This window comes from Crinia signifera, chromosome 3 (genome assembly GCF_055691185.1).
Source record: "Crinia signifera chromosome 3, ASM5569118v1, whole genome shotgun sequence".
Lineage (NCBI taxonomy): Eukaryota > Metazoa > Chordata > Amphibia > Anura > Myobatrachidae > Crinia > Crinia signifera.
The window spans coordinates 245255278-245389966 of NC_139219.1; the positions used below are offsets into that span (position 1 = coordinate 245255278).

Here is a 134689-nt window from a genome sequence, read left to right on the forward strand (position 1 = left end):
TACTTTTAATAGTATAGTAATACTTACATACAAGAAATGTTGGCCCAAATCCAAGTGTGAAAACATTTATTTTCTGCGAATGTACTATAGGTACCAGGGCTGTGTTGTTCGGAAGAAAACATATTAAATACCTTAATCCCAGTCATAATCCTGAGTGAGCAAGGAGCATGTTATGGGGTCAATGTCCCTCAAACATCAAACCATAGCATAACGATTATATAAATGTGTGTAAGATGGTTTAAGTAGTGTTTACATTTGTGTGTATAGAACACACTACAGACAATATTTAATAAATTATTTAACAACATTAAAACTAGACCTCTATTGTACACAGTGAAAGCAGATAATTATTTTTTCACTAGACCAACTATAAGCCTGTCGATTTAATAGGAACTGGTGGAATCTTCCTAAAAAAATTGATAGGCTGTATTATATACAGCCAACAAAATGGCTGCTTCCATTGTGTGCATTTGAGTGGGTTCTCTTTGCAGGAAGTGACCAATCAGATTCTATCATTTCTCTATTGCATTTTAGCAAATGATAGACAGAATCTATAATTAGTAAATTGATTATCTAAGGCAGGTTTCCGCAAACTATTTTGCTCTGGGACCCCATCAGACAAAATAAATAATTACAGGACCCCAGTCAGCAGACAGCACATAAATGTCAGCATTGCGGAGGCACAAAATAATGTGAGGAGTCAAAAAAAACAGACAATTCAACAGATTTTCCAGACTCCTTGGATAACTGACTGAGGATAGAAAAGTCCTCAGCCTGATGGTCAGCAACATGGAGTCTCAACCCCATGCTGAGAAGGTCAGGACCCACAGTTTGAGAACTGCCGATCTAAGGAACCTATCACCTCTCAAAACAGGATGATCATAACTGCACAATGCCTCTTTCCCAAGTGTCATATTGCAGTTTTTTATGAGAGACTTCCCAAAAACAGAACAGACCTATAAAATACAACTTCATAGTGATAGTTTTTCAAAATTCTTAAAAATATTAGTTTTACAATTACCCTGGTTCTAGCTTTAACAAAGCAATACTTGTATCTGTTTCTGCATTTTCTCAATCAATAATCTGTAGAGCAATGAAATCACCCTATCGTGCAAACAGAAAATTGATTGAGGGAATTAACAGACACAATTCAATTACACAAATCTGTTTTTCATAAACAGCAGATGAATATATTTAGAAATATATATTAGGCCAGTTTAAAGTAGCTGTTATATTAATAAACATTTGCAACAACCATTAATATTACATTTTATTGAATTACAACCAACTTGAATGTTTGCATTAAAGTTTTTTTTTTTTTTTAATATTTAGCTTTTACAGAACGTGTCTTAAAAGGTGCACAGACTCTTACAAATACATTATAACAAGTCTCACTTCTCTTTTCTTTTTATAGTTTATAGGTAATGTTTCAGAAAGGAAGCCGCCATTGGTTACTTCTGCATCATCTGGTCCTGCTTGGTGACACAAATAACAGCTACACATACTACATTGTAGGCGTTTATAGTAAGAGGAAGGAATATAACAGGGATCAATATTCATAAGACAGTCTCCGCAAATGTGTACTATCTGCTTGAGTGATAAAAGACGAAGCATGTCATCAAGAAAAAGAAATAAGGAAAGGGGGGGGGGGGGGCGAAATAAAAAGGCAGTTACACATACTCTTTTGAAAAACTTAATTGCATAAAATATCAAATGCACCCTTATTACTCCAAGAGGGACATGTAACACATTAGCTAACCAACATAAAAAAGTATTTCATTTGGTCAAGAGGAGGCAAGGATAACCAAAAAAAAAAAAAAAATTAGGCAGAGAACTTCTAGCTCTTTAAGATGTAAAGGCTGTCCATCTTGTTTTTAATGTGGTCAAATGCCTTACTATAGGACATCATCTAGAACTTCATTTGCCAAAGGGTAATGATCACACTTGCCCGAATGTGTCAACAGCATTATATGCACTGTATAACAGACTTATACATTTTGGTAAATTTACCAAGATTGGAGTTCTATTGAAGGTGGGATGTGGCCATAGAAACCAATCAGATTTGACTTATCAATTTAGAACATTCTAGAAGATAATAGATCAAATCTGATTGGTTGCTATGGGCAACATTTAATCTTCAATAGAACTCCCATCTTAGTAAATGTACCCCATTAAGTAAAATAGATGGGCTTGGTCAGGTAAAGTGGACATGTTCTGGTATATGGCCACATTAAGCTGGGCATCGGCATGTGGAAAGGGTGAAGCAGAATGGGTGAGACTTTGACATAGGCAAGCAGCTTTCTCTAATTGCAGCAAGTTTCCCGAAACGGCTAGAAACACCAGGATCATTGACCCGAATGCTTGTACGGCATTTATGGAACTAGAATAAGTAATGTGTTTACCATGTGTTATTGTGTGGAGGGAGATATATATATATATATATATATATATATATATATATATATATATATATAATATATATATATATATATTGTAGCTTTAGTGCTATATAATGATCACACCAGTAGCATACCCACTGTACTTCTGTTCTTGCATATACACAAACCCCTAAATAAGAGCAAACTGTACCATTCACCTTGTTGGAGAGTTCTAATATAAGTTTTATATATTCTCATCTACCACCTATATGCTCAATGATTACATAGCAAAAAGTACCAACCACCACCATCATAAAGAGCAAAAGTACTTTTTCAAACAGAAGATGGCGAGGGTAAATTATAGACAGGAGGGTTTCAAATGATAGGTAATATAGATATACTAAAAAAAACAAACATAAACCTTTCATTTACAAAAAGAGCTAACATTCCATGAATTATATGGAAATAGGGATCATCAAAATCATAAAAAGAACACTTATTCAGAAGACATACATGTTAATAGCAAATAAGAGCTCCAGTTACATTAATTGAATAGCACTTTACTGCCAGAGAAAACAAAAATAAGACAAAGACGGGGGGAACGATCTAAAAAGAAGTGTTATTAAATATCCTGCTACAATTGAGAGCGGTTGGGGTTATCCCAAACATTTCCTGAAATGAACAGACCTTATTGAGTTACGTGCACATGACAGGCAACAATGAGTGCAAGCAGCATGCAGGTCAGACCAGCATCACCTAACTCAGACACCAGCGGCTCATATATGAAAACACTACGAACAAGCAGGAGAAAAATGAGCGTCTACCCCTTGCATTTTGGCATTTTAACTAGAAAAAGAAAAGAATTCAAAAAAGATTTTTAACATCAGATTTGAAACTTTTTGTTTGTTTGTTTGTTTTTAATACCAACTTTAGAGTCTAGTGAATTTGATGATCCCTACAGATCCTGCATATCGGAAAGAAGACAGTGAAGAGATGTGTGTAAATGTTTTGGTGATCACTCCACAAAGAAATCCTTTCGTACGCACATATATCAGTCCTAGAGCCCAGCCGATGCATTAAGATTTTTCGCAGAGCGGCTCTGCTGTATCTTCCTGCTCTTCTTCCTCGCAGTCTCCATCATCTGTCTGCTGCTCAAGTTCCTCTTTTGTGATCATTTCAAAATCATTGCCATTGCCGCTACTGTGCTGTGAGCCTTCATCTTCTCTCCTGTCACTGTCTGTGTCTGACTGCCTATCTGCACCAGATCCTTCCGTGCCTGATCCCTCGGCTGCTTCAACCACCTTGTTCTCCTCCTCTTCCTTTTTCTCGCTGTCAGATTTATCCTCGCTGTCGGATTTTATAGGCTTTTTGGACTCCGATTTTTCATCTTTCTTCTGATCGGCCTTTGGTCCCTTGTACTCATGTGTGTAAAGTGGTCGGAAGGAGTCGATGAAGCCAACATCTGCGGTCAGGTTAGGCAGGAACCAGAAGTGGTGTCTTCCTCCAGTCAAGAGCCATATTATAAGGAATAAAATGCATCGAGCTAAAAATAAAACAGAGCAAAAATCAGAATACCCAGACAACATAAGAAAGCACAGACCATTCATTTATCTGCATTTACATATTATACAGCTCACAGCACTGGGGTCATGTAAAACCAGGTTTTTACATCCCCCCCCCCCTTCTCCCCCTTTTTACATTGTGCATATTGTGATTTATGTGTATACATTATAGCATGTCATTGTGCAATTAAATTACTTTTTTAATTCACCTCAATCTGTCATCAATAAGCGCAGTCTACCACCCTCTTTTATTCTTATTTTCTATAGGGACTGACAATCCCTTTTATTGACAGCTGCTGGCAGGAACCACTCATACAGGCGCCCCTTCAGTTACTTTGGTAACTGACTATTTTCCTTGTAAAACCAGGGCCCTATCTGTATATGTGTCACTTGTTTCTACCTTATGCTTTTAAAATTCCAGGGACATGTGATACTACTGTATATTGGAGAAGTAGTTTGGCTACGAGGTGGGATACGGTGTCTCTCCATAGCTGTATACAACATAGTTTCTTTAAAAACAGGAAACATTAGTAAGACCAACGAGTACTAAGAAAAATATTATGGGACCCAGTTCTGGTCAGTAATAGTAAAGACCTAATCACATACACAAACCTCTTCTCTCCTAGGCTGCAGGACACTACATCTACTCCTTTTTTCATAGATATTTTTGTTTTATTGTAATTGGCATAATAAGGTGACCCAAAAATCTTTTTAAGGTAAGTGCCACAGTAGTTTAATGGTTCCCAGGATTAAATGGAAATAAGATGGCTTCCATTCCTTAGGCAATGTTAAGGCCAAGACAGCTGCACCTGAAAAAGCTAACTAAAGGATGTGTTAGTATGTGGTGTGTCTCCCTAGCAGGGAAAAACACGTACTATTTGCAGAGAGAGACACCTTGGGGGAAATTTACTAAGATGTGTATTCTACTTCACATGTGATGTTGCTGTGGGCAACCAATCAGAATCTACTTCTTATTTATTTAGCACCCTCTAGAACAGGGCTGGGCAACACCGGCCCTCCAGATGTTGATGAACTACACATCCCAGCATGCCTTGCATCAGTTTCAGCATGGCCACATAGCAAAACTAATGCAAAGCATCCTGGGATGTGTAGTTCATTAACATCTGGAGGGCTGCTATTGCCCAGCCCTGCTCTAGAAGATAGTAGACAGGATCTGATTGGTTGCCCATAGCAACATCACATGTGAAGTAGAATACACATCTTGGTAAATTTCCCCCCTTGCAAAGAAGAAAACACTGCATGTAAGCTTCATGCCTGATTGTAGTTACAATTAGAGAGAGATGGGCAAGAATGACCAGAACCTGAAAAAGGGGCGCTAATATGTTAAAATTGACCTTTTATTGGTATTCATAACATTTTTTATTATCTACTTTATTATTTACTCTGTCGGTGCACACAGACTCTGTAAAGGAGCCGCGGCCGGTTCAGTACAATGTAACCGCCTTGGCACAGGGAGAGAACCAGCCTCTGCTCCTTTACAAAGTGTGTGTGTGTGTGTGTGCGGACGGAGTCGATAATAAAGTAGACAATATAAAATGTTATGAATACTAATAAAAAGTTGCATTTTAACAGATCCTGTCCTATCAGTGCACCTAAATCAGAGTCTTTTCTTTCTTGCCTATTATTCAATGTGGTATATCGGAGGCTTTATCCCCTGAGGAAGATATTATTGAGTGAATTTTTATAAGCAAGGGCCCTATTTGTATGTTCTAAATATATCCTTTTGCTTACAATAAGAGAAGGTCAACTTAATTAGTACCGGACAGCTTGGGCTGATTGAAAATTAATGACATTGCGTCTGTTTCTTTGTCCATTATGTAGATGTGGCAAAATCATATGGTGGAGAAACAATTATGTGTGCTGCAGTATGTTGGCGCAGTGCACGTGTGTGTGAGACGATCAGTCATACCATCGAACATCTAAACAACCCAATGGTTGCCAAGAATGTCCGCCACAACTTAGCTGCCAAGGCCAGTGAAACTGTGCCTGAAGACACAGTCACTGGCTGTGATATGCCCCCAAAACATTAATAGGATGAGAGTTTCAGAAAGTGAGATATTTGGTAAGAAATCTCCAGGGTTTTTTTAAACCAGTTTGATTTTGCAGTGTAAATGATTGACACTTTAAAAAAATAAATAGCGATTTCTTACCAAATCTCTCACTTTCTGAATCTCTCATCCTATTAAATTTCACCCCAGCTTTCTAATTATTAAATACTTTAATATCAGGTAATAAGAGCAGACAAACCAAGTAACTAATTGGGTTAAATACTATAATATGACTTTACAGAAGGCCATGTATTTTTATTATACTCTTTACCTCAGCGATGCAGGTTAGATGGTGAGGAATCAAGTTTATGAAGGAAGGACACCCAGTGGATACCTGTAGCATGCAATGCTGGATTCAGTGATAGATATATATGTAATATGATAGACATACCGACAGCAAGAAGAAGAATGCTGGCCACAAAACACCCGGCTCCCACACTGAGATAATAAACTCCAACACGCATCTCAGCCGGCCACAGAGGAAAGAGGGTGGCAGCGATCACTGCAATTACTAAAAGAAAAGATTACACAAACAAAAGTCACATGTGGAATTAATTCCTGCCATCTATAATGTGACCACGCATCTCATGTGCCAGCAGTCACTTAAACTCTTTTGGGCTTGACCCTTGTCTGCCAATCCAACCCCTCCTTAGTCACCTATCCTCATTTTTGAACCTTGTTTGCCCAATTATTTATTCTCATAACAATCAGCTCTTACAGTTCGCTTAGTGCTGAAACACGTCTCGCATGTGCTTACAATGGGCCTTCCACCTGAAAGCAAGCCAGTGTGGCTTATTCAGTACACAACAGCAATGGGAAACTTTCTAACTGTGCAATCTCGTGGAAGAGAGAACAAACAACATAAAAATCTTCCAATAATTTCACCCTGCGCAGATCAGAGCCTGGAACCAGTTCGGGGTACTGGTACACTGCTTCCCATAGAAATATGTTGTGTCTCATGACACTGTGATGCTAAAGCTGGCTAACTAGAAATGTAATATATTGTGCTTGGTAGGTGCTGATTTACAGCCTCTTTTAAAACAATGGGCCTGAGTCAATGTGTGGTATAGTTAAATATTTTTTTCAACTGTGTATACACCTGCGATGAGCTGCAGTTGTGATGAAAACTCACAGGGGGAAATGTACTCAATTTCACATGCGATGTTGCTATGGGAAACCAATCACCAATCAGAATCTACTTATTTATTTAGCCCCTTCTAGAAGATAATAGATAGTATCTTATGGGTTGCCCATAGCAACATCCCATCTGAAACAGATCTCCCATCTTATACCCCTCTCACACTAGAAGCAAATTACCAGGATAAAGATTTTCAACCCGGGAATTTGCTGAAAAACACGGGTTTTTGTTTGGTGTGAAAGGGTCAACACGGGTCTTAAATCCCGGCACTCTGACCCTGCTCTTGACCAGAGTGCTGGGATTTAAGACCAGTGTTGACCCTTTCACACCACAAATTCTCAGGTTGAAAAGCTTTAACCCGGTAATATGCGGGTGGTGTGAATTGGGGTCAGGCTGCATCCAGCAAAATGACCCAGCACCCAAAAATGCCAGGTAATTGCCAGGTGGCCGATGTAAAAGGGGTCTTGGAAATGTATGGAGTATTCCCAGGCACTGGCTGGAAGGTTGCTCTGCAGAGGTATGAGAAGGTCCATCTTATGGGCATATCACTGAATTGGTTGATCCATGGCGCGGCTGCATAAAGTCACAGAGGTAATACCGCCAGCAGACGTACACAGACGCTGCAGCGTCCAATGTTTCTATACAACTGGCAAACATTCCAGGGACATATGGGATGTAATATGCTACTGATAAAAGCTATGGGTGGTCTTTTACTGGTGAATATATTGGATCAGTACTGTTACACAGTTAATTAATAAGTATACATATTAAAGCAAGAACTGACTTCATTTTCACATTGGATCACCTTATATTTCCGGCTTTAGCTTAAAAAAATGCAGAGATATCATAAATTGCGCATAAAAAGATCAAATTAGTGAAGCAACTTACCAAGGATGAGGCCCATAGCAAAGGTTTTAAAATGGACTGGATCATATATCCACACATACACCTGGAAACATTGGGGAGAATTAAGAAATGAAATGCAAAAAAGTTCTTAACATTTCAGAAATAATGACACACAGAAATTCAGGCAGCATGTGTGAGTGTGTGGCTCCCCATTGGGCTGAACTGGAGTGTGACCTGTGTGCCGGTTCCCCCGCCACATGCATCGCTGCCTAGATACGATTAAGCTTACAGCATGGGAAAGCTTAACGGTGTCCTGAGTGCTGCATCTGGCACGGGGAAACTGATTGGTCAGCAAGAGGCGCATGGATCCAAGGGGGAGAGAAGGCTTGCACAGTGGAAGTTACAGTCCTGAGCTGGGACAGCTGGCAGCGGCCATCTTAGGAGGACAAGTGTAACACTTTGGTAAGTATCATAAAAGCTACAACTTACTGGTAAGTATTTGTTAACTCAACCGTGAAAGCCACAGTTATCATTCCCCGTTTGACAAGACTGAACTATAGACTCCTCAGAGTATTTACTAAAACGACTTTTACATGGGCATACCAAGTCTAGCACAGCGACTGTAGTTGACTCCAGTTGTAATAGCAGCCCTATTTAAGCAGCTCACGGCAATGCAGAAAGTTAATATACTGTAGCTTCAGCATTACAAGGAGAATATAACTACAGGATTCTGCTCTTTAGACACCTGCAGCTTATACTTGTTGCTGAACAGAAAAAGACTGAATTTGCCAGCCAAGGATAAATATGGATTTGGAGTTTAGCAAAATATACTTTTGTTCCAGAAATAATTTCAGATATACAATCTTGTCTTGCTGCAAGCAGTAACCCATTTGTCTTTAAGAAAAGGAAAGCCTCCAAATAACTGGGCATATCAATATACTAAGGAAATGTCTTAGTTTTAGTCTTTTCTTAAGGTGCCCATACACGGTACAATTGCTGGGTGCGATGAGATGCATGCTCCCGCACATATCTCATCGCACAGCTCACAAAGTATGTGCTGCACATACTTTTGTACTAGATTGCATCTCATTGCATCGCAAAACGTATACGATCTAGTCAAAATTGTATACAATAATTGTACCGTGTATGGGCACCTTTAGTTTTAAAATAGTACTCCAAAAATAATTATTTAACAAGCTTAATCCTTTGAGTGTCAAATGAATTTAACAAAATAGGTGAGAAAATTGCCAAGCAAACATTTTTATTTTGCAAACAGAGTATAGTGCCTGTGCTTAATCAGATAACTTGTGAATTTAGTGCTGCAGCAAGTTGATTGACACGGTATATTTAAAATGAGTATATTTAAAAAAAGAATAAACATTTTTATTTATCATAAGGATGTTTACCTTATATAGGAAACAAAATATTTTTGAATAGAATATTTTTTATTTAAATTTATATAACAAATGTGAGCAACACTGGAATTTTTTGTAGATATTTGGCATATGTCTCACAGATGTTGGCACAAACTAGTGTATGGGGCCCCATTACTAGTGCGATTTATTTATGATTATATTAATTGCCTTTATTAGTTTAATATGATTACTAACTGGTACTAGAAATTCTGTGATGTGTTTGCTATATTGTGTACTAGATATATATATGCATGTAAAGTGCATGGTTCTGTAAGCATATTGAGGTACTAGTAACTGAAGTACTGGCATGCATAAGTTTCATGTATAATGCGTCCAGTATAAGTATCCAATACTTGTGGTAACCATTTCAAAGCTATCACATCAAGTAAAGACGTCACTGACATGTTCCTGTACAATAAAACTTTCTGTTTATTGTTCTCTAAAATGTAACTGAGCTGAGCTAAGGTAGCATACACTTCCCACAAAGGTGTAGCTTTTATGATATTTACCCAAGTGATACATATGTGCTACCTGAAGAAGGGCTAATGCAGGCCCAATATGCCAGCATGAATACCTGGCACTATTCAATTAGCCAATATGTAAATCCACGGCTACAGGATTAACCATCTTGTGTCCCCTTACGATTTAATTTTAATAAATTGTAAAAGCACTTTCAGTATTATTGTTTACCTGATGTCTAATTACTGGAAATGTTTAAGGTGCCCATACATAGTGCGATGCAATCTAGTTCAAAATGTATGGGCAGCACATACTTTATGTGCTGTGCACGGGAGCGTGCATCACATCCGTACATCACTCAGTGTATAGGCGGCATTAAAATATTCCCTAAATTCAGGATGTGAAGATTCCAGTGTTTCCATGGCAACCTTACCTCATTACCATCCAGGAAAACCTGATCCTCATGTGGCTCTAACTTAAACTTTCTCTTGGTTTCCTTTTTCTTAGGCGTTCCAGGAGTTTCATCCTTTAATAACGAAAAAAAAAAATTAACGAATAAGCGTACACAATTAAATATGCACAGAAAAGTAAGGGGTTTGCATGCTATCTTCTTAATGGCCTTCTGCTACTGAAAGACATCCCTGTTAAATTATCAGACCCTGGTGACGACCCCAACAGTAGCACAATCTGCTAAAAATATTTTATACAAATATATAAAACAAAATAAACATTGTTCATAACTAATAATTCAAAGATCTGTGCAGACTGGAGTTAGCAAAGTCAAATCGCTAATTCAGTAACTCTAAAAGAGTCAGCTGGCTAACTAAATCAATATGTGGCCAGCTTTAGTGGCTTAATTGCAAAGGATAGGGAATAAGTGGACTCATATACTAAACACTTGCCAAGCCTGCTATAACTAGACTCTGAAAAATGAATGAACACCGACAGACAAGTAAAACCACATAAGAGCGATATGAACAGCGTCAAATGAGATTTAACCCCTTCATTGCCTACTCCGAGCAGACATGCGACCAACTACTGAAGGCAAGACTAACAAGTTAAGCCAGAGCAAAGGCTGCTACCGCTGTCTTGGTTGTACAGCCTGTAGGGCCATGCAGACTGGCAAATTTTTCAGCCATCCACAAAGTGGAAAGAAGGTATATTTGAAGCATAGAGTGACCTGCCAACTTGACCACATCATATATTTCTTAACGTGCCCATGTGGGCTTTATTATGTTGGATAGACGATCCGGACCTATAGGGAAAGAGTCACCCAACATAGATCCTCTATTCGTTTGCCGTTTGAAACAGGTACAACAGACAAACCTGTGGCATCCCATTTCCTAAAATAGCAACATCAAATCTCGACGCTGAGGGGGATGATCATAGATTGGGTTCCGCCACCACCGAGAGGTGGAGATAGCGGACTATCTTGCTTAAAGCGTAGGCGAGATGGATACACAGGTTGGAAACTATAGTTCCAAAGGGCCTGAATGAGGTCAACCATTTATCAACTTTCCTGTGACATATATAATGGTCAAGTAGATAATGAGGATACCATCATTAAGTGATCTGAAACCTATTATACATACTTAAATGAAATATAAATTGTGAAATAAGTTAAAAAAATACTAAAATCTTTTATAAATCCGTGAGCTACTGGTGGCATTTGACACAACTTTTTTAACATAGTGTTTTAGGAGCTTTTTTTGTCTAGATGTGTTTTTTGTGTGTTTGTATAATCTGTGCATATGTAAGACGTAATTCTTATTTATGGCCTGTTACTATGGCAACCACACATGCCCTATAAGTCACCCTTATGCTAAGAGGGTATTTTTTGTATAATACTATATTATGGCTATGCCTGGTGGCTAGATGTGCAATTCCAATAGATTTATTATGCAGCCAGTATATAGTCTATAATAGCACCAAGTTCAGCTGGATGGAACGCAAATTGCATCCACAGTGAACCCCGCTAGGACCGGGTGTCGCCCACGGACAGAGGATATGAATATGGGTAATGTGACTGGTGCTATATTAATATTTAAGCTGTTGATGAGCTATTTACACTGATCCTGTGTTTTTACTACCACTCATGGCTGAGGCTGACTTCCGGGGGTGTGGTATACTATTGACAGGCTGTGTGGGTATTTAAACCCTGTGTGAGCAATGAGGGATAAGCTGCTGCTTCCTTTGGTGGTCTTGAAAAAGGTCCTTCAGTGGACCGAAATGTCGACTTCTGCCTGATGTATGAATAAATTTGCCTTTTGAAATTCAACCAGCCTGGTGAGTGCTCTCTGCAAACTACATATACATTATACCAATGCCATTGTTCAACACTGGACTGCTATTTTTGAGTTGTTTAACCATCTTGAAAAGAGGGAAAGCAGATGAGAGGAGCTTTAAACATTATTACTCCCTTACTTTGAAAGACATCATTAGTGTGCATTCTAGCACCCTCGATCTTTGAAAACGCATGCAGTTCCTGTTCCCTGCCTAGGGTATTGCTGTCTGCTGTGGTGTTTCTAGCACATGTCTGGTTTTCATATCAGTGCTGATATACAGACCACACTGTGCTGGAAGCACTACAGCAGACAGCGACACCGCAGGTTGGGAAGAGGAACTGCATGCGTTTTCAAAGATGGCGAGTGCTAGACTGAACACTACATCATTATTGTATATCTGGAAGTGATGTGAGATATTCTAAATTACCCATTTAACCCTTCCATGGGTTATCATGCCACCTACTTACTGTATTTGTGGAGGTATAAAGTCTGCTTATTTTTGTTTAAAGTTACTATGGACTGATCTGAAAGACCTTTAGCAGTGTAGGTAATATGATATACTTGGGCTCTACCTCTTCTAACTTAATATAATCCCAGTAAAAAGTTCAAACATATGATCAAAGAGATGGACGCCTACTAACATATCAGAAAGCCTTTATACTAGTGTTTAAGCTATTTCAAAGTCTGACAAAGAATAAGGAGCAGGAGCCACAGGTGAGGCGGAGAGGCCCACCTTATGTCCAGCGCCCACAGCTTGGAAATGGAACAGCTTTTTCATAAAGTTACTTACACTGTACTTACTTTTTTCGGTTCCTCCTTCTCCGCTTCTTTTTTCTTCTCTTTTTCCTTCTTCACTTTCTCCTCCTTAGCAGTATCTTTTTTGTTCTCTTTCTTTTCTTCCTTTCCACTATCCAGCTTTCCTTTCTCTTTCTCCTTTTCTTTCTTTGGATCTTTTTCTGGCTTCATTTTCATCACTTTTAACGCACGGTGAAAGAACTGTTTCTTAAGAAGCCTTAGAATAAACAAGTCTTAAATTGTATAAAATAACGCAAGGCCGGTCAGCTTCACTACAGACATATGAAGCTCCTCCAATATTTATACAATAATGTCTTATTTGGAGTTGCCGTGAAATCACTGGTCTTGGCCCCGTGTAGGAATCAACCAATTCACGCAAAGCATTTGTGCAGAGCAAAACTGCAACCTGCAAGTTACTGCCTAGTAATAGAACCACTTCCTCTTAACAAGGTAACTTTTTGCAGATGGGTGAAAGGTTGATGGACACATTTTACGAAATCAATTTTCGTTATTTAAGGTATGTTATTTAGCTCAGTAATACATAGGCTTTTGGTAGACAGATAAATGACAGGAGTGTCTACTAGTGTAGTAGTTATTACACTAATTGGCAGAAGTGCTAGCAAACTGTGCGGACCAAAATGAACAAAACAGCCTGTGTATACATGACCCCTTCTTGCGATCCAAGGTTTAGAAGAATTCAAGAGGTTCCTTCCAGTGTTTTGATAATATGTGGACAATCTGTGTATGCAGTGCAAATAACAAATGGGATGCAGTCAAAATCCCGACGGTCAAAATCCCGACGGTCAAAATACCGACAGCAATTGACAGAAAGTCAAAATCCCGACATGGTCAAAATCCCGACATTTAAAATCCCGACATGGTCAAAATACCGACAAGGTCAAAATACCGACATTTAAAATCCCGACAAGTTCAAAATACCGACACATAGAATGTAGACAGGTGAAAAAGTCAACATGACTTTCGGGCGACAGGTCGCGAGGTCGACATGGGTTTTTCACTGTTTCTTGACCCGACATGTGCCGACAGGCGGTATTTCATGCCCTACCATCCACTAGGGCGTGGTGGGAGAATAAAATAGTGTGCCGAGCGTAGCGAGGCACCGTGCCCGAAGCATTGCGAGCGCAGCGAGCTATGCGAGGGGCTGCGGTTGACTTCCAACTGTGTCCATGTCGACTGTGTCGACATTCAGGTAAAAAAACTGTGAAAAGCCCATATCGACCTCGCGAGCTGTCGCCCGAAAGTCATGTTGACTTTTTCACCTGTCTACATTCTATGTGTCGGTATTTTGAACTTGTCGGGATTTTAAATGTCGGTATTTTGACCTTGTCGGTATTTTGACCATGTCGGGATTTTAAATGTCGGGATTTTGACCATGTCGGGATTTTGACTTTCTGTCAATTGCTGTCGGTATTATGACCGTCGGGATTTTGACCGTCGGGATTTCATACCGAATCCTAACAAATGTATAGTGCTTCATTTGTACCAGATCTAGAGGAATTATTGGCTTCTCTGTATAATGTTTGCTTCTTTATTTCATGTGCTTCCTCTATTTGGTATTACTCTGGCACATTGGATATCATCTGACACTTGAAGAATTGTGTACCTATTTCATAAGTGGATCTTCTAAAAAGAGCACAAATAGTGTATATGTTGATATTATATGTATGTCTACGTTGGATTAAAATCTAACGGATATATTATGACTTTCTCTGTACTGAAATCCTGGATCTCACTATTGTTTTGGTGTAATTTTTTTTGTCTGTGTATGTATGAGATATTACATTTAGTAGTTGATACACCCTCAATATTTTTTTATTTGATATTTATTTAATTACCTCTGTAATTGTTGTTGTTTGCTCTGTTATCAATGTAAAAAAAAAAAATTACTCAGTAAAAAAAAACCTTGCGCCCTTCTCTCATGGTAAAGTGATGTTAGCTATTCAATTTGAGACCAACAACCAACCCATGGACTTTACTTAACACTAACTTGTGCTCATGCTTCCAGAATCACTTCTCTCACTTTACAGAAGTATCAAGCATTGGGAAGAGATGAAGTGGATACATTGCTCAAAGCAACCAATCATTGAAAAGTAGTGTTCATTCTAGCACCCGCCATATTTGAAAACCCATGCAGTTCCTCTTCCCTGCCTGGGGTGTCGCTGTCTGCTGTAGTGCTTCTAGCACAGTGTGGTCTGTATATAAGCACTGATATGCAAACAAGACCTGTGCTAGAAGCACTACAGCAGACAGCGACACCCCAGGCAGGGAAGAGGAACTGCATGGGTTTTGAAATATAGCGGGTGCTAGAATGAACACTAGAAAAGGTATAAAATACCTGCCCGATGGACTGCCTTTTGGAAAAATCTGCCCTGTGAGCGGTGAAACGCATCAAAGCTATAGGCTATGTGAGGCCTTGGAGACGCTGCAAGCAGCTACAACACTTGACGGAGCTTGTTCTCCACTGCCGCGCCGATAAAGCTGCTTAACATATTAACAGGGCCTGCTCTCTGACATCCACCACCAGCCGGCTTTCCCTACCACTGCTGTGCCGATCAAACTGCAGCAGAGGTTATTGGAGCCTACTCTCTGTCATCCACCAGCATCTCCCCCATGCGGGAAAAGCCGCCACAATACGTAGCCAGCTCATCGTTACCTTCTGGCTCATTTCATCAGCTGCGGCTCACACAGACTCAAGACACAACTGCATTTAGAAAGCCTCCATCAAAGAGGATATGGCTGTGTGGACGGGTGAGTGTGGACTTTTATTATTGGGGCTGTTCAAGGTCTACGCCAAGACATTTGGTACATGGGCCATCCGAGGTCCATTTCCAGGACACCAATTTACAATAAATAACCGAGCACTGCTAATTAGTAAGCTAAAAAGCCATTGAGTCAACTTACACCAACAGTCTAATTTACCGTATATACTCGTGTATAAGTCGACCCGAATATAAGCCGAGGCACCTAATTTCACAACAAAAAAATGGGAAAACATATTGACTCAAGTGGACCCTCACTCGAGTATAAGCCGAGGGGGGCTTTTTCAGCATAAAAAATGTTCGGAAAAAGTAGGCTTATACTCGAGTATATATGGTAGTTACCGATTCTGCAACCTAATTGGGACCCAGGAGCCAGTCCATCAAGGCTCTAATCTAATCTGTCACTGTTGAATAGTGACAAATGTTCTTTTTAAATCTGAAGTAAAACTGGAATAAACATCTACTCCTAGAGACCATTCTCACAGGATATATATGGTCTACTTTGACACAACCAGATAATATTCAGTTAATCTAATGTGAATTCGTGCGACTAATTGCACCCCTTCCTGGTGAGCAATTATAACTTCCAAATACATACCGATTTTTTTATATAATTTCCAGGAGTTATTATAGCACAAAGTACTATTTGTGCATTTTTTGTGTGTGCGCTTTAATGTATTATTTTATGCTGATCTCTTTTTAATATTATTCTTATATCTTGTTAATAAATTCATTTATATTTGAAATCTGTGTGTGTGTGTGCGCGTGGTGTCAGCGCCACTTAGAATATCTTTCTCTTTTTTGCAATTTTCTGGAGGTTGGCATACCTCCACTATTGTGGCAACTGATGGCACATCCTATTATCTAGGCCACCAGTTGCTCTAGTGCCCACGACATTTTTCCCTATTACTGTAAAAACCATTATTTTGCGAAAGAATGGAAACGCGTCAGTGGAGCACAAATGTCTGAGCCACATTTGTTTGACTGATCATTGAAAATTTGCTGACCCTGAAAAAATCATGTTACTGCCAAGTACTGTACACTACAAAAAAAAGGTGCTTATTAAAGTATGTTGGGAAGTTAAGATGATTTATCTATTCTGAGCCAGGGCAGGCTATTCGAATCTTACTATAGGTTGAGTCTCCATTATCCGTATTGTCCAAAAACCGAAATATTCTGAACACTGTGGTTTTTCACAATATTTCTCCCCCCTGGCCCCCCCCCCCCAACCTCTTTTTCATACTTATCTTGTCCCCCCCGGTGTTCATGGCAGCCATGGGAATCCTCTTCAGCGGCATCTTCTTTCCCAAGGATGCAATTGCATCGGCGCGCCAGTGATATCACCGAGGCACTCGCACAATGCTGTGAAGAGGATTCCGAAGTCCGCCATAGATGTCGGGGGACCAGGTCAGGGAAAATACTCCAAAATCTGCAAAAATCCCATATCCAAAATACTTGTGGCGCCGAGCATTTCGGATAAGGGATATTCAAACGTTATTACACGGTTTCAATCGATATTTTTATCTGATTATATTAGGCTATAACAAAAAAATCTAACAGTTGGCGTATGGCACGTTAATATATTGTTCAAATTAGTCTAGATTCATTTATTTTGTTTATTAAATGAAGTTATTAATGCTATTATTTGATATTAAAAAAAAATATTCTATAGAAAAATATATCTATATGTATGTTTAGAGTCAGAGGGGGAAATTTACTAAGATGTGTATTCTGCTTCACATGCGATGTTGCTATGGGCAACCAATCAGATCCCGTCTACTATCTTCTAGAGCAGTGGTAGCCAACCACGGTCCTCAAGAGCTACCAACAGTTCACATTTTCCAGACAACCTAGCTGCTGCACAGGTGCACTCATTACTAGCTGAAACATTTTCAAAGATCCACAGGTGGAGCGAATTACTTCAATTGTGATTCTGTGAGGAGATCTGGAAAACATTAACTGTTGGTAGCTATCGAGGACTGGAGTTGGCTACCCCAGTTCTAGAGGGTACTAAATAAATAAGAAGTAGATTTTGATTGGATGCCCATAGCAACATCACATGTAAAGGAGAATACACAGCTTAGTAAATTTCCCCCAGTGAATCTTTAATACATATCAGAGACTGAATATTACTGAGCTAAACAATATGCCAAAATCAACTAAAAAGGGCTTCTATTTTGGCCAGAGTTCATTAACATATACTACAAAACTGGATTCTACTTACCTGGAACCTGGCGCTCCCTGATGCCTCTAAAACAGTCCTTCAATTGTCAGGTTTTTGGGGAAGAAATTCTTCTGTAACTAAATCTGTCCATCAAGCTATCTTATTACCTTGCATCCCTAGCAAGGGGCACGTGTTATGAATCTGCGGATTGGCTTGCAGTCTAAGTAAAAGGAATGATCAGCACAGATTGGTGGACCCAAGCACAATGGGATGACCAGCAATGTCACTGCAGACTTAAACACCCAACATACTATTCATTTGAAATTTTCATCAATTTGAATTTTTAGGTTATTTACAATATATTCCAGAATGCTTATAAATTAAGAATCACTCAAAATAATTGGCTGATTACAATAATTATGCTGGGTATGATAAGTTATTGCATAATTTATGATGAAGACTTAGACATTGCTACTTCTTCTGTTTTGATGTTGTGAAAGTCCTTAGCAAAATCTGTAACCTTAGAAACAAACGATGGGTCATACTATTTCCATGATCTTCAAGTGCTGAGGGTAGAATACCTATGTCTAGGACCAGGAGTTACTGCAGTAGATAGTGGTGTCCAGCATAAAGACTTTAGCTAGGCAAAACATATTTAAAAACATATTTGAGTGGATTATCCTTGAAGTTTAGAACATGGAACAAGACAGTAAAGGTCCAGAAACACTGGGCGTTTCTGCCCAGCGTGTATGGATAACAATAATCGCTGGGCTGAAAAAAACTCTGTGCATATACACTGAGTGTTTTTTGTCCAGTAATACCAGCAGTTGAGAGGCCGGGCCAGCGATAATGTGACTCTGAGCTGTAAGCAGCTCAGTTTACTCGTTTGAGCTGCTTTCACCTTGAAAGCCGCCCAGTGTGTAAGGGGAAGCGATGAACAGCGAGCGCTGATGAACAGTGGAGTGGATGGCGTTCCATAGCTATGCTATGGAATGTCATCCACTCTGGAGAAAAGCGCTAAAACGGGCGAAAATCACTCAGTGTGTATGCAATGAGCAATTTTCAGTCCAGTAACTTTCCCCATCATCAGTCCATCATTTTGGGCAAAATCGCTGTGTGTATGGACCTTAAGAGAGAGTTTCCAAACCTGGAGAAGGTATGACGTAACAACATTGGATAAACAATTACTTATATATAGTTGGACTTAAATTTATTTGCTTAGAATTTAATATGTAAAAAAATAAAAATTACCAAACAAGTTGCCAGGTGAACAATTTACATCCCCTGTTTAAAGCACTGGACATACCTATTGCAAAATTCAACCACAGACTCTCTGTTTGTGAACAAAGCTTCTTCCCCTTTTTTCGCTTTCGCCCATTTTGAATCCAGAAGACAATCCACAGCCTTGGAAGCTGAAAAAAATAAAATAAAAAAAAACTTTAAACTCACCAAAGACAATAGACGCAAGAGAAAGAAAAAGCTATAAATGAAGTCACACAGGAAATATCAATTAATTAACAACATCTGCCATCTTAAATAATGCCTACTGCCTTTTCATCAAATGTATTTTAGAAAAAATTACATAAAATAACAAAATTCTGAAATATAAACAAACAATCAGCAAAAATTACCCTTGTGTAAATTTATATGTAAAAGGAGAAAAGTATAATTTGTGTTGTTTAGAATCAGGCAAATTACGAACCAGTTCCTTGTTATTGGTTTAGCGATATAGGTCTCCATTGCCAATTAGCGTCCCAACTAAGAACGTGCCATGTTAACAAGATTTGCATTCTGTACTCTAGAGATGATCATTATCATAAATCTAATCCAATCTTCAATATTTATTAGAATAGTGGTTTTACATTTTTTTTCTTATGCTGGTATGTGAGAATATTTACAACTATAAGCATGCAACCGTCATAAGCTACTACTTGTAGTGCCACAAAAGCATGCAGAATTATTTCACACTTCTACCATATAAAAGACAGGGGTTTCCAGTACAACTGAACATTGACCAACTGTGTATCTATTATAAGCTCAGTGTGGGAGTACACGCCCCACATTCTGCACCCCTTTTTCTCAATATTCTAGTTAAAAAGCTTTTTTTACTGTCTGGACTAAATGGTTGGACTCAAGTTACGCTCTTGGTAGATTGGTATATCCGTTACGGTCATTAACACTGGCAGTTCTGGCTGAGATGGAGTTATTAGAGGTATACTTTTGTTACCCAATTGCTGTGCTGATCAACCGGAGTTACGCGTTCGATAAATATGCATATTAACGGAAGACCACATGTTTTTATTTGACTGTTTTTGTTCATTAATTTTTTTGTTTGTTTTCTTTGTATAGAATTAAAGGAGCCCATAGACGCTCCGTTTCTGCCGGCTCCGTTCTGTACTATGCGATGCGCGCTCCCGCGCATCCCATAGTACAGTACAAAAAGTATGTGCTGCACATACTTTTTGTACTAAGTACACATCGGATCGCAGTACATGCACAAGGCATGCAATCCGATACGATGTGTACTTTAAATGTACAAACAGACCGTGTATGGGGGGCATAAGTTTGATTTTGTATATGATTTGATTGCATAAAAAAAAAAAAAACACCTCCCCGGATTCCCCCATCAGTGTCAAAATGGTGTGGCCATTTTCTGGCGTTCTGTGCTGGAGCAACATTTTTTGTAGTTTATTTATTTACGATTTTCTTTATCGTGTGTTTTTCACTCAGGTTCTTTGATGTGCAGTTCACCCTTTACATAAGTTATTTGTTTTTAGAGGAGATTTTGAATACAGGATTCAAAGCTTATATTCTAATCATTACGCTTAATTATAATAATAATGGGTACTTGTGTATTATCACGGTGCCCACGATTTCCATCGCAGGGCATTGTACAATTAAAAATCGGGTGAAATCGCGTCGCATGCGATGCGACGCGACGCGATTTCACCCGATTTTTTATTGTACAAGCACCCAGATGCCTTATTACCATGTTAAATGCCCCCCCCCCCCCCGACCCGATTTTTAATTGTATACCCACTGTCATGGGTATACAATGACGGTATATATCCCCAATATCCACGTCGGCATCACCGAGCCCGAAGCATAGAGAGCCCCGCGAGGGGACGCGGATTACTTCACATGTATTCTGCATCCCCTCGCTGCGCTCACCACGCTTCGGGCTCAGTGGCTCGCTGCTCTCGCCACACTTTATAAAATCAACTCCACGCCGACGTGGATAGTGGGGGTATGAAAAGGTCGGAGGACGCGTACCGCCGCCGCTCGCCACGCTTCGGGTTGGCGTTCATAGTGGGGGCCATTAATAATGTGGGGGCATTTAACATACTCATTACCAGTCATGGTGGGTATACAATTCAGGTCTGGGGGTGCCATTTAACATGGGAATCAATGGGAAATCGCGTCGCATCGCATTCCATTGTATTAGGATGCGATGCGATTTTTAAATTGTATACTCAGCCCGGGAGAAGGCTGAAATCGGGTCCATCGCATACCTTAATTAGTGGTATGCGATGCGATGGCCCGTGATAATACACAAGTACCTAATAATGTAATCAAAATTGTATTTTTATTAAAAATAAAAGTACAACTTTGAGGCCAACTCCATCTAACCAAGCCCGCATTAATAGAATTCACATTTAATAAATAGCCCATTTCACCCCAATCTGGGCACACATTCGTATAAAAGGGATCAGAAAACCCAAAGCATTTAAGTCATATCATATAATCTTAAAATAAGCACCGCCATGACCTAACCAAGAAACAGCGCTCATCAACACAATCTCTTCACCAAATTAGTAGTGCCCTGCCGTCATCCTTGCCTTATGGTTATTCACACCAGAAGTGTCAGCTAAACATATGACTTACTAAGGTGCAAGAGAAACACTTTTTTGTAGATTTTTTTTTTTACGATTTTCTTTATCGTGTGTTTTTCACTCAGGTTCTTTGATGTGCAGTTCACCCTTTACATAAGTTATTTGTTTTTAGAGATTTTGAATACAGGATTCAAAGCTTATATTCTAATCATTATGCTTAATTATAATAATAATAATGGGTACTTGTGTATTATCACGGTGCCCATGATTTCCATCGCAGGGCATTGTACAATGAAAAATCGCGTCAACCAAAAAGCTCTCCACCAAATTAGTAGTGCCCTGCCGTCATCCTTGCCCTATGGTTATTCCATACCAGAAGTGCCAGCTAAACATGTGACTTACTAAGATGCAAGAGAAACAATGGGAAAATGTTGCATGTATAGTAGGGGGGTTTGAAAGGTTAAAAGATGTGAAAGAGGAATAAAATAGAACATATGGGAGGGAAAGAAAATATAACCAGAATGGAGCAACTGGTCATGCAGAAGAAGGATTGAAGAATCAGGTTGAACCACTTGACCAATCTAGCCTGCCCCTTCATTGACCTTATACCAACCTTAAAACCTGTTGAATAGCTCTAATGTATTAGCATCTACCATTGGTCTACTACTTTTTTTTTTTTTAAAAACATTTATCCAAATGTTTCCATTTTACTTCCCTCCCGTTTCAGTTTCGTGTTCTAGTACTTTCTTTCACAAATGCCTCCCACCTGTACACGGTTAAAAACCATTGATATATTTGAAAGTTTCTATCATGTCCACCCATTTCCTTCTCTGCTTTAAAACTATAGATATAAGATATTTTAGTATTTTGGGGTAAGTAAGCAGGGGTGGAACTATTTGCAAAAAAAAAATATAAAAAAACAGTACAGATCCCTGATTTAGTACTTTAGGTCACCCAATTGATGATCTCCTCCTCAAGAGATCAATGGGTGACTAAAGTATCCTTAAGAGATCATCAATGGGTGACTAAAGGCTTCATGGAAATGTCTTTATCACAGGTAGAACAAGTTTTACAATATTTGCATTAGAAATATAAATATTACTATAATAAAAAGTGCTAACATTAGCTTACCAATGAAGTAATCAACTCTGTGTCCCATCATGTTAGTTGATTTTGATGGACAAGTGAAACGTAGGTACTTAGCGATTGCCTTTTCATCTTTGGTTGGCTCACCTACCTCCTGTTGGAGAACATAAAGACTATTAGCATGTACACTATGTTTTAAAGTCATTCATTTACTTGTATGAGTACATAGGGATAAGAGCTATGGTTGACATTCAATAAGGAGAAACCCATACAACAAAGAGTTTAACAAGACAATGTAAAGCAGCCAAGGATTTTTAAACATTAAGTTAGACATACGTAACTCAGCAAGCACAGCACATACATAGTATACGAAATGTAAAACATAAAATTGAATAGACAGAGAAACAATGGTGGTAAAGAGCAATCTTGATGGGTGACAGTTAGGTAGACAGTCAATAGGTAAACATGGTCAAAAGGTTGACATAAGAACAAGTTTCACGTTTTTGTGTGTGTCTATGTCGACATCTAACTCCAAATTAGTGTAACATTTAACTTGGTGTTCATTCTAGCACCCGCCAGCTTTGAAAAACCCATGCAGTTCCTCTTCCCTGCCTGGGGTGTTGCTGTCTGCTGTGGTGTTTCGATCACAGGTCTGGTTTGCATATCAGTGCTGATATACAGACACACTGTGCTAGAAACACTACAGCAGACAGTGATACCCTAGGCAGGGAAGAGGAACTGCATGGGTTTTCAAAGCTGCTAGAATGAACAATATTAACTTACCATGCTTTGGGCTCGGCACACTATTATAATCTCACTCTTGGCCCACATGGATGGTGAAGTAACTAGTAAAAAAAAAAAAAAAAGGAGAAACGCATGCTCGCCTTTTCATGCGTCGAACATTGGCATGTCGACCTGTTGTCAATGTTGACCTTTTCATGTGTCGAAATGGTCAACCTATTGACTTTCAACCTAGACATTGTCAACCTATCAACCCAATACCAATCAAGTGGGGGACATGGGGAGAGAAAAAAAATGATATAAGTTTAATACAAGATGATATTCCTTCTCTCACAAGAAATCAGCCTAAATCATCTATTGCACAACTGTGCAAATCAGACAAGATGATATTCCTTCTCTCACAAGAAATCAGCCTAAATCATCTATTGCACAACTGTGCAAATCAGACACTTTTTTTTTTGCTTAAGTGTCAGATATAACAAGCGATAATCTTGTTATCACTCATTGCTAATCTTAAATGGTGCTCCATGCAACCAGCTTTCGACTGTAGTGTTTGACAAATAGTGTGCATTCTAGCACCCACCAACTTTGAAAACCCATACAGTTCCTCTTAAATTTCACATAGGATACCCTTCATAAGAGGAGCATGAAGACACAAAGGCTCAAGTGGATTTGGAGATCTATCAAATGACCTTGGGGGAAGAACATTGGTAAAGTGCCGGATTTGGATGTAGGCAAAACAGTTAATAGTAGCTAAGCTAAATTTATAATACAGGGAACCCAGAGAGGCGCAGCCATCGGATTTGGGATACTACACGAACACCTCCCTCTATCCAAGCAGATAACAAGTGAACAACATTTAAAACAAGAGAGAAAACTCTATGTTAGCATAAAGGAGTAATGTGAGATAGGTAGAACGTAATTTCAAATTGAGTTTTACAGTGATCCTAAATAGAGCCCATTAGTCGTGGTAACGTGACAAGTGGTGGGGATCTCCAGGCAAATTGGACAAACCACCTATGCAGTTGCAGTAGCGTCAATATTGGGACAGGGACAGCAACAGGACAGGTCTGGAAGAGATAGAGTAGTACGAAGAAGTTCATCTTAGCCGCCACTATCCTGCCCAACCATGATACAGTCTGAAGATGTGGTTTAAACTACCCATACCCTTCATTTTATGGGTTCATGTTTTCTCATATGTTGATCAGTCTGTGTTTTCAACAGACTAACTATAAAGAAATGTTATTTAAAAATTCATTGTGCCCCAACAGATGGATGCATACAGTACACTCATTGTGAATGGTGCCACAGAAATCAATTTGTATTATTTTTGTAATGCATCCAAAGCACTCTAACAACAAAAACATAGATGCTAAAATCACCCTTAGGCTGCAGAAGCTATTACTGATACCAGAGATCACATTAGTCCAGGGGACCTCAAACTATTTTGCTCTGGGACCCCATCAGACAACAAAAATAATTACGGGACCCCAGCAATTTACTGCAGAAGGTCATCACATCACACGTGTAGGCAGCAGACAGCACATACATGGCAGCATTGTGGAGGCACAAAGTGATGGGAGGAGTCTGAAGTAACAGACAATTCAACAGATTTTATCAGACTCATTGAATCACTGACTGAGATTAGAAAAGTCATCAGCCTGATGGTCAGCAACATGGAGTCGCGACCCCATGCTGAGAAGGTCGGGACCCACTTTGGGGTCAGGACCCACAGTTTGAGAACCGCTGCATTAGTCAACCCACACACACACACAATATATATGCGCGCGAGTGCGGGTACCTTGCGACATCCACAGTCAGCCGTACAGCATGGCCAAAGGTTGCTAGAGTTGAGTTGCTGCAGAATGCATCATGTCACGTGGCTCCCTACGGTCGGCCTAAGCATCGGCAAATGTGCATGAACTTGCTGCATGCTGGGTACATATAGTCTAGTAGTGTGAACCCAGGCTAATACACATGTAGCAAAATGGTGTTTTCCAGAGCACTGTATGTTCATTGTTGTATAAGTTTCTAATTTATAAGTTAGAACTGTGAGATTCTGGCTTTGCCCTTACAAGGGAAACTTACTGTGTTACAGCACCTGGTGACAGCTTTATCAGAGATCATGGTACACAGGAAAGATTATGGTTTATATTTGACTTCTTTCTGCTGTAGCAATGCAGTGAAAAATGCTATTTAAAGCAGATTTATGTTTTCACTGCTCTTGGTTTGTGTATTTTGGGCCTAATTCATAATTGACTGCAAGAGAATTCACATATCGTGCGATTATCGAACAGCTGCGCATGTGTACCGATCGCATCATGTATGGGAAATTAGCGACAGAAAATGTATACGGATCGTAATCCTCTCGCAGTTTGACAGGAAGCCGGCGTTTAGGGGTGGTAGCCTGCCATTTCCAGGGGTGTGGTGGAAAAAACGCAGATGTGCCCTGACATTTTTGAGGAGGGTCTGTGATATCTGTGGCGACCACTTCCACCCCGCCTCAGACCTACTCACAGTAAAATCCTTTCGATGGTTCATTAATTGCATATGGATTAGCAAGTGGATACCGATTAGCGATCCATTTGCAATTTTCTTGCAATGGGTGGTTACTGTTTCAGTCTAAGCAGCTGCTTAACTCACACACATATACAGTGACTTCAGTTACATATATCGCACCATGCCCTGTGACCTGAGATACATTAGATCACACACACACATTCTGCAATACCATGTAATTGGAGATACATATACCATGCCCTGCCTTGTGATAGGAGACTGGCTGCTGGCACCTTGGGGCAACCAACACCAGACTTTTTCCCTAACATCTATTAGAAGTGATGGTGCATAGATGGGATACTGTGGCACATAACCATGAATTTACAGACAATGCCCCATATGGACAGCTGCATTTTTACATGTTTGGCCTTAAAAATAGTTTAGATTGAAATGCCCCTATTTCAGACAACAGTGGTAAGGATGCTTCTAGGATAGATAGAAAAAAAAGGTACGGTAATCTCAAAACGCAGTAATATGCCTACCCTCTGGATAAATGCCCTGGCCAGAATAACTCTGAGGTCTGCCAGTCATGGCATAGAGAGAGGTGCTGGGGGCACTACGTACAGCAACCCAACAATGATAAGACTGCTGCATAGTGACGTCTCAGCATGCCGCTTTCCATGAATTTAGGTTACTTTCTTACATCGATCAAGATTATTTATCACTTCACTTTCCAGTGTTAAATCCTGTAAATAAAACCAATCTGCTCCTGAAAATGCTAATGCAGGATTACAAGTTCATATTATAGACTGAAGAAATAGTGTGCCTTTGGAAGCACACATGCACAATCTATGCGCTCTGAAAGGTCATAGAAATACAACGAACAAATATTTCATAAACTATCTTCACATCTTTAAAATGGAAAACAAATTCCAGAGCTTTACTGGGCCTAAACAATCTAACAGCTTCCTATCCCTGAGCAACCACTCCAGTGACCCTTATTCTTATGATTCGGCCAGCAACTACAACCCAAACACAAAATTTTAAAATACAGGCATCAGATACAGTAGCTAACCACTTTTAGCTAGTACAGTTGAAATGCATAGTAAAATCATATATCTATTCACCCAACATGACACATCCCAGCAGGGCCGGACTAGGACCAGAAATAGGCCCTGGCATTTTTGAGCACACAGGCCCACCAGTAGTAGGCGGGACCCTTGCGCGGCGAAGTCGCGCAATGAAAAGGGGACGTGGCCTCACAGAAAGGAGGCGTGGCATCACAAAATGTAGCACTAAACATTATGGAACACACCGTAATGCCCATTACACCTTGTGGCACACACCGTTATGCCCATTACACATTATGGCACACACCATTATGCCCATTACACAATGTGGCACACACTGTTATGCCCATTACACATTGTGGCACACACCTTTATGCCCATTACACATTGTGGCACAGACCGTTATGCCCATTACACATTGTGGCACACACCGTTATGCCCATTACACATTGTGGCACACACCGTTATGCCCATTACACATTGTGGCACACACCGTTATGCCCATTACACATTGTGGCAAACACCATTATGCCCATTACACATTGGCAGTAGTAGTAGAGATAAATAAGTCAGAGGTTCGGAGCCTAGGGTAGGGTAAGACAAGGGGTAGGAAATAAGGACTAGACTAGTAGTCAGTCAGAAATAAAAAAAAACACTTACTATCTTGGCTTCCTTGCACTGTGTGACACTGGAACTCTGCACAGCATGGACGGGATCCAACTCCTACAGCCACCACGTGACTGTCTCTCTGCACAGCTCCCTGCTTAAAAAGCACTCCCACCGCGCCACCGTGGCGCCACCCTACAGCACATTCTCCCGCCCGTGGGAAATAATGCATGTGATGTTGATCACATCACATCTTAAGGTGGTGGGGTCATGACTCCCCCTTCTCCGGGTCAGATGCGGCGTTCTAAAATGTTAATGCCGGGAGGGGCAGGGCAGCCCAGAGTTTGGCCAAGATAGGAGGCAGCAGGGCAGGCTCAGTAGCGCCGGCCGCCGCATCATGACGCTGCGGCGTCATGACGTGTGTATTGGTAATGGGGGCTGGGTGCTGTACTGTGCAGACTTATAGCAGGGCGGTGGCGGCCACCGCGTCATGACATCATGACGCGGCGGCGTCAAGACGTGGCAATTGGTGTGTAAAGATGGGGCAGGGCGGCGCTAAGTGTAAGGCGGTCGGCCGGGCTGCCTGGAAATAATGTAAACAGCGGGGCGGTCTCAATAGCGGCCACTACGTCATGACGCGGGGCATCATGGCGTCAGTATGTAAATGACGGCCGCTGTAGCTGCAATGATGGACAGGGAGGGAGGCAGCGGGGCGGGCTCTACGATGATAAATGCAGTGATGTTCTGCAGCACCTGATCGGCCCACAAGTCCATCGGCCCTTCTGGCATTTGCCAGAAGTGCCAGATGGCCAGTCCGGCCCTGCATCCCAGGGCGTCACTGCTACCCAAAGAGTAAATTAACCAAGAGCAGACATATGAGCCTACGGTGTAAGTGCACTGTACACATGACTTTGCTGTGTCACATGATTAGTGATCGCCCATATAACTAAAATATAATACATATGTTATGAAACTCCTTTGAAGTTAGTAAAAGCATACAAGCTCACATCCTAACCTACTTCTTGATGTCATTGTACACTGACTCACTCTGTGGGGTTTATTTACTAAGATGGGAGTTCTACTGAATATGGGATTTTGCTATTTTCAACCAATCAGAATCTACTTATTTAGCACCTTCTAGAAGATAATAGATAGAATCTGATTGGTTGTCCATAGCAACATCCCATCTTTACTAAAACTCACATCTTTTTTTTTTTTCCCCCTATGTCTGTCCCCCTCCTCTATGGGATTGTAAGTCCTCGTGAGCAGAGTTCTCTTCCCTAATGGACTCTTCCTTACTTATGCAATTATCTCCTCCCCCTAGCTAACAGTGGCTATGCTGACAAATAACTGGGGTACATGCCCAACTAGCAAAGTGCTACAGGCACCTACAAAAGCATAATAATAATTATAAAAATATATAATAATCTGGAGAAGGTTCAACAACAACTAAAAACTTAAAATACATAAAAGAAAAAAGAAAGCTAAAACATTTTTAGATATTTAGTTCAGGAACTATGGATTTGAAAATAGCATGAACCCCGCCAACGACACTGTTCTGGGCGGTCCCGGGCCGCCGCCACAAAAGGGGAGTTCCCGGGCCGCGCCGTGCTGAAAAGGGGCGGGCCCGGCTGCTGTCGTCACTGAAGGGGGCGGGCCCGGCCGTCGTCGTCACTGAAGGGGGCGGGCCCGGCCGCACCGAAGGCTCTCCACTGCTAGGGAAGCGCTATATACTGTGGCGCCAGGCTTCCCCGGTATCACCATAAGAGGAGTTTTAGCGGGGCGCTGCCAGAGGGGCAGGGTGTATTTTGCCCTTTAAAATTCAGGCAGGGCGCAGCGCCCCGCTAAAACCGCCTAGCAGGAACACTATATATTCCCCCCCCCCCCCCAATAGTGGTTAGGCGCCCACAGATATAATTAAGTCCATAAAATAGTCCAACTTCAATGGAGCTACGAAGGTTTCATCCAATGATTATCTATTTAGTTCTTCAATGTACTGTCACAGGTAAAAGAAGAAACGGCAAACCCACCAACGCGTTTCTTCTTAAACAGACTTCATCAGGGGGACGAATTTACAATCTTTCAGCTAATGTAGAATTTCTTAATGTCCTTAAAAGGTCAAGGAAATCCTTAGCAGTCAGCTGCTGGCTACCATATAAGAAAAGGCTCAATTTGCTGCTAGTCTTCTGGAAGAACGGTTATCTATTTCTAGTACGGACTTATATTTTAGTCCAACAATCTATCCAATTAGATACACTGAACATTTCTATGGTTATTCGTAACCTTAAGAAAGTTTGGTACTTCTTTACTTTCACGGCGCCAGCATGGCGCCGCGCGTACTTCCGGGTTACGCTCGCCACTAATTAAGTAAAATAAACTAAGTTAACGCCATGCCAACATGGATAGTTCATACCTCCACTATCCATGTTGGCATGGAGTTGATTTTAATTAGCGTAGCGAGCCACCGAGCCCGCAGCGCGGGCGAGCGAAGCGAGCCCCGCAAGGGGACTCTGACGCGCGGCGACATGCTGGCGCCGTGAAAGTAAAGAAGTACCGAAAGTTTTTCTCAGCGTCTAAATAATTTATTGAAGTACACCTACGCGGTTACACAAAATTTGTTTCTAAATAAGAAAGATTTCCTTGACCTTTTAAGAACACTATGAAATTGTACATTAGCTGAAAGATTGTAAATGTGTTCCCCTGATGAAGTCTGTTTAAGAAGAAACGCATTGGCACATTTGCCGTTTCTTCTTTTACCTGTAACAGTACATTGAAGAACTAAATAATCATTGGATGAAACCTTCGTAGCTCCATTGAGGTTGGACTGTATTATATCTGTGGGCGCCTAACCACTATTGGGGAAAAATATTGTGGTCTTTGTTTCCTAAACCCTCAGGGAAGTTTGTGGTGGGCAGCCTTATTGAATCATTTTACCTAATCATTGCATACATTATATAATAGCGCGTAGAGGAATATTGGGGTTTGAGAAATATATATATATATATATATATATATATATATATATATATATATATAAAAATTGAAAGTTGGCACCCCTTGTTTAGACCCTCAGTGATTGGGTCTATATAGCCTTTTGACAGATTTCAGAACAAAAAGTAAAGTCCAAAGTTCATATAAATTTATTAAAATGTCTCTTGTTCCACATAACAGTGGTGATTGTTTCAGACCATAAAAAGTTCAGTGGTACAGTTCACAACAGCAAATAAACGATCCCAACACGTTTCGTCCCCACATGGGACTTCATCAGGGGTTCGCAAAAAGCATAGATACACTTTCAACAGTTTTCTTAAATAGGATGTGACTCCGACAAGATGTTTATGCACTAAGTCCTTTCAGAGGTGCTTTTGTAGCTTAAAGACTTTGTCTCAGTAGTTCAATCGGTACAGCGAACTTTTTAGTCCGTATGCAAATGAACGGGTAGCTTAGAATTTGAGGGTTCTTAGGTATTTTCCCCACTAGTCCATCCAGAAACTGTTCCCCTTATGGGGATGATTTGGTATAGCTGAGCGACCATATTGTCCGCGATGGGAGTGTGCACCGGCGATATATCGCCGGGTGCGCGCTCACGTTTTTACCCCTGTAGTGATCGCTGGTCGCAGGAACATGCTCCTGCGACCAGCTGATTTCCACTGCCAGGGTCCCCTGGCAGTTTCTTTTTCATCAGCGACCATCTCTGGTCGCTGATGAACAGGAGACACTGAGCAATATATTGCTCAGCAATGTATTGCTGAGCAATATATCTCCCCCCGTGTGTACGGGGCTTTAGTCTTCAGGAGCTCTCCTCATCTCAACCACCGGAATGCCTGCCCTCTGTTTCAAACTGGCTAATAGAGCCAGCCCAAGGAGCTGGGCAATGACGTTCCGAGCTGCAATTGGCTTTGCACAGCCATTTTGAAATAAAACAAACTGCTGCCGTCGCAAGACCGATGCTGTAACATTACATGTAGCACCAGGCTCCTGTCAAAGTGTAGGAACCGGTACAACAACAACAACAACAGTAGTCTCTTGGGCAGCCCACATCTCTTCTATACCGAGTGAAGAAAGTGGGAGTTTGGATGAATGAAAATGAGACTTTTTTTTTAATCGCGCCCCTTTACGCAAAGCATGCCTTTGCTGATCATATAGTTCACTCATGGCGGCACTGGGTCTCACAGGGGTAACTGTACCTAATAGTGAAGGATAAGCACAGGCTACATAATGTAATAATTTTTTTTCTCAGCAAACAGGATTTGTCCTAGGGGTGTCATGAAAAAGTTATACTCTAAGGCACAGTGTTTCAAGAAAGTTTGGAAATCAATGCTTTAAGGCCAATACACACCATGCAATTTTAGGGCTATTCCTAAGCAATATGACTAGATCGCTTAGAAATTAAGCACACATCGCCCTGTGTGTGTAGCCCCCTGGCGATGCACAGTCCCATGCATCTGCTATCACCCTACTAGATAGCCACTATTTGCTCAGCACACATCACTGGTGCACCGCATGTGTGCTGAGCAATCCATGTTTCAGAATGTCAGTCAGCACAGCTCCCAGTTACCCATATGTACGGCCCTTTAATCAAGAGGTTCCCAGATGGCGTGACCCCTATTGGTGGTCTAGGATTAATTCAAACGTTTTATGTTCAATGGAATAGGCATGATGAGTATTTGTGGTTTTCAAATCATAAAATATGTGGACAAACAGAAGTGAATCCTATCCCACCTAACAGAATTGAACCAAAGAATGACATATAAACACAATTCACTTCATTTAAATATTTTCAGAATTTCTCACCTTTGGTCTAAGTATACCTTAAAATTACCCCAAATGGGGTAATTTTAAATACCTGGGGGTAATGGACAGTCTAAATGCATGCCTGGCTGTGTCTTGGCAGCGAGACTGTCCATTAATTTCAAGTAATTCCATACTTGAAAAGGATCTAGGAGTCCAAATAGACAGCAATCTAGGATGTAGTGCCCATTGTAATGTAGCTACAAAAAAGGCCAACAAAATTCTGGCATGTATTAAGAGGGGAATGGAAACTAGGGACTCAAGGGTAATTATGCCACTATATAAAGCATTGGTGAGACCTCACCTAGAGTACGGAGTACAGTTCTGGGCCCCACACTATAAAAAGGACATCATAGAATTAGAAAAAGTCCAAAGGCGAGCAACAAAGCTTATTAGGGGAATGGAGAATTTAAGCTACGGGGAGAGATTAAGCAATTTGGGACTATTTACATTAGAAAAGAGACGTTTAAGGGGGGACATGCTCAACATGTACAAGTATATCAAGGGCCAATATAAGGAACTGTCACACACCCTATTTTCTACTAGAAAGGAATCTAGGACGCGAGGGCATGAGTATAGATTAGAAGAAAAAAAATTTCATTCAGCTAGTAGAAAGAATTTCTTTACCGTCAGAACAGTCAAACTCTGGAACTCTCTTCCCAGAGAGGTGGTAACGGCTGGCTCATTAAATGCGTTCAAGGCAAAGTTGGACAAACATTTACTGGAGAAAAACATCCATGGGTACAAATAAGAAATATAATTTGTCTGTAAAATACCAGAACCAACCAAATCAGCAATGGATATCTATACCAGGTTGAACTAGATGGACGCAAGTCTTTTTTCAGCCTTACCTACTATGTAACTATGTAACTATTACCCCCTGGAATTTCAATTCATTGCATATAGAATCTATATGCATGCCCTGCTGTGTGTGTTACAGTACTGAAGTGTACAAAGACCTGACGCAGTGCATTGCATAAGACCCTTGTGTATAACACGTTTCTATGCGTGATGCCCTGGGCCCCACCTCCAAGTCCGCCTGTTTCTTCAGTAGAGTCGACTAGTTGCTGCACCATCACGGCAGCACGCAGTTTGTACTGCCGCTGCGGCGCCAAATTTCTTTGCCTGGTTATAAGCTCCTATCAAGGTATACCCATCTCTAGTCTAGGGAAATAAATTTGCACAGACTGTCACTATAACATCTTGAAATACTGATACTAATAGTTGTCAATGGCTATAATAATGATGATCAACATATATAGCTGTTTGTGGTACAAATGAATGGGGTAACATCTGTGTTTCTAAATATATTTTGGGGTTCCCTGATCCCTGCTGTAGGGAGGGAAAGAAGTTTGGAAACCATTGCCTTTTTCTAGTTTTTATTTTAACATTAAAAACAAGACTAATGGTGTGCACACACGGGTACAATCACCCTGCAATTCTGACTATATAGTCAGAATCGCATCGGTATCGCATGCAGATCGCAAGGGTTTTAACCCTTGCGATCCCGATGTGCGCTCCTGTATCGCACAGCAGAAAGTCTTGTGCCTTGACTATATAGTGCAGATCTGCACTATATAGTCAAAATTGTATGCCATCGCATGCATGCCGTGCGATGCGATAGCATCGGGGATCGCATCGCACATCTCACCGTGTGTACACACCATAACATTTATCATCCAGTTGTTTTCATTACAAACAGGAATGTACAACAGACAACATGTATTCTTTCTAAATGACAATTACAGCTATTGTTATGTAATCATAATCATCAAAGCAGTAGAATTGTAACTTCATGTTTGTTCTTGAGCTTCCTCCTTTATCACGATACTGAGAGAGGTTGTGGGCCATGCCTATCACAATGCTAGTAAATGCCATCCTTCTGCTGAATTAGACATTTTAGGTATAACATTCACAATTATAACAGGATATGATGTGGCGTTTCCAGTAGCAGAAAGCCGTTTACGCTTCGCACACTTTGTTATCAATGACGTTTGGGCAGCACATAAACCAAGGGAAAACAGATGACAGCAAAACACAATTTTAAACTAGTCTCATGGTTACATTCTTGATACAAATGACAAATTATTTGTCCAGTGCGGCATACATAGGTGGCACTACATGAACAACAATAATGATTATTATTAACAATAATATAATGGCTCAGAACTTGAGGAATACTCATACAATGTTAAAATGTGTTTGCATAAATGTTTTTTGTATAGATATGTACTTTTTTCAGCTCTCAGTACACTTACATTAGAGTCACATAACGTAATGATAAGATTATATATCTCACAACACTACAGCATAATGCAGGGAATCACACACTTTGTAAATACAACTATTAGATGTTCCCATTTTTCTAGCAGATCTACTGTAAACACGCCAGAATGCAGTAGATTATAATGGGATAGATCTCACACACCGCTACATAGGTGGGATTCCCCTAGCCCCCTGTGATGTGGACCAGTGGGTATTTGCAGTAGCACTGAGCAGGCTACGTGACATAAATGCCCCCCAGCAGCCAGCACCATCACCCCGGACACGGCACTCCCCCCTCACCCCGCATCCTCCTCCTCCTCCACGCACTGCACAGAGGGGACCACAGGCTCCAGCTGTTCCCAGGGATTGTCCCGCTCTGCCACAGGCCACCAGCAGCCATCACTCCCCGGCCTCAGCACCGGATGGTCCGCGCACCACACAGGGGTAATCCCAGCTCAGGACCGGGGCCTCCTCCTCCTCCCCAGCTGTCCGCCATGGTGATAGGGACAGCAGACATCTACGTATCGGCCTGTCAGAGCCCGTGTATGCACGTCTCCGCTGCCCGGGCCGGGACTGTCACGCGGGCGATCCCAGAGAGAGATGCCCGTTTCCCCGGGTCATAAATACCTGAATCCGCTTCTTCACTCTCCTCCGCTCCGCCATGTCTGCTGCCCCGGCCCCGGCTGTCTGGTGACGTGGATGGGCGGGGCCAACAGGCGGGCACGTGGCTGCAGGCTCAGAACTCTCCGCGCGCTCCCGTGGACTGCTGTCACTGGTGTAGTGTTGTGCTGTGTGCAGCCTTATTCCAAAATGGAATAAATTCATTTTTCCCACAGAATTGTTCCATACCTCCCAACATAACCCTCTCCAGTAGGGACAAAATGCTCTGTTCCTAGACTTAAGGTGCCCATAAACGTTACAATTATTGTATACAATATTGTATACATACCCTCCAACATTTGAAGATAGGAAATCGGTACACATTCAGAAAGAGGGCGTGACCATTAACAAGGGGGCGTGGTCATGGTAAAAAAAAAAAAAGAAAAAAAAGGGTGCAGCCACGTCCCCTTTCTGAATGTGTAGTACTGTGTGCACCAACTACTACACCCCAACCCCATGTATATGTACCCACTACCCACCCAGGTTACCTCTGCTGATGGTGTCACTAGTCCTGTTGCTTGTGGACCTCCCCTTTCAGCCAGCATCGGATGTGATATTCTGTTCCCCATCTGCTGTTCCATAACAGCATCACTATAGTGGATCCCCAGCTCCAAGTGGCCAGCAGTGCAGTTCATCTGCCTTCTCCTCCTCCCCCCGCACACCCGGGACCGGTGCGAGCTTCAGCCCCCGCGCGTGTGCTACGTCGCTTGCTCTGCCAGTGCAGGAAGGGAAGCGCCGCTCAGTCAGTCTTCTTCACTGCAGCCAGCCACTCTTCTCCCTGTGCTGCCGTGCGCACGGGCAGCACAGGGAGAAGAGTGGCTGGCTGCAGTGAAGGATCATTTCCACGACGAGAAACTAACCGATACACACTATTATACTGACTGAGCGGCGCTTCCCTTCCTGCACTGGCCTGGGTGTCATTCAGAGCAAGCGACACACGCACAGCGGCTGAAGCTCGCACCGCTCCCGGGCGTGCGGGGGGAGGAGGAGAAGGCGGCAACACTGGAGCAGCAGGTGTTACCGTTCTGTGGCCCAGCTTGTTGTGCCAGTGCCCACCCGACCTGCAATGGCGATACAGCGCCAGTGCCCACCCGAACGCACTGACACCAGCGCGGGATCCCAAAAACCGGTACATTCGGTACACTATGATTTAGCCGGTACAGACCATTTAAAAACGGTACTGTACCGGCTAAATCGGTACAGTTGGAGGGTATGCGTATACAATATCGCATCTCATCGCATCTCGGTTTTGCGATAAGATCAGATGAGATGAGATCTAGTACAAAAAGTATGTGCTGCACATACTTTTTGTACTAGATTTCATCTCATCTGATCTCATCGCAAAACCGATATGCAAGGAGATGCGATATTGTATACAATATTGTATACAATAATTGTAACGTGTATGGGCACCTTTACCTCTTAATTATTGATTGCCATCACCTGTGGTGAAACACCTTTCTCATCAATTACCCTGTTCACCACAGGTGAGGGCAATCATAAATTAAGAGCAGGGTTGCCGACTTTGAAATGCCGTAGAGGAGACTTTCATTACCCGTTTGGGGGCGGGGCTTGACGGTGACGTCATTAAGCCCCGCCCCCATTTTGGAAAATACCCAAAATCACTGATCACCATTGAGGGGGCGGGGCTAAAATGACACGAGTGTGTCATTTTAGCTCCACCCCCTCCTCTGAGACCCGCGGATTGCGGCATTTAAATGCCGCGATCGGGGGGCTCAGTGGGGGTCCCCCCTGATTCTGGGAGGGTTGCCCACCCTTCCGGGAGGGGGACCCGATTTTCGGGAGACTCCCGGTAATTCCGGGAGAGTCGGCAACCCTGATTAAGAGGGAAGTCCAGGAACAGAGCATTTTGTCCCTCCTGGAGAGGGTCATGTTGGGAGGTATGTTGTTCACACAATACACCATAATGACAACATGAAAGAGGGTTTTTTTTGGAGAATTTAGCAAATTTATTAAAAGTTAGCGGAATACCTTTACTTCACTACGGGTTAAGGATGCTAAATTAGAATTATTGGGACAGATGTATTAAGCCTTAACAAGAGATAAATGCCAGGGTGATAAAGAGAGATAAACGTCCAGCCAATCACCTGCTAACTGCCATGTTACAGGCTGTGGGGGGGATGCTCTAACATCCACGCCCCCTTACCGCCGCCCAAAGCCGGCTACCGCAAACATAATTATCGCATATGATCTAACATATGCGATAATTACGACAAAAGACAGCTCTTGCGTTAAGAGCAGCAGCCTGGATGCTGCTGCTGCAGAGGGGGCTGGCTCTCCTCTTCCTCCCTGCACCCAGAAGAGGATGTACAGTGCAGTGAAGAGGAGATCACAGGTCTGGGCAGCACAGCTCTGTGCTGCCTGGACACAGGTGAGGGGGGGGTAGGTGCGGGGCTGCGGGGGGTCACGTTAGAAGCCTATACGCTTCTATGGGGCATCGACAGATTTTTCTTGCAATGCCCAACGTCGCAGTAACCTGGCGGGGGATGCTTAGAGCATCCCAAAATGCGGTAAAAACCCGATAATGGGGTTTTTACCGCATTTTTAGTTTAGAGAATCTCCCCCTATGTTTGAAAAAAGTTAGTTAGCAGTTGATTGGCTGGACGTTTATCTCTCCTTATCACCCTTGCATTTATCTCTCGCTAAGGCTTAATATATCTGATCCATAGTTTGTTAATTTACGTTGGTTGGAGATAAAAATCAGTAAAAATCAGTCAAGTGAAAATATGAGTTTATCTAAATAACATTGGAAACTTCACAAATAAAATAGAAACCATTGTTTTAGTACAGTAGTACAATGAGAATGCATACCTCCCAACATTGCTGTCCCAGGAGGAGGGACGCTTCGCGCGCGCCCAAAATTTTGTAACTAGATATTCATAGGCCCCCTAGCAAAAGTTTTTAAGGGCCCCCTATTTAGCCACTGATGGTGATAAATATATGTAAAACATATTACTTAAACAGCAAAAATGGGACCCCTGCAGCTCTGGGCCAACTTGCACCTATGGTAGTTATGCCATTGTCTAGCGGCTCTGGGAGCTGCTGGCTATGTCCCCAGACCAGCGTCTCTTCACAGGGGACAGGGGGGGCTTCTTACTGCCACCGATGGACACTGCTGGCCCTGGGAGGGACGCAGGAACGTCCCCCAAAAAACGGGACGTTCCTGCGTTAAGCGGGACAATTGGGTGGTATGAGAATGCACAGAACAGAGCAGCTTGTATTGCCAAGCCAGCCAGTCCTGAACTGAAAGAGCAGGTGGTGTAGCCAAACCAGGCACACCTGAGGAAAGACTTAACTGTGCAGGAATTCCAATGTTAGTGGACATTGGATGGTCAGCGTTGAGAGGCAGGTGTAGGCAGCGGCAGGCTCGGGCGGTGGAGGTGGCGGGCAGTGAGTGAGGCGTGGGAGAGAGTAGGAGAGGGGCCCTCTAGAGCTGCAATCTGACCACATTTGTTGTTAAACCCCATGTCCTCTACACCCTCTATGCTATGGCATATCTTGCTTCCCCTTGTGTAGTGGCTGGACCCCTTTTTGGGCCCCCAATGGCTCCTTCTCTTCCCTCTTCACAACTATCAGTCTGTGGCTTCCTGCTGCCTCCATTTCTCTCCTCACATCATGTCAGTGCCCCTGTGAAATCATCTATTTCTTTACAGTTTCTTATATAGTATGTTGGAATGTATAACTATATAACTCTCAGTGTGTGTGTGTTTGTGATATCTCCGTTCCCCACCTCACATCATGTCACTGTCTCTGTCACATGCAGCCCTGTCATCAATGAAAAATCATGCATGTCTTGATATAGTCTGTGCTGCTGCCCCACCCCTAGGGGTGCTAGAGGTGTGTTACCCAGGGTTGCCTACCCTCCAGGAATGGCCAGGAGGGTCCTGGAAATCGGGTCCCCGGAAAGTGGGGCAACCCTCCCACATTGCCCCCCTCCATGTCGCACGAAACCCCCCCCCCAAGGGTTACATGCTCAATGCCAGGGGATTCGTGCTTGATGCCAGGGGCTTCATGATTGATGCCAAGGGGGTTTCATGCTTGTTACCAAGGGGTTTACATGCTTATCGACACAAATTCCGGGTCCTCGTTCTTTGTGGAACGCACATGGAATGCAGTCATAATTCCAGTTAGTATATTTCCAGTTATCCGACATTCAGTCTTTCTGTGGCAACCATTTTCAAAAGCTTCAATTACGGACAATGTCTTTGTATTAGTGGGGAGTTCGTAGGGTATTTTTTTTTGGGCTGGGTAAATATGTATACAGTCGGCTCCCATGTATAAAGAAATGCAAAGAGAGAGTGTGCCCCAGTGTTAAAGATATGCCATTGCCAATTTACCTAACCATGAAATCTCATAGGGCCCATGATTTAGTAGGGAAGTATTTGAAATGCGTATAGTTAACAATCAGTAATATTTGGTAAGTCAGAGGGAATATGGATACAAAGGTAACCATTGGCGTATTTATAATGGGTACAGTGTGTGTGCAATGCACAAGGGCCCCTGAGTCCAGGATGACCCACACCGCTGATGCTGCACCCATTTATTTTTTAATAATTAACCGTCCGGAGTCCAGTAATGCAGCATTGTCGAAAATCACTGGAAAATTGGGTGTTGCATCATTTTTATGGAGATTTGTGCATGTGTATTAGAGTCTCAGTCCTCTAGTGCAGAGAAGGGGCCCTGGATGGAGGAGACTGCACACAGGCCTCCTCCTTTCTTAAAATGCTTGAGAAGGTATCTCACATAGATATCTCACCAGGTGTAAGACTATATCATCGCAAAAAAGGGAGGGAAAGTGTTCAGTACCATGGAGAAGGAATTCAAAAATACAGATTGACATTTAATAGGATTTAAAAGTCAGGGCTGGGCAACACCGGCCCTCCAGAAGTTAATGAACTACACATCCCAGGATGCTTTGCATTAGTTTTGCTATGTGGCCATGCTGAAACTGATGCAAGGCATCCTGGGATGTGTAGTTCATTAATATCTGGAGGGCCGGTGTTGCCCAGCCCTGGGATAAGTGATTCAGAAAGTGAGAGATTAGGTAAGAAATCTCCAGGAGTTTTTTAAAGCGCCAATCATTTACACTGTGTGTGTATATATATATATATATATATATATATATATATATATATAGACACAACGTGGCCCGGCACAGCCTCCTATGATAAGTGGTGGTTGGGTGCCTGCACGGAATAGTGCATGTATGTCCCAGTCTGTGGTGCGGCACTCCAAATAAGACTCCTCTCGTAGCAACGTTTCAATGCCGCTAGGGCATTGTCATCAGGCTCTGAGCCTGATGACAATGCCCTAGCGGCATTGAAACGTTGCTAAAGACGGAATAAAACATAATTTGTACCGCTACGAGAGGAGTCTTATTTGGAGTGCCGCACCACAGACTGGGACATATATATATATATATATATATATACATCCTGCAATATGCCGGCACTCTGTCGTAAAGAGCCAACTTTGATTGGGTGCACTTTAAAGTTCCAAACAAATCCTTCAAAAGAAAGGCACTCCAACACAGCATAAGTGATCAAAATAGCTTTTAGTTTGGCAACGTGGACATTACCAAATACTGGTATTTGGTAATGTCCATGTTGCCAAACTAAAAGCTATTTTGATCACTTATGCTGTGTTGGAGTGCATTTCTTTGGAAGGATATATATATATATATATATATATATATATATATATATATATATATATATATATGAAAAGATAGGGTGTGAGCTCAGTCTTAAGTATAAAAAGCAGTGGTAAAATAAATGAGATAGCAGGAATAGCACTATATAAGTGTCCTCTGGTGTTAAGATAACATATGAGAGACTGACAACAGAGATATATAATTCTAGCACTTTAATTAAAAAAAGGAGGGGGGGGTGTATCAGACTAGGATTATGCACAATTAAATCTCATAATAACACCTGGACACGTGATTCAATACACTAATATAAACATGTATAAACGAGTAAAAATTGGGTCAAAATAGTCGATTTTTATCTCAAGGGATAAGGTAGATATTAGATACTGACCACCGCGTTTCATCCTGGGGACTTCATCAGGGGAAAGTACTGTAGGAGGAAAAGTACTCTCTGTTTTTGGGGGCACAACTTAATCAAAATGACTTTTTTAAAACTTAACTTTTAATTCTACAATGTGAAGAATACAATACACTTACAACACATATATATCAACAAACAGATACACAAAAAGATTTTTGAGTGATGTTTTAATTATATCATACACAACACATACTGCGGTGGTATGTGATATATGCTTTTACTTAACAAAGAAAGATATAATGTCACCACTCCTCTAGTTCATACGGTGACATTGGAACTGCTGACATGTATAAATGTACAGATACTAATGGGACGTTTCGCGTCAGTACTATTGGTACTGGTCCCCACTGGCTGATTAAATCTATGTTCATGTGTCAAAAATTCTCCTTGTAGGGAGTTCTCACTGTTGAGAAACGGATATATCGCGTGATACATTGGTTGACATAAGTTTTATTAGAAAGATCGGCAAGTGGGAGGGAAAGTTAATTGTTAATTTTGTTATCCAGCGTCAGGGAAATAAAGATATTATTGTATGGATGCCAAAATGATTTATATATATGACATAACTATAATACACCTAGGTTAAGGAGATTATATAATAAATAGGAATAAGACTGAAATTCTCAATTTATAGATATATATATACATAAGAGTTGATTAATATAACATAGGTTTGTGAGAACTCTCCGGAATAAAAGGTGCTTACTTGCAAATGTATGTTTAAAAATGAAAGGAGGACAGAGAGAAAGTATGACTGCACATACTATGCTTGGTATAACAGGAAAAATATTCTCTATAATTGCAACAAGTTTAAATCTAAAAAGTTACAAATTATTGTTGGTAGGGGAGAAGAGTATTGCATAATGTAATGAAGGAATGTGTATTTTTCTTAAATCTACAGTGAGTATGTGAAGAAAAATCAATTAAAAGTATTAGTATGTGAACAAGGAGGATAATATATAATGATAATTAAAGTGTAAGTGATTTGGTAGTAGTGTAATTATTCGATTGATAATGAAGGCTGCCTAGGCGTTGTGCAGCTCGGCGGGTATATGGTCCCTGTGTGATGTTGTACTGTCCCTGCTTATATTGTTACCTACCGGCTGCCGCAACGACCAGTGGCGCCGCTGATGGCTGCCTAGGCGCTGTGCAGCTCGGCGGGTATATGTTCCCTGTGTGGTACTGTACTGTCCCTGCTTATATTGCTACCTACCTGGCTGCTGCAACGACCAGTGGCGCCGCTGATGGCTGCCTAGGCGTTGTGCAGCTCGGCGGGTATATGTTCCCTGTGTGATGTTGTACTGTCCCTGCTTATATTGTTACCTACCGGCTGCCGCAACGACCAGTGGCGCCGCTGATGGCTGCCTAGGCGCTGTGCAGCTCGGCGGGTATATGTTCCCTGTGTGGTATTGTACTGTCCCTGCTTATATTGCTACCTACCGGCTGCTGCAACGACCAGTGGCGCCGCTGATGGCTGCCTAGGCGCTGTGCAGCTCGGCGGGCATGTGTTTACTGCATATAATGTCTCAATTTAATGTATGTAATGTCCCCCCCCCCCCTCCCCTCCCTGGTTGATCCTGCACTGTAAAATCCACAAAAAATTCCTAGTGTGCGCAAGCACACATGGCCAATAAAGTTGATTCTGATTCTGATTCTGATTCTGAAGTACTTAATGAGTTGTGGGTTATATTGAAGAGGGAGCACCTTTTCTTCATTCCAGCATCTTATTACATATATGGTGGAATCTATATATGTTTTTGCATATATAAACCTTTACAGATTAGTGCATCGGTATCCCTCCACTTTCCTATCCCTTTGCTCTCATCAAGGGGTAGGGGACAAGTAGGACCATGCTCATATTTATAGACTGCTGGGTAACAGAGTACTTAGGGCCTTACTCTGGTCTGTGCGGCCGGAGCCGAATATGCGGCCAGGACCGTGCGTCCTAAACCCCGCCTTCCGTACGGATCGCTCACTCCGTCCGAATGCGGTAAGCCGCTGACCGCACGGAGCACGAGTGGATTTCTCATGTATACACCTCCTCCATCTCTGGGAACCTCCCCCATCATTCGATGGTCACAGACCATTAAATGCAGGACCGAGTGGTCAGGCAGCTCCCGCGAGCTCAGACCACTCGGGCATTTCTCCGTGCAAAAGCAGGGATCTGGGCGGGCAGCTGACATCCGGCAATGTCATATGTCCGCCCCCTACACGTGCGTCACGGCCGCATAACCATACGTACGCCCAGCGTTTTCATGGGAACGCCCATGAAACGCGGGGCGTATACATATGTTAATGAGTCCAAACAGCCCTTCACGCCCCTCTCCTCCCCCTGTTCGTAGTGTAAACAATTCATGCGGAATTTGGACGTATGTCCCTTTCGCACATGCGCAGATATGCCTCTGCACATGCGCAAACACAAAACATCGGCGGAATGAACGCACGCGGACATATCCGCACCAACCAGAATAAGGGCCTTAGTGACATCACTTCATGTGTGTAAAGGTAGGATGGCAACAAAAAGCATATAAACTAATATGTACATGCAGCAGATATTGTGAGATTTGTGGAACTTCCTGAACCTGATCCTGAGGACGTCACTTCCACCCCGATTTCAGCATCCAATCCTGCTAATTGCAAAAGTATGGGGTACTTGACACAAATTTCAGGTCCTCGTTCTTTGTGGAATGCACATGGAATGCAGCCATAATTCCAGTTAGTATATTTCCGGTTATCCGACATTCAGTCTTTCTGCGGCAAACATTTGAAAAGCTTAAATTCCAGACAGTGAATATGAATATGAAGTTTCTAGAGCAATAGCAGGATTAAAGACAGGAAAGGCACCAGGCCCGGATGGTTTCTCAAATGATTATTATAAAATCCTTTCCACTAAAATTTGTGAACCACTCTCAAAATTATATAATTCCTTTTTAAAGGGGGAACCGCTTCCAAAATATTTTAATTCTGCAGTAATTAAAGTAATTCCCAAGGCTGGACGTAATCCAGAACTACCTAGCTCATACCGTCCAATTTCACTCTTAAATATTGATTACAAATTGTTTACAAAAATTATCTCAAATAGATTGTCAGATATAGTTCCGAGTATTTTGTGTGAAGATCAAACTGGCTTCATTAAAGGTCGTCAAGCAGTCAGCAATATTCGAAAGGTGCTGGCGGTTATACAGGGTCTGCAGTTTTCCGGCACTTCCAAAACAAATGTATTATTATCATTAGATGCAGAAAAGGCTTTTGACCTTATTACTTGGGATCATCTGTTAGAAACTTTACAAAGATTCGGAGCGCTGGAGGATTTTGTAGATTTAATCTCTAGAATATATCAGGATCCTCTCACACAAGTACTAGGAAATGACTTATTATCCCATCCATTTATTATAAGTTCAGGTACTCGCCAAGGGTGTCCTTTATCTCCCTTGCTTTTTGCACTCGCACTGGAACCACTAGCAATTTCCTTACGTAGTTTAAGAAATTTTAATGGTATATCGATAAAAAATGTTTCAGTTAAGCTTTCACTTTATGCAGATGATATGCTTTTATTTATTTCTAATCCGCTAATTTCAATCCCTGAAGTAATTTCAGAAATAGAATTATTTGGTTCCTTTGCGGGATATAAAATCAATGTTGCAAAATCTGAACTTTTACTATTGACAGGAGATGCCTCTACATTTTCGAACCACCTGATTTTAGCACGTTTTCCAATGGCTCGCTCGAGTATAAAATATTTAGGGATACATATCCCCTCTTCTCTATCAAATTTGTACTCATTAAATTTTGGTCCCATAATTTTGAAAATAGATAAGTTACTTGGAGATTGGGAGTCTCTTCCTCTCTCTCTCCTGGGAAGAGCTGAAGTGATTAGGGGTGTTGCCTTTCCTAAACTATCATATTTATTATTAACTCTACCTATACCTCTTTTGGGAAGAGACGCCCTTCGCATAACCAAATGCTTTAAAAAATTCCTATGGACAAGTAAGAGATCCAGAATTCCGTTCTCAAAGCTTCAGCTTCTCAGAGATGAGGGGGGATTGGGGATTCCTGATCCTATTCAATTTAGTAGAGCAGCAATGTTCAGATATATTACAGACTGGCTATGGGGCAGATCAGTGTTTACTAACTTCAGCCTGGAGCTCGCCACATTACATCCCTTTTCACCCGCTGCGCTCCTACATACACCGAGATATAGACTCCCCTTAGAGGTTAAAAGGAATATTTTATTCTGGCATACATATTTAACCTGGCGTTATTCACATGGAAAAATAAAGAGAAGTCCCGAGTCGTCTATACACAATACAATATGGGGTAACCCGTGCTTTCCTCCAGGCCTTGAAAACACACATTTTCTTATATGGAGAGACCGAGGTATTGCAGCCATTAGAGATGTTTTTGATCCTGGCGGAATAAATATATTGTCATTTTCAGAACTACAGTTGAAATATTTCATCCCTAATAGAGAATTTTTTTATGTATTTACAAGTCAGACACTTTATACAATCACAGATCTCGCCAATGTTAGATGTATCTGTTACAGATCCACTTCAGATTCTAATGGCACTCACTAAAAATTGCCCGTTCCATCTCAAATATTTTCGCACTACATTTAGAGTTTCTGAAGTTGACAAACAGTGGGGAAAAGTGACTTCTATGTGGAAAAGGGACATACCTTCTTTAGAATCAAGTGATAGTTTTCTTACTAATATTTCAAACATAAATAAGTATCTACATTCTGCCTCTCTACAGGAAACACATCTTAAATTTCTTCATAGAGCGTACATTGCGCCTAATCAGAGAGCGCATATGGTCCCAGAAGATTCTGGCTGTTGTCTTAAATGTAAAATATGCAAGGCGGATTTGTTTCATAATTTCTGGACATGCAACAAGGTCTCAAGATTTTGGCATAAAGTTGTAGAATATATAAATCAAACATTTGGGATTAAAGTCAGAAAGGAACCCAAAGCTTGTTTATTTCTTGACTTTGAAGATTGGTCCCTTGGCCCAGAGAAAAAAAGAATCACTTCGGTGATTTCTATTATTTTAGTTATAGCCAAAAAGCAAATCCTCATACACTGGATTAAAAAAAGTGCACCTTTATTATCTGCAGTTAAAAATATGCTACTTAGGATCTTGTATTTTGAACGAAGAGCCACCTTACCAGATGTGGAAGAAGGGGTGCGAAAATTTGCCAAGAAATGGGAAATTTTCATTCATAGTTTGGATAACGACATACAAACATTCATCTATAAACTGTTTGAAACGACTTCATGGTTTTCATTTAGACAATTAACATTTGCCCCTTAAGGAGACTCTACTCCTCTGTCCTTTATTTTTATTTTTTATGTTAATACTATATTGGCTTATATATATATATATAAAAAAAAAAAAAAAATATAGACCCTAAAGTTCTAAAAACTTTTAAAAACTCGTCTTGTCTTGTCATTCCCCCAACCTCATATCTCCTTCCCACTTTTTCCCCTTTTTCTATGTCTGATGTCATCTAGAAATGATAGTTAATATTTCTCTCTGTTTCTGAAATTAAACTTAAATATATTTGTTATATAGGAATAATACTTAAATATATTTGAATCTTCATTGTCAATTAATTGTACTCTTTCCTAATTTGTAATTAATGTGAAAAAAACAATAAATATGTTTCTCAAAAAAAAATAAAAAAAATTCCAGACAGTGTCTTTGTATTAGTGGGGACTTTGTAGGGCATGTTATTGGCTGGGTAATTATGTATACAGTCAGCTCCTATGTATAAAGAAACACAAAGGGGGAAATTTAATAGGATGAGAGATTCAGAAATGGAGAGATTTTAAAGCGGCAATCATTTACAGTGCAAAACCAGTTTGATTTTGCAGTGTAAATGATTGCCGCTTAAAAAAAAAAAGACGGGAGATTTCTTACGAAATCTCTCACTTTCTGAATCTCTCTCCTATTAAATTTCACCCATTGAGAGAATGTGCCCTCTAAAACTGACAGGAAAGGAAAGGTGCGCTAAATTAGATACTCTGCTGGCTGTGTAGTTAGCCCAAATAGAGAAGTCTCCCATCCTGGTACTTTCTAGGCCCACCACTGCTTAGCTTCTGAGATCAAATAAGTTTGGGTGTAACCTGTGTGGTTTGTATATAATTAATGATCAGGGGATGATTGAGAGAAAGTATAGGTGAAAAGAAGGCCAGTGCTTAAGGTGTGAGTAGCACCGAAACGGCCTGTCATCATATATATATGATGAATTAAGCAGTGGCACTCTTGTGAAAAAAAATCTTGTTAGCTTTTGAATACATCTATCTAGTTTTGAAATCACCTCATTTAAAATTAAAACCAGCTAAAGTTTCCATGATTATAAATAGCTATGTAATATAATGTATATAATGTAAAAGGAATAACAACACAACACTGTTTAGTCTAAGCCATCATTTTGTAAGCAATACAAATATTAATTCGTATTTACAACATATTTAAAGTGATTCATTATCACAATCAACTTTTTTGTAAATTTATTTGAAAATCGTTTTGTGCCAAAGACAAATCACATGGATTTTCTTTATTTTCAGTTGCCAGTAAGTCTGTTGCTTTTAAAGAATCAGAATCATGAGCACATGGACTTGGTGCGGCGTTGCTGTTGTTATTGCATGTAGAGGGTGACATCACTTCAGACGGCTGATCTGAGGTCACAGGAGCCGTGGATGACACAGAGCCAGGTAATGATAAGCTTGACATGTGAAACATGTTACCCAAGCAACAGCAGATCTAGGGAGAGAGAAAAGCAGATTAATAGAGGCTAGGAGGGTATATTTACTAAAGTGCGGTTTTTAGAAGTGGAGTGCCCATAACAACCAATCAGATTATAGCTATTATCTCATAGAAGGTGCTAGATTAATAAATTGAATCTGATTGGCTGCTATGGGTAACATCCTGCACTTTAGTAAGTATATCCTTAGTAGTCAAAGACATTCATGCATACATTACCATTATCATTATTCTCAATCTTTTGAGTTTGTAATTTGAAAGTATGGGGTAAATTTACTACATTCAACTACTTTTTTTGTTTAATAAATTCACCCCTATATGTAATTTGTAATCGATACATTTTTTATCAATTACAAAATTATATATATATATATATACAGGCTCGTGAGCAGCGGCACTCAGAAAAGAAATACAGGACACAGCAGGCAGTGTTTTAAACCGACGTTTCAAAGCCTGCAGGCTTTTTTTTATCAAGGTGCTGGTGAGAACGTTCTCACCAGCACCTTGATAAAAAAGCCTGCAAGCTTTGAAACGTCGGTTTAAAACACAGCTTGCTGTCCTGTATTTCTTTTCTGAGTGCCGCCGCCCCCCAAGCCCGTATTTTACAAAGTGGTGAGCATACACCACCTCTTTTTTGGAAGGCACCGGATCTATTGCATTAACCATTGAGCTGCGTAAAGCTTGGACATCCAGGAGTACCACCTGAAAAAAATTATATATATATATATATTTTATATATATTTAATGATGTAGAAAAGCTGGCACTCCCCTGCTACAATGCAGTTATTGTGTTCCGGTGCCCTTTGTTAAGCTTGTGTGGGCTGAAAATAGAGTTCGGATCGGTGGCACTTGGTACGACTTGGAGAAATGAGGTACTGGATTCCTATTACAGTTATCTATCGACGTTTCAAATGTTTATTACATTTTTCATAAGGATATATATATTATATATATATAAATAAAAAAATATATACACACACGCACATATTGATATATACAGTACATGCAGAGTATGTAGTGTATATACTGTAGTGCAATTCAGAGTTTAAAGTGGTCCAGGAAGTGGAACGCACGGGAGTATCAGGAGAACCATGGAACTACCAGGATCTGAGGAAGGGGGGAACATGGGATGTGGCTGCATCATCTATTGATGTGGGTGGTGGTTTTTCTGTTGGAATTACTGTGCAGGGCCATGGCGGAGGTTAAACTAGTTCCAGCAAACATTCCAACTCCGTAATACCCAGTGGTGTAACTACATTGTATGCGCCCCCCCGCCAATATTTTGGCAGCGCACCCCCCCCCCCAGCCGCCCATGCCCCCCCATGCATCCCCATGCCCCCCCATGCATTACCTCTCCCCGCAGCAGGGACCCACAAAAATATTCATCTGTGCAGTCCCGGCTCCCCTCCTGGCTTCTGCAATCAAAAACGGACCATCACAAAATGTCCGCCCCATACAGCAGACAGTTTCAGAGAACAGTCTGCTATATGGGGGCGGACATTATATGATGGTCCATCTCCATAGCATCAGTACAAGCCAGGAGGGGAGCCAGGACGAATATAATTAAATCTGCTGGTCTGTGGCGGCGGCATTACAATAGCCCTGCAGCCCTCCAGCTCCTGCACTTACACAGTGCCTCCCCGCGACTGCCGGGGCTGCCGTGCTATTGTTACACCACTGGTAATACCCCCCCTCCCCCCACACACACACACTTTAACCACTGGTGCAATTAATATATTGATTACTTGTACAATGTCTTCAAGTGTCTATTTGCACATTGTACCAATTAGCATATAAATACATCTGAGTTTCATAGTTTCATTAACATTGTGTACATATTTGTCAGGATTTGTTCCATAGTGTTATTGTTTGGGGTAAATCAGGGGTTCTCAAACTCAGTGGCCAGAACCCCACACAGTTCACGTTTTCAGGGTCACCGGGCAGGTACACAGGGGCATTCATCATACCTCCCAACAAACTGCTCTGTTTCTGGATTTCCTTCTAAATTTATGATTGCACTCATCTGTTTTAAACAGGTTAATTGATAACAATGGTGTTTCACCACAGGTGATGGTAATCTTAAATTAAGAGGGAAGTCCAGGAATAGAGCATTGTTTCCCTCCTGGAGAGGGTCATGTTGGGAGGTATGCATCCATTACTCATTGGCACACTAAAAGATCCACAGGTGGAGCTAATTATTTCAGTTGTGATTATGGGGCAGATTTATTAAGCTCAGTGAAGTGATAAAGTGTCTGGTTTTCATCACCGGCCAATGAGCTCCTAACTGTGAAGTTACAGGCTTGGTTTGAAAAATAACAGGTAGGAGCTGATTGGCCAGTGATAAAGACCAGACACTTTATCACTTCATTGAGCTTAATAAATCTGCCCCTATGTGAGGAGGCCTGGAAAACATGCATTGTGTGGGGTCCTGAAGACTGAGTTTGATAACCCATTGTGTAAATTGTAGACACTATAGAATGTTTGCTACTAACAGATTTATATCTGAGTATTACATCTAGATTCTGAATGTGGAGTGTATTTGGCATGAGTTAATAGGAAACATATTAAAAAAAGCTGGATATTCTGTGTCTGTATTCTGTGCGTGCAATGTGGCTACACCTCGGGAGGCTAAGCAAAGTAATTACAGTGAGATCTGGGATTCAGACTGCATGACAGGGAGATTCCAGAATGTGAAAAATGCCGCCTCAGAAACCAGTTAATACAAAGTGAAAACTGTAGGAGGGAAAAAAGTGTAAATACATTACAATTAAATACATTACAATTATTCGGCAAACAATGTAATGCCATATTGCCTACCTTCAGGGCAGCCGAGAGGTATGTCGGCCCTTTAAAACTTTGGGACATGGCCTAATTAAGGGAGGCATGGCCTCCCACGATTAGGCCATGACCCCAAAATGTTGAGGGGGTAGTGTTATTTTCTCCCCTTCCTCAGAAGCAGCAGCAGCACACACACACAGCTATAGATGTGTGCTGCTGCTGCCCGGGAGGGACAGAGGGGGAAGGGGGGGTTAGACCAGGGCCCATGCCAGGCCCCTCCAGCAAGCCCGGGCCCGGGTAATTAGTACCCGCTCCCCCCCCCCCCCTCTCGGCAGCCCTGCCTACCTTTCCTGAATGGCCGGGGGAGGCTCCCGAAAATCCTGTGACCCTCCCAGCCCCCTGGAAAGGTGTTCTAACACTGGCAAACGAAGCTCCCTGGGGAGGGGCTGGGCTTAAATAATGCATAATTTAGCCCTGCTCCTCCTCATAGACCTGCGAATGGTGGCATTTGCAGGGCTTGATGCGTCAGCCTCCATCCTAGCCCCAAAGTGCAGATCAGCATTTTTTCTACAGGTATCTTCCTGCCAATGTCTGCCCCCAAAACTCACTACTCCCCCCTTCCCGCAGGTGAGAGCGGCTGTTCTCCCAGGCTTCTGCAATCTGGAACCAAGGAGGATGTAGCGGTGCTCTCTCCCCCCCCCCTCCCTTGATCTATTCATTATCTGCCTCTGACACTGTCTCTCGCTCTCCCTCCCTGACCCTGCCTCTGTCTCTCTCACCCTGGCCTGTATGCTACCTGCTTGGAATAGAAGAAACAACTTAGTTTTCACCTAGTTTACGTTGCCTTCCTTACCCAGCATATAAACAACAGATCCTCCATCCACTAATTATGGAACAAAGGAAGACAAGGTGGCACTCCTCTGACTTTTTAAATAGAAAAATGTATAAAACAGTGCATCAAGACATCTTACACCATTATAGCAGTCAACATTTCAAGACTAATCAGCCAGGACAGATGACTGGTGTTAAACGTGCAGGGTGGGTTACAGTGCAGAACATACTGGAGAATGTATACATACAGTAGTGTTCTCCTGTATACTCCTGCACCTGTATATTCTCACCGTGCTTGCGTGGGTTTCCTTCGCATACTCTGGTTTCCTCCCACAAACCAACCAAACCAAAAATATACTGGTAGGTTAATTAGCTCCCAGCAAAATTAACCCTAGAATGTCTGTGTGTGTCACAGTTGCCTACCCTCCTGCAATCTGCAGGAGACTCCCTGAAATAACAGCAATATCCCTCTCTCCCTCATTAGTCTAGCAATCTCCCTCATTTCACCTAGCCCACATTACACTGTTACATTTTGGGTGAAAAAAGGAATGAGAGATAGATACATTTACATTGAATCATCAGCAACATTTCCCAGCACTTTACCAAGTATAGTAGCTCTTACTAACTGCTTTTGGGCTCATCTAAATTCGGTTCTAAGTCATTTTAAAAGATTCCTCTCAGATGTAGCAGTACACACCTACGCTTCTAGGTGCCACGTTTGCAATCCCTTTTAACAATATCTCCATATATGGAACTAGACACGCCCTTTAAGTGGAGCATGACATGTCCCCTCAAAGATGCACTTTGCAAAATTCTACTACCAACTATAATCTCCCTGAAACTAGTTTTTAAAAGTGGTCAAGTATGGTGTGTGTGTGTACATGTGGCAGGGAATATAGATAGTAAGCTCCACTGGGGCATGGACTGATGTGAATGTTCAAATATTCTCTGTAAAGCGCTGCGTAATATGTGTGCGCTATATAAATAACTGGTAATAAATAATAAAATAATCCAAAGAGGCAGATGGAAATATAGTCTTAAGGTGCTGGAAATGGGCGTTTCATTCATTGAACATTTGAACACCCACATGTACACAAGTCTAGGAATTTATATCTGCATTAGCATAATGACACAGATGTGACTGCAGCAAAAGACTCAGCTGTGAATTAGGGCGCTATTCTAGTTCACTCTTTCTGACAAAGGGCCAGATTCTCTAAGCTTCAAAAGTGATAAAATGGAGAGTGATAAACAGCCAGCCAATCAGCTCCTACCTGTCATGTCACAGACTGTGTTTGAAAAATGTGAGACAGGAGCTGATTGGCTGGCTGTTTATCACTCTCCATTTTATCACTTTTGAAGCTTAGAGAATCTGGCCCAAAATCCTTCTTAGGTGAACAAAACCATGTGCACTGCAGGTGGGGCAGATGTTACTTGTGAAGAGAGAATTAGATTTGGGTGGGGTTTTACTTCAAAGTGAGATCTATATTGCAGTGTAAAAATAAAGCAGCCAGTATTTACCCTGCACAGAAACTAAATAGCTCACCCAAATCTAATTCTCTCTGCACATTTTACATCTGCCCCCCTGCAGTGCACATGGTTTTGTCCATCTAAGAAGGATTTTGTCAGAAAGAGTGAACTAGAATAAGGCCCTTAGCCCCTTAAATTTACCTGTGATCGGATTTTGAGTGCAGGTCCAAGCTTCAACCCCAGAGTGTCCAATAGGTGGTCTTCCGTGAGTAAAGGTAGGGTTAATCCATCAATATCATGGTCTTTAAAAACCTAGAATGAAAATATGTAACATAGTTGTGGGCTCTTTCTGAAGTTTTTTATGGGAATAAAAATGGTCAGGTAAGTGGTTAAGGGTGAGATGTACCAAGCCCTGAAAAGTGATACAATGGGGAGTGATAAACCACCAGCCAATCAGCTCCTTACTGACTTTTTTCAAACCCAGCCTGTAACAAGTCATTTAGCTGCTGATTGACTGATGGTTTATCGCTTTCCATTTTATCACTTTTCAAGCTTAGTACATCTGGCCCTAACAGAGTATTTGGAACCTCTCTGAATGTCTAATACTGTAGCATGGGGATGATTTATATAGAGAAATCTTGTAGTTTCAAGTGGTGATATTTGGTTATATAGAAAGAAAAGAGGGGGTTTAGTTACTAATACCGTGTTCTCACTGCGAGTGAGAAATACACGGCTTTTCCTCGGCATTTGACTGTCGCGCTGGACCCCCGTTCTCACTGCAAGGCAAATTCCCGGGTGAAGAAGTTCTACCCGGGAATTTGCCTTTTAACACGGGCTTTTCGGCAGTGTGAACGGGACGACCCATGTCTGCATACCCGGATCTCAGACACGGGTAAAAAGAAGGGTTTTACCCTTGTCTGAGATCCGGGTATGCAACCCGTTCACACTGCCAAAAATCCTGTGTTAAAAGGAAAATTCCCGGGTCTACATGCTAGACCCGGGAATTTGGCTGCAGTGAGAACGGGGTATTAGATGGGAGTTCTATTGAAGAAGGGATGTCGCAATGGGCAACCAATCAGATTCTATCTATTCTCTTCTAAAAGGTGCTAAATAAATAAGTAGATTCTGATTGGTTGCCCATAACATACCATCTTCAATAGAACTCAGATCTTAGTAAATAAACACCAAGGTTGGAAACAAGTAGGGTTTATTGTGGGTTTATTGCATATCTGAATTTTTATTTCATTTAATGGCTAATAGCAAATGTATATGATATCTTTTGTGCTACCAATTCACATGTATTTTACTAAACAAAGCTATGAAAAAGCATGCGATAAACCCCAGTGAGTGTAAGTTCTTATTCTAAAAAAAAATATTAGGATTGAGTTAAAGACAATTGTTAAAAATAATGTGAAATCCCTCGTTCTACACAACTATATATAAAATGTTCAGGCTTTAGTCTTCAGTGTGGTTTTAACTCAAACAGCATCAGCTACATTCATATTTCTTAGCAAGTCATACAATGACTGATGCTACGGCCTACCAATCATTGCAATCATTTCTGTTACCTATGAGAAACAATTATCCAAAGAACAGGAATATTGCAAAAGTAATACACTAGCAAGTGTGTTCAATTAGTTGCACGTAAGGCTAATTGCTGCTCTGGTCCAATGCAACTAACATGCATGCAGGGCTGCCAAGAGAATTATTCTCCCATATATATATATATATATGTATACATACACACACATCAATCAATCATAGATAGTATCCAGGGGCAGATCCAGGAAAAAATGACAGGGGGTGGGGACCACAATTAATAAAGGGCAGGTCTCTAGAAAAGGGTGTATGGCCTATTAAAACATGGTTGTGGCCTCAAAAGGGAATGTTGTACCCAGTGGCGCAAGTAGAAATGATCTGCTAGTGGTACTATAAGTGCGCCAAAATTGGGTGTGGCCATGTGTCAAGATTGGGCATGGTCATATGAAACTAGACGAGACTACATGACAATAGGGGCATGGCCACATTATGCACTGTCATGTGCAGTTAAGCTGCCTGAGGCTGAGCTACTATTTATAACTCAAACTCACCAACGGCGATTCTCCAGACCAATCCAGGAGAAGGACCACCAGGAAGTCGGCGTCCAGACTCCTCCGATGGGTGCCCATGCTGCAGCCGCCACCTCAGCTGCTCCGCTGATGTCACGTCAGGGCCGGCCGGCATATGCCTGTGTCCCACTGGCAGTGACTCCTGGGCCCTGACCACTGGCTGCGCTGTTCATTGGCGGGTGGCAGCAGTGTGGGGCATAATGTGAAGGTGGGGGGGGGGAGGGGGAACATCCACATATTAGCTCATCTGCACTGCACAGATCATGTGTGCAGGGAGCCAACAAGATCCCAGACAAGGGAGGGCTTACAGGATGGCTGACAGCCAGCCCAACAGAGCCCTTATGTTATTACAGTGTCCGGGGCAGCCAAAACGTAAAAAAATAAATAAATAAGGGGGGTGGGGGGTCGGGGTTACAGCGCAAAAACACCCCCAAAAAATAACACCTGATATTATCTACAGTATACGTATTATCTACAGTATATGTATTAAGCCAGGCAGTGCAGAAAAGTGTACTTACAGAATAGACTTTTTTACAGGGTCAGCTCAAGCAGCTGGCTCAGCCTCCCTGAGCTCCTCCACTGCACCTTCATCCGGTCCCAGGCTGCTGCAGACATACAGTCAGACTCGTGAGATGATGAAATCGTCATCTCAGGAGAGTGTCTTGGCTGAGCTCTGCAGCGGCGGACGACTGCTGCCACTGCCACTGCACACAGTGACAGCTAGCTTGCTCTCCCTACTCCTCCTTATACCCGGCACCCGGCGCCCGGCCTCCCCGCCCACGCTCCCACCGATACATGGCTGACCCAGCTCCCGCCGCACCCGCTGCCAAAGTACATTTTGAAAATAGTGTGTGTGTGTGTGTGTGTGCCCAGACCCGGGCCCCCCTGACAGGCCCGGGCCCAGGTCAGTGCCGTCTTTCCCATTGGGCATGATGGGCAGTTGCCCGGGGGCCCTAGGACCTAGGGGCCCCCGGCCCAGCCCAATGGGAAAGATGGTGGCCGGGGTCCGGGAATCTGCTCACCCTCGCTGGGGGATCTGGGCAGGGGGATCAGGGCGGTGGCGGTAGCTAGAAGCCTGATTCGGCGAAGCTCTATTTGCCGGTGGGGCGGGAAGCGCTGTTGCATTTGAATAGACTGGCCGGACGCTGATTGGCTGAATTCAGAAAATCAGCATCCGGCCAGTCTTTGAAAAGGCAACAGCGCTTCCCACCCCGCCGGCAAATAGCGCTTCACCTCCTAGCTAGCAGTGAATTTAATTTCGGGGGTCCGTGTGCCGGGGTTCTGATCACCCTCACTGGGTGATCCGGCAGGGGGATCAGGGCATCGGTGGCGGTAGCTAGGAGCCTGAAGCGGCAAAGCGCTATTTGCCGGCAGGGGGGGCGAGAAGCGCTGCTGCATTTAAAATGACTGTCTGAATGCCGATTGGCTGAATTCAGCCAATCAGCATCCGACCAGTCTTTTCAGATTCAACAGCGCTTCCCGCCCCCGCCGACAAATAGTGCTTCGCCGCTTCGGGCTCCTAGCTACCACCACCGCCGCCCTGATCCCCTTCCCCAGCGAGGATGGTCGGATCCCCGCCACCCGGCCACCATCTTTCCCATTAGCGCTATTTGCCGGTGAGGCGGGAAGCGCTGCTGCATTTGAAAAGACTGGCCGAACGCTGATTGGCTGAATTCAGCCAATCAGCATCTGGCCAGTCTTTTCAAATGCAGCAGCGCTTCCCGCCCCGCCAGTTAATAGCGCTTTGCCACTTCAGGGCAGGCTCCTAGCTACCGCCGCTGCCCTGATCCCGCTGCCCTGATCCCGCTGCCCGGATCCCCCAGCGAAGATGATCGGATCCCCGGCCGCCGGAAGCTGACTGGCTGCCGCACGGAGCCAGAGAGGTGAGGGTTGGGGAGGTGACTGTGGGCTCCTGGGCAAACTAATTTGGGGGGGGGGGGGGGGGTCCAGTGAACTAGGTTGCCCAGGGGCCCTTCCTAATGTTAAGACGGCCCTGGCCCAGGTAAACTGTACCCGCCACCCCCCCCCCCTTCTCGGTGGCCCTGCAAGCATTGGATACATCTGATGTGGGATTTTTAATCGCGACTTCATGAGCTGCTAGGTAAACTAAAATCTGAAAGAAAACAGCAGGTACTTGTGTATTTTGGCGGCGCCCATCGCATTGTATACCATTACGCATACGATGGTATGCGATGCGACGCGATTTCGTTGGTTAGTGTACGATGGCATACAATTTTAAAATTGTATGCCATTGTACATGGCATACGATGCGATAAGATGCGATTAAACATTGTATAAGCACCCTAATGGGTGCTTATACAATGTTAAGCACCCTAATGGGTGCTTACAATGTTAAATGCACCCCCACGCCACCCCCCCACTATAAACGTGAACCCGAAGCGGGGCGATCGCAGCGAGCCCGCGAGGGGCGGCGGTACGCGTCCTACGACCTTTTCATACCCCCACTATCCACGTCGGCGTGGAGTTGAGAATAGATTAGTGTGGCGAGCGCAGCGAGCCACCGAGCCCGAAGCGTGGCGAGCCCCGCGAGGGGACGCGGATACCTGTGAAGCCCGCGAAGGGACGCGTTTACCTGTGAAGGTATCCGCGTGCGCTCGCCACGCTTCGGGCTCGGTGGCTCGCTGCGCTCGCCACACTAATCTATTCTCAACTCCACGCCGACGTGGATAGTGGGGGTATGAAAAGGTCGTAGGACGCGTACCGCCGCCCCTCGCGGGCTCGCTGCGCTCGCCACGCTTCGGGTTCACGTTTATAGTGGGGGGGTGGCGTGGGGGTGCATTTAACATTGTAAGCACCCATTAGGGTGCTCAAAAGCACCCTTTAGGGTGCTTATACGATTTTTTATCGCATAGGGGGTCAAAATCGCGTCGCATCGTATGCCATCGGGTACATGGCATACGATGCGATACGTTCATCGAACGATGCTCAAATCGGGCGCCGCCAAAATACACAAGTACCCAACAGCATAATGGGGTCCATCATGTGATCCTGCAGTTTATACAGGATCAGGGGGCTTACGCATGATGATTACCAATTTGTGAGTGCAGGAAAAAGGCTTTTTCATTGAGTAGCCTTTCCCCGTGCCATGGTATAATAGGCCGAAACCCCATGACTAATTGAATGTGCCTGTGAAAGCTATGACAAAATGTACTGTTTGCAGAGTAATAGTTATTACTCGAGTACGGTATGTATTGTAGTAGCTGTGATTAGACAGTATTCAGTATATGTAATTATCTTTGATCAAAGAAGTCATCCAGACATATTAAGTAGTGTTGAAAGTCCATCTGTACATCTCCGGACTGTGAATCAGCAATCGGCACTTCTCAGGCTAGAGACAGAACTGCAAGCTACCGAGTTCAGCTTGTTTCTCCGCACTCTGTATGAATGTAAAGTAGTGTCACAATTACAGAATGTTTTGATGCCTTTAAGGTTAAAGGAAGATCTAATATGTTCTTGAATGAGTGAATATGTACATTTATATGACAGGATGAGGCATGGAGCACTAATTGCTAGCATACATAAATTTCTCTATAGTAAATATATAGCTTATAAGTTATTTAGGGTTACTCTATATAATACAAACGTCCATTTTGTGGGCTGAATCAATATTCATGATAGAAAAGACTATGAATTCTCTAGTCCAGTCGTTCCCAAACTGTGGGGGTTATTTTGGTTCACTCCTTCTGACAAATTCCTTCTTAGATGGACAAAACCATGTGAGGGCAGATGTAAAATGTGCAGAGAATTAGATTTGGGTGAGTTATTTTGTTTCTGTGCAGGGAAAATACTGACTGCTTTATTTTTACATTGCAATATAGATCTCACTTTGAAGTAAAACCCCACCCAAATCTAACTCACTCTGCACATTTTATATCTGCCCACCTGCAGTGCACATGGTTTTGTCCTTCTAAAAAGGAATTTGTCAGAAGGAGTGAACCAAAATAACCCCGTGTGCTTAGGCACCCTGGGGTGCCTTGGGATGTTTGCAAGGGTGCCTCGGGTTGGTGGTCCAGGACCAAAACAAATTATTTATGCTCAAAGTTATAGGTGAAACCAGTGCTGGTGGCTGCCAATTATAAAAGGTATGGACAATTAGAACCACAGCTATGTTCCCCACCACATAACGGAACCTGAGGATGACCGTTAAAAAAAAAAAAAAAATTGTTCTTATCTATAAGAAACTTTTTGATTAGGGGTGCCTAGAACAAATGCTGATATTCTAGGGCGCCCTCGTCAAGAAAGTTTGGGAACCACTGCTAGAGTCCAAAAAACTTTATTTTCAATGTAATAGCCTTGATTGTGCTTTTTACATTATTTCAGATTTAAACCTAGCTGTTTGAAATCAGCAAAATATCACAGCTGTCTGCAACTCACAGTATATTGCTTTTACCCAACCAAACGGGTTGGGTATGAAGTTCCGTCAGTTGGGTTCCTGATAGGAGACTGGCAAAGGGATCATGATGTCCAGAATCCTAATACATTCCAGGAAATATTTTCTCTATGCACCTACACCAGGCATGTCCAAACTGCGGCCCTCAAGCTGTTGTGAAACTACACATCCCAGCATGCTTTGCAATCGTTTTAGCATTCCCTAATAGCAAACTGTGGCAAGGCATGATGGGACTTGTAGTTTCACAACATCTGGAGGGCCATAGTTTGGACATGCCTGACCTACACCTAATCTTAACCCTAAACCACCCCTCCTGCAGCCTAAACCTAACTGTCCCCCCACCTAACCGCCCACTCCTGCAGCCTAACCCCTGTACATATCGGGGGGGAATATGTGGTGTTGGGATTCTGGCCAGGGCAGCCATCAAGGTGGGTCTGCGGATACTCCAGTCCTGGGCCGGGACAAAAAGGGGCCCAGGACTGGAGTCTATTAAGTTTAATTTGTCATAAACAAAGTTCACCAATTTCTGATGGCAGCCCTGATTCTGGCATCATATCATATATACTTGAACAACAACCATAAATAAGTAATATTTACTTGTGCTGAAGTGGAACAACCTGACAGGCTGGAGACAAAGTTATAAACATCCTGAGAAGTCCATTTATGAATATCTTGAACAGTTGGATTATCTTCCCTGTTCAAGAAGAGGCTGTGTGTTCCTATCAAAACATAGTAAAACATGCATACATGTTATGTAAATAAAACAAGTGCAAACATATTATTAGACAGCAATCATGCTAAGAGAAACAAATTGTGGGTCCCAGGGACCCCTCACATTTTGGTTCCCTGTGCAGGAAAGAACAAAATGGTGCTCCCCCTTCATATTTGAAACAGGGACAGTGCATGCCAAATGTTAAAAATGGGCTTGGTATCATGGATAGAGGGCTTCATCACACAATAGTACTCCCAATTCAAATTACATTAGAGTAGTGCAACCCTATTCACATTACCCCACAAAGTAGTATGCATAATTTACATTGTATTACACAGTAGTGCCCTTATAGCATATTATGCCACACAATAGTAATGCCCCTCATATACATAATACCACACAGTAGTAGTAGTGCCCTTTATACACATATTGCCACACTTATAGATATGTCCGTACACAGTATTCCTCAGTATAGCCGTGTCCTTATACACATCATGCTACACAGTAGTGCAATCCTATTCACATTACCCCACAAAGTAGTATGCATGATTTACATTGTAGTATACAATGGTTCCCTTATAGCATATTATGCCACACAATAGTAATGCCCCTCATATTAATAATACCATACAGTAGTAGTAGTGCCCTTTATACACATATTGCCACACTTATAGATATGTCCATACAGAGTATTCCACACATTAGCCGTGTCCTTATACACATCATGCTACACAGTGAAGCTTCTTACACATTAAGCCACACAGTGGTAGTTGCCTTATACACATTATGCCACACAGTGGTAATACTTTACACATAGCACACATATGGGCAGATGTATTAAGCCTGGAGAAGAGATAAACTGGAGATAAAGTGGAGATAACTTGGAAGAGTTAACGCACCAGCCAATCAGCTGTGTTTGAAATATGACAGTTGGGATCTGATTGGCTGGTGCGTTATCTCCTTCCACTTTATCTCCAGTTTATCTCTTCACCAGGCTTAATACATCTGCCCCATTATCACCTATCCACCCCTATACTTTGTGCAGATCTGCTTTAACAACTTTATATGCCTGACTGTGGTTGTGGCAGTGACCATATCTTACTACCTTGGGCCCTGAGAGGGGGTGCAGAGCTCAGTAATAAATTGGCTGCAAATGTGTGAAGGGAGGTACACTAGCTGGTTGAGGAGTGGAGAGGACCATTGTCCATACATTTAGGGGCAATTTACCTGCTGGATAACCTCTAAGTCCCTCACAGTCGGGCAGAGGTCCCTTCCATCGGACCCCAGCTGCTCTGTCTCAGTCATTGAGAGAGTGATCGTGCCTGCAGCATTTCAAATGTGGCACTGGCTCCTGAGCTAATTGGAACTTGTGCTCAACAGTGAATCAATAGCCATTGTAGCCATTCTTGATTGGCTGCCAGTCTGTGAGCTCCAATTTCAAAATTACACTTTGGAAAAGCCACCAGTGCTGTCTCATTCTCCATGGCTGCCCTCCATCTTCCTCACTGTGGTGCTCTACTCCGCTGCATACCCGGCATAATGGTTGGTCTGGTCTTGGTGTTGGTGTTGGCAAGGTTATATATTTGTTACATACCATAATAGTTTACAATATAAAGAAAACAAAACATTTTACATTTATTTCTCTAAATAAATATATATCACACGAACCTGGAAGTAGTGATGGATTCATGGTTACTGGAAAACTGTATGGACTTGCTGAGAGAACAGGAGACTGGTAAATGTATCTGTCCTCAAATGCTGGCCCTGAATTGTTAAGCTCTTTGTCTGCCGCTGTTCGGCCTCTGTTTGCCTCTATAGGTGTGGGATGGCTTGTCTTCTCCTGTCTGTCTTGGAGTTCCAACGCATTCTTATCCACCGCAGATTCAGTATTTGCTTTCACTTGGTCACATGTGCTAAACGTCTCTGTTTCCTCTCCTTTTTTATCCTCTTTCTCCTCCTCAGCAGTGATAGGGGATGGATGAGATTTATTTTCTGCTTGGACCTTCGGCACACCTATGTTCTCTGCAATCTTTTGATTGCCAGCTCTTCGACCTGGTCTACGAGCTCTTTCTCTTTGCAAACTGTTCATGGGAGGATAGGGGCTGGCAGTCTTTAAAACTGTGCTACCATGAAGGATCTCCAAGGCATTGCGATGGACAAACAAATCAGAGGGGAGCTGGCCTTCAGGGCCTATCTGCCTGCCTCTAAAGGCTACAGGGTTGGATGGCAATGTGTGGTAGAGAAATTGGGAGTCTATATCCACATAGCTTTTCTTCTGGGCCCTGTCCACCTCTCTCTGGTGATATATGGCATTCATTTCCATGTCCATCCTGAAGGAGACCATGAACATGGAATATAAAATAAACCAGAAAATAAGAACCTTATACTCATAAATTACTGTAGTTATGTTAAAATCTGTGCGTTGTATAACTATCATTGGTGAGGGAAAGAAAGGTACTGCAATGATACAGATATGATTTTCTAGCAAGCCAGTGACTTATTGTGCACTATTTCCATGATATTATCACCACTGTAGGCTCCATTTCATCGGCATCTCGACTCTTCCACCATATAATCAGCCAAGAAAGTGCTCTGGCAACTCCCATTTATGTTAGTAGTTGCAAATATGAAGAACACTGTGGGAAAGTTATTGTTTACTTATAGTTTTTCTTATCAGCATCCATTGTAAACTGCCTGATGGGAAATGTTTTAATCTTTATTGTCATTTTTTTTTCAAGTACTTACTATTGACTTGAAAATAATATAGAAACATGTTTATCTCCTATCATACGAGTTCCTCTAAGCAGTTTCTTAACAATCTTATGTCAGGTCCATTATAGGTTATCTATGTTTAGACAAATCTAAAGGTCAGAAAATTCTACTTTGCAAATATAAAATAAACCAATTGTCCCATAATGTTTCTCATTCCCCTCTATCCAACTAAGGACAGTGAAGGGACGTCCCCCTTCTTTTTTGGTGTGACATCCTTGCACATATATTGCATGAAGAGACAATGTGAACTGTCTACTATACTAGGTTATCTGTTGTTTAAACTGATAGATATCTTACATTCATTCATTCATTCATTCATTCATTCATTCATGTACCTGCTCATATTCTGTTTCTGCAATAGTTCCTGTCTCCGGGCCACAAAATCCAATGGCTCTGTGTGTAGAAAGTTGTTGTAACCTTAAATGTATAGAAATAGTTGTTCAGTTCATGGAGTGTGGGGGTTATTCTGGTTCACTTGCATAGGCACAATCACTCTCTAATAGACAAAACCATGTGCACTGCAGGTGGGGCTGATGTAACATTTGGACAGAGAATTAGATTTGGGTGGGGGGTGTACTTCAAACTGATATCTATATTGCAGTGTAAAAATAAAGCAGCCAGTATTTACCCTGCACAGAAACAATAAAACACCCAAATCTAACTCTCTCTGCACATGTTACATCAGCCCCACCTGCAGTGCTTATGGTTTTGTCCATTAGAGAGTGATTGTGCCTTTTGCGAGTGAACTAGAATAACCCCCTATGTCACATTTGATTCACCTATGTCTACTAAAAGATTACCTTATTTTGACTTTTAGCAGTAAAATAATAATCATAATAATAATACCCAAGTATGCCCTTAGCTTACCTGGGCTTGAGAAAGCTCTGTTAGACATGACACTTGTATGAGCAGGACCGGGTGAACCAAAGTGTGAGGCCAAATGCATTTGTCTTGTGTCATTGGAGAGGACCAGATCATTGGAGGGTATCATTTCTCCTCTAATAAAGAGAAACGCATCAGTGTACAAAAACTTATGTGGGGAAATTTAATAGGATGAGAGATTCAGAAAGTGACACTTTAAAAAAACTGGAGATTTCTTACCAAATCGCTCACTTTCGGAATCTCTCATCCTATTAAATTTCACCCATGGTATTACTTCTGGTGTGTAACTAGTGTTCGGTGTCTATTTGTAAATGAGTTCAGACAGGAATTTATTGTCACTGTTCAGACCAATAGGTAAAATGCTAATTTGATCAACTGGGTAATTTTCAGCTTTGGTAAAGGGTCAGGAGTGCCTACCTTCCTGGAGTGCACGGGAGGGTCCTGGAAATGGGGGAAAGCCTCCTGGAATGTGTCCAGTCTCTCACGACCCCACCCCCTCGGCAGGACGGTCCCTGGGAGCAAATGACACAAATCGCGTCTTTGTAGCCCTGCCCCCCACTGTGCAATGCCTGAAATACCGGCATGGCACGTCAGGAGGCGAGGACACAATCTTGCTAACCACGCCTCCACTCTGGATGATCTGCCGGCCGCCCCTTTCCTACCCCATCAGTGCCCCCCCCCCCCCCCCGCCTCACTGAACTGGCTGCCCTCTCCCAGAGGGGGCAGCCAGAAATTAGGCAACCCTGAAATATGTACCATATGCTGGAATTTCTACCATGGTCAATCTGTTTTGACCTGATCTGATCACTGTTGTGCATTGTGCTTGTGTTGAAGCCAGACAGCCCGACATCTGTAAACATTGCTGGTGATATCACAGCATGTGTGACCAGTATGAGTGCTCCAAGTTAGTGTCCCTTTGGAAAATGGTATATATTCTGTTGTTATTGCTGTGTGATTTCATGCAAAGATATGTTTGTGCCTAAAGCCCATACACACTACCCGATTTTTAACAAAAGATATTGCTCAGATAATGGGCGGGATGTACCAAGCAGTTGCGGTACATCGTGCCACACATCGCAATCATACTCATTGCAATAAGAGCTGCTGTTTGCAAAGCAGCAGGCGTGGGTGAGCAGTTCTCCTCCTCCTGCTGTGACGGCAGCCTCCTGCTCAAGCGGCTGCAGGGGCTGCCAGGCTCCGCCTCCTGCTCTCTGCACCAGGGAGGAGGAGGTCACTGGTATGGACAACACAGCAGGATGCTGCCCAGACACACGTGAGTGGGGAGCAGCGCGGATCGTTGAAGGTAACGAAAAGAAGCCCATAGGCTTCTATTGGGTTACACCAGCTAGAACTGGCACAACCCCCCATGACGAAGCCCTGGCGGTGGGGCTTTAATGCATATGAAAATGCAGTAAAAACCCAGATAGTACATCCCACCCAAAGTCTTTAAGGCTATGCATCAGCAACATATCTATAATATGTACTAATTTCAGCAGTGCTATGGAACACCTAGTACATAGATACATAGTGGGGGGGGGGGGGTTGTGGGGAAATTGGGGCAGTGGCAACTCAACAGACTACTAGTGCCAGACATGGTGACATGGACTACACTGCCTGGCTGACATTGAGAGAGAGAGAGAGAGAGAGAAGAGGGGGGGTGGGGGGGGGGCGGTTGGGACCTCTAATCTCTTCATATGTGAAAAACCCAGAGGCATAGGGTCAGTGTCATACTGGGGAATAAAGGACCCACATGGGGGTTGTTTTGGTGGAGGCCCATGTTTAGGGATGTGGCCAGCAACCACAGAGGCTTGGCTACCCATTGAGCGCAATGTCTGTCTATATAGTAAATAGATAATGCTAGTGCATGCATGCAAGGGCATAACTACCATAGGTGCAAGGGGTGCAGCTGCTATGGGGCCCAGAGCTGAAATGGGGCCCATCTTTGCTGTCTAAGTATATGTTTTACATATATTTATCACAATCAGTTGCTAAATAGGGGGCCCTTACAAACTTTTGCTATGGGGCCCACGATTATCTAGGTACGCCTCTGCATGCATGCTAATGTATAAGATTAATAACAGTAATGCACTGTACAAAATACACAAGAGTCCTATGCAATACCATAGGTATAATTCAAGTGCATAGAGTGATCCCTGGAGGCAGTGGAGCCCACTTGGTTTTCCCCTGTGGCCCTGTCTGCCAGTCCAACCTACATAGGGGTTTTTGTTATTCAATTTCAGGACAGAAAATGAGATGCAGTGATTTCTATAGTGTCACCTTGCCGGCACTAGTAGACTGTAGTGTGGGAAGTAGCTACTGCGCCATTTTCACGGCAAATTTCTATGTGCAACATTTCCCGATCCCATGTGTTATCCCGGCTCCCAGGACTGCTTATAGGGGGTTATGTTTTATGTGCTCGAGGCACCCGAAGCATAATCCTGATAAGTGCCAGTTATCAGGGCCAATTGGATAGCCACCAAAGAGACTATTAGCTGTGGCAAAGTACTGCTGCTAATAGGATACACTGGATAAAGTCCAAATGAGCATGCCCCTAACATTCATTTTTTGAAACATAACCTCTAAAATGGCAGTTTGGAGATGATTGGCTGGTACTTTGTCTCTCTCAACTTTATCTCTCTCCAAGGCTTAGTGCATTGACCACTTAGTTTCCTGCAGGGATACTGACAGGGAGGGGAAGCTAAACTGAAAACACAACAATGGCTGCCAGGTAACATCTGAGGCAAAGGGTTAGCCAGCAGTTGGGAAGGTTTCCGATAGCCACATATACAGTAGAATAAACATCTACAACAGGTACATAGTACCCAGGCTTTTCTGGTGGTGGCCTGGTGGCGAGGGGCAGCTATGCCACGAAGATGGTATGTCCATGCCCCACTAAACATGTGGCAAGGCAAAACCTCACCTGCTTGACCACGCCTTCATAGAGGAGCCCAATTAATCTCCTGCTGACCCTTTAGTGTCTGCAGTGTCCAGTGTGAGTTTTTAGCAGCTAAGGCTAAGCCCTTTACGTAAAAAAAAAATATATATATATATTGGAACCTTTCTAACAATCGGGGCTCAAACTGAGTGGACATCATTGGCATCCTTTGCTGGTTAGGCACCACAACTTGAGGGTTGACAGGCATCATTTGATTTCTCATCATTATCATCTCTTGCCTCTGCCGCAATTCTATATATAAATAATGAGAAAAAAAAACATATAATTTATATATTTTTTTAAATATAATAATAGATTATCTTTTTTGACACATTGTCATAATAATGTCAATATTATTTAGTGCTTTATACTGTTTGTATTATTTATTCTATTACTGTATATCATCACTACACTAGTGCGACTCAAAGCATGAAGTCGCATGCAATTTCCCTTGAACTCCCGGCAGCTTCCTTCGCGGCAGGATCACATATGATACACTGTATGTAGTCCTTTTGCATATGATATATGCGAACCCAGTCATGGTTGCGGGATCTTTGTGGCAGCCATGGCACTCTTCGGCTCTGATCTGATGTGCACGGAGGTAAAACATATACACGAATCGGCAGAATCGGCACTTTCATGCGATTTCACATCCCGATGCATTGGAATCGGGTGAAAAGTGTTAATATGGCACCGCAGTGTGCTTGTCCCCTTGTGCTCCCCATCCCTCTGCAGTGGGCGTCCCACCCTGTCCCTGCTCGCTATGTCCACTGATCCGTTAGTGCGCCCTTACTGAGTGTGAGGTACTACAACGGGATACGGTCTAATTATCAACCACAGTCATTAGGTCGACAGGGGGGAAGGTCGACAGGTGTCTAGGTCGACATAGGACAAGGTCAACATGGGTTTAGGTCGACACATCGTTAGGTCGGTTTATGTCGACAGGTCGGAAGGTCCACATGTTTTTTTTTACTGTTTTTTTGAGCCGACGTGCACAAGCACCGCTATATACTCTGCCAACAAAAAAATGCCCAAATCGCACAAGTGTTGTCATTCAATATCTTCATCCATCACTGCTGTGTAATAGCTAATTTGGTAATTCATATCAAGCAAACAAATTACACAATATTACCACTCTTAACCAATTGGATAGACATTTTGGGCCGAACGCAGGGGTGCCCATGTCTGCCCAGGAGGGCGGGTGACGCCACATGACATCAGCGCCCACCCCTAAATTGGCCATCAGCGTGCAGTATAACAGTAAGCCCTGGCTTACCTTTATCTACGAACAGAGAAAAATTATTTGACGGTGAGTAACCATCAAATGATTTTTCCTCTGTGCGGGCACATGGAAGCTGCGGTGTAAGCGCACCTATCCACTCGCTGTGGCCCAAGGGGACGTGTGTTCAGCCTAGCGAGCAGGTCTGAATTACCCCCATTGCTTGAGTTGGGACAAAATAATTTGACAATCTAATTGTGCTGGTTTTTATATTGACCAAGATGGGAAATCTTGATGCTAACTGCAATTTCCATTGGGCATATTTAATATGGTCCGAGTTTGCCGGAGGTACATAATGCCAGACGATCTCTGAGGTTTTTTAAACCAGCAATCATTTACAAGGCAAAACCAACCTGGTTTTGCCTTGTATATGATTGCTGTTTTTAAAAAAATTACCAAGATCAGCCAGCATTTTGGAAAATTCAGACCGTACTACATATGCCCCTGTGTGTGTAGCAATATACTTAAATACTTATTTAGTTCAATATGTTGTCATGCATCAAAATCAGCCCAAATAAAACCTGTGGGACTAATTAGGACATTAATCTGATTATTCGGTACTTGTGAGTTATCCGGACGCCCGATTTCAAAATCGGGTCGGATCGGGCACATCGCATCGCATCGCATGCGACCATCGGATGCGATGCGATGCGATGACCCGATTTTTCCATAGGAATCAATGTTAAAATGGACTGAGTCCATTTTAACATGGAATTCAATGGGAAAAAGGGGTCCTTTTCATACCCCTACTATCCAAGTGGGCATGGAGTTGGATATAAACCTGTGGCGAGCGTAGCGAGCCACCGAGCCCGAAGCGTGGCGAGCGTAGCGAGCCCCGCGAGGGGACACGGAATACCGTCCCCTCGCGGGGCTCGCTTCGCTCGCCACGCTTCGGGCTCGGTGGCTCGCTACGCTCGCCACAGGTTTATATCCAACTCCATGCCCACTTGGATAGTAGGGGTATGAAAAGGACCCCTTTTTCCATAGGAATCATTTTAACATTGATTCCTATGGAAAAATCGGGTCATCGCATCCGATGGTCGCATGCGATGCGATGCGATGCGATGCGATATCGCATCGCATCGTATCTGATTGTATGCCTTAACTTAAGGCATACAATCAAAAAATCGGGCGTCCAGATAACTCACAAGTACCGATTATTCAAACAACTGTTGGTATGTGGCAAGTGCATGTGTGTGCCGCACCTTCATCTCATAGTATTAGGTCACTTTGTATTACTGGACAGCCAGACCCACATGGCTGACTCTAGGGACCTTATTCAGGTTGATATGTTAGCATGCATGTTCGCACGCACCCGGCAGGTGCACGCACGCAGAATACAAAGTGACGCCCATAACTCATGCAAACGTGAGTGGACTCAAACTACCCGCACTCTTGTGTGCTTCTACGCACATTGCTGTGTCCGCAGGTACTGTGCGTACGAACATCCTCAGTGGGTGAATTATTTCCCAACTCTAACAATACGTACGCAGCCAATACATTGTCATCCCATTATTTAATGTCATGATGTGCCTCATTTCATTGTGTAATGAGCAATATTCCATCTTGCGTGTGAATTCGCATGCAAGCATATCAACCAGAATAACCTCCTAGGACCCCATACACTTGTCCGACTTGTCCTAAGGACAAGTCAGATCCAATTTCCCCAGAGCTTCCCAGGCTGCTCTCATATACAATCTGGTACTTGATTTATCGCATATATACTCCCGGGGAGCTGAAGGCGGGAGGCAGGAGGATAAAAAAACAACAACATTAAAATGAATGGACCGCTGATTGACAGAGAGTGGCAGCCCATTCTTTTTAATGTTTTTTTTTTAGTCTACTGCTGCCAGCCGCCCACCATCCACTGCCTTCCGCATTGGTGGATCCCAGTAAATTATATGAAGAGTTCATTTTGGTGATATGTCTGTACATGGGCTTGCCACTTGACAAGCTATACTTACATTTACCATGACAATGACTGAAGAATGAAAGTTGTCATTCATAACAACACTTTTTATTTTTATTTTCAGTACAGACTTCATTCAGAACACAGGTACAGACGATGTTAATCATACACTTGTTATATTCCCAGCTCTCATTGTTGAGATGTTTGTTAAGATCACATGTTCAGTCACATGGAGAGTTCAATGCAAAACATATTATGGCTGTTTTTTTTACACAGCGTGGTACATTTATTGTTATATAGCCTATTCAGTGGTTATTGTCCTATCTTCTAGGAAAAGTCCCATCAACTGCTCTGATAATTCTATATGTATACAGTTTATTATGGTCTCCACATGAGCACATTATTACCTGCTGCAGACATGCAGCCTGTGAGCTGATAAAGATGTTTTGCCTCCAAGTTAGCCTGGTCACTGATCATCGACATCTCTTGTAGAAATTCACATATGGCAAGCAGAAATGCACTCTCCTGTGTGGAAAAATAATAAAAATGTTTTTTTTGCATATTTTGTACTATATTATACAAAATAAGTCAAATCAATATGCTAATATACATCATGTCTTATGGTGTAAAGGTGCCCACACACGGTCCGTTTATCGGATCCGTTTTGTACTTAAATAGCATTGCATGCCTTGTGCATGCGATGCAATGAAAAACATGTACAAAAAGTATGTGCAGCACATACTTTTCATACTGTACGATGAGATGCCGCGGGAGTGCGCATCTCAAAGTACAAAACGGACCCGCCGCATCATGTATGGGCACTTTAAAGCCATCTCCTCAGCACATGGGTAGCTCCAAGGGAGGAGAAAGGGAGGGAGGGAGAGTTATCCTGCTCATCTGCCGTGCAAAATGCTGGCTGGCTGCTGAGCCTTTCGGAGTGCCTCTTAAGACCCATGACTGTTCAACCACTTTGGCAGGTTCCGGACCCCACCATTATCCACACCCTGTCTTTGCCCATTCCTGTATCCTCTTGCCACTGCCTCAACCTCCTCTCCTAGGCCTGTCTCAGGTACTGTCCACTGCAAAGGAGGACAATAGTCATATACTGTCATTAGTTCGACACAGCAAAGGTTGACATGCATTGGGTCAAACACTGAAGGTTGACATGGCTTATGTCGACACCTGAAATAGTTTGACGTGTCTAGGGATGGAAGGTCAACATGGATGGAAGGTCAACACAAAAATTAGGTCGGCAGTCAAAAGGTCGACATGGGATTTCACTTTTTTTGAGCTGAGATGTGCCGACAGGAATTAAAAACCAAAGGGATGTTTAGGAAAAAAAGTGGACACATATTCATATGAAATATAAATGTAATTTACTTATTTTTTTTTTTTAAACACACTTTATTGGGAAAAACACATATAGAGACATGTAGAAGTAACAGAGAACCTTTTGTAAACATGGAATGATAAAATGATGCGGATTTCTAAGAGATTCTGTTATATCATTGTGCTTTTTAACTTTTTGGTATAACAGGGGTCAGGGGACCCTGACAGAAGAGGAAAGAAAGGAGAGTAAGAGGCGGGGGGGGGGGGGGGGGGGGGGAGTAAGGGGTTAGGGGGGGGGGGACGGGCCATCTTGCTTATAGCTCATACGGGGGGGGGAGAGTCTTGAGAATCTAGCCATGGTGACCAAACCTTATGGAAGGATTTTAATGAATTGCGTATTAGTGCCGTCATATATTCCATTTTATAGACGTACCAGACACAGGAAAGTATCGCCTGGAATGGGGCCGGGTTGGGGTTTTTCCAGTCTACTGCAATTTGGCATGTCATTGCTGAGGAGACATGTCAGAGTAACTTATTCTGGTGTCTTGAAAGTGTAGGGATGTTTAGCGGGAGGAGAAAGTATTTAGGATCTAAGGGGACGTCTATACCGAACATTTTTGAGAGTAGGGTTCCTACTTCTTTCCAAATGATTGCTAGCCTCGGACATGTCCACCAGATGTGGAGGAAGCTACCCTCTAGCGGGCAGCCTCTCCAGCATCTATCTGAAGAATCAGGGAACATCTTATGCAGTCGTGAGGGCACATAGTACCAGCGGAATAGGAGTTTATATATGTTTTTTTTGATCCGAACGCACATTGAACTTTTGGCGGCGTTATCGCGGATCTCTTCCCAGTCTTCGTCATCTAGGGATTGGTTTAGGTCTCTTTCCCAGGCGAGTTCGTGTGGAGCTCGGGGAGAGGGGGAACCGGGGTCCAGAAGGGAATAAATTGCGGATATCAAACCTCTGGAGGTGGTGCGTTTCCAGCAAATATACTCAAATGAGGAGAGTGGTCTGGAGGTAATAATGGCCACAGTTTTTGAATGGAAGTGTCTAATTTGTAAGTAGCGGAAGAAGTCTATGTTCGGAATTGTTGTGCCCTCACGGACATCTGAGAATTGGGGAAAGCTGGACTTGTCTGAAATGTCATTTAAATAGTATATCTTGTCTTTTAGCCATTTTGTGAGAGTGGATTTACCCATCCCTGGGGGGAATTCTGGATTGTGGAATAATGGTATTAGAGGGGACGGAGGGGGGGCTAAGCTATAGGTTTTATTGAGTCTGTCCCAGGTGGTTAGTGCATGTGAAATTATTGGCTGTGAGAGGATTGCGCGTGGGCGATTGGCTTTAGGAATCCATAGCAGAGAGGACAACGTGGATAGTCCCAGTTCCGCTGTTTCAATGGCTACCCATACTTTGCTTGCCCCCCATGGGTTGCACCATTGGACCATCTGTGAAAGTTGAGCGGCTTGGTAATATTTCTTGAAGTCTGGGATCCCCAACCCTCCCCGAGTGGTGGAGCGTTGAAGTAATTTGAGTCTTACTCTGGGGCGTTTTTTGTCCCAAATAAATTGTAAGCTTTGGTGTTGTAGGGATTTAAATACGTATTGGGGGATGTAGATAGGAAGGGTTTGGAATAGATAGAGGAGACGTGGGAGGATATTCATCTTAATAGAGTTTATCTTTCCAATCCAAGAAATGAAATATGTGGACCACTGGGTTAAGTCATTTTTAATGGCGTCTAATAGTCGCGGAAAGTTAGCTTGAAAGAGTTGGTGATGGTGGTGCGTGAGATATATCCCGAGGTATTTAATCTTTTTCCTGTTCCAGTTACATGGAAGCAGGCTTTGTAACTCGGATTTGAGGGGGCCTGGGATGTGAAAGTCAAGCACCTCTGTCTTCTCCACATTTATCTTGTAGCCTGAGTGTTGGGAGTAGGTGTGGATTTCAGAGAGGAGGGCGGGGATAGAAGTTGACGGGTTGGCTAGAGTGAGTAATACATCGTCGGCGTAAAGTGCAATTTTTTGTTCGGTGGGGCCGATACGGGTACCATGAATAGAGGAGTTATCCCTAATTCTAACCGCTAGGGGCTCCATAACTAGTGCAAAAATCAGTGGGGAGAGGGGGCATCCTTGGCGGGTGCCATTGGCAATTCCAAAACGTTCGGACATGGCTCCATTGACAAAGACCCGAGCTGAAGGTGTTTGATAGAGAGCCTTGATTCCATCTAGGAAGGCTCCGGTAAACCCCATTTTCTCCAGGACCGCGAAGGCAAAAGGCCAAGAGATGCGGTCGAAGGCCTTCTCCGCATCTAGCGCCAGAACCAAGGAGGGGTTTTTTTGCTTCTGGATTGCGTGAATAAGATCAATCACTCTCCTTGTATTATCTGACGCCTGACGTCCGAGAATGAATCCTACCTGATCTGGGTGGATCAGGAGAGGGAGTATTGGGGCTAACCGATTTGCTAGGATCTTTGCATAGATTTTAAGGTCTACGTTAAGTAGCGAGATGGGTCTGTAGTTCGCACACCTGGTCGGGTCTCTGTCTGGTTTTGGAATTACCACTATGTCTGCTTCTGAAGCTTCCGGGGGGATGGGGTCGCCCTCTAGTCTGTTGTTAAATAAGTTTGCCAGCTGTGGGGCCAGTTCCTTTGCGAACAGTTTATAATATTGGGCTGTAAAGCCGTCGGGTCCTGGGGCAGCTGTGGATCGCATTGTACGAATAGCTGTGATAACTTCCTCTGCAGAGATTTTCCCATTTAGGAGTGAAATGTGAGATTCTGTGAGCGAGGGCAATGGGGTATCTAGTAGGTATGAGGGGATATCATTATTAGTACCGGAGGAGGTTTGGGGGGGTTCCGGCAGGTTATAAAGGGACCTGTAGTATGAACGAAACTCCTCGGCCATCTCTCTGGGGTCATATGTGAGCGTGTTTAATTGTGATGAGTGGAGTTTGTCTATGTTCCTGGAGGCTTGTTGCTTACGTAATTTATTGGCCAGAAGCGAGTCTATTTTGTCTGCCTTGTCATAAAAGCGTTGTTGAAGCTTTTTAAGTATGACCGCAGCTCGTTGGGAGAGGAGAGTGTTTAATTGACCTCTGATGGTCTCAATCTGAGCCAATAGAAGGGGGGAGGGTGATTGCTTGTGTTGGTCGAGTAAAGTCGAGAGTTGTGATTCTAAAGACTGAATCTGAAGGTTTGCTTTTTTCCGCATGGAGGAAGTCTTGGCGATAAGTTGGCCCCTGATCGTTGCTTTATGAGCTTCCCATAAAGTACTCTGGGAAATCTCGGGAGAGGAATTTTCTTTAAAGTAATTTTCTATTGCCAGTTTTACTTCTGCTCGTGCAGCGGGGTGCTGCAGCAGAGTGTCATCTAACCTCCATCTGTACACTCTAGGGGGGCGTTCGATAAGGTCTAATAGCGCATACGTTCCTGAGTGATCTGTCCAAGTAAAGGGGGAGATACCTGCTTCCTCCACATGAGACACAAGGGCGGCTGATACATATAACATATCTATCCTTGAGTATTGTTGGTGTGGGGCGGAGAAAAAGGTGAAATCTTTGCTATGTGGGAATTTAATTCGCCAAGTGTCACATAAACCTAATCTTTTTAGGGAGGAAATCAGGGTGCGTGAAGCTCTTGGGACAATGTAATTGGGGGTCTGTGCCGGAGGGGACGATTTGTCTAGAAGTGGGTCTATGATCGTGTTGAAGTCTCCTCCAAGGATGATATGGCCTTGCGCACATCGATCTAGGACCTTGAAGAAAGAGTCAAAGAATTTTGGTTGTTCTTGGTTTGGGGCGTATACGGAGACTAAGGTCAGGGTTAGAGTGCGGAGGGTTCCGATCACCAGGAGGAACCTTCCGTCCGGATCAGCAATAGTTCTGGTCGGAACAAAAGGCACATCTCGGCGAATCAGAATTGCCACTCCCCTTTTTTTGGCGGGGGCGGAGGCAAAAAAAGTCTGGGAGAAGGAGCGATTTTTAAGCAGGGAATGGTTGCCGGTGAGGTGGGTCTCCTGTAGTAACACTAAAGCTGCTTTTTCCCTTTTACATGCCCCTAGGAGGATTGTTCTTTTCTTGGGAGAGTTTAGTCCGTTAACATTTATTGACAACACTTTAAGTGCCATGGAGGATCCTAATGGGGGAATCTATCTGCAAGCCGTCTAGGTGATGAGGGAAGGTCGTAGAGGTGAGAGTTAACTTGTCTGGATGGAGGAGAAAGCCCGAAGGGGGTATGGGTGGGTTTTGGGGGGGAGGGAAGAGGTAAAATGTTAAACTTAGGAGGAAAAAGAGCCCATATGGGCAGAAACCCTTGAGAAGAGGGTCCCGACTTGGGACCGCTACGAAAATAAACATTTGCAAAAACATTTAACATACAAAGAGAAGGGTAGTTGTGGGGGGATGTGGAGGTTACTCCAAAACAACCTTAACCACTAGGACCGGGCAAGCAATAAACATAGAAACATAACATTGTAGCCCTCTCTGGGCCCCCCCCCATGGATGACCCCCACCGGAGCGGGGCGAAATTACACCCATGTCAGGGGGGGATGCCATGGGGCACCCCAGGACTAAGGCCACGTCAATACAGCAAAACATAGGTGAGCATTATTCATTCAAGTAATAAACATTAAATCTTAGCAATGCAACTGAGGGGTGCGGATCACCAAGTAGTGAACCGGACAACAAGAAAAGTCTCTGGGCCTACCACGACAGAGTTCCAGTGACCTATGAAGGAGAGTTCAGGTGGGATCAGTATCTTCCGTTCGACGTCGCGACACTCTTGTCCACTCCGGGGGCGGGGTTGAGGAGGTTGATTGTTGTTGTCTCACGATGGGAGACATCAGGGGAGGTTCGGCCGAGGGCGGAAGAAGGTCTAGTTTGGCCAACAATTCTTGTCCTTGAGGTAGATTTTTAATGCTGTGGGTTGAGTTATTGACCATAACATGAAGCATGAAGGGAAAGCCCCATCTGTATCTAACGTTATGTTGCCGCAGAATTCTGGTGATTGGTTGAAGATCGCGTCTTTTCTGTATCGTTGAGGGGGCTAGGTCTTGGAAAATTTGGAGTTGCATTTCTTGATACTGAAACGTCGGAGAGTCTCTAACGGCCATGAGAATCTTTTCTTTCGTTCGAAAATAATGAAATCGGACTATTATGTCTCTCGGAGGTTTCGAGCTGGGTGGTTTCGGGCGCAGGGCTCTATGGGCTCTGTCTAGGAAACAGTCTTCCTCGGAGAGGGCCGGGACAATGTGTTTGAATAGTTCCTTTAGGAACGTCGACAGGGATGGGCCCGTGATGTCTTCTGTCGCGTTGCGAATGCGTAAGTTATTACGTCTGGAGCGATTTTCTTGATCTTCTTGGCCTTCTTTGAGTAATTCAACTTCGTCGTGAAGGCGGGATATTTCTTTCTCTAGGCGTGATTGTGAACGGCAGAGATCATCTGTTTTAGCTTCCAAGGCATCAGTTCTGTTTCCCAGAGACGTCAGGTCTGATTTTATCTCTGAAACCGCCTTGGACAGTTCTAGTTTGAAGGCATTTTGGACGCCCTCCAACAGGCCCGTCATGACTGCTTGAATTTGGGGGTCAATGGATGAGTCCATCGGGTCTGGGCGGGTGGGGGAGTCTGTAGGCTGCATGTTGCCCGCCGAAGTTTTGGATTTGGACCCAAAGAAGTTCCCCGCGGGTTGGGTATTTTTCTTGCCCTTTTGAGACATTATGGGAAAAAAGTGGGGTGAAAGTGGTGGTAGTTGTTCAGGCCGTTGCGTGGCGTGTCTGAATCAGGTCCGGCAGGGATTTCTCAACTGAAGTATGCCCGTCCCAGTGGTCAAGGTCAAGGGTTTAGGCAGACATTGATAAGATCAGTATTTCCTAGATAGTGGGCGCCCAGTAGCTGATAGGGGGTAATATAGAGATGAGGTCACGTGGCGTGGCGTGGCCTGTGAGCCCTGTCGGTGGTTTCTGACAGTGAGGCTAGGTCGACTGGTTTATTTATGTGGTGTACGTGTATACAGTGTGTGGCCGCAGTATTGCCGTTTGGCCACAAGGTGGAGCTCTCTGCCTGTGTTGAATACAGGATCAGCAAGGCAGCAGTTGTTGTCTTACAGGCCTAGGCTCAATAAAGAAGGGGGGGAGAAGAAGTGCAGCAGTGGGGGGGGTTCTGCGTGGGGGATCTGCTCTCTGCCAGCCCAGGTTGTGGTAAGTCTGCTGTATTATATCCAATGCTGGTTCCCCAGATAGGGCACAGGGAAAGACAGACACTGGTGGGACACTGGGTGGAGGTTGCAGAGGGGGGGGGGGGATGTATGCCTGTTATGACTGCTGGGTCTGGGGATGGCAGCTCCGTGCAGGTAATGGCGGCCGCAGTTCCCTCTCAGCTTCTGCCTTTTCCACTCACTGGCGGCTTCCAATTGGACTTGCTTACAGGCAGGCTCCTGCCGGGGGGTTGCTGAGGGCGGGTGGTTCTTTGGTGGAGCTTTCTGGCTCTCGGGTGCGTCGTCTGAGCCGCAGCGCTGCCCCCGGCTTCCAGGAGCAACTCGAGGCCCCGGCTTCCGTCGCGCGTTAGGCCGCAACCCGCAGGAGCGCTCCGTGCATTCCCGGGCTCTGTAACCTGCGCGCGCTGTGAGCGCTTGTGGTCTGGGGGTTCGGGGGATCTTCTGGGGTGGTTATTGCCGCGGGGAAGGGGAGTATGAGGGCTAAATTTACCCCTTGAGGACGGAGCTCCCCTTAAGTGCGTCCTTGCGGTATGGCGTCCAAGCCACGCCCCCCCTGTAATTTACTTATTTTTACAGGTTGGTACTTATGAGAACAGCCAAAAAATAACCCCTGTCAACATATGTGTCATGTACAGTATGAATATTTTACGGTCACTTATTGTATGGCCTGTGATGGGGGTGTAAATAGCGAAACACTGCATTATGCTGGGACATTACAAACTGATATTTACAACTATCTGTTCTTATTATTCAAGAAAGTTCACAATGTCTCTGGTGTGGGAAATACAGCTTAACTGGACAGAAACTGTGAATGCCAGCTGACACGGTGACTCATGGAGATGTGGAATTAGTACTCTCTGTTAACACGTAATAAGATGTTTCGCATAATTACAGGAATAGTGTGTGAAGATGTCTATGCCATAGACAATACACATAAAAAATTTGTTCTTTTAGGGGCTATTTTTCATTAAATATTTGTGGGCTATTCTCTGAATGCCGCCATTTTTGTGGGGTACAAATATTTAGGTACTCTTTACCTAGCACGGCGCCCACGATTTTGATCGTGGGCATCGCAGGTAAAAAAATGGCGGGCATCGCGGGCATTGAATGCACTAAAAATCGGGTGCGACGCGACCGACGCGATGCCCGCGATTTCCCATAGGGATCAATGTTAAATTTCTCAATTGACCCGATTTTACTGTTCAATGCCTCAATTGACCCGATTTTTCCATAGGAAACAATGTTAAATGGCCCACAGAGTCCAAATAGCCACCCTGAAGTGTGAAATGGCCCCCACAATTGTTAACGCCACCCCACGATCAATGTCAACCCGAAGCGTGGCGAGCGCAGCGAGCCCGCGAGGGGCGGCGGTACGCGTCCTACGACCTTTTCATACCCCCACTATCCACGTCGGCGTGGAGTTGAGAATAGAATAGTGTGGCGAGCGCAGCGAGCCACCGAGCCCGAAGCGTGGCGAGCGCAGCGAGCCCCGCGAGGGGACGCGGATACCTTCACAGGTAAACGCGTCCCTTCGCGGGCTTCACAGGTATCCGCGTCCCCTCGCCACGCTTCGGGCTCGGTGGCTCGCTGCGCTCGCCACACTATTCTATTCTCAACTCCACGCCGACGTGGATAGTGGGGGTATGAAAAGGTCGTAGGACGCGTACCGCCGCCCCTCGTGGGCTCGCTGCGCTCGCCACGCTTTGAGTTCACGTTGATCGTGGGGTGGCGTTAACAATTGTGGGGGCCATTTCACACTTTAGGGTGCCTATTTGGCCTCTGTGGGCCATTTAACATTGATTCCTATTGAAAAATCGGGTCAATTGAGGCATTGAACAGAAAAATCGGGTCAATTGAGAAATTTAACATTGTTCCCTATGGGAAATCGCGGGCATCGCGTCGCACCCGATTTTTTAGTGCATTCAATGCCCGCCGTGCTAGGTAAAGAGTACCAATATTTATTATCCTGCAGACATTTCCGATAGCAATAGCAGAATCCAGCTATGGGAGCTGCAAAGCTGTCAAACTTACCAAGATCTGGAACTGAAATCATACAGGAGCTTGGCCCCAATTGGATTATGCAATCTCCAGATGGGTTTGCCTTGTACCAGTGATTTTCAACCTTTTGCAACTCGCGGCACACAAAACAAGATTTTAAAATGGCTAAGGCACACTAACAGATCCCCACAGGGAAAAAAAACCATTGACTCCCCGGTATGAAAAAACAATAACACTGGTCCCCACAGATAACAAGTATAAAATACATTGGCTCTCATATAAAAGCAAACATCACATTTGTCCCCACATAAAAAAAAATGCATTGTCCCCCATAAAGTACAAAAAGAAAACACATTGACCCCCAGATTAACACAGCGCAGTCTGTACCAGGCTCATCTGCTTGCAGAACACAGGAGAGACCTTTTACGGTACTTCTCTAGTTTCACGGCAGCAGGCTACGCTACGTTTTCAGCGTAGGCTAAGCTACGTTGTCAGCGTAGCCCAATGGCTGCCTACCTTAGTCAACATAGTGTCCCCGTGGCAGCCCTGCATAGACAGCGTAGTGTCCCCGTCAGGCAGCGTAGTCACCGTACTGTCCCGGGAGCTGCAGCTCTGTCCCTGGCGTCCCTGGCAAGCCTAGTGAGCGCCTCTCACACAGCGCCGGTAACCGCCAGATCCCCTGCGCTGGTGGGCGCCGGCGGAGAGGTGCTCCACCTGCACGCTTGTACGTCTCAGTAATTCTTGCGGCAGGGTACGGCAACCCTGCTCATGCCCACTTCAGGGAGACGGACAGGGTTAGGTGTTCGGTAGCGCGTGCATCTTCTGCACAAAGGGGAGGTGCGGTGTGCAAGTGCGTCTTATACACAATTAGGGAAACATTTGCCAGTGCTCCATGTTACATACTGGCAAATGGCTTCATTTCAAACCCCCACTATCCACGCAAGCCTGAAGCATGGTGAGCCCCACGAGGGGATGCGGTACGTGTCCTCTCGACCTGTTCATACCCCCACTACCCACGTCGGCATGGAGTTGTTTTTATAAAGTGTGGTGAGCGCAGCGAGCCACCGATCCTGAAGCCTGGCAAGCGCAGCGAGCCCCACAAGGGGACTCAGATTTCTTGAGTATTCCGCGTCCACTCACCACGCTTCGGGCTGGAGTGATAGTGGGGGTGTTTCAGGAACACATTCACACCTGTCATGTCAGGCAGGTTAAAATGGCCAATGGTTACCACACAATGTACTAAGCGCTGACTGACTACGCTAATTGAATAACACTGACTGACTACACTAACTACGTAAGCTCCGGCTAGCCGCAAATGGGCGGGAACACGACCCTAATCCTGACAGGGACGCCTGACTGACTAGGCTAACTATGTAAGCTCCGGCTAGCCGCGAACGGGCGGAAACACGCCGCTAATCCTGACAGGGATGCCTGACTGACTACGCTAACTATGTAAACTCCGGCTAGCCGCGAATGGGCGGGAACACTACGCTGATACGGACAGGGGAGCTGACTATGCTGACTACAGGAACACTACGCTGATTCTGACAGGAACGCTACGCTGACTACGTAACTGCTGCCGTGAAACTACACAAGTACTCCTTATGCTAATGGAAATTGTTTTCAGTGTGTAGTGCCCCAGAGGTAGAGTTAAAAATGCCCTCATGTGAACACCATACCAGTCACTACCTACAGTAGTTGCCATTTTCAGACAGAATTAAGGGGGCAATTCTGATTAGCGCGGTAAAATGTGAAGCTCGCAGACACATCCCCTTGCAATTCTCCGCTGCAGGAGAAATCATCCGATGGTTGTGACCATCGAATAATTTCATCTGCCTTCACAAATAAAAATCAGTCTCAACTAACTTCTATTTGCGGGCGCCGGGACGAAGACAGTCCGCCCCATCCCTCCCCACTGCGAATGGCCTGTGTAATTCGCCATGGCTGTTTGCTGTTGGGGTTTGCACATGTGCAGAAGTGCGCATGAGCAAACCCAATCATCGCGGCAGGGGCCGAATTCGGATCACTACGAGTGATCCAGAACCGGCCCCTAAGGTTCATGTTGCAGCAGATACTGTTAGAAGGATTTGTTTAGTCATCCAATTGGAACTCAGAAATGGCAAATATATAGAGAAAGACAGAAAACCCATGAGATCATCTCCTTCTGTAAATATTGCACATGACTGCTTTAGAACTATACTGCCACCTACTGACAAGTAGAGGAGTTGACGTTATTATTTGTACAATTTTCACTTATTTTGTTACTGATGTTTTAATTTTATTTCATGTCATTTAGTTTTTATGGTTACACTTAACACCAGCAGTCACAAAACAATGCAATGTGCCTTCATAGCGCAATAATCCAATGCAAATAGCCTTTTCCAGAAGAAGTATAAACAACCGTCTGAGAATGTATACAGACATGCTCATCCTCACCGCATCCATTTTCCATAGGAATGCATTGTGTGAACACAGGTGCGACTATTCACATCTGGACATGTCACTGCTGTAATTTGTGCACATGTGCGACTGCATTGTTGCAAGAATGAGTGGGGGCACAACTTTAGGTAAAGGTTTCTGCATATTGGGCTTAATTCAGCATTGATCACTAATTAGAGATTAGCCTAATCAAATATATCACATAACTACTACACATTTATCTAATAACTAACCAGGATGGCGTACTCAGGACCATTACGCAAAAGGGCTAGATACCCTCCCAATTTCTCACTCCTTACACAAGAGGGCTAGATACCCGTCATATCCCTCACTTTTCTTATGGAGTTTTTTAGGTATAAATCCTCAACTCTCTAAAAAGACACATAATTAAACATGCCCGCTATGAACCAATTATATACTATCTTAAGTTACAGTTAAGAAAGAGTATAGAAATAGGGGATATTTTGATTAGACCAGTCTCCATACACACTATTATAATAAATAATACTGGCCAATTGAGAATATAGATATAACTTTTCTTTCTCATACAGTATACACTCCTTTACGGCTTATTATGGGTTCATTATTAAGGATCACAGCTTAGAAATGCACACATAAAAATATGATGCATTAATGGCATCTGTACAATGGAATACTCATATTCCATCATCATAGTATCATTAGTAGGCTCCTGTTCGGGTTGGCCTAGGGATGGCAATCGGTGCAGATGCCATCGATGGTTGCCATCGATGGCAATTCTGCACTTAGCCATCGATAGTGGCAAACTATTTGATGGATAGCCATCGATAGTTTTAGCTATCGATGGTCATCCATTATATTTGACTGAATGGCCCGTGGGCCAATCAGAGCATGGGGCGAGACTTCCGGGTGTCAGGGGCGGAGCTATGCTCCATGTCCCGGCACCTTGAGAAAAAAAAAAGGAAACATCGCTTCTACTTTGCCATCGATGTAGGGAAACCATCTGGTACTCCCACATCGATGGCAAAAGTATTTGACATCGGCCTCAAACCATCGATGATTTAAAATCATCGATGGCCATCCCTAGGTTGGCCTTTGAAAAAGCTACTCTGCAAAGCGTACGCCGGCTACCAGTGTGCTTGCAGTGTGGCACACTGAAACTGTTACTAATATATGTGAATTAATGTGAATTATTGTGTCATCTGTGGTAGCAATAATCTAGTATAGCAGAGAAGACAGGCACGCTATTGAGGTAGCGAACGCTGCACTCACTGTGAGCGTTCAGCACCGTGCCTGTACACAGAGAGAGATAGAGTGCGAACAACGGGGAAAGCTGTGCTGTTAAGGCATAGCCTGCCATGTGTACAGCAACCGGCTATAAGACCTTGTTACTCACCGCATGTTATATATACAGTAATTCGGCTTCATATACTAGAAACCGACAGCTAATTGAGCTGAATACTCCAATCCCGACATATTGTATCAATTGACATCCACACGGGCAGCTCTGCACTGATAAAGGCCCTTATTCTGGTTGGTGCGGATATGTCCGCGTTCGTTCGTTCCGCCAATGTTTTGTGTTTGCGCATGTGCAGAGGCATATCTGCGCATGTGCGAAAGGGACATACGTCCAAATTCCGCATGAATTGTTTACACTACGAACAGGGTGAGGAGAGGGGCGTGAAGGGCTGTTTGGCCTCATTAACATATGCATACACCCCGCATTTCATGGGCGTTTCCATGAAAACGCTGGGCGTACGTATGGTAATGCAGCCGTGACGCACGTGTAGGGGGCGGACATATGACATTGCCGGATGTCAGCTGCCCGCTCAGATCCCCGCTTTTGCACGGAGAAATGCCCGAGTGGTCTGAGCTCGCGGGAGCTGCCTGACCGCTCGGTCCTGCATTCGATGGTCTGCGACCATCGAATGATGGGGGAGGTTCCCAGAGATGGAGGAGGTGTATACATGAGAAATCCACTCGTGCTCCGTGTGGTCAGCGGCTTACCGCATTCGGACGGAGTGAGCGATCCGTACGGAAGGCGGGGTTTAGGACGCACAGTCCTTGCCGCATATTTGGCTCCGGCCGCACAGACCAGAATAAGGCCCAAAGTGCCGCCTGCCATGTGTCTGGTAATTGGTGTATACGCAAAAGCATAACTGAGTTAAACAGATCATCTACTACATTAGGAGCCGTTAACCATTTGAGGAGTCACGCAGGCAGCTCTGGATGTTTTAATGCTGTCGGATATATGACTGATAACATACATATATCTAGAGCCATTTCTATAGCTGTATCACACGCACTATAATATTAGTGGGTGAAGTTGAACCCAGTGTGATCTGGGATTAATACTAACAGCAGTCTTATTTTTATTTGGTTAACTCATACTATACCTATTACAGGGCATACATTGATATTGAAAAAGTAACCTTTAACTGAATTTTTATATCAGTCTACCTTCTATTAATCAAATGAAAATTTAGAGACTTAAATTCATAATACACCTATTCAAACTGTCACTTTTCAAACTCAACACTTGCAACAGATTGTTACAAGTTTTTCTCTGCAATAAAATATGATACAGTATATAATGTTTCAAAACGTTGCAAATAACTGCCATTATTAAGGGAAATACGTTTGAACAAATTATACACCACAGTAAATCAAGTTCACAACTAACAAAAAACAGTCATTGAGACTGTGTGAATTAAAATTGTTTATTACAGTGTGCCACCTGCTCGCCACCTTCTTTTAAACACTAAATTGTCTTTGTTGTGTCTTTATATCACTTTGTGTTGAATGTGTTTTTTAGATTTCGCAGCCATTTTTACAATTACCTAATAAAAGTACAATTTTACTGATTTAGGTGCACCATATCAAGGACATACTTTTCTCTCTTTTATCTTGTACCAAAATCTTTTGTCCACAGGTTGCACACCTTCATGAAATATAGACAAATATTTTTGTCACATTATAATAGAGGGTCCTATTTTCTATTTTTGTCCTGTGTGATTGGCACATCTCTTTTTTCTCCTGGTTTTAAAATACCAGTTATTCAAAACGGGTTAAAAGCAGTGTCCTACCTGTTTCAGAGCCAATCCATTTGTAGTGTGAATGGCTCTGAAACGGTATTTACAAGTCATGAGCAGGTCACAGAGGGTTATAGGCTATCTCCCTTGTGATCTCACCAGGCACAGGCAGGAAGGAAAGAGCAAAGAGGAGACTTTTTAACCCAATGCATACTGTTTATTTTTTACCCGAATGTTGACACAGTCGACATATACACTGTTTTAAGTGCACCGCGTCCCCTCAAATGGCTCGCTGCGCTCGCCATGCTTTGGGCAAAGTGTTTTTTATTCTCCTACCATGCCCTGGTGGACAGTAGGCATGAAATACACCCGTCGGCACATGTCAGCTCAAAAAATAGTGAAAAACCCCATGTAGACCTAACCCATATCGACATAGTGCATGTGTCAACCTAGACAGCTGTAAAACTTGTCCCCTCTCGACCTAGACCCATGACGACCTTCTGCCATGTTGACCTAGACATCCGTCGACCTTCCAGCATGTCCACCCAATAGTGTCGACATAATGACTGTCGACCATCTTATGATCGACCGTCTTCTCTGTGCAGAGAGGAGACTTTATTTTTACCTTATTTATTTCTAATTATACTTTATTTTTACCCACCCCCTCCTTTTTATGCTGTAAAAACCTCATATGTGAGCCTGTGTCCCAGAAATGTCCATTTAAAATTACATCCACTGCTTTCTATGGGTGAAATGAGTTGAATGTGAATGGTACAAAAACGGTATTGAAATGGTAATATACCAGTTACAACATGCAATGTGAAAGGGGTTTAACTGGCTTTAGACCCGTTTTAAGAAACGTTTACAAAAACGGTTGAAAGCAGGTTTGCAATGTGAAAGCAGCATAACTAATTGATCAACATAGTGCGCTCTCATAATTATTATAATTTTCAAAGCCACAGTTCTTGTTTCTTCAACCCTAAAGCTACCTTCTTCAATCCTATAATATAGTGTTTTTCAACCACTGTGCCGAGGCACACTAGTGTGCCTTGAGCTGTTCTCAAGTGTGCCCCCAGATCTAGAGATGCACAAACCAGTTTACAGCCACCACCAGTTCAACTGTTATTTACTGATCTCTTCTTTTCATGTAAAGGGCCAATGTATATTATTTTTGTTACCTGTGGGGACCAGTGTGATTGTTTTTTTATATGGGGCAATAGGTTTGGGTTTTTTTCCTGTGGGGGCCAGTGTGTTTTGCCCTGTGGGGGTCTCATGGTGTGCCGCCAGCCACTCGCCACCAGCTTCCCGCCCCCCCTCGCTCGCATGGCTGCAAATGTTTTGTTATTTTGCATGAACATCTATTCGTAGCCTTGGGTGCGGGTAGCAAATCATTTGATGTTTGCCGACCTTCGAATGATTTGGAGCGCACTTTCAGGTGCCTTGGTTTTGCATGTTCCCTGTATGGGAACAGGGTGGGCAGCTGACACCCGACGAACGGGATGGTGAACTAGCAGTTTGCCATGGCTGCTCACACCCAGCGTATGCACATGCGCAGAAATGCGCATTAGCAAAACATTGGTCCCCCGTATGAACGTGCGGGGGACCAAGTAAATCAGAATAACCCCCTATAAACGTCCATCTACTTTCCAGCCTAGTTTAGCTGCCGCTCCCTCAGCGACACACCATATGCCAGTTCCATAAACGAAGCCTAGCGTGACAACAAGTACGCTCTATGGAAAGTGTTTATTTCTGTGTACTGTATGTAGAGGAAGATAAAACCTTGCAGGACTTTGTAAGTGCTGCGAGTAGGTCCTTGATTTCAGAATCAGGGAACTTAGATATCCATTGTGACATGCCTCTATTAGACATTAAGGGCTCCATGTCAACTTTAAAATATCATATACAATTATCAATATAATAAAGTGAAATGGCTTTTCGTAATATGGGGGTTTCAGTAAAATAAAGCATCGATTGGGTTTATTCAATCTTTTCAGAGAACATCCTTATCACCGATGATATATAGTGTTGCGTCTAGGAAGGCCAGAGGATATACTGCTAAGGTACCATATTTTTCAACAGCTGAAGTAAAAGTCAAAACCTGATGCACATCCTTGTAAAAAAACCACTTCAGGTTAGTTACACCACCTACTCTTCATATCATAAAAGGATACGAGGCTAACCCATTTTGAAACTCAGGATTATCGATAAAGGGAAGCAAGAGGGATTTATGGGAATTAAGCCCAGCTTTTTGTCTAATCCAGTGCCAGGTTCTTTTAACAGACCAAAGTAGAGGATTATTTTGTATGTGTGTGGGGACTGTGGAGATGCAAGAAAGAAACTAAACTGTTGCCACCCAAGAACTCTCTCTCCAGAGTGGTGTTTGCATAATTATCTTGTCCAGAAACCCAGTCCGACAGGTACCAGCATATAGCTGTATTGTTTTAAAGTTGAATGTCTGGAAATCGACCTGCTAATTTCCCTTGGCTGCTGTAATTTTATTAAACTTATTTTATGTTGTTTGCCATGCCAGATGAATTGTCTAAAGAGTTTATTTATGGATTATAAATCTTTCAAGGTAATATGTTAAGGAAGAATTTGGATAAAGTACATTCATCTCTGAAAATAAATAATTTTCGAGTTCCTCTGAGATTAGTTTAATTTTGGGAGCATAATTAAGCATATATAATTTAGCAATTTGACTAGGAATCTTGAGTCCTTAATATGTAAAACTAGCTTCGGTCCACTGTGGGGAGATATTTTTGTCATAAATCCCCTAAATATAGTAGTATTTCCCAATAAAAGGGCCACAAATTTAGGCAGCGAGTTGATATGAGGCAACGAGTAGGGTTGGATACATAGAGAAGTACACCATCTGCGAAGACTGTCAACATGACTTCTCTACAGCCTACAAATATACCTTTCAAAACAGGATCCGATGACAACACACATAGCAAGGGGTCAATAGCAAGATTAAACAATAATGGTGACAGGGGGAAACCCCTGCGGGTACCTATATCCAACTCCATGATGATAAATGTCGCTACCATTTATCATCAGATTTGTTATAGGAGATGCATAAAGATATTTAATAATATATATATATATATATATATGTTAAAACCCTGTCTTTGTAGAATCGCAAATAGGTGAGGCCATAAGACTGTGTCAAAAGCTCTGACGGTGTCCAGGCTTAATAAGATATTAGTACGTGGTAAGCCATAGAGGAAGCTGCCAGTGCAGCATTAGCAGCTTTTTGTTACTTAAAGTGCTTTGACTGTGTAATTCTTGATATGCCAATAGTTTGAGGAAGTCGACCAGGTGCTTGACAACAGTTTTTACCATGTTGACAGTCTGATCTCGAACTTGTGGTATCAACATTATCAATGTCAACATGTTTACTGTTGATCTTTTGACTGGGTACCAATAGTAGACATAGTTGGGTATGGATGGATAAGATTTATATTGACATAAGTCTATTGGAATGCCCCTCATGTGGACAATAACCAGGTTGACAGTGATCATGCAGAATTCGTCATGATTTACAATAAAACAATTACTCAAACATACCTTATTTATAATAGACTACATTAGACTTGGTGGGTGACATTCTATGGTATGAGATAAAAGCGCATTTTTTTATCTCGCTCCACATCGCCGCTCTTCGCACTTACTGAAATCACATTTTTTAGTAATAAATCGCATATTTAATGGGATGCGCTTTGGAGGCTGAAAAGTGCAATGTAGTGCAATTTGCGGCGAAGTGGTGCGATTTTATGACACATAAAAGTGCGATTTCTTCCGGCGGTCATGTGCGAGTTTTGGACCAACCGGAGTGCGATTTACAAGACTGTCTCCGCAATCCTCCCTCCTGCGCAGCTCCTCCAAATGGGCCACATCACAAATGAGCAACTCCAAACCACTCTGCAAAATCTCCATGTCTGAAACCCTCACAGGTGTCCTTAATGATGATGGGGTATATGTAGGGGTGTTTCTGAGTGAAATTGAGGGCACCTGTGTTGAAATTAACCATTTGTGCACTTGACCAAAGTGAGTTCTGGGCCAAATCGCCCAACAGAACCTGATCTGAAAAAAGTGCGATTATTAGACACCTTAAAAGTGCAATTTACGAAAACGCATCCCATTAAATAAGCGATTTGTATACTTTTTTGTACGAAAACATCTGGATGCGATAAAAGTGCGATTTTTTACCACACTTTCAGTACGCATGAATTATCGCAAAGAATATGCGATATCCGGCCATTAGCGCATCCTATTAAATATGCGATTTCATGGAAAAATGTGATGTTGCCATTTTTTTACTAATAATCGCTAAAAAACACAAATCTCATCCCATAGAATGTCACCCGGTGAGTCCACCTGTGTTTTTGACTCAGCTTTTACTTTCCCAGGTGAGCTGTTCAGCTTTTTGCTTTCTGTTCGTTTCTTTTCTTTAAAAGTTTTTGTTTTACAGTTTCCTTATGTGTGATAGTACATTATGCATGGGCAGCAACCATCCAGTACATTTCTCATACTATAGGGTAATGGAAATGACATTATACTATTGGGGGGGCAAGCTTCCCAATGCAAAGTAATTCTGACCGCTTTGCAGCACACATTCTATAAGGCCTACAGCAGTTGTTGGATGTGGAGAGCCCACAGCAGATATTGGAGATTCAAAGGATACTTAATATGTATAGGTCTTCCCTGAAATCGTCTGTTTTCCAGGAATATCCTGAAAAAAATGTTTTATATATAAGCACTAAAGTGCAATACAGTATGTCTGTTGTGCTGTATACAAAAGAAGCTTTGATCCAGCTGTGATGTCTACAATACACAACATGAGCATCCTTGTACATTCAGCAGAAACTTGGTGAGATCTGGCACCATCTGTTCAGCATAAGTCTGGGAACACCTGAGACTTTTCTGATCCCATCTTGCAAATCCGATGTTGTTTAGTATTTGGCAGGGATGAGAACACTAATCTCTTCTTTCACAGTCTTAGCCTCAGCGAACCCTTGTTGCCAGAAGCCAGAAATCTCACATAGAGCTAAAATCTGTTATTATTCCTTAACAGAAAGTGACAAGGAACAGACACTGCAAACGCACATCACATTTTGTTCCGTCACCTGCAGCTGATTAAGTTTAACGTTCTTAAGAACAGTCTCAACAGTCTATACTTATATACCTATACGGCTATACCTACACAAAATGGATTTCTGAATATGGAATTATACATGTTGATGCTACTTTCCTAAACGGCTAATGTGTTTAGTGGAGAGTTTTAATTGGCACATCAATCACACAGAGCCTGGGGTGTAACTAGATATTCATAGGCCCCATTGCAAAAGTTTGTAAGGGCCCCCTATTTAGTAACTGATGGTGATAAATATCTGTAAAACATATTACTTAAACAGCAAAGAGGGGCCCCCTGCAGCTATGGGCCCCATAGCAGCTGCACCCCTTGCACCTATGGTAGTTACGCCCTTGCACAGAGCACAAACTATCCTTGAAGCATATATGAAGTGTATTAAATAATGATATCTTATTATCGCCAGCTATTCAGCTGCTGTAGCGCCACAAGCTCTACTGGATGCCTGTTTTCTAAAGCATTTCAGAGGCCTAAAACTGTCATGTGTGCAGCATTCAGATATACCCGTGTTACACAATACTAGACAGAACAGCACGGTATCAATAGTTAAAGCTCAATCCCTTACTGAATACATTTTTAAAGTCCGGCAACTTGTGTACACCTCTTAAACATCTTCCTCTGACCATAATAAAACTGGTCAACGCCGTTAATGTAGGGGGGAGGTGTGGTTGTAGGAAGTGGCACCGCGTAGGCGCAGAGCCTCTGACAGCATTACAGAGACCCTGCGCCCCTCCAAAAATGGCCACTGACCCCCTCAATTAAAAGACTTAGGTCCCCTAGAAAACGAACATTTAACCCCCTATGGCAACACGCATGTAGGGGTTAATCTGGTTGATTAGCAAGGCTGCTAATTGCAGCCTTGCAAATCCACCAACCCCCCCCTGGCAAATGCCGGCACACCCACCTCACCTTGCTGCGTATGTTCGCATGCAGGGCCTGCAAATGGACGCCGACCATCGAATGATGTGGAATGTGCACGCATATCTAAGTGACTCTCAAGTCAGTTAGATTTGCGTGCATCCTCGGTAGGAAGTAAGCGGGCAGCTGACATACGGTGAAGTCAGCTGTCCACCCCCAGTACCGACGTAATGGCGGCCCGATTACCATGGGAAAACCCAGTGTTTACATGGGAACACCCATGAAATGCTTGGCGTTCCCATGGGCGCGACTATCTGCAGCCGCCCCACGCTCCCCAGTCGCAGCCTTGGGTGCATGCACCTGGGGAACATTCTGTTTGCCGTCCCCGCACGCACCCGGTGTATGCACATAGCAGAAATGACCCTGAGCATGTGCATACGCCCACCATCGGTCCCCATGCAAATGTTCTGGTCCATGCGAATGGACCAGAATAACCCACATGATCCCCCCTGGCAACGAGCATACAATCCCCCTTGGCAACAAGCATGTAATCCCCCTGGTAATGAGCATGACAACAAGATTGTAGGTAAGTGGCACTTATGTGCCGAAAAAATGCAACTAATCATAGTTAATTGCAAAAATTTCATCCGATTAATCGTGCTTAAAATGTTTACATTAAGAAAATAATGCTACACAATAATTTCATTAAAATTATGAATAACATATTTTATGTGATTTATTTTCGAAGTCACCCAAAGTTACCTGCTTTGAGCGATGCTGGCATTTTTAGCGGATATTTTGAGGACCGCTCACAGCAGTGATGGCTAACCTTTTCATCTTGGTGTGTTGAAAATCGTGAAAAGGTGTAGCCTTCCTCGAGTCATGTGTCACTTCAAGAAATATCAATAATTTGGTGATATCTGAAGCCATAATAAAGATGATGCCCATTATACATATGCCACACACCGTTATGCTCCATTATACATATGCTACACACCATTATGCTCCATTATACATATGCCCATTAGGGAAGCCAATCCCGGGGCATTTTTTTAATCCCGGGATTGAAAAATGCTCAATCCCTGGATTCCCGGGATCGGCTTTCCTCTGATCTCGTCACGCTGCGCAGTGCTGCCGGGAGAAGTCGGGCAGCGTCTGAGCGATGCTCAGATGCTGCCTGGCATTAGACTGCGCGCATCTCCCGGCAATCCCGGGACTGAAATCCCAGCGTTTTGGGGGCCAAATTCCAGGATCCCGCCGATCCTGATCCCGGGATTGGCCACCCTAATGCCCATTATACATATGCCCCACACCATGATGCTCCATATACATATGCAACAAACACACCGTGATGCACCATTATGCATATGCCACACACCGTGATGCACCATTATACATATGCCACACACCGTGATGCACCATTATACATATGCCACACATCGTGATGCACCATTATACATATGCCACACACCGTGATGCCAATTATGTGCATCAGCCTTCCTGAATACACTGCTTGCACTGCCATACTCCAGTCTGCATTTTCACTCAGAGCTGTAGCATTTACTCAGGTCACACACACTGTGATCTGGGTGTGGTATATGGTCCCAACAGTCAGTATCCCGACAGTCGTTAGTCCGACGTTGGGATCCCGACTGGCTGGACTCAGACAGCGGGGTGCACGCAACAAAGCCCCTTGCGGGCTCGGTGGCTCCTTACCCTCGCCACCTTTTCCATTCTCCCTCTATGTGGGTCGTGGATCCCAATGAGGGAGAATAGCCGGTGGCCTTCGGGACCCTGAGTGTCAGGGTTTTGACTGTTGGGATGCCGACGTTGGGGTAATGACTGTCGAGAAACTGTCCGGCACCACTGTGATCTGCCTGCTCTACACACACACTGAGCACTCTGCATTTCATGTGCTTGCCTACTCTGCTCCCAGCCAGCTCCTGCAGAAGTTTGTGACCTTGACCCACATGCTGTTGTCCAGAGGCCTGACTGATGGAGCAGGCTGTACTGGAGGTGTCTGGAGGGAGGGCACATGTTTTGGCTATGAGCAGGGTGAGGTGCAGATGTGCCACACGGTGTACCCCTGGCACTACAACCACACACGCAGCCCAGCCCAGCACTGAGCGCGGGCAAAACTTTGTCTGGCGGGGGATCACTTTCAGTGCACACACCGCAGACCCCGCTGGCTCCTCCTAGTTATGCCACTGCCCCCACCCCATCCCCGGCCAGCACGTGCCACCCCTGCAAAGTTTAAGTAGGTCACTCACTGTCTTGGTGACTTGTTAATGCTCCTTGATGGGCTTCCTGGGCAGGAGAGGAGGAGACAAGACAGATGGGAACGCGCTGAACCAGCAGGCGGCTGCATTCGCGAAAGCCTGCGTCTCCTGGGAAGAGTGAAGCTCCCTGCCCAGGCATACCAATCAAGTGCCGAGCATATCTCTCTGCACACTGGCACGTGTGTCACCCAAAGTGCCTTGGTGTGTCACGAGTGCCATGCGTGTCATAGGTTAGCCATCAGGGGCACACAGTAACGTTGACACACAAAGGGTTAATTATGTGGACAAACAGAAGCAAATCTTGTTCCTCACTGCATAATAAAACCTAAAGATGACATTTTTTTTCTTAATTTCTCAATAAGAACCCTTTGGCCTAGTGGTGCCACGGATAAAATTTTATACTATAGGGTGCCTTGATTCACAAAAGTTTGGAACCACTCTTTTAGTATTAGAAAAAGTGTAAGGCAATTGGAGGAGGACAGATCAGAAAGCCTCTTTAGCCCAAATGGAAACTCAATAAATTGAGTGAAATCACACAATTTTACACAATGGTTGAAGTATGTGTGTGTGTGTGTGTGTGTGTGTGTGTGTGTGTGTGTGTGTGTTTCAGGGAAGGCCCCCAGAAATGTCAATGTACCAAGCCCAAAACTTTCTGCTACTGGCCCAGATTACCCAATTAGAATGTATCCAATTCTAATGCTACATTTAAATGATGAGTTATGTTTACTTTAGGAAATCTTACAGAGGTATTTCACTGAGTAAATATTAGTGGGAAAGCTCCTGGATAATGTAAAATGTGTATCAATAACCTGGCCAGAACTATCCCTAAATAAAAAGAGACATATGTCAACAGAGCCTTATCTAAATGCCATTTACTTTATTCAGTTTATAAATTATGTATTGTTGCTACTAATTTATATAAATAATATAGATGGTAGAAAAAGAGAAGGAATTTACACGATGGATGCACACCAATGGTTGTTTATTCAAACTTAAACTTTTAATATTCTTTGATCTAAAAAGAAAGAGGGAAAATTCACTGTGGTCTTAACGTATAGGATCATAGATGATGTCCCCCTTTGGCTGCGGTGAATTTTTTTGAGGGGTTCAAATCTTTGACATACTTTACACATAAACATATAGTGACAAGAAAAAATTCCTGATGAAGTATAGGTGACACGTGTAGAATAGGATACTGAGATGTTTAATACAATGTATTTGAACAAATAGAATGTAAATAAGAGACTGCAGCTGATCTATATGCAGTAATAGATACAGGTGGCAATAAGACTAGGGATCCATTTCAGGAAACTGCGCAGAATTCTGCTGATCTGGACGGGGGCCGGGGACAGTCACACGCATGCAAGCTCCCCTTCCACCGGAGCTTCCATCCCCGGCCCCCAGAGAAAGGGTGCCCTGGATAGAGGAGGACGGAGCGGAGGGGGAGGATAGAAAGGAGGATGAATGGCGTCGGCGGCACGGTGACCACTCCCCCAACCAGGACGGGCGCACTGGATGATGTGGACCAGGCTGCAGCCGTGACACCAGCAGCGTGCAGCTCGGGTCCCGGGGACAGCACCAGGACTCAGGACCTGGCCGCAGGCTTGGTCCCCGGCATGATGACCCCCATCGGCACCCGGAGGCAACATCCAGCCGTGACAGAGGAAGATCAGGCCCGCAGGCCCCAACCTCTGTACCCCAGCACCAGCAGATGCAGGAGCCCTCTATGCTGTGCCGCCCCCCCCCCCCACCTCAGGGAGGGGGTATGATTGACTATAGGGGGCAGCGGCATGGAATTCAGCCCAGGGGATGCCCAACTCCAGCCGCAGGCCTCAGTGACTCTCTCTCCCCCTCCCCCCCTCCCCACCACCATTACCGCTGGTTCTCCCACAGAAACTTGGCGCCACAAATGGCTGCCTGGGATCTGTGCACTCAGTCATATGTTACCTCATGTCCCCTGTGTGATAACTGTATTGTCTCTGCTGTAACTGTGCTGTCTTTGCCCATAATGTTACCTACCTGGCTGCAGCAATGACCAGTGGCGCCGCTGATGGCTGCCTAGGCGCTGTGCAGCTTGGTAGGTATATGTTCTCTGTGTGCCATTTTGCTGTCCCTGCTTATATTGTTACCTACCTGGCTGCTGAAGTGACCAGTGGCGCCATGGATGGCTGCCTAGGCGCTGTGCAGCTCGGCGGGTATGTGTGATAACTGTACTATCCCTGCTTATATCATTACCTACCTGGCTGCTGCAGTGACCAGTGGCACCGCTGATGGCTGACTAGGCGCCGTGCTGCTCGGTGGGCATGTCGTCCCCGCATGTAATGTCTCAATGTAATGTAATTAATGCCTCCCCCCCTCCCTCCCTCATCCCTGCTTGATGCTGCACTGTAAATCCACAAAAAATTCCGGTACTTGTGTAGTTTCACGGCGCCTTGCGGGGCATGCTTTGCTCGCCCACGCTGCGGGCTCGGTGGCTCGCTACGCTCGCCACGCTATTTAAAATCAACTCCATGCCAACATGGATAGTGGGGGTATGAACTATCCATGTTGGCATGGCGTTAAGTTACTTTTTTTAACATAGTTTGTGGCGAGCGTAGAACCCGGAAGTAGCACAGCGATATACTGGCGCCGTGAAACTACACAAGTACCAAAATTCCTAGTGTGCGCAAGCATACATGGCCAATAAAGTTGATTCTGATTCTGATATGGGAATCTCCTAAACCAGACATCAGCAGAGTCGCAGCCAGAGATTAACCCATAATTAATGAGAAAAGTAACATTAGAATCTGGGCAGATATAGTATTAAAATGCCCCTTTGATCACTATGAGAAGCTGCTAATTGGGATATAAGCAGAATTATAACCAGTGACCAATTGACAGCAATTAATATATAATGTGTTTTGGTTGGAATACACATTAAAATATTAAAACACTGCTGCCATCAGCATTAGAACCTGGTTACCTAAACAGAACCACAATCAGTGATAAAACAACAATTGTGTGGGTAATAAAATACACATAAAACCTTTTAAGTGTATAAATACAGATATCACCAAACACAGATATCATAAGGTTAACCCCACACAATACAACATCACTGACTCAATGAAACTGAGAGCCACCACATTTCAGCCCTCACCAAGGGTTAATGATGACAAAGGTGCCAACACACCAGTGATTGATATAGGTGAAAAGTAGAGAAAAAAAACTTCCAAGTTCTCTCCTCTCCTCTTGGTTGAGCAGACCTGAATTCCCTAGCCCAGTGGTTCCCAAACTGTATGCCGTGGCTCCCTGGGGTGCCTCGGGACACTTTCAGGGGTGCCGCGGGTTGGTGGTCCAGGACCAATTCAAATTATTTATGATCAATTATTTATGGACAAAACCAGTGCTGGTGGCTGCCAATCATAAAATATATGTACAATCAGAAGCAAATCCTGCCCTTTAAACCATAACTGAACCTAAGAAGCACATATAAACACAATCTACTTAATTTTATATATATTTTTTGGCGCCATGGGGTGCCGTGGAAAAATTCTGATAGGGTGCCGTGATTCGAAAAAGATTGGGAACCCCTGCCCTAGCCACTGTCTTAACCAATATACAGACTGCACTTGTAATCGCATCAAATACATGATAGACGGATTTTAAAAAAGTAACAGTCTGGTTTGAAACAAAAGTAACAAGCCTAACAGAAGTACAAATCCTGGGCAGAATGCCAACAGATGAGATGATACTATACTTAAGTACCCAAAAGGAATAAAAAAACGAATGATTGAATATATAGTCCCTGGATACACACAAATAAACCATTTATCATCCCAACTGATACCCCAGGAAATACTATACCCCTGAATATAGAGGATTATGGGGCAGATTTATTAAGATTGGTGACGTGACAAAGTGTCTGCTTTTTATCACCGGTCAATCAGATCCTAACTGTGAAGTTACAGGCTTGGTTTGAAAAATGACAGATAGGAGCTGATTGACCGGTGCTAAAAACCAGACACTTTATAACTTCACCGAACTTAATAAATCTCCCCCTATATACTCAGATTGCAGTACTAAGGGCAGTATTCAATGAGAAAAGTTCTCCGTGTTTTGTGGAGAATTTGTGCTTTTTTCGCCTTGGACGGGGCATTTTGCTCTCCAAAAGCGAGCAACCCTATTCAATGTGAAATGTTCTCCGTCTTTCTAAGTGATTTTCGCCGTCTCTCTCCGTGTAGAAATTCTCCATCTTTTGATGGAGAGCTGGAATGTGAACTTTTAATCTAAAAGGGTTTTGTATTTAATTTTGGTGTCAAAAAATCAGGATTTTTTTTCTGTGAAGGGGCATGTGATTTTTATTCATGTGCTTATAGCACATGAATATATATTTAATTTAAAAAAAAATATTTTTTTTAATTTTTTTTTCATTTTTTTTACACAGTGCAGCCAGCAGGGGGCCGGAGCGCTCGAGCCGCTCATTAGATATTCATATATTCACTGCACCCGTATGCACGTTCGGGTGCAGTGAATACTGAGTCCCCCGCTGGCTATAGGGGGGGGCAGCCTGTGCTGCCTGGGTCCCAGGGGGGCCCCCTACCCTCACATATGTTCTGTGGCATCCAGGGAGACTTTAATCTCCCTGGATGCCACGTCCTACGGCTCCCTGTCAGCTCCCTGCCGCGGACGCTCGTCCGCTGCAGGGGTTAAGACTCGCCGCGAGTGGCGGCGAGTCTTAAAAACGTTGAATAGTGGGAGCAGGAGTGGCAGCGAGCCCTCCGGAACAAGGAGAGTGCATGGAGAGCAAAATAAAACGCTCTCCATGCACAGAGAACTCCGTCATTGAATACTGCCCTAAGACATCAGCCTGCCTATTTTAAAGATTTCACCTCCATAAAACCACTACTAAAGTAGTAGCAAATACATGTCTAATTGAAAGTCTAAAGCCGGATATACACTTTTGCGATGTCAGCACAATCTGTTGTTTCTGGGCAAAACATTTTTGGGGCAGATGTATGAAGAGTTGATAAGGGGAGAAGGGGAGAAATGAATGATCCGGTGAGCAGCAAATACTATGCACCCCTGTCCATATTGACGCTGCTATTTAAATGATAGCAGGCCGATATGCAGGGCGAATGTATGAATGGTCAGCAGCGCTGACCGTTCCACCCGCTGCTGCTATCGGCTTCGCCAGCAACAGGCTGGTGAAGCCCTATCTCCACAGCAGGATATTTATTAACCCCTTCACGACATTTGACGTATATATACGTCATGGCCGGGAAGTACTTCCCGACCGTTGACGTATATATACGTCATGGCTTAAAACTGTCACTGCGTCTAGAGACGCAGTGACAGAGGGACGATGTCTGCTGTCCCTGACAGCAGACATGTCCGTGCATGCCCAGGGGGGGCGGCGATGCCGCCCCCCCGTCGGCGATCGCTGTGATTGGCTGTTCATTGTGAACAGCCATTCACAGCGTTTTCTGTGTCACCGGCGAATAACGTTCGCCGGTGACACGGGATCGGAGGTGATTGGTGCTGTAAAGTACAGCACCAATCACCGCGGGGTGTAAGGGTGACACTGGTGTCACCCCACCTCACCCCTCCCGCCCCCAAAGGCCGTGATTGGTTCGTCGGACCGACGGACCAATCACAGCCATGGAGGGGGGTTTAAACTAACGGTGACTGCACTGCAGACGCCATTCCGGTCTGGAATAGCGTGCAGTGCGGTCACCGTGCCCAGCTGCCGCCTATACTGACCAGAACCCATCCAAAATACTTACCTGATCATTGAGATTGCTTATGCTTGTGACATCTTGTGACATCCTGTGACATCTTGTGCTGCTGCGATTTATTAGATAGAGAGAGAGTTAGAGAGAGAGAGATAGAGAGAGATAGAGAGAGATAGAGAGGCCTAGTGCTATATTTTGTGCTGCTGCAGTGTGATAGAGCTATAGATAGAGAGATAGAGAGAGATAGAGAGAGATAGAGAGAGAGATAGTGACAGATTGTGCTATATATTTTTTATATAACTGAAAGAGATAGAGAGATAGAGAGAGATAGAGAGGCCTAGTGCTATATTTTGTGCTGCTGCAGTGTGATAGAGCTATAGATAGATAGAGAGAGATAGAGAGAGATAGAGAGAGAGAGATAGAGAGATAGTGACAGATTGTGCTATATATTTTTTTTATAACTGACTGCTGCCCCCCCTTTTGTGCTGATCAGTATAAATTAACTGATCAGCAACTTTTTGGGGGCGCAGGTTTTTTTTTATATATAGATATACCTGTCAGTGCTGCTGCTGCAGTGTCATAGAGTGATAGATAGTGAGAGATAGAGAGATAGAGAGAGATAGTGACAGAGAGTGATAGAGAGTGCTAAATTTTGTGTCTGCTGCCCCCGCCTTTTGTGCTGATCACTATATCTGAGGTGATCAGCAACTTTTTAGGGGTGCAGAGGTTTTTTTTTTTATATATACCTGTCAGTACCACCAAAGGTTGTGCACCTGCTGCCCCTCACTGGTAATCAGTGTCGCATCACTGATCACCTTTTTTTATTTTTTGTGAGTGCTGTGGGGTCTTTTTTACATTTTTTTTTTTACACACACTGTGATTTTGTGTGTGTCCTGTGGCCACTGTGCGCTGATCAGTGACGTACATCACTGATCAGCTTTTTCGGCACAGGGTTGATCTATTTTATTTTTTTTTTAATCAAATTCCTGTTGCCTTTGAGCGCTGTTCAGTGACGGACGTTACTGACCAACATCTGTGCTCAATTTTTGGCGCAGGACCTTTTTTTTTTTTAACCCCTTCCATTTTTTTTTTTTTTAACCCCTTCCATTTTTTTTTTAACCCCTTCCATTTTTTTTTTTTAACCCCTTCCATTTTTTTTTTTTTGAACCCTTCAATTTTTTTATTTTTGTATTTTTTTTTTTTCTGCACTACATACATACACACTACATACCCCCCGGGTTGAAATAAAGTTTGTACCCCCCCCTACACTATACACGTGTTGAAACATTTCACTACCAGTAACACAAAAATATAAATGGCATCCCAAATGTCATCCCAAATGTCGTCCCAGTCATCCAGGAGAATGTATTCGGTGGAGGAGGCATATGCCATGCTTGCCTCTGACTCTGACACAGCCAGTGAGGCAAGCGGGGAATTTGAAGGATTTGTCTTAAGCTCCTCTTCCTCCTCTGATGATGAGGGACCCCCTCAAAGACGCCCCCATAGAGCAGCTGAGACCCCCCCCCCAATAATTGATCTCGTATGGACCCCACCACCAGACAATTTTGAGCCCCAGGTTCCTGAGTTTTTGGCCATCCCAGGAATCCAATTTGATTCAACAGGTCTCAGAGAAATTGACATTTTTAAATTATTTTTCTCTGATGATTTTATAAATTTAATGGTGGACCAAACTAATTTATATGCCCAGCAGTTTATTGCTCAAAACCCCACGTCATCATTTGCTAGGTGGACCCCTGTAGATGCAGTAGAGATGATGACGTTTTGGGGTCTGGTGTTACATATGGGCATAGTAAAAAAGCCACAAATTAGGCAATATTGGAGTACAGATGTTCTGTACAGCACCCCATTTCACCGTATGGCCATGCCCCGGGCTCGTTTTGAGGCAATCCATAAATTTATACATTACACCGATAATGCACAGTGCCCACCCAGAGATGATCCCACCTTTGACAGGCTATTCAAAGTCAGGCCGGTCATTGATCATTTCAGTGCCAAATTTGCAGAGCTATACATCCCTGATAAATGTATTAGTATCGACGAGTCCCTTATACATTTTAAAGGAAGGGTTAAATTCCGCCAGTACCTTCCCAGTAAGAGGGCAAGGTATGGGATAAAAATGTATAAGCTGTGTGAAAGCACCACAGGGTACACCCACAAGTTTAGGGTATATGAAGGGAAGGATTCAAGAATTGAACCACCAGAATGCCCCCCCTCCCTCGTAGGTGTTAGTGGAAAAATTGTCTGGGATTTAATGCACCCCTTCCTGGATAAGGGTTATCACCTCTATGTGGATAACTTTTACACCAGCATCCCCCTGTTTAAGGCCCTTGGTTCAAGAGGTACAGCAGCTTGCGGTACTGTGCGCAAGAACCAAAGAGGCCTCCCCAAAACGCACATTGCCCAAGTAATGAGAAGGGGTGAAAGCAGGGGAATATGCACCGAAAATATGTTGTTGGTCAAATATAAGGACAAGAGGGATGTCCTTATACTGACAACAATTCATGGAGACAGTACCACCTCCATCCCTGTACGAGGTACCAGTACCCACACCTCAAAACCAAATTGTATCCTAGATTACAATAAGTACATGGGTGGAGTGGATCTTTCAGATCAGGTACTGAAGCCGTACAGTGCCCTGCGGAAAACAAATATCTGGTACAAGAAGCTGGCCGTGTATATCATCCAGATGGCACTGTATAACGCTTACGTGCTATTCCGTTCTACCGGCCAGAGGGGGACATTTATGCACTTTCAAGAGGAAGTCATAAAGAGCCTAACATTTGGGAATCAGCAGGCAGAGGGCCCCAGTACTTCTAGTACTGGCCCCCGTATTTGCTATAAAAAGGGAATAAGAAAGGAAACTATTTTCCACTGTGAAACTTGCCCCGACAAACCCGGCCTATGTATAAAGGAGTGTTTCAAAATATACCACACATCTATGGATTATTAGGTTCATCATTTCACCGTGCTTCGGGGGTCTTGCTAATGCCACATAGCACCCACCATTCATTCCACCAGAATCTGAGCTGCAAAAACCAAAAATCACTCCTTCCCTTCTGAGTCCTGCCATGCACCCAACTGGTATTTTTTGGTCACATGTGAGGCATTGCCGTACTCTGGAGAAATGGGGGCACAGATTTTGGGGTGCTTTGTCTCCGTCATTCCTTGTGAAAATGAAAAATTTTGAGCCAGAAGTACATTTTTGTGTAAAAAAATGTATTTTTTTCATTTTCACTGCCCAGTTGTACCAAAATTGATGAAACCCCTGGGGGTTTGAAATGTACACTATACCCCTAGATGAATTCCCTGAGGGGTGTAGTTTGCAAAATGGCGTCACTTGTGGGGGGGTTCCACTGTATTGGTAATGCAACATAGCACCCACCATTCATTCCACCAAAATCTGTGCTGCAAAATCCAAAAATCACTCCTTCCCTTCTGAGTCCTGCCATGCACCCAACTGGTATTTTTTGGTCACATGTGAGGCATTGCCGTACTCTGGAGAAATGGGGGCACAGATTTTGGGGTGCTTTGTCTCCTTCATTCCTTGTGAAAATGAAAAATTTTGAGCCAGAAGTACATTTTTGTGTAAAAAAATGTATTTTTTTCATTTTCACTGCCCAGTTGTACCAAAATTGATGAAACCCCTGGGGGTTTGAAATGTACACTATACCCCTAGATGATTTCCCTGAGGGGTGTAGTTTGCAAAATGGGGTCACTTGTGGGGGGGTTCCACTGTATTGGTAATGCAACATAGCACCCACCATTCATTCCACCAAAATCTGTGCTGCAAAATCCAAAAATCACTCCTTCCCTTCTGAGTCCTGCCATGCACCCAACTGGTATTTTTTGGTCACATGTGAGGCATTGCCGTACTCTGGAGAAATGGGGGCACAGATTTTGGGGTGCTTTGTCTCCTTCATTCCTTGTGAAAATGAAAAATTTTGAGCCAGAAGTACATTTTTGTGTAAAAAAATGTATTTTTTTCATTTTCACTGCCCAGTTGTACCAAAATTGATGAAACCCCTGGGGGTTTGAAATGTACACTATACCCCTAGATGAATTCCCTGAGGGGTGTAGTTTGCAAAATGGCGTCACTTGTGGGGGGGTTCCACTGTATTGGTAATGCAACATAGCACCCACCATTCATTCCACCAAAATCTGTGCTGCAAAATCCAAAAATCACTCCTTCCCTTCTGAGTCCTGCCATGCACCCAACTGGTATTTTTTGGTCACATGTGAGGCATTGCCGTACTCTGGAGAAATGGGGGCACAGATTTTGGGGTGCTTTGTCTCCTTCATTCCTTGTGAAAATGAAAAATTTTGAGCCAGAAGTACATTTTTGTGTAAAAAAATGTATTTTTTTCATTTTCACTGCCCAGTTGTACCAAAATTGATGAAACCCCTGGGGGTTTGAAATGTACACTATACCCCTAGATGATTTCCCTGAGGGGTGTAGTTTGCAAAATGGGGTCACTTGTGGGGGGGTTCCACTGTATTGGTAATGCAACATAGCACCCACCATTCATTCCACCAAAATCTGTGCTGCAAAATCCAAAAATCACTCCTTCCCTTCTGAGTCCTGCCATGCACCCAACTGGTATTTTTTGGTCACATGTGAGGCATTGCCGTACTCTGGAGAAATGGGGGCACAGATTTTGGGGTGCTTTGTCTCCTTCATTCCTTGTGAAAATGAAAAATTTTGAGCCAGAAGTACATTTTTGTGTAAAAAAATGTATTTTTTTCATTTTCACTGCCCAGTTGTACCAAAATTGATGAAACCCCTGGGGGTTTGAAATGTACACTATACCCCTAGATGAATTCCCTGAGGGGTGTAGTTTGCAAAATGGCGTCACTTGTGGGGGGTTTCCACTGTATTGGTAATGCAACATAGCACCCACCATTCATTCCACCAAAATCTGTGCTGCAAAATCCAAAAATCACTCCTTCCCTTCTGAGTCCTGCCATGCACCCAACTGGTATTTTTTGGTCACATGTGAGGCATTGCCGTACTCTGGAGAAATGGGGGCACAGATTTTGGGGTGCTTTGTCTCCTTCATTCCTTGTGAAAATGAAAAATTTTGAGCCAGAATTACATTTTTGTGTAAAAAAATGTATTTTTTTCATTTTCACTGCCCAGTTGTACCAAAATTGATGAAACCCCTGGGGGTTTGAAATGTACACTATACCCCTAGATGAATTCCCTGAGGGGTGTAGTTTGCAAAATGGGGTCACTTGTGGGGGGGTTCCACTGTATTGGTAATGCAACATAGCACCCACCATTCATTCCACCAAAATCTGTGCTGCAAAATCCAAAAATCACTCCTTCCCTTCTGAGTCCTGCCATGCACCCAACTGGTATTTTTTGGTCACATGTGAGGCATTGCCGTACTCTGGAGAAATGGGGGCACAGATTTTGGGGTGCTTTGTCTCCTTCATTCCTTGTGAAAATGAAAAATTTTGAGCCAGAAGTACATTTTTGTGTAAAAAAATGTATTTTTTTCATTTTCACTGCCCAGTTGTACCAAAATTGATGAAACCCCTGGGGGTTTGAAATGTACACTATACCCCTAGATGAATTCCCTGAGGGGTGTAGTTTGCAAAATGGGGTCACTTGTGGGGGGGTTCCACTGTATTGGTGCTTTGGGAGTCTTGCTAATGCAACATAGCACCCACCATTCATTCCACCAAAATCTTTGCTGCAAAATCCAAAAATCACTCCTTCCCTTCTAAGTCCTGCCATGCACCCAACTGGTATTTTTTGGTCACATGTGAGGCATTGCCGTACTCGGGAGAAATTGGGGCACAGATTTTGGGGTGCTTTGTCTCCTTCATTCCTTGTGAAAATGAAAAATTTTGAGCCAGAACTGCATGTTTGTGTAAAAAAATGTAATTTTCCATTTTCACATCCCAGTTGTACCAAAATTGGTGAAACCCCTGGGGGTTTGAAATGTACACTATACCCCTAGATGAATTCCCTGAGGGGTGTACTTTGCAAAATGGGGTGACTTGTGGGGGGGTTCCACTGTATTGGTGCTTTGGGAGTCTTGCTAATGCAACATAGCACCCACCATTCATTCCACCAAAATCTTTGCTGCAAAATCCAAAAATCACTCCTTCCCTTCTAAGTCCTGCCATGCACCCAACTGGTATTTTTTGGTCACATGTGAGGCATTGCCGTACTCGGGAGAAATTGGGGCACAGATTTTGGGGTGCTTTGTCTCCTTCATTCCTTGTGAAAATGAAAAATTTTGAGCCAGAACTGCATGTTTGTGTAAAAAAATGTAATTTTCCATTTTCACATCCCAGTTGTACCAAAATTGGTGAAACCCCTGGGGGTTTGAAATGTACACTATACCCCTAGATGAATTCCCTGAGGGGTGTACTTTGCAAAATGGGGTGACTTGTGGGGGGGTTCCACTGTATTGGTGCTTTGGGAGTCTTGCTAATGCAACATAGCACCCACCATTCATTCCACCAAAATCTTTGCTGCAAAATCCAAAAATCACTCCTTCCCTTCTGAGTCCTGCCATGCACCCAACTGGTATTTTTTGGTCACATGTGAGGCATTGCCGTACTCGGGAGAAATTGGGGCACAGATTTTGGGGTGCTTTGTCTCCTTCATTCCTTGTGAAAATGAAAAATTTTGAGCCAGAACTGCATGTTTGTGTAAAAAAATGTAATTTTCCATTTTCACATCCCAGTTGTACCAAAATTGGTGAAACCCCTGGGGGTTTGAAATGTACACTATACCCCTAGATGAATTCCCTGAGGGGTGTACTTTGCAAAATGGGGTGACTTGTGGGGGGGTTCCACTGTATTGGTGCTTTGGGAGTCTTGCTAATGCAACATAGCACCCACCATTCATTCCACCAAAATCTTTGCTGCAAAATCCAAAAATCACTCCTTCCCTTCTAAGTCCTGCCATGCACCCAACTGGTATTTTTTGGTCACATGTGAGGCATTGCCGTACTCGGGAGAAATTGGGGCACAGATTTTGGGGTGCTTTGTCTCCTTCATTCCTTGTGAAAATGAAAAATTTTGAGCCAGAACTGCATGTTTGTGTAAAAAAATGTAATTTTCCATTTTCACATCCCAGTTGTACCAAAATTGGTGAAACCCCTGGGGGTTTGAAATGTACACTATACCCCTAGATGAATTCCCTGAGGGGTGTACTTTGCAAAATGGGGTGACTTGTGGGGGGGTTCCACTGTATTGGTGCTTTGGGAGTCTTGCGAATGCAACATAGCACCCACCATTCATTCCACCAAAATCTTTGCTGCAAAATCCAAAAATCACTCCTTCCCTTCTGAGTCCTGCCATGCACCCAACTGGTATTTTTTGGTCACATGTGAGGCATTGCCGTACTCGGGAGAAATTGGGGCACAGATTTTGGGGTGCTTTGTCTCCTTCATTCCTTGTGAAAATGAAAAATTTTGAGCCAGAACTGCATGTTTGTGTAAAAAAATGTAATTTTCCATTTTCACATCCCAGTTGTACCAAAATTGGTGAAACCCCTGGGGGTTTGAAATGTACACTATACCCCTAGATGAATTCCCTGAGGGGTGTACTTTGCAAAATGGGGTGACTTGTGGGGGGGTTCCACTGTATTGGTGCTTTGGGAGTCTTGCTAATGCAACATAGCACCCACCATTCATTCCACCAAAATCTTTGCTGCAAAATCCAAAAATCACTCCTTCCCTTCTAAGTCCTGCCATGCACCCAACTGGTATTTTTTGGTCACATGTGAGGCATTGCCGTACTCGGGAGAAATTGGGGCACAGATTTTGGGGTGCTTTGTCTCCTTCATTCCTTGTGAAAATGAAAAATTTTGAGCCAGAACTGCATGTTTGTGTAAAAAAATGTAATTTTCCATTTTCACATCCCAGTTGTACCAAAATTGGTGAAACCCCTGGGGGTTTGAAATGTACACTATACCCCTAGATGAATTCCCTGAGGGGTGTACTTTGCAAAATGGGGTGACTTGTGGGGGGGTTCCACTGTATTGGTGCTTTGGGAGTCTTGCGAATGCAACATAGCACCCACCATTCATTCCACCAAAATCTTTGCTGCAAAATCCAAAAATCACTCCTTCCCTTCTAAGTCCTGCCATGCACCCAACTGGTATTTTTTGGTCACATGTGAGGCATTGCCGTACTCGGGAGAAATTGGGGCACAGATTTTGGGGTGCTTTGTCTCCTTCATTCCTTGTGAAAATGAAAAATTTTGAGCCAGAACTGCATGTTTGTGTAAAAAAATGTAATTTTCCATTTTCACATCCCAGTTGTACCAAAATTGGTGAAACCCCTGGGGGTTTGAAATGTACACTATACCCCTAGATGAATTCCCTGAGGGGTGTAGATTGCAAAATGGGGTGACTTGTGGGGGAGGTTCCTAACTTTTAGCACTTATGGTGCCTAGAAACCTACATGGTGCCTAAAAAAAAATCTCATAAAAAGGAGGCTCCAAAATCAAGTAGGTGCTCCTTCTATTATGAAGCCTGTGGTTTGGTCAACGTGCACACTAGGGCCACATATAGGATATTTTTGAAAACAAAAGAATTGGGGGAATCAATTTTTAGTCACATTTCTCTAGTAAAATCTACTGTATTCGTTAGAAAAATGTATTAAAATTGAAACTCTGCAAAAAAAAAGAAATTTTGAAATTTCACCTACACTTTGTTTTAATTCCTGTGAAACACCTAAAGGGTTAACAAACTTCCAAAATGCTGTTTTGAATACTGTGAGGGGTGCAGTTTTTGAAATGGCATCATTTATGGGGGTGTCTCACATACAAGTCCCTCAAAGTCACATCAGAACTGAACTGGTCCCTAAAAAAATCAGTGTTTGAAATTTTCATGAAAATTTGAGAATTTGCTATTCATATTGTAAGCCTCCTAGTGTCCAAAAAAATTAAAAGGAAGTTGAAATAATGATGGAAACATAAAGTAGACATATGGTCTATGTTAGTTATTAACTATTTTGAGTGGTATGATTATTTGTCTCACAAGCAGAAAATTTAACATTTTGCAAATTGCTAAATTTTCCATTTTTTCACGATATTTTGGTATTTTTCACAAAAAAACACAGACTGTATCGACCCAAATTTACCACTAATTTGAAGTACAATGTGTCACGAAAAAACAATCTCAAAATCACTGGGATAAGTAAAAGCAAAAAAAAGTTATCCCCACTTAAGTGAGACATGTCAGATTTGAAAAAAAGGGCTCTGTCATGAAGGCACAAACTGGCTCTGTCATGAAGGGGTTAAACAAAAAGGGCACGATAATACATCTGCCCCATTGTGAGGATTGTACAGTCTGAACATATATGACCCACTCCCACGGGTCATATATGCAATTTCCTGGTTTGCCGAGCTGCACAGCCAATCAGGAGATATCATGCAGATGTGGCGCAGTTAAATGAAGGACAGAATGAGATATCATAGAATTGCACAGCAGTACAGCCAATCTCGCTTGTTCCGGGATGAGTTTGTCCTGACCATAACACTAAAAGGGCATTAGTCTAAGAGTCTCTGTGTGGCATCTACTCAGACACAGAAAGCACCGAGCAGCATGTGAAGGTTGATGCTGGATTAGTTCCAAAGCAGAGACCACCACCAAAATGCTACTATTGTCCAACAGAAGATTTTTTTTGTCTAGTCAATATTATTTGTATGATTTATATTAGAAAACGTTATAAATAATCTGACAGGTTAAAACTTTATTACTTGTATTCAGGCAGTGTGTCCCAGAGGTGTAGGAAAGTCTTATTTATCTGGTAGGACGTTTTTTAAAGTGAATTTTCTTTTGAACTATAAAAACAATTACACGTCAATCCAAAAATTGCTATTGTTTTATTATGATCAATTTCCCACATGTCAGCAATCATAATTCAAATGGTAGAGTATTTCTAATGTCTGCTGGTTCTGTAAAAATTCCTTCTAGGATTGACTGAAATAAATAATAATTGTTGTACTTACATTTACAGGATGATCTGTCCAACTGAGAGCAAGTCAAATTAGTTCCTCTGAGATGGCTGTCATGAGCCTGTCTTGTCCTCTACTTCCTTCACATGAAAAGAGCAGATTAAAAGGTTTGTTGTACCCGGATTAACAGACAGAAACCAGTTTTCAGATTGGAGAAACGTATTGGATTGCCATTGGACTGTCATATACTCGTGTGCCAATTTCATCACTATTAGGAGAAGTCTGATAATCCAGTACGTTACAGTAACACATTCCACGCACTATATAGGTAACAAATAGGATTATTTTGGTACATTCATAAAAGGCTACTTCTAACAGAGGCTCTCATTTAATGCTGTTACCTGTTTTTATCAAGTTGGTAACAATGGTAAATAAAATAACTGATGAAAACAGACAATATGCTAGAGCGATGCGATTCGATGCGGTTTTGCATAGGATTCAATGTTAACAAGGTCCTGTTCATTTCCCCACTATCCAAGTGGGCATGGAGTTGGATATAAACCTGTGGCGAGTGTAGCGAGCCACCGAGCCCGAAGCGTGGCGAGCCCCGCGAGGGGACGCAGATTTCTTAAAAAGTATTCTGTGTCCGCTCGCCACAGGTTTATATCCAACTCCATGCCCACTTGGATAGTGGGGAAAGGAAAAGGACCCCTTTTTTCCCATTGAATTCTATGTTTAAATGGACTCAGACCATTTTAACATTGAATCCTATGGAAAAATCGGGACCATCGCATCGCATACGATTTGGTCGCATGCGATGCGATGCTACCGATCCGACCCAATTTCTAAACCGGACGCCCAGATACTACATAAGTACCGGGCATTCAAATAAAGACTTTGATCTTTATTTTGTCTAGCAGGTCACAGCATACCAGATGAATTTCATAGGCAAGTGGCGTAGTTACAGGCAGTATTATACAGGTAATCACAGCATAAACACACTCTTGCAAATGCTCCAGTGGCCCCTACCATAGACCACACCCCGGCCTATCACTTGGGCAGCTAATCCACAATCAAGAGCATCTGCCCTGGAAACACTTATATCAGGAAATCACAGGTGCTACCGATTACACACCTGGCTTCTGCTTCTGCTCCAAAAACTGGTCTGGATCCTCCACATTACTCTTCTATGGCGATATGCCATACACCAGTGGCTCTATGGTTTCTCTATATTTCTGGTGAAAACATTTCTGTGGGGTCCAAAAGCCCCACACCCTCAATTGACTGCAACAAGAATCCCAATGACATCCCTCTGGTCAGAAAAAGAGTGCAGCTTACTACTAGTGCACAGGTTCTCAATCTCGTTCCTTAGGACCCCACAAAGGGCATGTTTTGCAGGTCTCACAGAATCACAAGTGATAATAGTTACACCTGTGTATCTTTTAAAATGTGTCAATGAGTAATAAATGCACCTGTCGGGTGACCAGGAAAGCGTAAACTGTGTGGGGTCCTGAGGACCGAGTTTGATTACCCCAGTACTAGTGCATACCTATTATGGGTATCCGGATAATATGTCAACAGTAAATAAGTCGACACAATATGGTTGACATGCATAGGGTCAAATAGTCAACTTGTCGACACATGAAAGGGTCGACATCATTAAAAATATATATTTAATTAAACTTTTCATACTGTGCCATCCACATGGACTCCGGTAAAGTGTGCTGAGCACAGCAGTAGTAGAGTGAGGCACCTTGCCTGAAGATTGTATTTCTTATATAAGGTAAACATTACTGCAGGGGCAATGGAGTCACCTGCCTCCGGGCTCCAAGCCATAAAGGTATACAGTCGTTACAGTAGGTCGACATATCTGAAGGTTGATATAGGGTTCGGTCGACACATGCATTAGGTTGACATGGGACAGTTAAAAGGTCGACGTGGTGTTTTTCACTTTATTTTGAGCCAACATGTGCCATCAGGCAGCATTTCATACCCTACTATCCACTAGGGCATACTGGGAGAAGAAAATAGTGTTCCTAAGCATGGCCAGCGCAGCGAGCTATGCGAGGGGACGCGTTGCAACATTACGGTGTCCATGTCGACTGTCATGTCGGGACAAATAAAAGTAAAAACCCCATGTCAACCTTGCTCATGTCGATCTAATGGTTGTGTCAATTTAATAATCCTGTCAAAATAACCCCATGTCGACCTTCTGAGGTATCGGCCTTGATGCATGTCAACCTTCAGTGGTCGACACAATGCATGTCGACCTTCCTCTTGTCGACCCTATGACCCATACACGCCATAAGCTTGCAGCAGGGCCCTCCTACCTCCAAGTCTGTCTGTCGTTACCCAGTTTGTTCTATCGCTGTCTACTATTGTAAAGCGCAACGGAATCTGCTGCACTATATAAGAAACTGTACATAAATAAATAAATGAAAGGGGCACTGCATAGAGTACAAGTTGAGAATCCCTTATCCAGATTATTCTGAAAACCATTGCGCCCAGAATGTATTTTGATTTATTTTTGCTAAAAGTGCTACTGGGAACATCTGTAACTGACATTACTGGGGACAGGATACCTAACAGGCACTACTGAGGACATGATAGATAGCTGGCACTATTTAATTGCAAGAAAAAGATTGCTTATATTCAAATTCAGTGCCTAAAGGTGCCCATACACTGCTGCAACGTCTCGCAGCAGTGTTCTGACACCTGATACCGTTGTGATGGATTGCATGCGTCCCTGCTTCCCGCCCGCCTCGCTGCCAGGAGGAACGGGTGGTCTGACCACCTGGCAGCGAGGCAGGTGGGCGGGAAGCAGGGACGCATGCGATCCATCCCAACTGTATTAGGTGTCAGAACACTGCTGGTGTCAGAACACTGCTGAACACAGAACACTGCTGATGACAGGTCCGATGCGTACAGGACCGCGCATCGGACCCAACGGCATGTCATGGAGGGGCGATTTGGTCCGATTTAACGTGCCAATTGGTCACAATCAGCCGAAATCGGACCAAATCGCCTCAGTGTATCTTTAGATAGTTCACAACCTTTGTTTCATGTTTTGAAACCTTGTTTCATGCACAAAAAAATCTATTTGTGTGTATTTCATGTGTTTATACAACATAAATGCAAGACACCTTAAAAACATATTTAGAAATATGGAATAATTTGTTATTAAAAAAATGCTTCTGCTCCTGAGCATTTTGAATAAGGGATATTCAAGCTGTAGATCGCAACACGTGGGTGGTTCATAGTGGAATCCAAGCGTGACCGCTACTCTTCCAATGAACTTTGTGGCACACCTGCTGCTGCTCAGTCCCAGGAGCCCTGCTTACATCTGTTACAGGGGACAGGACTGCTCCTGCCTGGTACCGCTCAGCCTGCGCTGCAGCAAGAAATGGTTCACCTTTCACTTCTGCTGGACTGTGAGATGGAATGTCGATTCATAGTGCACACAGCTGAATCTCATAAGTCTGACCCAGACCCAGTGGCTATTGGTACACCTTTTTTATTTTTAAGGGGAGGGGGGCATTAAAATTCCAACTTGCCTCTGGGCAAATTGGATGAACTTAAGGCCCCCATACACTAGGGCGATAGTGTTGGCATGTTACATTTGAAAAGAAAAAAATTAAAAAACACTGTAACCAGGGCTATTTTTCAGCAGGCTCCAGCAGGAACTGAGGCCCTTATTCTAGTTCACTCTTTCTGACAAAATTTCTTCTACGATCCCCATGGCAGCCATAACATTGGGATGTATCCCTTTCCCCATAGATCAGACAGGAGTTTTTTCTCTAGGACCGCCCACCTTGGGTATAACAGCCTCCTCCTCCTTAGCCTCAGTGTCTTTTTTTCCTGTCTCCGTTAGAGAGGACAGAGTAGGAGTTAGTTTATTTTACTTTCTAAAGCAGGGCTACCTCTTATCATGTGGGAAGGAGAGCATGCGAGGGGGACCAGATTTATCTATACCCCTACGCGTAAACACCCGTTTATATGCCCAGCCAAATACCTGTTAGACACCAGTCTAGAGCAAGGTATGTTCTCAGCCGCCTGGAATACATGGTGGCCGCAGGGCGGAGACGCTGCAGGCTGACGGCGCAGAGGTACAGACGCTGTGGAGAAGCAGCGTGGGTGAGTCAAGCGGCAGTCCCAGCTGTAAGCCGCGACTGCACGCTGCGGGGCTAGGCACTGTAGGGCGGAAGTACGCGGCGGCGTCTACTTCCGCCCAAAGCAACGCTAGTGTGCGCACACAAAACGTGTCCCCGGAAACAGTGCAGGAAACGTCTGTTCCGCTTGGCCATCCCGAATGCGTCTGGCGCAGCAATGAAGGGTTAAGGCGCCATATTTAAACACAGCAGACAGCGCTGTGCAGGGCATCACGCTGGGCTGCAGAAACGATGGCTGAGATGGAAGTGCCTTCTTCCCCTAAGCTGGACAGTGCCCCTATGAGGTAAGCCCTTAGTGTTTTTGGGGCATTAGATGTCTTTTATTTCTAGCTACTTAGTATATCCATTATCTCTTATAGTGTGCCTACAGAAGTTACCCCTGTGCCAAAGAAAAGGCTCTCTAAGAAGAAATACATTGAATCTAATTGCATGTCATGTGATAAGGTGTTTTCTGCGAGTCAAAACAAGTCACTATGTGAGGAATGTGAGATAAGACATAAGGAGCCCATAAGAGAGGTGACAAAGAAATCTGAGCATACGGAGATACTAAAAGAATTGATGGCTTGGATGAAACAGAACTTTGTGTCTAAGCATGAATTTGTCCAGTCACAGACAGCCAAGAGGTCCAGGTCTCAGGCGGGCCTGAGCCAGGAGGAGGGTTCATCCGGCATGGATGAACCAGCTAAGAATTCCACTGATGAGTCAGGGGAAATAGAGGAGGATAGATCCTTCAACCTTGATATAGTGGAGAGCGTGCTAAAGAACATATACAAGGCAATGAACTACCAAGATCCTACAGGTACTTCTACGGAAAAGGACCGCTATTTGAGGATAGATCAAAGAAGGGGAGGTCCTTCCCAGTTAATAAGGTAGTAAGGGAAATAATCGCTAAAGAGTGGGTGAACGTTGACAAGAAACTCACCCTTAGTAACAGAGTGGATAAAATGTATCCATATAAGGATGAAGAATTCATGGCGTGGTGCAAGATCCCTAAGGTAGACGCAGCGGTGGCGGAGCTCACGTCAAGGTCTACAATACCGGTGGAAGATGCAGCGGCCTTCAAGGATTCAATGGATAAGAAGGTGGAAACAGCCTTAAGAAAGGTACATACTGCATCTTCAGGGGCGCTCAGGTCATCAGTCGCTATTGCTTCAGTATCCCGTGCTCTGAGGCTCTGGGCAGCAAACCTACATACGGATGTAGAAGATAAAATATCTAAAGCATATATCTTACGCAGTTTAGAGATTATGCAGAAATCTATTGACTACCTGTGTGAAGCGTCACTGGACTCGGTATCGTTCGCATCAAAATCCATGGCAGCCGGAGTAACTGCAAGACGAGCGCTGTGGCTAAAGCCTTGGAGTGCCGACGCAAATTCCAAAAACAAACTGACAGCGTTACCCTTCGAGGGAAATTACTTATTTGGGTCTAAACTCGACGCCATGATACAGAAACTGTCTGGCGGAAAATCTGTCCGGCTGCCGCAGGATAGAAGGAATAGGTTTCCCTATCCGGGAACACCTAAACCGTCCTTTAAGGACGCAAGAACCTACAGGCCTGGAAAGCCATACTATAGAAGAGGGAACCCTAATCTTTCCCGTCAGTCCTTTCGCCAGCCTTACCGAGGAAAATCTCAGTCGGACAGAGGTGGAAGGCTATGACTATCCACTAAACATCAAGATAGGTGCAAGACTATTGAATTTCCCAGAGGTCTGGAAAAGGACGATTGGAGACAGATGGGTCCTGAATATAATTCAGAGGGGTTATTCAATAGAGTTTGCATGTCACCCGAGACAAGACCGGTTTTTGAAATCCAGAACACCTATATTGAAGGAAGAAAGAAGAGAGCTGAAAATAAAGATAGAGCAACTCTTACAAATAAACGCCATAGAGGAAGTTCCCAGGCTACAACACAAGAGAGGCTTCTACTCGAACTTATTTCTAGTGAAGAAACCCAATGGAGAATACAGGACAATCCTGGATCTGAGGGATCTCAACCTGAATATAAAGAAGATAAAATTCAGGATGGAAAGTCTGTCATCCATTCTAACTGGGATAAGGAAGGGAGCGTTCCTAGCGTCAATAGACCTAAAGGACGCCTACTATCACATCCCAGTAAACAGATACCACAGAAGGTTCCTCAGGTTCGCAGTGTCAAACAGGCATTTCCAGTTTGCTTGCCTGCCCTTTGGGCTAAGAACATCTCCGAGGGTCTTCACGAAGGTTCTGGTAACCTTGATTGCAGAACTAAGGAAACAGGGAGTCCTGATTTGGCCATACCTGGACGATCTGCTAATCGTAGGGGATTCGGAAGTAGAAGTCCTACAAAGTCTAGAGTTGACACTATCAACACTACGGAGGCACGGCTGGGTTGTAAACGAAACCAAGAGCAACCTTCTACCAAGTCAAAATATTCAGTTCCTGGGGGTCCTGATAGACACTGTGAATTTCAACATTGCTCTATCACCAGAGAGATGTATAAGAATCCAGGAGATGATAGAAAAGGTCCTGTATTCGAAGAAGGTGACATTTCTGATGGCTGTACAATTGCTGGGCATGATGACGTCCTGCATAAAGATTATACCTTGGGCTCAGGCAAATATGAGAGGTCTACAAGGGTACCTGTTACCTCTGATCCGAAGAGGATACAGGGACCATCAGCTTATCACACTGAACGAATCAGTAAGAAGATCCATTTTGTGGTGGACAAGGGATCTGGAGAGAAGAAGGTCCAGTCTAGAGAGTCCAAGATATGTGGTAGTAACTACAGATGCCAGTCTAACTGGCTGGGGAGCGCATATGAAGAATGCATCAGTGCAAGGAATATGGTCCCTAGAAGAAACAATGAATTCCTCGAATGTAAGAGAACTTCAAGCGGTCTGGGAAGCAGTAAGGCTACTGAAGAATTACACAGAGGGGAATCATGTCAGAATTATGTCAGACAATGTCACGGTGGTCTCACATATAAATCATCAGGGAGGCACCAGAAGCAGAAAACTGATGAGAATATCACAGGATATTATGGTATGGGCGGAGAAATATCTTCTCTCGATTTCAGCAGTATACATACCAGGAAGGAGGAACGTGGTAGCAGATTTCCTGAGTCGAAAGCTACTAGATCCGGGAGAATGGGAACTGAACGAAGAGGTGTTCAGGGAGATCGTACAGAGATTCGGAGTCCCGGAAGTGGACCTGATGGCTACCTATGCCAACAAGAAGGTGAGGACATTCTGCTCAAAATATTATCATGCCCAAGCAGCAACATTGGATGCCTTCACAATCAGATGGCAATTCAAACTAGGGTACATATTCCCACCTTTTCCCTTGATAAACAGGGTGATAAAGAAGGTACGAGAGGACAAGGCAGACCTAGTGGCAATCCTACCATACTGGCCACGGAGGGGCTGGTTCTCAAACGCCATGAGGCTATCAGTGCAGAAACCATGGGAGCTACCCAACAGACCGGACTTGCTGAGACAAGGCCCAGTACTACACTCAGAACCCGCGACATTATGTCTAAGGGCGTGGAGATTGAGCGGCAAATACTAAGGAAGCATAATCTCTCTTCACAGGTCACGGACATGATGCTGAAAGCCAGAAAAGATGTTTCTTCTCTAGCGTACTACAGAACATGGATGAAATTCATTGAATGGGGGCAGTTCTCAGGGGACTACGGTAAGATCTCCACTGGAGAGGTATTACAGTTCCTCTTTGATGGATTTCTTCTAGGTCTGGCAACTGCCACTATTAAAGCACAGGTATCAGCTTTAAGTGTCCTACTAGACAGACCATTGGCGGAAGAAAAGGTGGTAAAGAGGTTCAGCAGAGCCATGAAGAGAGTCAGACCCCCAATCAAATCGATAGTAGCCCCCTGGGACTTGAACCTACTTCTGACAGTACTAGCCAAGCATCCATTCGAACCACTCACGGACATTCCGCTCAAACTGCTTAACTGGAAAGTGTTTTTTCTCGTAGCAGTCACCTCTGCGAGGAGAGTGAGTGAACTACAGGCGCTGTGGATTGAGGAACCCTATCTTGTAGTGTTCCCAGACAGGGTGGTGCTGAGGACACACCCGCAGTTCTTACCTAAGGTAATCTCTAGATTTCACCTTAATCAGGAGATAACCCTTCCCGAGTTTTATCCAAATCCTCAGAGTGATGAGGAGGAAATGTGGCATAACTTGGACCTGGTGAGGGCCATATCCATATACTTGGAAAGAACCAAGACATTTAGAACCTCCAAACACTTATTTGTAATTCCTGAAGGAATAAAGAAAGGAGGAGCACCTGTGAAGCAAACGATTTCTAGGTGGATAAGAGAAATTATCTTATTTGCCTACAAAGAGGAGAACAAGGTGGCACCTCCGATCGTCCAGGCACACTCGACTCGGGCAGTCTCCACATCATGGGCAAATAAGGCGAAGGCGTCAGTTACAGAGATCTGTAGAGCGGCTACCTGGTCGTCAGTCCATACATTCTCTAACCATTACGCACTCAACGTATCTACTGCCCACTTTGGGAACCATGTGCTGCAAGGAGCTATGTCAGCCGGACTGACATCGCCATAAGTAAATATAATACAGCTATCCCTCCCGTGTGGTTTACTTGGGTATGTCCCAATGTTATGGCTGCCATGGGGATCGTAGAAGAAAGAGCCGAATTATACTCACCGATAATTCCTTTTTCTTCCTAGAGATCCCATGGCAGCCACTTGTTGCCCTCCCGTGTTATTATTGTGTTTTTTCTCCAGGTTACGGAGACACTCAAAAGACACTGAGGCTAAGGAGGAGGAGGCTGTTATACCCAAGGTGGGCGGTCCTAGAGAAAAAACTCCTGTCTGATCTATGGGGAAAGGGATACATCCCAATGTTATGGCTGCCATGGGATCTCTAGGAAGAAAAAGGAATTATCGGTGAGTATAATTCGGCTCTATTTCTTAGATGGACAAAACCATGTGCACTGCAGGTGAGGCAGGTGTAAAACCCCACCCAAATCTAATTATCTCTGCACAAGTAACACCTGCCTCACCTGTAGTGCACATGGTTTTGTCCATCACAAGGGCCGTACACACGCATCGACTTCGAATCGATTTCGATTCGATGTTGATCCGATTTCGATTCCCCCCCTCCACCACCTTTCGATTTTTCCTTTTTTTTTGTGCAATCGATTCGATTTCGATTTCGTTCTACTTTCTATATCCCTTCGATCTGCAACCTTCTTTAAATAAAGTGAGAAACCAAAATGGTAGGCAGGGGAGTGGCTGCATGACTCATATCTAATGCTCAATCGAAATCGAATCGAATTCCAATCGAAAACAACAAAAACACATTCGATTTACTAGATCCCTTTCGAGATTTCCTTGGCTGCATAGAGGATTTTTTTGTTCGATTTGGCGAAAACAGGAGCGCGCATCGAATCGAATTTAGATCGAAAGGAACAACAAACCGAAACGATTTCTTACAGGATTCGATCTGATTTTGCTCCTATAAGCAAAATCGAATCGAAAATGGCCAAAAATCCAAACGTGTGTACGGCCCTTAAAGGTGAGTACACACGGGTGCAATTTCATGTAAAAGCGCTGGGAATATGGTCGCCCCCGACTTCCCCCTGAGCTTCCCCGGCTGCTCCCCGGGGGAGCTTGATTAGATTGGCACTTGATGTGCCATTTTTTACATGTGATAAATCGTCTCGATTTATCACATGTAAAAAACCCGGGGAGCAGGGGGGGGGGGGGGAGCTACAGAGCAGGGCTGCTGGTGGGAGCAGGGGGGGCTGGGGACGCTGTGGGGGACACAGGCGGCATAGAGCCGGGAGCTGTCAGTGCTAAAAAAAAAAAGCCTATACAATAAATGGGCAGCCTGTGATTGGCTGAGCGCTCTCTCAGCCAATTGCTGACTGGCTGAGAGAGCGCTAAGCCAATCACAGGCCGCCCATTCATTGTATGGGCTTTTTTTTTTTTTTCAGTACTGACAGCTCCCGGCTCCCCCTGCCCGGCTCTATGCCGCCTGTGTCCCCCGCAGCGTCCCCAGCCCCCCCTGCTCCCTCCACCGCCGCGCCGCCCCACTAGGTCCCAAGTCGGGTGGTCGGACGTGCAGCAGGTCCGACCACCCGACGCAGATCCGATGCGCACGGGACCGCGCATCGGATCTGAGGGGACATCAAAACTAGCCGATTTTGGTCCGATTTCGGCCAGATCCGACTGATCTGGCCGAAATCTGACCAAAATCGGCTAGTGTATGGGGGCCTTTACACCTCTGCATTATAGGTCATTACCATGAAAAAAAATGTTTGTTTGATTTTCACACATATTTTGACAAATTCACTTGGCACTCAAAATAATAATATTTATATTTGTACATTATGGGCCTGATTTAGAGTTGAGTAAAAGATGCTAATAGAACTCAGCAACCTGCATCTTAAGAAACATATGGGCAGGGGCAAACGCAGGATTTTCAGAAGGGGGTTTCCAGAGGGGGCGGAGCAAAGCACGGAGATGGACACTTAGGTGACCCAGTATATGCCAAGTCAGTTAAAGTATTATAGATAGACCAAATGTATATAAATAATAAAAATATATATATATATATATATATATATATATATATATATATACAGTATATATATATATATATATATATATATATATATCCCTGATGCAACCCCTATCTGTGTATCTTGATAGTATCCTGCAGCCCAGTATACGGGCCCATCCTAGATACTTACAGGATACTACAGCACTGTTACGGTCCTTAAATAGCCTGAGGTTGTCTGATGAGTTGATTTACATGTTCACTATTGATGTATGCTCCTTATACACTACTATTCCCCATGCAGATGGGTTATCTGCTTTGCGGACGTTTCTTTGTAACTCCAGTACCTATGGGGGGCCAGACATTGGCCTTGTTGCTGACCTTATGAACATCATACTTACAAAAAACTTTTTCCTGTACAATTCTAAATTCTATCTACAGCTAGTGGGCGTGGCTATGGGGGCGGCGGTAGCTCCCTCATATGCCAATATTTTTATGTTTAGTTTTGAACAGGATTTCTTTTTCAACAATGCCACTATATCATCCAATATCATCTGTTACCATCGATATATCGATGATCTGTTAATTTTCTGGAAAGGGCCACCATTGATACTCTGTGAGTACATTGATGCACATAATGCATCCCCCAGTCCTATAAAATTTACTTATAATGTTGACCAACACCAAATACATTTTTTGGATGTACTTATAAAACTCAATGATGGGGAAATCACCACCTGCCTCTATACCAAGCCCACCGACCGAAATAATGCTTTATTATATTCCAGTTGTCACCCTCGCGCTTCTGTGAGAAGTCTGCCACACTCACAGATGCTCCGTGTGAAGCGCATTGTATCTGATCCTGTTGAGGCATCTGCGCAAATGGATAGTATGGCTGATAAATTTATTGCCAGGGGTTACCTGATTAATGAGCTTATGTCCACCAAACATAAGGTCATGCAACTTAAACGTGAAGATCTGCTAGTTGAGAAAACCATCAACCCAGCTACCCTGGAAGTGATTCCATGGGTATCTACCTACCATCAAATGAGCCCCAACATAAATCGTATTGCCCACAAATACTGGCCGCTGGTCCAATCGGATCCGGACATTGGCATACATAACTCCAAACTTCTCACGAGTTATAAAAGATCGAGAAACATCAGAGACATGCTGGTGAAATCTGATGCAGCACCCAATATAACTGCCCCTAAATCCCGCATACTTGGTTGCATTCGCTGTACCTGCATAACCTGCCAGTTCATGATCCCTGGGCCCACATTCAATCACCCCCAAACAGGCAAAAAAATGGAGATACGTCATACCCTATCCTGCAATTCCCAATATACGGTCTACCAAATAATCTGCCCCTGCGGATTATCGTATATTGGGAAAACAGAGCGTACGTTCAAAGAACGTATGGCTGGACATAGATCCGCCATTAAAAAAGCTCTGTTGTCTGGCAAAAGTGACTAGCCGGTAGCACGTCACTTTGTGACCCATAAACATAATGCCACCTCCATCAAATATAGGATGATCGATCACATCCCCCCCACGCTTCGTGGGGGTGATCGTGGATCAGCCCTTATGAGATGTGAGGCTAGATGGATCATCCGTCTAGGCACAGTAGCACCCCACGGACTTAATGAATACTCTGGTATTTCTGTCCTGTTATAAAACTCATTTGTGTTGCTACTATTTACCTAATACTTGCTCTATGTATATTGTCTTTGTGTATTTTGTCTAACATGCTTTTTGTACTTTCTGTATTTTTATAACAGTGTGCGATGAAGCTGCAGTAGTAGGCGCCTGCAGCAGTCTGACAGCCGTGACTCCTCTATTGTTTACATTGTATCCTTGGTGATGGGAGCACGTTCTTTCCTTGTACGCCTGAACGTCAGCTGTGTCTGACGTCACAGGTGTGCGCCAAGGGGACGCGCATCGCTCCCGCTCTGGCGCCGGTGTCACTGGGTGCTATAAAGGTATGTACTCGTTTTGTATTTCTTCAGCCTGATGACAATGCCCGCCGTGGCATTGAAACGTTGCTGTTAAGCTTCCCAATAAATGGTTGAAGCTCACTGAAGTTAACGTTATTTGCTTGGAGTGCCGCACTGGAAACCGTATCATATACACTATTTGTGTGAAGGCACCCAGCCAGCTGCATGCATAGGAGGTGTGCCGGGCCAGGCCAGACAGTCTATATATATATATATATATATATATATATATATATATATATACATACAAACAGGGGAGTCAACAGCAGTGTAGACCCCTGGGCTTAGCAATGTATTGGGGCCCCTACCGATCCTCCAGCGGTAGGGGTGGGGAAAGCTTTGATGGCCTGCGGGTGGTAGCGGGTATTATATCAACCGCTCAGCATGTAGGACCTGGATCAGTAATTTCCACTAATTACCCCATTACTGCACAGATGGTGGGAGATGAGGTGGGAGAAGGGGGCATTGGGCTGAATGAAGGAGCCCTGATACATAACTTCCAGGGTGGTAGAGGATGTTTAATATGCAGAGGAGGGGTGTATAGTCGAGTGGGCTTATTATTCATATTTTTCTTGTGGAATGACAGCTTGCTTGACTGCAGATATCTCCAGTTCCCGGAAATAAATTTCTTAGAGAATCCCACCTACCAAATGGTACTGGGGACTCGGGGATCAGAGTTCAGGAGGCAGAGCAATCCGCCAACGAGTATATAAAACTACATACCAGGTGTGTGGAGCTAGAGCAGTAACCTGCTGCTGGAAGGCTGATATCTCTGATTTTGGGAACAGTAGAGACAAGCTCCTAGTGTTACTCAAAGGGGGAGAGTTCCAGCTTTTGGAATATACCCTCAGAAAAAGTCAGACAGAACCTGAAATATCTGACTTGGAAGAGCAATTAACAGGCTTGGATGGGGACCACTGCTTTGAAGTCAGATATCTCCGGTTCCCAAGGGCCGATTTTTAAAATTCTTGTACCTATGGAAAGAGGGGACCCTCATCTTTCAGCATAGGTTCCTTAGACTCCTGGGGGGGTTTCTGGGTACTCAGAAACCCCCCCTGCATGCGCTACTGATGGGGGGATGGAGATGAGATGCAGGCCACGATAGCTTGTTACCTAACAAATGACTAGCATTAAAATAACAGTATTTGCTAAAGATACTGCGGTGCTCAATCAGGTTATTACATGTTTTTCGTGAATCAGTCCATGTGTTTATATAAATGAATAGGCAAGCGCACGGGGGGTGCCCAGACACCCCCTAATGACCACACCCCTGGCACCCCCACTGACCAGCTCCCCGCTCACTCAACCTAACAGGCAATGGCGGTGATCCAGTTCCACAGTCTGTCTGCGGCAGCCACTCGAATGGTTGATCGGTGACCATCAAAAGATGTGGGAGGATCCTCCTTTATGTAAAACAGCCATTCGCATGCCGGGCAAACTAACCCGCTGTGCAAAGTGGGTGTGGGGTGGGTGGACGTACCACCATTCGCAGGGTGGGTTCTGGTTGACTTGCAAGGGTGCGAATTCCCATTTGAGCGAGTCAACCAGAATAACCCCCTGTGTGTAGCCGAGCATGTACTCAGCGGCTGCGAAAGAAACAGGCTAATAAAATAGAGTAGATGTTACACGACTTCCCCTCAGATGCCCGGGCATGCCTGCGTTTTCCCTGACACTCCAGGAAGGTCGGTCGGTTACCACTCACAAATGCTGGCTTCCTGTCAGTCAAAATAGTAGCTAATTGCTCTGCCTGCTAATTCATAGCTGGGCGATCCCATCTGAATTAGGCCCTATATACCTATAACCTGTTACCACATATAGGAGCTCCTTTGTAGCGTGTTTAACTTAAGATAAATATAATGGTATAACATACCTCCCAACATGACCCTCTCCAGGAGGGACACATTGCTCTGTTTCTGGACTTTCCTCTTAATTTATGGATTACCATCACCTGTGCTGAAACACCTTTCTTATCAATTACCCTGTTTAAAACAGGTGCTGGCAATCATATATTAAGATGGAAGTCCAAAAACAGAGCATTCTGTCCGTCCTGGAGAGGGTCATGTTGGGAGGTATGGTATAAGTAGCATCGGGAACCATCATTATCACCTCTTCCAAAGCCAGCCCTCAGTTAAAGGTTTTAAAAAAATTGACATATTTTAACTTATGTGCAGCACTAAATATGATGCATGTGATTGTAGTGTGCGTAGCTGGCAGCTAGACACCCAACTGTGCCGTATCACCCAATGGAAGTGCAAAATGCCATAAGTGCTGTGTACATGCAACCCTTACCACAGATGGATATGGGTCATATGGTCGACATACTAAAGGTCGACGGGGCTAAGGTTAACAATGGGAAGGTCTATAGGATTTTTTTTTTTAAATTCTGGTCTATTTTGACGTAAGTTGACATGGACACCGTATCAGTGTACTGCTGCACTCGCCATGCTTTAGGCATGGTGCCTCACTGTGGGGTAGATATATTAACAATTTATCAGGGGCATATGCGCTATCCCCGTGCGTTAAGGCAGGAGATATACATAGTTACATAGTAGGTAAGGCTGAAAAAAGACTTGCGTCCATCTAGTTCAACCTGGTATAGATATCCATTGCTGATTTGGTTGGTTCTGGTATTTTACAGACAAATTATATATCTTATTTGTACCCATGGATGTTTTTCTCCAGTAAATGTTTGTCCAACTTTGCCTTGAACGCATTTAATGAGCCAGCCGTTACCACCTCTCTGGGAAGAGAGTTCCAGAGTTTGACTGTTCTGACCGTAAAGAAATTCTTTCTACTAGCTGAATGAAATCTTTTTTCTTCTAATCTATACTCATGCCCTCGCGTCCTAGATTCCTTTCTAGTAGAAAATAGGGTGTGTGACAGTTCCTTATATTGGCCCTTGATATACTTGTACATGTTGAGCATGTCCCCCCTTAAACGTCTCTTTTCTAATGTAAATAGTCCCAAATTGCTTAACCCCTTCCCGACATTTGACGTACATTTACGTCATGGTCGGGAAGTACTTCCCGACACATGGCGTAAATGTACGTCATGGCTTGTAACTGTCACCGCGTCTATAGACGCGGTGACAGTTTCAACATGTCTGCTGTCCCTGACAGCAGACATGTCCCTGCATGCCCAGGGGGGGCTGCGATGCCGCCCCCCCGTCGGCGATCGCTGTGATTGGCTGTTCAGTGTGAACAGCCAATTACAGCGTTTTCTGTGTCACCGGCGAATAACGTTCGCCGGTGACACGCGATCGGAGGTGATTGGTGCTGTAAAGTACAGCACCAATCACCGCGGGGTGTAAGGGTGACACTGGTGTCACCCCACCTCACCCCGCCCGCCCCCAAAGGCCGTGATTGGTTCGTCGGACCGACGGACCAATCACAGCCAAGGAGGGGGATTTAAACTAACGGTGACTGCACTGCAGACGCCATTCCGGTCTGGAATTGCGTGCAGTGCGGTCACCGTGCCTAACTGCCGCAGTATACTGACCTGAACCGAGCAAAATACTTACCTGATCACTGCTTCATCACTGCTTGTAGTGTGCTGGATGCTTCCTGGATCCTGTACTTGTGACTTCCTGTGTTGTGAACTTGTGCTGCTGCAGTGTAATAGCGTTAGATAGAGAGAGAGAGATAGATAGAGAGAGATAGAGAGAGATAGTGTCAGAGAGTGCTATATTTTGTGCTGCTGCAGTGTGATATAGTTATAGATAGAGAGATAGAGAGAGAGATAGAGAGAGATAGAGAGATAGTGACAGATTGTGCTATATATTTTTTATATAACTGACTGCTGCCCCCCCTTTTGTGCTGATCAGTATAAATTAACTGATCAGCAACTTTTTGGGGGCGCAGGTTTTTTTTTATATATATATATATACCTGTCAGTGCTGCTGCTGCAGTGTTATAGAGTGATAGATAGTGAGAGATAGAGAGATAGAGAGAGATAGTGACAGAGAGTGATAGAGACTGCTATATTTTGTGTCTGCTGCCCCCATTTTGTGCACCCCCAGCAACTTTTTGGGGGTGCAGGGGTTATTTTTCATATATATAACTGTCAGTGCTGCTGCTGCAGTGTCATAGAGTGATAGATAGTGAGAGATAGAGAGATAGAGAGAGATAGTGACAGAGAGTGATAGAGAGTGCTAAATTTTGTGTCTGCTGCCCCCGCCTTTTGTGCTGATCACTATATCTGAGGTGATCAGCAACTTTTTGGGGGTGCAGAGTTTTTTTTTTTTATATATACCTGCCAGTTGCTGCCAGTTGCACTGTCAGTTGCACCAAAGGTTGTGCACCTGCTGCCCCTCACTGGTAATCAGTGTCGCATCACTGATCACCTTTTTTTTTTTTTTGAGGCTGCTGTGGGGTCTTTTTTTAATTTTTTTTTTACACACACTGTGATTTTGTGGGTGTCCTGTGGCCACTGTGCGCTGATCAGTGACGTACATCACTGATCAGCTTTTTCGGCACAGGGTTGATCTTTTTTTTTTTGATCAAATTCCTGTTGCCTTTGAGCTCTGTTCAGTGACGGACGTTACTGACCAACATCTGTGCTCAATTTTTGGCGCAGGACCTTTTTTTTTTTTTTTTTTTACCCCTTCAATTTTTTATTTTTTAACCCCTTCAATTTTTTTTTTTGTATAAAGTATTTTTTTTTTCTGCACTACATACACACTACACACTACATACCCCCCGGGTTGAAATAAAGTTTGTACCCCCCCCCTACACTATACAGGTGTTGAAACATTTCACTACCAGTAACACAAAAATAAAAATGGCATCCCAAATGTCATCCCAAATGTCATCCCAGTCATCCAGAAGAATGTATTCAGCGGAGGAGGCATATGCCATGCTTGCCTCTGACTCTGACACAGCCAGTGATGCAAGCGGGGAATTTGAAGGCTTCGTCTTAAGCTCCTCTTCCTCCTCTAGTGATGAGGGACCCCCTCAAAGACGCCCCCGTAGAGCAGCTGAGACCCCCCCCCCCCAATAATTGATCTCGTATGGACCCCACCACCAGACAATTTTGAGCCCCAGGTTCCTGAGTTTTTGGCCATGCCAGGAATCCAATTTGATTCCACAGGTCTCAGAGAAATTGACTTTTTCAAATTATTTTTCTCTGATGATTTTATAAATTTAATGGTGGACCAAACTAATTTATATGCCCAGCAGTTTATTGCTCAAAACCCCACGTCATCATTTGCTAGGTGGACCCCTGTAGATGCAGTAGAGATGATGACGTTTTGGGGTCTGGTGTTTCATATGGGCATAGTAAAAAAGCCAGAAATTAGGCAATATTGGAGTACAGATGTTCTGTACAGCACCCCATTTTACCGTATGGCCATGCCCCGGGCTTGATTTGAGACGATCCTTAAATTTTTGCATTACAACGATAATGCACAGTGCCCACCCAGAGATGATCCCACCTTTGACCGGCTATTCAAAGTCAGGCCGGTCATTGATCATTTCAGTGCCAAATTTGAAGAGATGTACATCCCAGATAAATTCATTTGCATAGACGAGTCCCTTATACATTTTAAAGGAAGGGTTAAATTCCGCCAGTACCTTCCCAGTAAGAGGGCAAGGTATGGCATAAAAATGTATAAGCTGTGTGAAAGCACCTCAGGGTACACCCACAGGTTTAGGGTATATGAAGGGAAGGATTCAAGAATTGAACCGCCAGAATGCCCCCCCTCCCTCGTAGGTGTTAGTGGAAAAATTGTCTGGGATTTAGTGCACCCCTTCCTGGATAAAGGTTATCACCTCTATGTGGATAACTTTTACACCAGCATCCCCCTGTTTAAGGCCCTTGGTTCAAGAGGTACAGCAGCTTGCGGTACTGTGCGCAAGAACCAAAGAGGCCTCCCAAAAACGCACATTGCCCAAGTAATGAGAAGGGGTGAAAGCAGGGGATTATGCACCGAAAATATGTTGTTGGTCAAATATAAGGACAAGAGGGATGTCCTTATACTGACAACAATTCACGGAGACAGTACCACCTCCGTCCCTGTACGAGGTACCAGTACCCACACCTCAAAACCTAATTGTATCCTGGATTACAATAGGTACATGGGCGGAGTGGATCTTTCAGATCAGGTACTGAAGCCGTACAGTGCCCTGCGGAAAACAAAAATCTGGTACAAGAAGCTGGCCGTGTATATCATCCAGATGGCACTGTATAACGCTTACGTGCTATTCCGTTCTACCGGCCAGAGGGGGACATTTATGCACTTTCAAGAGGAAGTCATAAAGGGCCTAGTATTTGGGAACCAGCAGGCAGAGGGCCCCAGTACTTCTAGTACTGGCCCCCGTATTGTACCAGGGCAGCATTTTCCTGATGAAATCCCCTCCACTGGAAAAAAGGGCAGGACACAAAAAAGGTGCAAAGTTTGCTATAAAAAGGGAATAAGAAAGCAAACTATTTTCCAGTGTGACACTTGCCCCGACAAACCCGGCCTATGTATAAAGGAGTGTTTTAAAATATACAACACATCTATGGATTTTTAGGTTCATCATTTCACCGTGCTTCGGGGGTCTTGCTAATGCCACATAGCACCCACCATTCATTCCACCAGAATCTGAGCCGCAAAATCCAAAAATCACTCCTTCCCTTCTGAGTCCTGCCATGCACCCAACTGGTATTTTTTGGTCACATGTGAGGCATTGCCGTACTCGGGAGAAATTGGGGCACAGATTTTGGGGTGCTTTTTCTCCTTCATACCTTCTGAAAATGAAAAATTTTGAGCCAGAACTGCATTTTTGTGTAAAAAAATGTAATTTTTCATTTTCACTGCCCAGTTGTATCAAAATTGGTGAAACCCCTGGGGGTTTGAAATGTACACTATACCCCTAGATGAATTCCCTTAGGGGTGTAGTTTGCAAAATGGGGTCACTTGTGGGGGGGTTCCACTGTATTGGTGCTTTGGGGGTCTTGCTAATGCGACATAGCACCCACCAACATTCCACCAGAATTTGTGCTGCAAAATCCAAATATCACTCCTTCCCTTCTGAGTCCTGCCACTTTTTGGTCACACATGAGGCATTGCCGTACTCGGGAGAAATTGGGGCACAGATTTTGGGGTGCTTTTTCTCCTTCATACCTTCTGAAAATGAAAAATTTTGAGCCAGAACTGCATTTTTGTGTAAAAAAATGTAATTTTTCATTTTCACTGCCCAGTTGTATCAAAATTGGTGAAACCCCTGGGGGTTTGAAATGTACACTATACCCCTAGATGAATTCCCTGAGGGGTGTAGTTTGCAAAATGGGGTCACTTGTGGGGGGGTTCCACTGTATTGGTGCTTTGGGGGTCTTGCTAATGCGACATAGCACCCACCAACATTCCACCAGAATTTGTGCTGCAAAATCCAAATATCACTCCTTCCCTTCTGAGTCCTGCCACTTTTTGGTCACATGTGAGGCATTGCCGTACTCGGGAGAAATTGGGGCACAGATTTTGGGGTGCTTTTTCTCCTTCATACCTTCTGAAAATGAAAAATTTTGAGCCAGAACTGCATTTTTGTGTAAAAAAAATGTAATTTTTCATTTTCACTGCCCAGTTGTATCAAAATTGGTGAAACCCCTGGGGGTTTGAAATGTACACTATACCCCTAGATGAATTCCCTGAGGGGTGTAGTTTGCAAAATGGGGTCACTTGTGGGGGGGTTCCACTGTATTGGTGCTTGGGGGGTCTTGCTAATGCAACATAGCACCCACCAACATTCCACCAGAATCTGAGCTGCAAAATCCAAAAATCACTCCTTCCTTTCTGAGTCCTGCCATGCACCCAAATGGTATTTTTTGGTCACATGTGAGGCATTGCCGTACTCGGGAGAAATTGGGGCACAGATTTTGGGGTGCTTTGTCTCCTTCATTCCTTGTGAAAATGAAAAATTTTGAGCCAGAACTGCATTTTTGTGTAAAAAATGTAATTTTGCATTTGCACAGCCCAGTTGTATCAAAATTGGTGAAACCCCTGGGGGTTTGAAATGTACACTATACCCCTAGATGAATTCCCTGAGGGGTGTAGTTTGCAAAATGGGGTCACTTGTGGGGGGGTTCCACTGTATTGGTGCTTGGGGGGTCTTGCTAATGAGACATAGCACCCACCAAAATTCCACCAGAATCTGAGCTGCAAAATCCAAAAATCACTCCTTCCCTTCTGAGTCCTGCCATGCGCCCAAATGGTATTTTTTGGTCACATGTGAGGCATTGCCGTACTCGGGAGAAATTGGGGCACAGATTTTGGGGTGCTTTTTCTCCTTCATACCTTCTGAAAATGAAAAATTTTGAGCCAGAACTGCATTTTTGTGTAAAAAAATGTAATTTTTCATTTTCACTGCCCAGTTGTATCAAAATTGGTGAAACCCCTGGGGGTTTGAAATGTACACTATACCCCTAGATGAATTCCCTGAGGGGTGTAGTTTGCAAAATGGGGTCACTTGTGGGGGGGGTTCCACTGTATTGGTGCTTTGGGGGTCTTGCTAATGCGACATAGCACCCACCAACATTCCACCACCAAAAATCACTCCTTCCCTTCTGAGTCCTGCCATGCACCCAACTGGTATTTTTTGGTCACATATGAGGCATTGCCATACTCGGGAGAAATTGGGGCACAGATTTTGGGGTGCTTTTTCTCCTTCATACCTTCTGAAAATGAAAAATTTTGAGCCAGAACTGCATTTTTGTGTAAAAAAATGTAATTTTTCATTTTCACTGCCCAGTTGTATCAAAATTGGTGAAACCCCTGGGGGTTTGAAATGTACACTATACCCCTAGATGAATTCCCTGAGGGGTGTAGTTTGCAAAATGGGGTCACTTGTGGGGGGGTTCCACTGTATTGGTGCTTGGGGGGTCTTGCTAATGCAACATAGCACCCACCAACATTCCACCAGAATCTGAGCTGCAAAATCCAAAAATCACTCCTTCCTTTCTGAGTCCTGCCATGCACCCAAATGGTATTTTTTGGTCACATGTGAGGCATTGCCGTACTCGGGAGAAATTGGGGCACAGATTTTGGGGTGCTTTTTCTCCTTCATACCTTCTGAAAATGAAAAATTTTGAGCCAGAACTGCATTTTTGTGTAAAAAAATGTAATTTTTCATTTTCACTGCCCAGTTGTACCACAATTGGTGAAACCCCTGGGGGTTTGAAATGTACACTATACCCCTAGATGAATTCCCTGAGGGGTGTAGTTTGCAAAATGGGGTCACTTGTGGGGGGGTTCCACTGTATTGGTGCTTGGGGGGTCTTGCTAATGCGACATAGCACCCACCAAAATTCCACCAGAATCTGAGCTGCAAAATCCAAAAATCACTCCTTCCCTTCTGAGTCCTGCCATGCGCCCAAATGGTATTTTTTGGTCACATGTGAGGCATTGCCGTACTCGGGAGAAATTGGGGCACAGATTTTGGGGTGCTTTTTCTCCTTCATACCTTCTGAAAATGAAAAATTTTGAGCCAGAACTGCATTTTTGTGTAAAAAAATGTAATTTTTCATTTTCACTGCCCAGTTGTATCAAAATTGGTGAAACCCCTGGGGGTTTGAAATGTACACTATACCCCTAGATGAATTCCCTGAGGGGTGTAGTTTGCAAAATGGGGTCACTTGTGGGGGGGTTCCACTGTATTGGTGCTTTGGGGGTCTTGCTAATGCGACATAGCACCCACCAACATTCCACCACCAAAAATCACTCCTTCCCTTCTGAGTCCTGCCATGCACCCAACTGGTATTTTTTGGTCACATGTGAGGCATTGCCGTACTCGGGAGAAATTGGGGCACAGATTTTGGGGTGCTTTTTCTCCTTCATACCTTCTGAAAATGAAAAATTTTGAGCCAGAACTGCATTTTTGTGTAAAAAAATGTAATTTTTCATTTTCACTGCCCAGTTGTATCAAAATTGGTGAAACCCCTGGGGGTTTGAAATGTACACTATACCCCTAGATGAATTCCCTGAGGGGTGTAGTTTGCAAAATGGGGTCACTTGTGGGGGGGTTCCACTGTATTGGTGCTTGGGGGGTCTTGCTAATGCAACATAGCACCCACCAACATTCCACCAGAATCTGAGCTGCAAAATCCAAAAATCACTCCTTCCTTTCTGAGTCCTGCCATGCACCCAAATGGTATTTTTTGGTCACATGTGAGGCATTGCCGTACTCGGGAGAAATTGGGGCACAGATTTTGGGGTGCTTTTTCTCCTTCATACCTTCTGAAAATGAAAAATTGAGCCAGAACTGCATTTTTGTGTAAAAAATTTAATTTTTCATTTTCACTGCCCAGTTGTACCACAATTGGTGAAACCCCTGGGGGTTTGAAATGTACACTATACCCCTAGATGAATTCCCTGAGGGGTGTAGTTTGCAAAATGGGGTCACTTGTGGGGGGTTCCTAAATTTTAGCATCTTATGGTGCCTAGAAACCTACATGGTGCCTAAAAAATAATCTCATAAAAAGGAGGCTCCAAAATCAAGTAGGTGCTCCTTCTATTATGAAGCCTGTGGTTTGGTCAACGTGCACACTAGGGCCACATATAGGATATTTATGAAAACAAAAGAATTGGGGGAATCAATTTTTAGTCACATTTCTCTAGTAAAATGTACTGTGTTCCTTAGAAAAATGTATTAAAATTGCAAATCTGCAAAAAAAATGAAATTTTGAAATTTCACCTACACTTTGTTTTAATTCCTGTGAAACACCTAAAGGGTTAACAAACTTCCAAAATGCTGTTTTGAATACTGTGAGGGGTGCAGTTTTTGAAATGGTATCATTTATGGGGGTGTCTCACATACAAGTCCCTCAAAGTCACATCAGAACTGAACTGGTCCCTAAAAAAATCAGTGTTTGAAATTTTCTTGAAAATTTGAGAATTTGCTATTCATATTGTAAGCCTCCTAGTGTCCAAAAAAATTAAAAGGAAGTTGAAATAATGATGGAAACATAAAGTAGACATATGGTCTATGTTAGTTATTAACTATTTTGAGTGGTATGATTATTTGTCTCACAAGCAGAAAATTTAACATTTTGCAAATTGCTAAATTTTCCATTTTTTCACGACATTTTGGTATTTTTCACAAAAAAACACAGACTGTATCGACCCAAATTTACCACTAATTTGAAGTACAATGTGTCACGAAAAAACAATCTCAAAATCACTGGGATAAGTAAAAGCAAAAAAAAGTTATCCCCACTTAAGTGATACATGTCAGATTTGAAAAAAAGGGCTCTGTCAGGAACGCAAAAACTGGCTCTGTCAGGAAGGGGTTAATCTCTCCCCGTAGCTTAAATTCTCCATTCCCCTAATAAGCTTTGTTGCTCGCCTTTGGACTTTTTCTAATTCTATGATGTCCTTTTTATAGTGTGGGGCTCAGAACTGTACTCCGTACTCTAGGTGAGGTCTCACCAATGCTTTATATAGTGGCATAATTACCCTTGAGTCCCTAGTTTCCATTCCCCTCTTAATACATGCCAGAATTTTGTTGGCCTTTTTTGTAGCTACATTACAATGGGCACTACATCCTAGATTGCTGTCTATTTGGACTCCTAGATCCTTTTCAAGTATGGAATTACCCAGTTCCTCTCCGCTAAGGTTGTAACTTGCACACTGGTTGTGTCTCCCAAGGTGCATAACCTTACATTTATCTACATTGAACCTCATCTTCCATTTTTTTGCCCACTCATCTAGAATTGCAAGATCATTTTGAAGCATGGTGACATCTTCTGGTGATTTGATGACTTTGCTAAGTTTTGTATCGTCCGCAAAGATGGATACATTGCTGAGTAACCCTATCCCAATATCGTTAATAAAAATGTTAAACAAAATGGGCCCCAAAACCGAACCCTGGGGCACTCCACTTAGTACCGGTATCATATCTGATACGGCACCATTCACAACCACTCTTTGTTAGCGCTTCCCCAGATCTATGACACCCGCGATGCGGGTGTTTAGCGTGCGACGCTACAAGGGAGGAGGGCTAACGTTTATATGTTATTGGCAAGTGGGCACCTGGCTCATACCTTATTTATTAAGGTCCTGGGAGGCCACGCGCTCCTCCTATTATGTCCTGTACATAGCGCCAGATTTTTCTGGCGCTGTGTAATTCAAAGTAAATTTTTTGTTTGTTAATTTCAATAAACTTTATTGTGTCTCCTCCCGGCTGACAGACTTTTATCAGCGGGGAATGTACGGAGTCTGGTCCCCATCGTCCGATGGATGTATCTCCGCATGCGCCAGGTACACATCACGAGACAAGGTATCCGAGACACAGTACTTGGCAGCAGGGGGGAGTGCACATCCTTTATGGGAGGAAGTGTATCATCATCTGATGGGGATAACACACTTCCATAACGAACACTTCAGCATTAATACATTCGGGAGAACTGCGGGGCCGCTTCACCACAAAAAAGTGGTGAAGCGAAAATAGATTCATAAAGAAGGTTAGGGACATGTTAATAAATCTACCCCTGTGCCTGGCACACTATTCTATTCTCGCTCCACGCCCTAGTGAATGGCAGGGTATAAAATACCACCTGTTTAAAAAAAAAAAAAAAAACATTTTAAACTCATGTTGACCTTCCGACCTTAAGCCTGTTGACCTACTTCATGTGTTGACTAAAGCCCTGTCGACATTTAGTGGTCAAACTACAGTATGTCGACCTTTACTCGGTCGAGCAAGC

General features: G+C 43.6%; 2 protein-coding genes across 2 annotated transcripts; both read right to left on the reverse strand.

Annotated features, from left to right (window-relative positions):
- Positions 1 to 3292: 3292 nt before the first annotated feature.
- On the reverse strand, positions 3293 to 35565 carry SEC62 (SEC62 preprotein translocation factor). The gene is made up of 8 exons (XM_083177797.1): positions 35410 to 35565; positions 22856 to 22964; positions 19198 to 19303; positions 12954 to 13164; positions 10301 to 10393; positions 8036 to 8096; positions 6401 to 6520; positions 3293 to 3921 (listed from the first exon to the last, which is right to left on the reverse strand). Exons 1-8 carry the CDS (start codon positions 35443 to 35445, stop codon positions 3455 to 3457), a joined length of 1203 nt encoding a protein of 400 aa, XP_083033923.1. The 5' UTR covers positions 35446 to 35565; the 3' UTR covers positions 3293 to 3454.
- A 12391-nt stretch (positions 35566 to 47956) lies between these two features.
- On the reverse strand, positions 47957 to 109385 carry SAMD7 (sterile alpha motif domain containing 7). The gene is made up of 9 exons (XM_083174748.1): positions 109373 to 109385; positions 70794 to 70911; positions 67321 to 67450; positions 64249 to 64379; positions 63717 to 63798; positions 62278 to 62939; positions 60495 to 60616; positions 53580 to 53690; positions 47957 to 48302 (listed from the first exon to the last, which is right to left on the reverse strand). The coding sequence occupies exons 2-9, from the start codon at positions 70867 to 70869 to the stop codon at positions 48033 to 48035; spliced, it is 1584 nt and encodes a 527-aa protein (XP_083030874.1). The 5' UTR covers positions 70870 to 70911; positions 109373 to 109385; the 3' UTR covers positions 47957 to 48032.
- Between the last annotated feature and the right edge of the window lie 25304 nt (positions 109386 to 134689).

Excerpts from the sequence above, each read along its gene's own strand:
- SEC62 (XM_083177797.1), bottom strand. The coding sequence starts at position 35,445 with ATGGCGGAGCGGAGGAGAGTGAAGAAGCGGATTCAG. Across the intron at positions 22,965-35,409 it reads GAGTGAAGAAGCGGATTCAG|GAGGTAGGTGAGCCAACCAA; the intron begins GTATTTATGACC and ends GTTCTCCAACAG. Across the intron at positions 3,922-6,400 it reads CATTCTTCTTCTTGCTGTCG|CTCGATGCATTTTATTCCTT; the intron begins GTATGTCTATCA and ends TTTTATTTTTAG.
- SAMD7 (XM_083174748.1), bottom strand. The coding sequence starts at position 70,869 with ATGTCGATGATCAGTGACCAGGCTAACTTGGAGGCAAAACATCTTTAT. Across the intron at positions 62,940-63,716 it reads CAGAAACAGAATATGAGCAG|GATGGACATGGAAATGAATG; the intron begins GTACATGAATGA and ends GGTCTCCTTCAG. Across the intron at positions 53,691-60,494 it reads GTTGTTCCACTTCAGCACAA|GTTTTTAAAGACCATGATAT; the intron begins GTAAATATTACT and ends TTTTCATTCTAG.